The following is a 121,896-nucleotide window of genomic DNA, read 5'->3' as shown; positions in this document are numbered from 1 at the left end:
TTCCCAGAGTTAGGTGTCTCTCTTTCTTTCTTTTTTAAGATTGTATTTATTTACTTGAGAGAGGGAGTGCACACAAAGGGAGAGGGAGAAGCAGACTCCCTGCTGAACAGGGAGCCCAATGCAGGGCTCAATCCCAGGACCCTGAGTTCATGACCTGAGCCAAAGGCAGATGCTTAGCCAACTGAGCTACCAGGTGCCCCTCATATAGATTTCTTATTATTATTTTATTGTTATTATTATAATTTTTTGGTGAGAACAGTTAGGACTTACTCTTAGAAAATTTCAAGTGTACACTATAGTATTATTAACTGTGGTCACCATGCTGTACATTAGATCCCCAGAATTTATTCATCTTACAATCTAAGTCTGTACCCTTTAACCAACATCTCCCCATTTCCCCACCTCCTAGCCCCTGGAAACTACCAATATGCTCTTTGTTTCTGTGAACTGCACTTTTTAGCTTCACATGTGAATGAGGTCATACATAGAGTACTTGTTTTTTTGTGTCTGGCTTATTTCACTTAGCATAAAATGTGCCAGGTTTATCCATGTTGTTGAAAATGCAAGGCTTTCCTTTTTTTAATGGCTGAATAATATTCCATTATATATTTTATATACACACATATCCATTATATATATATATATATATATTTGTGTCTCTCATGAATAAATAAATAAATCTTTAAAAAAAAAAAAAGAAAAGGAAAAAGCTTTTTTAGAATCCCCTTTCTAGGGATTCTAGCTGTTTATCATCAGTGTATAATGGGAAAGAGGATTGGGGTGGGGGGAGACCTCCCTGGTAGGCACCAGCAAACCATCATTGCAAGCAAAGTAAAGATGACAAGGAGTCTTTTTTTTTTTAAGATTTTATTTATTTATTCATGAGAGGCACAGAGAGAGAGAGAGAGAGAGAGGCAGAGACACAGGCAGAGGGAGAAGCAGGCTCCATGCAGGGAGCCCGACATGGGCCTTGATGCCAGGTCTCCAGGATCACGCCCTGGGCTGAAGGCGGCGCTAAACCGCTGAACCACTGGGGCTGATGACAAGGAATCTTACAATCAGGATTCACTCTGTGGTGTTTCCCAGTTCCCAGTTAGCTCTGGCATTATCTATCCTGCATATTCACATAGTTCTCTACTTCACTGTGGGGATCTCTCAGTTACGGGTGCCACTTCTCTTTCTAGGCTAAAGCCACCACAGAGCAGTGAAAACTTAGGGGTTCCCCTTCAGACTTCTGTGGTCGTAAATGGTACCTGTGATTTGCAGGGGACTCAGGAGTATATTTAGTTTTTAGTGCTCTTGATGTTGCTGGGGCTTGCTTCCAGTCTCTAGGCAGGCTTGCAATGAGATGTGTTATCCACATGGGTGGTCTGGTACAAAGCACAGCCAATGGGAGTGTTCAAAAGAATTCATAAGGCTGAATAAATGGGCTTGGCAGGTCTTTTTCCAGAATTCCTTTTGTAGATCCAGTTTCTCCAGCTGGAATGGATGTGTTGATATGGAGTCCAATCTTGGCCTGGAAGCCTGCTGAGGTCTATGGTCTTTTATTTTTTATTTTTATTTATTTTTAATTTTTATTTATTTATGATAGTCACACACACACACACACACACACACACAGAGGCAGAGACACAGGCAGAGGGAGAAGCAGGCTCCATGCACCGGGAACCCGACATGGTATTCGATCCTGGGTCTCCAGGATTGCGCCCTGGGCCAAAGGCAGGCGCCAAACCGCTGCGCCACCCCGGGATCCCTCTATGGTCTTTTAAATTGCAGTTTGCATGTATATCATGATCATTGGAAATGGCTCAGCTATTTAAGTCTGTCTTGTTGCAAAGTTTACTCAGTTCTTGCTTTGCGGTCTACTTGCCAGTTTTGGGGGTGATGCAGAATATGTGGTTGAAATTTGATGTTTAAGTTTTTATACACATGTTGGAAAGTTAGTCCTGTAAAATAAGAATCTTGCTCCATATGTCTAGATCATTGGTTCTCAAACTAGACTACATATTGAGTTTGCCTAGGGAACCCATGTCTACGGCCATTCCACAGAGACTCTAGTTTAATTGGTCTGGGATGTGACCTGGCCATCAGGGATTTTAAAAGTTCCCCAAGTGATTTCAACGTACAAATTCATGAACCACTGATACCATTCTCATGATTCAGTCATTTTAGTACTAAAGTTTCAAGATCCTGTGAATGAGATAAATTCAAGGGTTGAGATAATTTTCTTCTGAATAAAGTCAGATTTGAAAGCCAGAATTGCATTGTTTTCCCAGCAGAACATTTGCAGAGCTCAAAGCGGGAGGTAAGCATGGCCTAACAAGCCCTGTTATAAGAAGAAACTTTTTTTTATAGACATATAAAAGACTGAAACCCAAACCGAATTACATAAAAATAAACCACAAATGTCCAGGCCACATTTTAATTCCTAGAATTATGGTGTAATGATGGAGAGAGGATGAGTTTTGGAGTTAGAGGTCCAGGTTTAGAGTCTGGTTTTTCCACTTGAGAGCTCTGGGATCTTAGATGAGTCATTTGGCCTCTTTGAACTTTGGTTTACTCATCTGAAAACTATAACAATGGTTACTCTAGCGGCTTTTTGCAAAGATTAAATATGTTGATACGTGCTATGCTTCTAATTATAATACACCCCAATTATGATATGATAATTCTGAATTATTATTGATAAAAATTAGAAATATTTGCCATCTGGGGGGCATCAAACTCATCCCAATTGATGTTTAATGAGCATCTTTGGGGCAGCCCTGGTGGCGCAGCGGTTTGGCGCCGCCTGCAGCCTGGGGTGTGATCCTGGGGACCCGGAATCGAGTCCCACATCTGGCTCCCTGCATGGAGCCTGCTTCTCCCTCTGCCTGTGTCTCTGCCTCTCTCTCTCTGTGTCTATGAATGAATAAATAAAATCTTTAAAAAAAATGAGCATCTTTGATGTAGTACTGCTATACATATCAATTTTATTTTCACAATTTCTGTTTATAGTGGAAATTGCAAACATACACAAAAGCAGAAAGAATAATGTAATTTGGTGCTTCTCAAGTTTTGGTGTTTCTATAATTCACCTGGGAAGCTTGTTAAACTGCAGATTCTGACTCAGTAGAACACAGTAGGCCTCTACAGTGGGGCCTGAGACTTGACATTTCTAAAAAAAGATTCCTTGTGACACTCAGGTCTGCTGACCACAAATACCGTACATATGTGTTGCTATCACAAAGTACATTACACTGGGTGACTTAAACAACAGAGGTAGATTTCTCACAGTTCTGAAGGCTGGGAAGTCTGAGATCGGGGTGCCAAAATGCTCAAGTTCTGGTATCCTCACAGGGCAGAGAGAGGAAGCTCAGGTGTCTCTTCCTGTGCTTGTAAGGGCACAAATCCCAACATGGAGGCTCTAGCCTCATGATTCCCTCTAAACCTAATTACTGGCATCTGGGAGGCTCAGTTAAACAACAGCCTACAGCTCAGGTCATTATCCCAGGGTCTTGGGATCGAGCCCTGCATCCTAGCCCCGCATCGGGCTGCCTGCATGGAGCCTGCTTCTCCCTCTGCCTCTCTCTCTGCCTCTCTCTCTCTCTCTCTCTCTGGGTCTCTCATAAGTAAATAAATAAAATCTTAAAAAAATAATTTTAGGCAGGCACAAACATACAGTCCATAACACAAGGGTATAATGTACTTCTACACTATTATTCAACTTCAACAGTAATTAATTCATGGCCAATTTTGTTTCTGCCTTCTCTTCATCTACCCCCACTCCATTATTTTGAAGTAACTCTCAGGTTTCTATCATTCACTACACCTATATTTTAGTATGTATCTCTTTAAGAAGAGATATAGTCCTACCTCAGAGATGTTAAAGATTGTATTCCACGTCACTGCAAGCAAGTGAATCTCGCAATAAAGGGAGTCAAATGAACTTTTTCGTTTTTCCAGTGCATATAAAAGTCATGTTAACACTGTAGTCTATTAAGGGTGCAATAACGTTATGACTAAAAACAATGTACATACCTTAATTAGAAAATATTGCTAAAAATTGTTGACTATAATCTGAGCTTTCAGCAGGTCACAATCACTGATTACAGATCACCAGAACAACTACAATACTAATGAGAAAGAGCGAAATATTGTGAGAATTACTAAAATGTGACACAAAGACACAAAGTGAGCAAATGCTGTTGGAAAAATGGTGCCAATAGATTTGCTCGGCCCAGGGTTGCTACAAATGTCCAATCTGTAAAAAACCCAGTATCTGCAGAGTGCAATAGAACAAAGCACAATAAGACAAGGTATGCCTGGGGGTGCCTGGGTGGCTCAATCCGTTAAACATCTGCCTTTGGCTCTGGGATAGAGCCCCTTTTAGGGCTCCCTTATTAGTAGGGGGTCTGCTTCTCCCTCTCCCTCTGCCCCCTGCCGTGCTGTGCTCTTGCTCACCCTCTGTCAGATGAATAAATTAAAAAATCTTTAAAAAATAAGACAACTTTATTTAAAAAAAGACAAGATATGCCTGTATCATTGAAAAATATAACCAAAATATTGATACTACCTCCCTAAAAAATTTGACAGTGATTTTTAAATACTATCCATATCCAGATAGCATTCACATTTCCCCCTTGTCGTCCCATCCATGTTTTTTTATTGTGATGTTAACTTGTCTCTTCAATCCCCTTTAGTCTGAAGATTTCTCTTCCAACATTTTTTTTTTTTAAAGAAGCTGAGGTATTGGTCTGGTAGAGATGTCCATACTCGCTGTTCACAACCTCATGAAGTTGTTTAACGTCTCTTGTATTTTCTGTAAATTGGTAGGTCAGTCCAGAACCCTAATCCGATTCAGGCTTGATGCTTTGGCAAGGCTACTTCATGGGTGATGCTGTGCATTTCCTCAGGAGGTACAGAATGTCTGTGTCTTTGTATCCGGAATCTTTTAAATGAAGTTGTCCCTCCCAACAATGGAATCCATGACTGGGGTATGCTGCCACCGGGTGGTAACAGCGCATATAGTCACAGGTTCAAGCAGTAAAACGAGAAAAACTTCTTCCCGAAGGCTGGACTTGTCCTCCTCGTCGAAACTTTATGAAATTATCAGCTTTTAGATATTTAAAGACTACTTTTAAAATAAATGAATGCTGTGTCTTTATAGTGCTTTTTTTTTTTTTTTTAAGATTTTAAAAATTTATTCATGAGAGGGGATCCCTGGGTAGCTCAGCGATTTGGTGCCTGCCTTTGGCCCAGGGCGCCATCCTGGGGTCCCCGGATCGAGTCCTGTGTCAGGCTCCCTGCATGGAGCCTGCTTCTCCCTCTGCCTGTGTCTCTGCCTCTCTCTGTCTCTCATGAATAAAAAAAATTTTTATTTATGAGAGACACAGAGAGAGAAGCAGGCTCCATACAGGGAGCCCAACGTGGGGCTCAACGTGGGGCTCGATCCCAGGACTCGAGGATCAGGCCCTGGGCTGAAGGCGGCGCTAAACAGCTGAGCTACCCGGGCTGCCCTTTTGTAGTGCTTTTATAGCACCAAGTGATAGCTACAATTTATTGAGTCCAGAAACCTTATATATCCGTGATCTCATTTAATTCTCACAATACCCAAGAATATTAATTAAATCATTGTGTCCACGGTAAAACAGTGATGGGGCTGAGATTTGAGGTCTACGTTTGTTCTCCTGACCAGTTCTGTGCCTTTCTGCCTTCCTGTTTGGTCTATTTTGGAGTTCCCCAGACACTCTGTCCCCTCACCCCCAGCTTACAGCTGTGCTAATTTTTGTTTGTCCTGCTTCCTTCCACCCCCAAACCATTCTCCATCCCCCTCTGCTCTGGGAAACTGGCTTCTCTGGATTCTGTTACCATGCTGCCTGACCCAGTGCCTTGCAAAGTCTTCCAACTGAGTTCAGCCCAGTTTATTCGTTGAGGTGTTTCTGAATGGCTACTTCTCCCACCAGCTACAACTTCTGCTCCAGGTGGCCCTCTTCAATCACTTCTCACCCAGCCACAGCTAATACAATTTTCTCCTCTTGCCCTCAGGGCTCAGGGTGTTAACAACTTCCCACTATTTTGTTCCCTGGGAGTCTCAGCTTCCCTGTTAGTACCTTCCGCCACCTACCCCAGTCAACAGTACCTGCATTCAGACATCTCAAAAAAAAAAAAAAAAAAAAAAAAAAAAAAAAATCCCAGGTGAGGGGGCGCCTGGGTGGCTCAGTGGGTTCAAGCCTCCCACCCTTTTATTTTCAGCTCAGGTCTCTATCTCAGGGTAATGAGTTCAAGCCCCGCATTGAGCTCCACACTGGGCATGGAGCCTACTTAACAGAACAAAGCCCAAAGAAAGAGCGAAAACCAAGCCCAACTGGGCTGAGGGTGCCCATGTGCATGACCCTTTCCCATGAGGATTCTCTCATGTTCTTCATTGACTTCCTTGTCTCTCATTTTCTCCTTAGTCCACTTCAGTGAGGCAAGCACCCTGGCATTTTACTGAAAAGTTACCAGTTTCTACTTTTCCTAGCTAGTGGTTAACTCTCACTTTTTAAAAAATTTTTTATTTTATTTTTTAAGAAGATTTATTTATTTATTTATTTATGATAGACACAGAGAGAGAGAGAAGCAGAGACACAGGAGGAGGGAGAAGCAGGCTCCATGCCGGGAGCCCGACACGGGACTCAATCCCAGGACTCCAGGATCCCGTCCTGAGCCAAAGGCAGGCGCCAAACTGCTGAGCCACCCAGGGATCCCCTCACTTTTTTTTTTTTTTTAAGATTTTATTTGGGACACCTGGGTGGCTCAGAGGTTAAGTGTCTGCCTTCGGCTCAGCTCAGGGCGTGATTCTGGAGTCCCAGGATCGAGTTCCACATCAGGCTCCCTGCAAGGAGCCTGCTTCTCCCTCTGCCTAGGTCTCTGCCTCTCTCTCTTTCTCTGTCTCTCATGAATAAATAAATAAAATCTTTAAAGAAAAAGATTTTATTTATTTACTTATTTGCGAGAGAGAGGTGAGAGAGAGCATGAGTTAGGGGAAGAGGCAGAGAGTAAGGGAGAAGCAGACTCCTTGCTGAGCAGGGATTCCCTACATGGGGTTCCTTCCCAGGACCCCGGGATCATGACCTGAGCCAAAGGCAGATACTTGACCAACTGAGCCTCTCAGGTGCCCCTCTGATTTTACTTTTAGTCTACTGGTGACTTTAAAGAAAACTTGTTTTTATTTGAATAAAATTGACACACAATGTTACCTTAGTTTCGGGTGTACAATATACAACACAGTGATTGGACAAGCTTCTATATTATGCTGTGTCCCCCTCAGGTGTGGCTACCTTCTCATGCCATCTGAGGCTATTACAACATCATTGACTATATTTCCTACGCTGTGCTTTTATTCTGTGACTTCCTCATTCCATGAGTGACAGTGCACACCTCCCACTCCCCTTTACCTTCTTTGCCCATCCTCCACTCCCTCCCCTCTGGCAACCATCAGGCTGTTTTTTGTAGTTATAGATTTGATTGTGCAAGAGCTGCTTCTGACACTCTCCTTGAAGCACTTCCTTCCCAGGTTTCCCTTCATGACACGGTTGACCTTTGCACCTTCTCAGCGCTCCTTCTCTTCCTGACCTGACCACATCTTGGTGGCATGTTCTGGTGTTCAATTCACAGTTCTCTTCTCCATCTCTCTTCTTTTCCTCTTCATCTCATCTAGTCCTGGAGCTTAAATGCCACCTCTACATGGATGACTCCCCATGACTCTAGTTTCGACCTACCCCAGAGCTCTAGAATCACATATCTTTTTTTTTTTTTTTGATTTTATTTATTAATGAGAGACACACACACAGAGAGACAGAGAGAGAGAGAGAGAGAGAGAGACAGAGACAGAGACACAGGCAGAGGGAGAAGCTCTTTTTTTTTTTCTTTCTTTTTTTATTCAGTGAAATCCTCCATAGGCTTTCAACATTCTTTTCTGCATAAAGTAGTGGAGTTAGATTGTCTTGCTTACAACCAAAGAATCCAAATTCATACACACTAATTATTAATATTCTGGGGTAATTAGAGTATCAAAATTTGAAGTTATGAGATATATGTATCATTATATCAAAGGTATAGAATTCAGAAATAAAGGAAAAAAAAAACACTGGACACTAATGACAACCACAAGTAGTGATGCACCCCCCCACACACACACTAGTCCACAGTAAACTCATGGGCCCCAAAGCCCGCAGGCCTCCACCTCACCGTGGCTGTGTGCTGTTCATCTAATGTGTGGCTCTAATGTGTGTCCATGCAGCTAGCCTGACGCTGAACAGATCCCGGGTCTCCAGGATCACACCCTGGGCTGAAGGTGGCGCTAAACCGCTGAGCCACCGGGCTGCCCCAGAATCACATATCTAATTGCCTGCCACTCACTGCAAAATTAATTCCTGATTCTAGACCTCCTCTCACTCCTCTTGATATACTACCTACCACTTAGTTGATGGCATCACCATTCACCACGTGCCCCGTTCAACACTCTAGAGTCATCCTTGACTACTCACTCTACACTCTTAACACCTGCCAATAAAGATTGTCTACACACACACACACACACACACACACATACAAAAGATCCCCAAGATCCACTCTATTAGCAAGTCCTGTGGGGTCTGCCTTCGGAATATACCTAGGATCCTGACAACTTTTTGCTGTTCATCACTGCCACCCACATCCAAGCCACTGTCATCTATTAAGACAGCAATAGCTTTCTTGACAGGTCTTACTACTTAAACTCTTCTTACCTTCCAGTCAATTCTCCACACAGCTGCCTTCTGGTCTTTTAAAAATGTAAATCAGGTCATGTCACTCCTCTGTTCATCTGTTGACCTTATCTCACACCTGGAATGAAATCTGAAGTGCTTCCATGGGCTGCAGGGGGCTACACCATCTGGTCGTTCCCACCTCTCCACCTAACCACCTGCCTTTCTGCTCTTGCTCCCTCTGCACCTGCCATACAAGCCTCTTCTGTACATGCCAAGTTTGGTCCTGCTCAGAAACTGTCTCTGCTGCTCCCTCTGTGTGGAGTATTTTTTTCCTACCTTCATGTGGCTATTTTTCATCCTGCAGACCTCTGCTCTCCTGTCATCTCTTCAGAGGGCCCTTCTCAGACCAACTTCTCTAAAATAGCGACTCTCTCTCCACTTCACTTCCCTGCTCAGTTTTCTTAGCCAGCAAATGTCACATTCTGAAATGAAATCACTTACCTGCTTACATCTTTGTTCTGTCTCTCTTCCTAGCAGGTCAACTTTGTGAGAGCAGGAACTTGCAGGAGACCATTAATATTCATTGGGTGGCATCGCTTTTATCTCTGTCTCCACACACAGCAAGTGCTTGGTACATGTTTGCTCAGTGGAGAACCTTGGAATCCAGGCCCTGATTCTGAACGCTCCACCAGGACTGGTGCAGGCCCCACCCAGTCTTTGGGGTTGAAGCTATGTGAACCCATTGGAGGGCCCTGAGGGCTCTGCATGTCCTTCTCAAGGACCTGGTGATATCTTGATTGTGGGTTGGGGCTTTTAGAGAACTGCAAGTGAGCCTTCTTACTGTGGACATGGCCATTTCTTAGCTTAAGTCTTCCTGTTGGTCCTTCAGTTCAGTTCTACACAGAGTCCTCTGCTGGCCCTGCTATGGGGATGCAGAGCCAAACTTCCTTTGCTATGAGGAACTCATGGCAAGGAGGGGTCACAACAGCTGTCACCGGAGGCACTGAATGCACAATAGAAGTGGAGTAGTTGGGTGCACAGTTGCCTGAGCTGAGGTCCATCTGTTCCCAGGATTCTGGCCTAAAACTTTCTGATTTTGGACCTGCTGCTTCTCCTTAACTCGGAAATATTGCTCAGAGTGAATGGGTTGGGTTTTCCATCTCCCAAGCCAGCTTCAGGGATTCCAGGAATCCTGGCTGGCATGGATAGCTTTTGAACTGAGAGTGAAAGCTGTTTCAAGATTTATTTGTACCCAAGGAGGTGATCTGTGGGCTGGTTATTGTAGATGACCCTTCAGATCACATCTCCTGATAGTCATGGTTCTCAGGCACACATAGTATGGCAGCTGGATTGAAGCTGGGACACAATGCAAGATAACTTTTTCCTTGGCAGATGTGAATGCTCATTTACTCACATGTCATTAAAAATGTAGGCACCCCCCACCTCCAGGTGGGGATGCCTGGGTGGCTCAGCGGTTGAGTGTCCGCCTTTGGCTCAGGGAGTGATCCTGGGGTCCAGGATCAAGTCCTGTAGTGAGCTCCTTGGGGGAGCCTTGCTTCTCCCTCTGCCTGTGTCTCTGCCTCTCTCTCTCAGTCTCTCATGAATTAATATATTTTTTTAAAATTTTATTTATTTATGATAGTCACACAGAGAGAGAGAGAGAGGCAGAGACACAGGCAGAGGGAGAAGCAGGCTCCATGCACCGGGAGCCCAATGTGGGATTCGATCCCGGGTCTCCAGGATCGCACCCTGGGCCAAAGACAGGCGCTAAACCGCTGCGCCACCCAGGGATCCCTCTCATGAATTAATAAATAAAATCTTTAAAAAAATGTGGTGAGGTGTTGTGTGTGCTGGAATAACAATTTTTTTGATGTTTAACTATATTTCTTCCACTATATGTTTTATCACCCTCCTCTCAACTTACTCCCCTATTCAAGGGGCCGCCTTTTTTTGTTATCTATGTCCCTAGGAAAGGGATGTGATAGAGATGAAAGAAAAATCAAAGGATTCTTTCTTGCTTTGGTGTCCAAAAATATATGCCCTTCCGTAAATAGAGAAGACTCCGAGAATAGACAAAAATCTCTATGAGAGAGAGCAGGACTTCCCAAACCCTACCTTCAAACAAAAAAGAGGTTTCCCTGCAGTTGGGAGAAAGAAAAGACAAAGGCAAAGTAATAGGGATGGAGACCTTGGTGGTGTATGGAGGGATAAGCCCTGCCTTCTGGACCGAGCCTCATGCAGCAAAGTTGAAGCTTGGGGATGCTTTTGCTCCAGAGAAGGAGGAGCCTGATTCCTGCACTCTTGGATGGCACAGAAGGGAAGAGAACTTCTAGGTGAGAAGGGTCTTGGGTGTCAGGAATGAGAGACATACTGATGGTCACTGGGATGGGCTGATGACCAACGGTCAGGTGCTCACTTCCATCATCTTAATTAAGTGGAAGAGAAATTATGGAGTGGACTCCAAAAGCCTGAGATTAAGTTTCAGCTCCTTTGGCAGAATGTGAAGTCAAACTCAAAATTAAGCTAAGCTTTCACACACACACAGACACACACAGATACACACTCAGAGACACACAGACACACAAGCATGTGACATTTCAGGAAGAAAGTTTATTGAGTTCCTACTGTGTGCCAGGCTGGGAGCAGGCTCACAGACATGGTCTCTGCCCTCCAGTATTACAGAGCCTCCCAGCAACATTTGAGCAGCTGGCCATGAGCCCTGGTGTTAAGTGGACTATGAAGTGTGTGCGTAAGGCTGCATGACCACAGAGGCGAAGTGTGCATTCTCCTGGGAACTACAGCTCAGGCTTCGCATGCTCAGAAGACCCCAGTTTTGGGGTGCTCACAACAGTCACTAAACTCCCAGAAGACTACTAGGGAAAGCCAGAGCTTGTGGATTAAATCATATGAGGATAACAAACTTTGGGGAACTGACCTCTCTCAGCTCCCAGAGGTTGCTTAGAGAATGCAAGCTTCCAGTGAGGCAAAGTGCCTGGCACAGTCTCCCCTCCTGCTAGCTCTAAGGGTCTCAGACTTAGAGATGCTCCCTGCTGCCCTGCTCACTCTCCTACTTGGTGACAAGTCCTCTGTATATAGGGACTGAATACAGTGTCTCTTTCTTTCTTTCTTTCTTTCTTTCTTTCTTTCTTTCTTTCTTTCTTTCTTTCTTTCTTTCTTTTTCTTTCTTCTTTCTTTCTTTCTCTTTCTTTCTTCTCTCTTTTTCTTTCTTTCTGATCTGTATACCCAATGGGGGACTCAAACTCATGACCCCATGATCATAAGTTATATGCTTTGCAGACTGAAGCAGCCAGCCTCCCCTACAGGGTCCATTTCTTAAAAGATGACCCTTTTTCCCCCTATGCTCCATGAAGGACCCTTTTCCATCTCCATTTCTGTCACCCACATTTTAGTTTTTTGGATTATTGTTTCTGCCCTCCCAGTAAAGATAGGAGGAAAACATCTTTATTTCCTCAGCAACGTGCACATTAGCTCCTTGGGTGGGCAAGATTCTGAAATTATTATGCATTCTCACTAATTTCATAAGGGAAACACCGCCTGCCCCTGTCCCCAGGCCTTCTGGAGAGGATTATATAGTTCTGAAATCACTGCTTACAGTTATTTGTTTCATCCAGAAAATAATTTTGTAAATGTTTTCCTTTGAAGTAATTATGTCTGTTGCAAAAAAAAAAAAATTTTTTTTTTTTTTAAATGCATGTATTACTTAAAAAAAAAAACAATTCAGCTTTGAAAAGGCAAGAGACAAGTTTGGCTTAAAATTCAAAGGTGCTGTCAAATGGCAAAACTAAGACAACTAACAAGCTCGATTTTCTTTGTGCAAAGGAAAACAATCCATGGACAGGGGGAGAACCAGCAGCAAGCTCTCTTCCCATGGGATTTGGGGCAAGAATGAGTTTTATAGAGCATGAGCATTAGAAGCAGCAATTTTGAAACAGGGCAGGATTGGTGAGGAGGCTGGGGACTTCCTTATAGGGCTAACAGGTCCTGTTTTCTCGGGTGAGGTGAGCTAACTAGAGCTGACCTGGAGGACCTGGGCCCGGGTGTGGTAGGTTTCCATGACAGGTGTTTCCTGTAAGTACAGGCCGATTTAGGCTTAGATTTGTGATGTGGGCCTGACCACTGGGGCAGCCTCCACATTGTAGGTCCTCACACACTAATTAAATATATCAGTACACAGCCAAAGTGGTGAAAAACAAGTCCTCTTTCCCCTCTTTCCTTCCAGCCAGTCACTTCCCCCCAGAGGCAATCTTAGCTACCAGTTTATTTTGTCTACGAATATGTTGTAAATATTTCCCAGCTTGTGGCTTGCTTTTCAATATATTTGTGTGTTTTTTTGTCGTGTTGATGTTTTAACATTTTTATATAGTCTATTATTTTTAGATCTAAAAATTAGTTTTAAAATGCATGCAATAACCCTCAAACAAATGTTCATAACAGCTTTATTTGCAATAGCTCCAAACCAGAATCATCCCAGATGTCCTTCAACATGTGAATGTATATATATGTACACACACACACACACACACACACACATCATGGAATGCTACTCAGCAATAAAAAGGAATGCACTCTTGATACATGAACCTTGTATGAATTTGTTCCGCAAAATATTACCATTGGGGATATGGCATATAAGAAATACATATTTGCTCTCTGCCTTCTTCCCTCCCCCTTTCCTGGCACACAGCTCCTAAAACCCTTAGATCTCTGTAGGGGTAAGTATATTTCTATATGTTAAAGAGATGACTGTTGGCTGGAGTCTCCTGAAAAGCCCCTAAGGAAGGAGGGGTTGGTTTTGGCCAGAGGAACCAATATTGTGATTAGAGAACTGGAACTTTTAACACCATCCCCCAACCTCCAGGGAGGGCAGAGAGGCAGGAAGTTAATCATCAGTGGCCAGTGATTTAGTCAACCACACCTACATAGTGAAGCCCCCATAGAAAACTATAAGCCAAGCATTCAAAGAGCTTCCAGGTCACTGAACACATCAATGTGCTGGGAGGGCATGGAAGCTATGAGCCCCTTTCCACCTACCTTGCCCTATGTATTTCTTCCATTTCACTGTTCTTAAGTTGTATCCTTTTAGAATAAACCAGTAATGTGTAAGTAAACTGTTTTCCTGAGTTCTGTGAGCTGCTCCTGCAGATTATCAAACATGAGGCGGGGAGGGGTCATGTGAACTCCTGATTTATAGCTGGTGGGTCTGAACTGCAGGAGGCCAGGACCCCAGATTGGCATCTGAAGTGGGTGCAGTTCTGTGGGACTGAACCTGTGTGGTCTGATGCTAACTCCAGGTAGATAGTGTCAGAATTGAATTGAATTGTGAACATTCAGCTGACGTCAGAGTGTTTAGTGTGAGTAGTAATACAGAACAAGAGTTTTTTTCCTTATTTAGAGGGAAACTGAGCAAAGCATATAAGGGATTTTTTGCATTATCTCTTGCTACTACTGCATGTGAATCTATATTTCAACAAAGATTTCAATTAAAAATACATGCAATATAGTAGCATAGAAAGTAAAAACTAAGAGTTTCCTCTCCGTCCGTAATTCCATTTACTAGAGGGAATGTTAACACTACAGTGCATATACTTCTCAAAATTTTCCCATATTTAAACATTTTTCTAAATCTTTTTTTTAAAAATTTTTATTTATTTATGATAGTCACACACACAGAGAGAGAGAAAGGCAGAGACATAGGCAGAGGGAGAAGCAGGCTCCATGCACCGGGAGCCCGACGTGGGATTCGATCCCGGGTCTCCAGGATCGCGCCCTGGGCCAAAGGCAGGCGCTAAACCACTGCGCCACCCAGGGATCCCTTAAACATGTTTCTATACAAAAATGAGGCCATACTGTTTATCTCTATAAGTAGCTTATTTTTTTCACCTAAAAAGCAGACATCCCATGGCATTTAGTGTCGCCAGATTGAGCAATTAAAAATATAAGATGCCCAGTGAAATTTGAATTTTGGATACATACTGGATAAATTTTTAGTATAAATATGTCTCTATATGTTGCTTTTTTACTTGGCAACACTAAGCAGTATATTTGTGTAATTCTTTTAAAAAATTGGTTGTATAGTATCCCAATGTGTAATATTTAGCGTTTGCCTATTGATGAGGGTGCTCTTTCAATCACAGTGTTCATCATCATTCATTCTTATTAATTCATAAAGTCTCTTAAATTTGTATGTACTTTTTTAAAAAAGATTTTATTTATTTATTCATGAGAGACACAGAGAGAGACAGAGAGAGGCAGAGACACAGGCAGAGGGAGAAGCAGGCTCCATGTAGGGAGCCTGACGTGGGACTCAATCAATCCTGGGTCCACAGAATCACACCCTGGGCTGAAGGTGGCGCTAATCCGCTGAGCCACCTGGGCTGCCCTTGTATGTACTTTTTAAAAAAAGATTTTATTTATTTTTTTGAGAGAAAAGGAGTGAGTGAGAGAGAAAGAGAGAGAGGGCAAGCAAGGGGAGAAGCAGAAGGAGAGGGAGAAGCAGACTCCCCTCTGAGCGAGGAGCCTGATATGGGGCTTTATCCCAGGATCCTGGATCATGACCTAAGCCAAAGGAAGACGTTTAACTGACTGAGCCACACAGGTGCCCCAATGAGCAGGATTAGTAGAGAATCTATTGCTGGGGCACCTGTGTGACACAGTTGGTTAGGTGTCTGACTCTTGATTTCGGCTCGGACCCTGGTCTCAGGATCATGAGATTGAGCCTCATGACAGGCTTTCTGCTTAGTGTAAGTCTGATTGAGATTCTCCCTCCCTCCACTCCCCCAAATAAATAAATAAACCTAAAAAAAGAAACTTATTCCTGACATTTTTTACTTTTTAGTCTATTAAAGATTTTATTTATTTGACAGAGAGTTAGAGCCAGAGAGCATAAGTAAGGGGGAAGGGCAGAGGGAGAGGGAGAATCAGGCTCCCCATAGAGCAGGAAGCCCAATGTGGTGCTGGATCCCAGGACCCTGGGATCATGACTTGAATTGAAGGCTCACTCTTAACCAACTGAGCTACCCAGGTGCCCCTGTTTACTTTTTACTTTGATACAATTTCAAACTTATTGGAGAGTTGCAAAAATAGACCAGAACAAGGAATTCCCACATACCTTTTACCCAGACTTACTAATTCCACATTTTACCCTATCATCATCATTACTGTCATCATCATTATCATTCTCTCACTCTCCCCCTTTCTGTTTTCCAAAGAACAAGGACAATCTCTTACATATCTACATTCAATGATCAAAAGGAAATTTAACAAATTCCCCAAAATAGTTTTCTTTCTTTTTTTTTTTTTTAAGATTTTACTTATTTATTCATGAGAGACAGAGCGAGAGAAAGAGAGAGAGAGAGAGAGAGGGAGAGACATAGGCAGAGGGAGAAGCAGGCTCCTTGCAGGGAGCCCAATGTGGGACTTGATCCCAGACCCTTAGGATCATGCACAGAGCCAAAGGCAGATGCTCAACCACTGAGCTGCCCAGGAGTCCCAACAAAAATAGTTTTCAAATTCAAATTTCTTAAGTATTTTAAAAAATATTTATTTATTTATTTTGAGAGTGAGAGAGGAGGGGCAGAGGGAGAGAGAGAATCCCAAGCAGACTCCCTGCTGAGTGCAGAGCCCAATGTGGGGCTCATCTCATGACTCAATCTCATGACTCTGAGATCATGACTTGAGCTGAAACTAAGAGTCAGACACTTAATTGACTGAGCCACCCAGGCACCCCTGAATTATTTTATTTTTTTCCCCTGAATTATTTTTAATAATTTTTTTTTTGTTTTGTTTTTTTTTTTTTAGAGCTATCCCCTTTTCTAGCAGGACTATGACCATAAACTTAATTTTGTGTGGCTTTCCAATTTCTCATGGATTGTATTTAGGAATCAAGACATGGTTTGTAGCCCAAGGTCATCTAATCTGGGCTTAGTAAGGGGAAGCAGCATTGCTATGAATGGACTGAAGTCTTTGCTTCCCATCCCCACTGATGACTTAGCCACATGTAGTGCTGACATCCTGGCATCCATTCTGCCTCTAGAGAAGCACAATTCTTACCCTGCTTTGTCAAGCCCAGATACTCCTCTGCTGGCAGGGCTGCTTGGTCTTTCTTTGAAAAGTGTATCTGCTCATGTCCCTCTCCTGGTCAGCACCTCACCCAACTGTAGCCTGGCACATAGGCCCTTAGAAGTGGGTCTCCACTTCCTTGCTCTTCCTTTCTTGCCACATCCTGTCTCCTTGTGTTCTACCCAACATGCCTTTCTCTGAAGAGACTTGTATTTTCTTGCCTCTGTGCTTCTGTACGCATACCTTGCCCTGTCTGAGGAATGCTCTTCCCTTGTCAAATTTTTCTTGTGTCCCCCCCCCCCGCCCCCAAGGCCTAACTCTAGTACAAAATACCTCAATTCCCTGATCAGAAATGATTGCTATCCTCTTTGAGCTCTGATCAGCATGGCTGTGTACCCTTGTATTTAGTACTTTTGTTTGGCCCTTTATTAGAGTTGGTTGTCTATGAATCCGAATCTGGCTTTTCTTTCTGTGAGCTACCTCGGGCAGAAGCCACATCTCTTTTTTTCCTTTCTCTGGCTTTGCCTTGGGGAGGCACTGGTGACTGATGAAAGAATGACTAGCACTCATTACCCTGCATGAGAGGGGCAGGCATTTGGTTATAGAGATGATGCATGTAAGTGTACATTAACTGCCCAAAAAATCATAGTAGGTTTTATTATTGCTGTTAATGGTGTAATTATTGGTAGACATGTTATATTCCAAATAGCCAGACCCACCCAGTTAGTGACTCATGAAATAGGGAGCAGCACAATCATAATCCAACCTCTTTATTATCCATATGAAGAAATAGGCCTGCAGAGGATCAGGCACTTCTTTCACACCTCACAAGTCAGAGCCCTGCCTCCTGGCACTGGACTGTTTTGCCTTGTGGCATAATTACTCTCCTTCAGGGGCACCTGGGTGGCTCAGTGGTTGAGTACAACCTGCCTTTGGCTCAGGTTGTGATCCCAGGGAGCCTGCTTCTCCCTCTGCCTGTGTCTCTGCCTCTCTCTCTCTCTCTGTCTCTGTGTGTCTCTCATGAATAGACAAAATCTTAAAAGAAAATCTTTTATCCATGGCCCTATTGTACTTCATTGCAGTAAAAAAGAAAAAATATATATTATATTATATTATATTATATTATATTATATTATATTATATTATATAGTATATGACTATACTGCTTGGGACAGCCCGGGGGGCTCAGAGGTTTAGCACTGCCTTCAGCCCAGGGCGTGATCCTGGAGACCTGGGATGGAGTCCCACGTCAGGCTTCTTGTGTGGAGGCTGCCTCTCCCTCTGCCTGTGTCTCTCTCTGCCTCTCTCTGTGTCCCTCATGAATAAATAAATAAAATCTTAAAAAAAAAAAAAAGGACTATACTCCTTCATGGGTAAGTAGAGCAGAGAATTTTTAGGACAGCAAAACTATTCTATATGAACTATGATGGTAGATACATGTCAATATACATTTGTCTAAAACTGTACAAGAGGGAATCGTGATGTGAATTAAGGCCTTTTTAAAAGTTTTATTTAGCCGGACATGGGACTCGGTTCCGGTCTCCCAGATCAGGCCCTGGGCAGAAGGCGGTGCTAAACCACTGAGCCACTGGGGCAGGCCTGAACTATGGCCTTTGAGTGATAATATATCAATGTAGGTTCACCAGTTGTAACATATGTACGACTTTGGTGGTTTGGTGAGGGATATTGATAATAGGGGTGGCCATACATGAGTGGGGGCAGAATGTTTAGGAGCTATGTCTATACTTTACCCCTAAATTTGCTGTGAGTCTGGGCACCTGGATGGCTCAGCGGTTGAGCGTCTGCCTTCAGCTCACCATCTGATCCCGGAATCTGGGATCGAGTCCCACTCTCTCACTCTCTCTGTGTATCTCATGAATAAACAAAATCTTTTAAAAAAATTTGCTGTGAATCTAAAACTGCTCTAAAAAAGTAATGTCTATTTTATTTTACTTTTAAAGTATTTTATTTATTTATTTGAGAGAGAAAGATATCAGGAGCAGAGAGGAAGGGCAGAGGGCGAAACAAACTCCCTGCTGAGTAGGAAGCCCAATGTGGGGACTGCATCCCAGGACCTTGGGGTTACAACCCTAGGGGAACACAGATGCCCAGCCAGCTGAGCCACCCAGGTGCCCCTCTATTATTTTTTGAGGCAGAGAGAGTGTGAGCTGGTGGGGAAGGGGCAGAAGGAGAGAGAGAGAAGCTGACGGTGGAGTCCGACTGGGGCCTCTATTTTATAATCCTGAGATCATGAGCTAAGCAGAAATCAAGAGTCAGTGGCTTGGGACACCGGGTGGCTCAGTGGTTGAGCCTCTACTTTCGGCTTAGGTCGTTGTCCTAGGGTCCTGGGATCGAGTCCTAGGATCGAATCCCACATCCGGCTCCCCGCAGGGAGCCTGTTTCTCCCTCTGCCTATGTCACTGCCTCTCTCTGTGTCTCTCAAATAAATAAAATCGTTAAAAAAAACCAAAAAAAAAAAAAAAACAAAAAAAACAGAGGAGTCAGTGGCTTAACTGAGATACCCAGGTGCCCCGAAATTGTAATGTCTATTTAAAAACTACATATGCAGGGGATCCCGGGGTGGCGCAGCGGTTTGGCGCCTGCCTTTGGCCCAGGGCGCGATCCTGGAGACCCGGGATCGAATCCCACGTCAGGCTCCCGGTGCATGGAGCCTGCTTCTCCCTCTGTCTGTGTCTCTGCCTCTCTCTCTCTCTCTCTGTGACTATCATAAAAAAAAAAAAAAAACCATATGCAAATTTATACTGAACGTTTTCTTCCCGTGGCTATAATTCTTTTTGCTTCCAGACAGAGTTACCATTACAACTGTAATTCATACAGCGATGAACATCACATCATGATCAGACAGCGAACTGTATTAGAAAGACTTCCATCGGGGCTCCCCGGGGGCTCAGCAGTTTAGCGCCTGCCTTCCGCCCAGGGTGTGATCCTGGGGTCCCGGGATCGAGTCCCACATCAGGTTCCCGGCCTGGGGCCTGCTTCTCCCTCTGCCTGTGTCTCTGCCTCTCTCTGTGTGTCTCATGAATAAATAAATAAAATCTTAAAAAAAAAAAAAAAAAAAGACTTCCATCTTTGAGAAATGGTTGGCGTTTCTCGTACCTTTGAGTTACCTAACAGACCATGAACGTGGTCTCCGGGGCTGTTATTCCAGGTGGCAGCACATTTTCGTAAGATTTGGCGAGAGAAGAGGTAGACTTGCATTTGACGGGGTGGGAGAAGGGCCACTGGGCAAGGAGAGGACGAAAGGAGAACCGCAAAGACGTGCAACCTCTTTGTAGATCAACTTTATTTCATTTTTAAGATTTTTACTAATTTATTCATGAGAGACACAGAGAGAGGCAGAGACACAGGCAGAGGGAGAAGCAGGCTCCCTGCAGGGAGCCGGATGCGGGATGCGGGATGCGGGATGCGGGATGCGGGACTCGATCCCAGGTCTCCAGGATCAGGCCCTGAGCTGAAGGCGGCGCTAAACCGCTGAGCCACCCGGGCTGCCCCGTAGATCGATTCTAGGAAGCTGGGCGTGAGCAGGCTGATTAACGCGGAGACTTTGTACGTCCACCGCCCCTGGAGAACCTTCCATGCCCTCCGGTGAAGGCGCACCCAGACGGAAAACCGAGGCCCTTACGTCATGGGGCCTCGGGAGCCCCAGACCCGCTCTGCGGTGCCCTCCCAGGCCCAGCCCTTCCGGGGGGGCGGGGGGCCTGTCGGAGCGCCACCGCGCGCTCCCGCCGCGCCCGGCCCGGCCCCCCCGCGCGCCCCCGCGCGCTCCCGCCGCGCCCGGCCCCGCCCCCCGCGCGCCCCCGCCGCGCCCCGCCCCTTCCGGTCCGGGAAGGTTTGATTTCCTTGGCGGGCGGAAGCGGCCGGAACCCCGCAATTCCAAAGCTGCTTCTCCGCTCGGGACCGCTGGCCGGCTCCGGTGTGCTTCTGCCCGGCCCCGCCCCTCCGGGCCCTCCGCCCCTCTCAGGTCAGTGTCTCCGCCGTAGGTGAGGGCCGGGGTCCCGGCTGTAACGCGGCGCGGGGGACCTGGAGAATTTCTCCGGAGCCCCACCTTGCGAGCCCACTTCCCGGATGGTCTAGTGAGGCTTCCCGACCCCCGGTTTTCTCCTCTCTAAGTGGGGATAATGATCGTCTCTAACTCGGAGTTATTGATGAGGCGCCGGCAAAGCGTTTGCCACTAAGGGGACTTGGAGAGTCGTGAGTTCCCACATTACACGTGTCCGTGACCCTGTTTCCGCCGAAGAAGGTGGAGGAAGGTTCCAAGTTATTTCTGTTCTTACAGCCCAGTGCACTGGGGCAGTGCAGTTCAAGGGGAAACGTGTTATGTTGTTACCGCCCCCTTTTAAGAGTCCAGATCCTTCTTCCCCCTTCACTGTCCCCAAGTAGTGGCTTAAGAAGGCTCACGCTAAAAGGGACATGCCCTGACTGCCAAAGCAGTAAAAGCAGCAGTACCCCCAAGAAACCAGCGGGAAAAAGGGAAACTCCCAATGGAGAGCGTCCCAAGAAAGCGATCAGTCCTATAGCACCTAGGATGAGTAATTGTTCCTGAACGTCACCTCTGATGTTTCTCTTTGGTAGTGGGATGGGGAGGGGGGGAGTGGCGGCGGGTTTGAGAGGTACCTGGAGTTTTGCTTGGAAGTCAGTGTGCCCCAGCTTTCTTGTTCATGTTTTGGTTTCTGCTTCCCATGTTTGGGGAGAAATCAGAAAGCCCCTTACTGCATCATCACTGGGCTTGTTTCACCAGCGGATCTGCCTCTCTTATCTACTGTGGACCAGCCAGATGAGCAGATGAATCTCTTAACGCCTTTAGGAATGAATGCCTCTTCGTCGGTGCTCCTAGAATCCTCTGCGAGGCAGAAGGACTGGATGTTAATTAAATGTATCAATTACAAGGCCACATTATATACCATTCGGTATTCTACTTCTTATTTGAAATATCCTCAGCATAGTATCTTAACCAAGCTCATCGATGAGGTAAATGTATTACCCAGCAGGTAATAGCATAGCCTGGATAATATCATTAGTAAGAAATTGCCTCCAATTTGTTGCTCTTCTATAAAATTTGGTGATAAACCTTCTGTTACCTAAGCAGTTGCCCCAGAGAAGTTCAAGATACTAAATGTATATGCCTCCAATTTTTCTATATGGTCACACTGAGAACGACATTCAGGTATCTAAGTGGGGCCTAGTTTTCTTCAACATTATCCACAGTGGAGAGGCTGCCTTCCACAATGATCATATATCTTTTTTTTTTTTTTTAAGATTTTATTTATTTATTCATGAGAGAGAGAGAGAGAGAGAGAGAGAGAGAGAGAGAAAAAGAGAGGCAGAGACACAGGCAGAGGGAGCCTGATGTGGGAGTCAATCCCAGGTCTCCAGGATCAAGCCCTGGGCGGAAGGCGGCACTAAACTGCTCGGCCACCAGGGCTGCCCTCAATATCTTTTTTAAGCAGCTACAGAGTTAGGTTACTTCAGCCCCATCCTTCCTATGTTCTATACTTCCAAAGTCTAGAGGATAAACAGAGCACTTAAGAATATTTAGAACTAGCTCCACAAAAGCCAAGTAAAATCTGCTGTCATTTGTACCAGTTTGCAATGCAAACTTTCTACAGTAGCAAAAATGATGGTTACTGGATTCAGTAGATTTGATAGAGGCCCACATTTGTATTACTCGTCCAAAAATATGGTGTAATTTGAGGATGGGGGGGATGTAGATAAAGAGAAGAAAGAGAAAGAAAAGGTGCTTGTCTTATATTGGCGTAAGTTGATCTTTGCTAGTTGACTTGGGGCTGTGACCTGGAAGTTCAAAACTCATTTGTGTTAATTGTGAATTCTTATATCTCTCATCTGGGGAAGTGAATTCCAAGGTCATACAAAAGGTTGTCTCCTTTTGAATGTGTCAACAGGGTTCAATCTTTTGTATGGAATTTAGACATGTGCACTTGGCAATTAGGATTCTTATATTTTGCGAGGCCTCTGTCAATTTCCATCTCATGGTTTTTAAAAAAATTTTTTTTTTAATTTTTATTTATTTATGATAGTCACAGAGAGAGAGAGAGAGAGAGAGAGAGAGAGAGAGGCAGAGACACAGGCAGAGGGAGAAGCAGGCTCCATGCACCGGGAGCCTGATGTGGGATTCGATCCCGGGTCTCCAGGATCGCGCCCTGGGCCAAAGGCAAGCGCCAAACCACTGCACCACCCAGGGATCCCTCCATCTCATGGTTTTTAAGCTTTGAAATGTCTCTTTGTATTTCCTCTTTAGCCTCTGTGTTCTGAATACCCCAATACCCCCAATACTGCCTAAGCTGGGGCTTTGCTCTCTAATGAACCTGATAGCCTACTTTTTTTTTTGATAGCCTACTTTTTAAAAAGATTTTATTTATTTATTCATGAGAGAGAGAGAGACAGACAGACAGACAGACACAGGCAGAGGGAGAAGCAGGCTCCATGCAGGGAGCCCAACATGGGACTCAATCCCGGGTCTCCAGGATCAGGCCATGGGCTGAAGGCGGCGCTAAACCACTGAACCACCCGGGCTGCCCAGCTTTAAGCATTTTAAAAGGAGATTTAAGAGAATATTCAAAAAAATATTGTTTGTAGCTCTTGCGCTTTTGATTATTTCATTCAGATTCAGTTTTTTTCTCTACCTCAATTTAAGATGATACCTCATCCTCACTGTACTCAGGATCTCTCCTTTTACTTTGTCTTTTTTTTTTTTTTTATAAACTCACTGCACTCCTTTTTTAAAAAGTTTTATTTATTCATTCATGAGAGACACACACACATAGAGGCAGAGACACAGGCAGAGGAAGCAGAGGAAGAAGCAGGATCTCTGTGTAGAGCCCGGTGTGGGACTCCATCCCAGGACCCCGGGATCACGACCTGAGCCAAACGCAATGCTCAACCACTGGGCCATCCAGGCGTCCCAACTCCCTGCACTCCTGAAGTGGAACTTGTATTTTAGATCTTCTAAAGTCATGACCGTTTTTAAGGCTTTGTAATGTGCTGGCTACTCAATTCTGGATGAGACCGGACGAGGAACAGAGTGAACATGGTGCTGGCCACTCATCATTTTGTGGCGGCCTTGCTAGAACTCTGCCTGTGGGTGAAGGGAGACTGTCAGGTTTCTAGAAATGAGCACTAATACCAGGCTTCTACTACTGAGAGTCAGTGATCAAGATGTATGAGCTTTGCCTTTTCCACCTGGAACTTCACTTCCGAAGCCCCAATTGGATATGCATGTACTCACTTAATTTTTCAAAATGTTAGAGAGAATGGGGTCTGAGGATCCTGGCCTGTTTTGCCATAGCTAGTCTGCTGCTAGGTCACCAGGGGAGACCTGTGCACAGGGGTCAGGTTGGGCAAAGGAGAATTTTGTTACTATCCAGGTATTGGCCTCAAACTCCTTTGTGAACTCTAGGGTCCTGATATGCTGTGCTGGATTATATGGGAGATTATTTGTGCCTGACTCAGTGACCTTCACTTGCCTGGGCTTCCTGATTCCTGCTTGGCTTTCTAAGGGGTGTTGGGGCCTCACTTCCCAAGGTTGAAATCCCCCAGTCCTGTCCTTCCACACTAGCCTCTGGGAAGGAGAGCGTCTTAGAGGAGCCATTTCTGTGTGGGTTCACAGATTTTTCACCTAATGTCTATCCATAAAGAAAGCTCCACTTTGCAGTACTGAGACTCAAGCTGTAGGATTTGACCTATGTATGAACACTTTTAGAAAACTAGAAATCTACTTCCTAGAAACTTTCTTTTACTCGTTTTACTTTTTTCTTCTTTCTTGGCTTCCATGAAACTATATTCTTCTAATTCTTTCTTTTCTTTTTCCTTTCTGCCTTTTTCCACTCCTGGCTATAGGCCTGGTATGGGCAAGACTTTAGCTGTCTACATTTTAAAGATTTGTCTTTCACTTTTAAGTCTTTATACAAACTGTAATTGATTTTGTGTGTAATATGAGAGAGAGAGAGAGCACCAATATTCTTTTTTTCCATGTGGCTCATCTGTTGTCCCAGCTTCAAATCTGCATTTCCAGTTGCTGGTACCTCTAAAAGCAGTTTTAGTTCAGTACATGTTGACTTTTTTTCCCTTGGGATCTTTGCACCTAAATTCCCTCTTTTTAGAATATCCTTCCTCTCCTTAATGGGCTCACAACTTCTGTTGAGGCCTACTGAACAAAGACCATTAAGAAATAATACTCCCTAGGAACCAAAAAGGGGCTTATAGGATTTGAGCTTGTGCTGGTGATTTTAAGAAAGGATTAGGGAAGCAAGGACCAGTTTTAGAATGAATACTGTCAAAAAGCTGCAGCCTTTCAGCAGGTGGGTGTCTTAAGGAAGCAGGAGGTGGGAGGATATTGGTGAGAAAATAGTGGTGAGTCTAAGGATCATTATCATTTTTAAAAAAATATTTTATTTGTTTATAAGAGACACACAGAGAGAGAGAGGCAGAGACATAGGCAGGGGGAGAAGGAGGCTCCCCATGGAGAGCCACATGGGACTCGATCCCAGGACCCCGGGATCACGACCTGAGCCAAAGGCAGATGCCCAACCGCTGAGCCACCCAGGTGCCCCAGGATCATTATCATTTTAACAGTTCCTCCAATTTCATTACCTGAGGTTGATTTTCTTTTTTCTCACTTTTCAACCTTTAAATTGGATCTTGGCTTAAACAGTATTTTCTCAGCAACCCATTCTGACCACTATTGCCTATTTCTTTCCTAGTATTTATGATAGCTTTTAATTATGTATTATCTGTTTATTTGCTTTTTGTCTTCTCTGCTAGAATGTAAGATTCATGAGGGTAGGGACCGCATTTCTTCTCTGTTTTTAGAGTTAGTGTAAAACGCAGGTCTGACACATCATAGGTGTTCAGTAAACACATCTGTATGATAAGTGAATAAAAGAAAATCAGGATTGACAGTGATTGCACTAGCACTTCTGCCCTATATACTGCTAATCTCTAGTTAAACAGCATATCCTTCACAAATAAGATAAAGCTGATACATAAGCTGTGTGATCCTATGTATCATGTACACAACAGGGCCCTACTCATCCCCATTATTATTATTATTTTTTAAAGATTTTATTTATTCACGAGAGACACACAGAGAGAGAGAGGCAGAAACATAGGCAGAGGGAGAAGCAGGCTCCGTGCAGGGAGCCTGACACGGGACTCGATCCTGGGACGCCAGGACTGTGCCCTGAGCCGAAGGCAACACCCAAACACTGAGCCACCCAGGTGTCCCCATCCCCATGATTTTTTGTAATTCTACTTAATTTTAAAACTGACAAAAATCAAACCAGATCTACCTAAGACCTTTTTATTTTTTTATTTTTGTTCCTAAGACCTTTTTACAACTAACATATGTATATGCATATATATATTTTATCTTTTTAAAGATTTTATTTATTCATGAGAGACACAGAGAGGCAGAGACAGAGGCAGAGGGACAGAGGCAGCCTCCCTCTGGGGAACCTGATGTGGGACTTGATCCCAGAACCCCGGGATCTCAACTGCTGAGCCACCCAGGCGCCCATATATATATTTTTTTTATACATACTTAAGAATATAGTTGACTGTTGAAGAACACGGTTTTGAGATGTACGAGTCCACTTATACATAGTTATTTTTTTTTGGGTATGGTACAGTACTGTAAATGTAATTTATTTATTTATTTATTTATTTATTTATTTATTTAAGATTTATTTACTTGCTAGAGAGAATGTGCACAGAATCTGGGGGAGGGGCAGAGAAGAGAGAAAATCCTTAAGCAGACTCCCTGCTGAGTACAGACCCCCAACTTGGGGCTTGATCCCAGAACCCTGAGCTGAAACCAACGGTCAGACGCTTAGTCAACTGAGCCACCCAGGTGCCCCTTTCCTTATAATTTTCTTTTTTTTTACATTCATTCATTCATTCATTCATTCATTCATTCATTTATGATAGTCACACACAGAGAGAGAGAGAGGCAGAGACATAGGCAGAGGGAGAAGCAGGCTCCATGCACCGGGAGTCTGACGTGGGATTCCATCCCGGGTCTCCAGGATCGCGCCCTGGGCCAAAGGCAGGCGCCAAACCGCTGCGCCACCCAGGGATCCCTCCTTATAATTTTCTTTCTTTCCTTTTTTTTTTTTTTTATTTTATGATAGTCACACAGAGAGAGAGAGAGAGGCAGAGACATAGGCAGAGGGAGAAGCAGGCTCCATGCACCGGGAGCCCGATGTGGGACTCGATCCCGGGTCTCCAGGATCGGGCCCTGGGCCAAAGGCAGGCGCTAAACCACTTTGCCACCCAGGGATCCCTATAATTTTCTTTTCTTTTTTTTTTTTTAATAATTTTTAAAATTTTTATTTATGATAGTCGCAGAGAGAGAGAGAGAGAGGCAGAGAGAGAAGCAGGCTCCATGCACTGGGAGCCCGACGTGGGATTCGATCCTGGGTCTCCAGGATCGTGCCCTGGGCCAAAGGCAGGTGCCAAACCGCTGCGCCACCCAGGGATCCCCCCTATAATTTTCTTAATAACATTTTTTCTCTAGCTTACTTTATTGTAAGAATTAAGTATATAATACATATAGGATATAAAATAAGTGTTAATTGACTATGTTATTGATGAGGCTTCCTGTCAGCTGTAGGCTGTTAAGTTTTGGGGGAGTCAAAAGTTCTATGTGGATTTTTGACTGTGCAAGGGAGTCCAATGCCCTTAACCCCTGCATTGTTCAAGAATCAACTGTGTATGTAATACATATAAGTTGTGGAGCATAGTAATAAAATATGTAACTCATTGTATGTTTCTTAAAATTGTGTATCATTGAAATCTTAATTTGCATTTCCCTGATGACTAATAAAATTGAACATTTTTTTATTGGTAACTTGTGTTTCTTTATGAAATGCCTTTTAATTTCATTTGCTTTTTTCTTTTGGGTTGTCTCTTTCTATATTGTATATAGTGTATTCTGGGTAAATATCCATGGTTTATAAGTATTACAAATATTTCTCACATTTATGGTTTTCTTTTTTTTAAGGATATCTTTAGACATGTAAAAGTTCTTAATTTTAATGTTTAATGTATTTTTTTTATTCTTTAAATTTTTTTAAAGGTTTATCTTTCAAATATAAGTCTTTCCTGGATCTGAAGTTGACTTTTACATATGGTATGAGATAGGGATCCAGTTTTTTTTTTTTTTTTAACCATATAGCTAATCAGTTTTTTTGGTATCATTTATATGTCTGTGACATATTTATATGTGCACTTATGAGAGTGGAGGAGATAATCTCATAGTAGTTCATTTTTTGATCATGTACTATTTCTGTCTTATAGGTTCTTTTTGTAATTTTGTATAAACCTCCAGGAGGACTATGAAAGATTATGATGAACTTCTCAAATACTATGAATTATATGAAACTATTGGGACAGGTAATTTTTTTTTTTTCTTGGAAGCAGAGGACAGATCAACTGTTTGAGAATATAGTATATTTGGGAAGTCATGAGCTTTTCAGTTTAATTTTAAAATTCTTCAACCTACTGTAGAAAGAAAAAGGGGAACAAGAGAAAGGAGAGTAGGGGCACCTGGCTGGCTTAGTGGTTGAGAGTCTGTCTTTGGCTCAGGTTGTGATCCTGGGATCCTGGGATTGAATCCCGCATGGGCTCCCCGCAGGGAGCCTGCTTCTCCCTCTGCCTGTGTCTCTGCCTCTCTCTGTGTCTCTCATGAATAAATAAATAAGATATTTTAAAAAAGAAAAGAAAAGAAAGAGGGGAGTAGTAGGAGAGGCCTTATAGGTCATTTCATTTAGAATGAAAGTCACTAGAGAGTTTTGAGCCAAGGAGTGATCTATCTGACCTTTGTTTTTAAGGATCACTCTGGCCGCTTAGTTGTGAAAAATTTGGGCTGGGAAAGGCAGGAGCAGGAGCAGAGAGGTGTTAGGTGGTTATTGCAATGATTCAGGTGAGTGATACGGGAGATAATGGTGACTTGAATGAGGGTGATAGCAGTGAATATAGTGAATGGGATTCTGTACGTGTCTGTGTATTTTAACTTATTGAGGTACAACACAATACAATATGCAAAGTACACTCGTCTCCATGGAGTTTTCTGTATGTGTTCCCTGTTCAGATCAAGACAGAACTTTTCCAGTCAGTACCTGCCTCTTTTCCCCCAAGGTAACAACTGATATGTTTTGAAGACAGAACCAATGGGATTTTGTTTTTATTTTTTCAAATTTTGTTTATTTATTCATGAGAGACACACACAGAGAGACAGAGACACAGGCAGAGGGAGAAGCAGGCTCTCTGTAGAGAGCCCGATGTGGGACTTGATCCTGGGACCCCGGGAACACGACTTGAGCCCAGGGAGGACGTTCAACAGCTGAGCCACCCAGGCATCCCTTTGTTTTCGTTTGTTTTTAAATTTTTATTTATTTATTTATTTATTTTAAGATTTTATTTATTTATTCATGAGAGACAGAGAGAGAGAGAGAGAGAGAGAGAGGCAGAGACACAGGCAGTGGGAGAAGCAGGCTCCATGCAGGGAGCCCGACATGGGACTCGATCCTGGGTCTCCAGGATCACACCCTGGGCTGCAGGAGGCACTAAACTGCTGTGTCACCAGGGCTGCCCTGTTTTTGTTTTTAAAGATTTTATTTATTCATGAAAGACAGAGAGAGGCAGAGACATGGGCAGAGGGAGAAGCAGGCTCCCTGCGGGGAGCCCATGCAGAACTCCATCCCAGAACCCCGGGATCACAACCTAAGCCCAGGGCAGACGCTTAACTACTGAGCCACCCAGGTGCCCCAGAGCCAATGGGATTTGTTGATGGGTTGGATGTGGAGTGTGAGACAAAGGAGAAGGGCTAAGATTTTTGGGAAATGTTGAGTTGCCATTTACTGAGATGGGGAAGACCATAGCTTTTTTTTTTTTTAAATTAAAAAAAATTTTTTTTTATAGCTTCTTTTTAGAAATGTTAAGTTGGCAATTTCTTTTAGATACTGACGTGTGGACATTTATCTACCTTTTGATAGTTTTGAAACAATATCCTGCTTCTGATCCAGTTTTAAAACTGAGTGGAAAACAAAAACGAAAACTGAGTGGATGTTTCCTATTGTCTTTTTCTCAGCAACTTTATATTCTAGTGGTGTTAATTATAAAGCAAAAAAATTTTTTTTAAGATTTTTATTTATTCATTCATGAGAGACAGAGAGAGAGAGACAGAGACACAGGCAGAGGGAGAAGCAGGCTCCATGCAGGGTTCCTGATGGTGGGATGCGGGACTCGATCCCGGGACTCCAGGATCACTCCCCAGATGGAAGGCAGGTGCCAAACCGCCGAGCCACCCGGTGATCCCCAATTATAAAGCAAATTTAATTGCAATGTTAATTATGAAGCAGATTTCTAAGTAGTGAATTGTTTTCCTGTTTCTTCAATCTGAAGTTAAAGATATGGGATGCCTGGGTGGCTTTCGGCTCAGTACGTGATCCTGGAGTTCTGGGATCAAGACCCCCCATGGACTCCCTGCATGGGGCCTGCTTCTCCCTCTCTGCCTATCCTCTGCTTCTCTGTTTCTGTGTCTCTCATGAATAAATAAATTAAAAATAAATAAATAAAGTTAAAAAAAATCTTCAGCTAGACATTGAATGAGGAGAGGTTAGGGTCATGGCTAGCACTTTAGAAGCAATAGGAAGAAAGAGCCACAAATTTCCAGGAGGATATGGATTGATAGAGCTTCTTAAAAGCATATGGCGGAAAAAAAAAAAAAAGGCAAATGGCAGGGGTGCCTGTCTGACTCAGCTGGAGTGTGAAACTCTTGATCTCAGGATTGTAAGTTTTAGTCTCTCGTTGAGTGTAGAGATTACTTAAAATCTTAAAAAAAATAAAAGCATGTGGAAAGGTATTTGTGCCTGAGTCCTTGGGTTGCTCTGATGATGATGACTCTTACTTATCTCTTCATAATACGTTTTCCTATATTCAGGTGGCTTTGCAAAGGTCAAACTTGCCTGCCACATCCTTACCGGAGAAATGGTAGCTATAAAAATCATGGATAAAAATGCACTAGGGGTAAGTTTAAAATTATTTTCAAAATATGTATGGATTAGTTTTATAAATTCAAACCTGAATTTGCTCAAATGTTCTGGTTACTACTTTTATGAGAATACTTTTTCTATAGTTTTCTCTTTTTTGGCTTGTTTTTAAAATTGTCCCATGGAAAAGTCGAAAGATGGAGACAGTGAAGACCTGTGTGTTTTTCACTTACATCACCAGTTTTTAGCTCCACATGCTTCTAAGGGACACTGATATGGCTTAAATGGCAGCACAGGTGTGTCTCTGTTATTTTCCTTGCTTGGAATGCTAACCCTCTAAGGGAGTCTGAGTTTGTTTTGATTTTTCTGGACCTTGTACTACTGACCCACATCAAATTACTCTTTCGTAAAAGAGTCATAAAAGAGGGTTTCATAAAACCTTCAAGGCTTTTTTTAAATGTCCATACAGATTATTTTTGTTATATCCTTGTGTACTTTTGAACAGTTTGTTTTGAGGCCATTGGTTGCTTTTGGTACTCAGCATTAAGGTTGTTGCTCTCAATGCTTGGTGCACTTCCCAAATAGGTTTATTGTTCATGTAATGTGTTTTGTCACAGAGTGATTTGCCTCGGATCAAAACGGAGATTGAGGCTTTGAAGAACCTGCGACATCAGCATATATGTCAACTCTACCACGTGCTAGAGACAGCCAACAAAATATTCATGGTTCTTGAGGTTAGTAGTATGGTCTAGAGACCTAAACGTATTTGGTCTCCGTCTTAGTCCACTGGGCTGCTATAACAAATATCACAGGCTGCGGAGCCTAGGAGCAATAGAAGTTTATTTTTCACAGTTCTGGAGGCTGGGGATTCCAAGATCAAGGTGCTGGCATGGTCAAGTGAGGACCCTTCTCCTGGTTGATGGCTGGTGCCTTCTTGCTGTGTCCTTCATGGTAGAGGGGCCGAGGGATCTCTCTGGAATCTCATTTATAAGAGCATTAATTCCATTAAGGAGGGCTTCACCCTCATATCCCAGTCACTTCCCAAAGGCTCCACCTCCTAGTACCATTATCTTTTGGGGGTTAGGATTTCGCCATATCAATTTTGTGGGGAAATCAAATATTCAGACCATTTCCATATACTCTACCAATAGTTAAGTGAAAAGTGTGTTTCACTTGAAAGATTATAATAAATATTAAGTGGCTTACATGTTTGAGTTCTGTCTATAATAATTTAGATTGAGTAGACATATATAAGTTGGAAATTCATTGTAAATGCACGCTTTCTAAGACACTTTTTTTTTTTTAAAGATCTCATCTATTTATTCATGAGAGACATAGAGAGAAGCTAAGACATAGGCAGAGGGAGAAGCATCTCCCCACAGAAAGCCCGACGTGGGACTTGATCCCGAGACCCCTGGGATCACGCCCTGAGCCAAAGGCAGATGTTCAACCACTGAGCCACACAGGCATCCCTCTAAGACACTCCTAATGGGATTAGGATTAATGAACAGAATGTTAGAATTTGTTCCTAGAGGGAAGGATCCACTCCAGTTTTATATGGCATATTAGTCTAGGGCTGCCAGAACAAACTACCACAAACTTGGTGGTTTAAAACAACAGAATTTTTTTTTTTTTTTTAAACAACAGAAAAATTTATTATCTCACTTCTGGAAGCTAGAAGTCTGAAATCAAGGTGTGGGTAAAGTTGGTTTCTTCTGGAGACTCTGTTCCGTGCTTCCTACCTAGTTTCTGACAGTTATTGATAGTCTCTCATTCCTTAGCTTGTAGCACTCCTGTCTCTATCTCTGTCTCTCAATGACTAACTGACTGACTATTTATTTATTTATTTATTTATTTATTTATTTATTTATTTGAGACAGAGAGAGAGAGAGAGGCAGAGACACAGGCACAGGGAGAAACAGGCTCCATGTAGGGAACCTGATGTGGGACTCGATCCCAGGTCTCCAGGATCACAGCCCGGGCTGAGGGTGGCACTAAACCACTAAGCCACCTGGGCTGCCCTAAATGACATATTCTTATCTATGTGTCTGTGTCTTTGTCCAGATTTCCATCTTCATGTAATAACATAGTCTTGAATTAGGGTCCACTCTGATCCAGTACAACTTCATCTGGACTTGATTACATCTACAAAGATCATTTTTTAAAAGATTTTCTTTATTTATTCATGAGATACACACACACACACACACACACACACACACACAGAGGCAGAGACACAGACAGAAGTAGGCTTCATGCCCAATGGGGGACTCGATCCTGGTTCTTTAGTATCACGCCCTGAGCCAAAGGCAGACACTCAACCGCTCAGCCACCCAGGCATCCCACATATACGAAGATCTAAATAAGGTTATGTTCATTGGTACCAGATGTTAAGTCTTACACATATCTTTTTGGGGGTCACAGTTCAACTCACAGTCCATAGGTAGTCTTCTTCAATACATGTGTTAAATGAATCAGACCTTTCAAATTTTAGCTGTCCTTTTTGGCCCAAAATGTAAAGTCTTTAGAACTTCCATCATTCATCTCTTGTTTCATTTTCTTTAGTCTCAGCCAGTTAATTTGTAACTGCATATCATTTTTATAGATTAGCTCTGTTTCGAAAGCACATTTAAAAATTTGTAATGTTGGGGTGCCTGCATGGCTTAGTTGAATAATCCCAGGACCCTGAGATCTTGACCTGAGTCAAAGTCAGATGCTTAACCAACTGAGCCACCTAGGCACCCCAGGAGTATATAATAAAAGGAAAACTCTCTCTCTCTCCCATATCCCAGTCCTCCAGTTCCCTTTCCTCTGACTCAGTCACTTTTCTTGTGTTTCTTATAGATTTTCCATGTACAGTTAATCCTGAACAACATGGGTTTGAACTGCATGGGCCCATTTATACACAGATTCCTTCTTTCCCTCCCTTCCTTCCTTCCTTCCTTCCTTCCTTCCTTCCTTCCTTCCTTCCTTCCAAGGGTGGGGTGGGGCATGGAGAGGCAGAGGGAGAGGAAGATTCTTAAGCAGGCTCCACACCCAGCATGACCTGAGCTGAAATCCAGAGTGGGATGTTTCACTGACTGAGCCACCCAGGAGCCCCCACAGATTCCTAAAAAAAAGATTGATTGATTGATTGATTGATGATTGATTCATTCATCTATCTATCTATCTATCTATTCATTCATTCATTCATTCATTCATTTGAGACACAGAGAAACAGACATAGGCAGAGGGAGAGAAGCAGGCTTCCTACAGGGAACGTGATGCTGGACTTGGTCCTGGGATCATGATCTGAGCCAAAGGCAGACACTCAACCACTGAGCCACCCAGGCGCCCTCCCACAGATTTTTTTGCAGTGCAGTACTATAAATGTATTTTCTTTAAAGATTTTATTTATTTGAGAGTGAGAGAGTGAGCGAGAGCAAGCAGGAGCAGGGAGAGAGGGAGAAGCAGACTCTCTGCTGAGAAGGGAGTCTAATGTGAGGGCCTGATCCTGGGATTCTGGGATCATGACCTGAGTAGAAGGTAGATGCCCAGCCAATTGAGCCACTCAGGCGCCCCTATATTTTCTTTTTCTTATGATTTTCTTTTTTTCTAGCTTACTTTATTGTACAAATACAGTATATAATACACAAAACACACAAAAGATGTGTTAATTGACAGTTTATGTTATTGGTAAGGCTTTTGGTCAACAGTAGGCTGTTTATAGTTAAACTTCGAGGAGGGTCAAAAGTTATATGCAGATTTCAAAAAATTAAAAATAGAATTACCATATGATCAGTAATTCCACTACTGATTACCCAAAGAATATGAAAACACTAATTTGAAAAGATATATGTACTCCAATGTTTATTGCAACATTAATTACAATAGCCAAATTATGGTAGCAGTATTGATAAATGATTGGATAAAGAAGACACACACACACACAGAGGAATATTACTCAGCCATAAAATATAATGAAATCTTGTCATTTGCTACAACATAGATGGAGCTAGAGAGTAGTATGCTAAGTGAGTAAGTCAGAGAAAGACAAATACCATATGATTTCACTAATATGTGGAATTTAAGAGACAAATGAACAAGAAAACGAGACAAACCAAAAACACTCTTAACTATGGAGAACAAACTGATGGTTACCAGAAGGGAGGTAGGTGAGGGGATGGGTGGAATAGGCAAAGGAGTTTAAGAGTATACTTTTCCTGGGATGCCTGGGTGGCTCAGGGGTTGAGCATCTGCCTTTGGCTCAGGGTGATCCCGGAGTCCTCCGATCAAGTCCCACATCAGGATCCTTGCATGGAGCCTGCTCCTCCCTCTGCCTTGTCTCTCTCTCTCTCTCTCTCTCTCTCTCTGTTTCTCATGAATAAATAAGATGATTTTTATCCAAGACCAATTTTTTTGAAAATATTTTATTTATTCATGAGAGACACACAGAGAGAGGCAGACACAGGCAGAGGGAGAAACAGGTTCCATGCAGAGAGCCTGATGCGGGACTTGATCCCAGGACTCCAGGATCATGCCCTGGGCCAAAGGCAGGCTCTAAACCACTGAGCCATCCAGGGATCCCCAAATAAAATCTTAAAAAAAAAAAAAAAAAAGTATACTTGTCCTGATGGGCACTGAGTAATGTATTGAATTATTGAATCGTTATATTGTACACCTGAAACTAATAAAACACTATGTTAACTATATTGGAATTAAGATTAAAAAAACATTATATGCAGATTTTCAACTGTCAGGGTGGTTGGCACTCTTAACCCATGTGTTCAAGGGTCAATTGTACTTAATCCCTGCATATATCTTATATGCTTGTGTGTGTATACATATGTTTGCATATATTTATGTATAAATATATATAAATATGCATGTGACGTATTAGTTTCTCTCACACAAATGGTCACATACTATAATGTTCTGTACCTTTTTTCCCCTGGCACTTAATATTTTAGCTTGGAGACCATTTATGTACATTCATAGAGGTTTTTAATATTTTTATTTCACTTTGTTTTGCATTTCTTTATTTGAGAATATAAAATAGGCTCTTTTCTTTGTGTAAATCTTAACTGGATAGCATTTTTAAAAATTAACTATTGAGACATCTGGCTGGCTCACTCATTATACCATGTGACTCTCGATCTTAAGGTTCTGAGTTCAAGCCCTCCACTGGGTGTAGAGATTATTTAAATAAGTAGAACTTTATTTATTAAGAAAAATATTTTATTTAGTTATTCATGAGAGACACAGAGAGAGGCAGAGACATAGGCAGAGAAAGAAGCAGGCTCCATGCAGGGAGCCTGATGTGGGACTCGATCCCGGGACTCTAGGATCATGCCCTGAGCCAAAGGCAGATGCTCAACCACTGAGCCACCCAGGCATCCCCTTCCTGACCCTTTGAAGTTAATCCCTATAATCCCACCTGCCCACTACTCTTTTCAGTGATTAATGGTTTCATTTTTTTTTTTAAATACTTTATTTATTTATTCATAGACACAGCTAGAGAGAAAGAGGCAGAGGCACAGGCAGAAGGAGAAGCAGGCACCATGCAGGGAGCCTGATGTGGGACTCGATCCCGGGTCCCCAGGATCACGCCCCCGGCTGCAGGCAGCGCTAAACCGCTGCGCCACCGGGGCTGCCCAATGGTTTCATTTTTGTCACTAGATTAATGTTACCTATGAAGATTTTTGTGTTTGGTGTCTTTTGTTCAGCATACAAGTCAGTACATCAATGTATACTGTTTTATCCCTTGCTATTTTCACTTAATACTGGAGATTGTTTTGTTTATTTATTTCTTAACATTTAAAAAAATTTATTTATTTGAAAGAAAGCAAGCAGGGGGAGAAGCAGAGGGAGAGAAAAAGGGAGAAACAGACTCTCCACTGAATAGGGAGCCTGATGTGGGGCTCAATCCCAGGACCCTGGGATCATGTTCTGAGCTGAAGGCAGATGCTTAACTGACTGAGCCACCCAGCCACTCTGCCATGCCCTCCCACACATTTTAAGCATATGACATAAAAAAAATTTTTTTTAGGTGAATGATATTTTATTTTTTCTTAAAGATTTTATTTATTTACTTGAGAGAGAGTGAGCAAGAGAGAGCGTGAGCACAGAGGAAGAAGCAGACCTCCGCTGAGCAAGGAGCCTGATTTGGGGCTCAGTGCCAGGATCCTGAGATCATGACCTGAGATGAAATCAAGAGTCCGATGCCTTTTTTTTTTTTTTTTTAATTTTTATTTATTTATGATAGTCACAGAGAGAGAGAGAGAGGCAGAGACACAGGCAGAGGGAGAAGCAGGCTCCATGCACCGGGAGCCCGATGTGGGATTCGATCCCGGGTCTCCAGGATCGCTCCCTGGGCCAAAGGCAGGCGCCAAACCGCTGCGCCACCCAGGGATCCCCGATGCCTTTTTTTTTTTTTAAAGATTTTATTTATTTATTCATGAGAAACAGAGGCAGAGACATAGGCAGAGGGAGAAGCAGGGTCCCTGAGGGGAGCCTGATGCTGGACTCAATCCCAGGACTCTGGGATCACGACCTGAGCCAAAGGCAGACGCTCAACCACTGAGCCACCCAGGTGCCCCAGGAGTCTGAGGCTTAACTGACTGAACCACCCAAGCACCACTGGAGTTTGTTTTATATCAGTTTGTGAAGAGCTCTTCCTTTTTTTTTTTTTTTTTTTAAGTGGCTGTGTAGAATTTTATTCTATTTTATTTTATTGTATTTAAAAAAACATTTTTTGTTTAAGATTTTATTTATTTATTCATGAGAGACACAGAGAGAGAGAGAGGCACAGATACGGGCAGAGGGAGAGGCAGGCTCCATGCAGGGAGCCCGACATGGGACTCGATCATGGGTCTCCAGGATCACACCCTGGGCTGAAGGCGGTGCTAAACTGCTGAGCCACCCAGGCTGCCCTTAAAAAAACATTTTTTTGAAGATTCTTTAATTTATTCATTTGAGAGAGAGTGTGGGAGTAAGAATACAAGCAAGTGGGAGGGTCAGAGGGAGAGGGAGAAGCATACTCCCCATTGAGATAGGCGCCGCATGTGGGGCTGCATCCTAGGACCCCGGGATCATGACCTGAACCAAAGGCAGATATTTAACTGACTGAGCCACCCAGGAGCCCCTAGAATTCTATTTTGTAATGAAATTTAAATAGTGTGAGCATATTTGGGTTGTTTCCAGGCTTTGTTGTTACAAACAATACTGTTACAGTGAATGATCTTGAAAGTGTATTTTTTTTGACGTTAGGGTATATCTATAGGAATGTTTTCTAAGTGTGGAACTATGAGGTCAAAGGCTATAGTTATCTGTGATTTGAAATGATGTTGCTGGGACACCTGGGTGGCTCAGTGGTTGAGCATCTGCCTTCAGCTCAGGTTGTGATCCTGGGATCCCAGGATCGAGTCCCACATCGGGCTCCCTGCAGGGAGCCTGCTTTTCCCTCTACCTATGTCTCTGCCTCTCTCTGTGTGTCTCATGAATAAATAAATAAGATCTTTAAAAAATAACTGATATTGCTAAGGTGAAATGAAATGTATTTTTTAAAGTTTTATTTATTTATTTATTTATTTATTTATTTATTTATTTATTTAAATTCTTAAATTTATTTATGATAGTCACACACAGAGAGAGAGAGAGAGAGAGAGGCAGAGACACAGGCAGAGGGAGAAGCAGGCTCCATGCACCGGGAGCCCGATGTGGGATTCGATCCCGGGTCTCCAGGATCACACCCTGAGCTAAAGGCAGGCGCTAAACCGCTGCGCCACCCAGGGATCCCTGAAATGAAATATTGAATGAAAGCCCCAGTCTACAGAAAAGCGCAGGCACTCTTGAGAAAAAGGAATGGAAAGCTTAGAGCTTTATATTCTGGTACCTATTCTCCTGCAGCTTCTTAGGAACCTCTGTAGAACTGGGCTCCTTAAGGTACAGACTGAAGAATTAGTGGTCTCCAGGGTAGAAAAGCAATAATTGCTGCTTGGGGCTGCTTGGCTGCCTCTATCGGTAGTGTATGACTCTTATCTCAGGGTTGTGAGTTCAAGTCCCAATCAGGTATAGAGATCACTTAAAAATAAAATCCTTAAAAAATTATCTTTTATTATTTTATTTATTTATTTATTTTTTAAAACTTTTTTTTTTTTTTTAAGATTTTATTTATTCATGAGAGACAGAGGGAGAGAGAGAGGTAGAGACATAGGCAGAGGGAGAAGCAGGCTCCATGCAGGGAGCCTGATGTGGGACTCAATCCCGGGACTCCAGGATCACGCCCTGGGCTGAAGGCAGGCGCTAAACTGCTGAGCCACCCAGGGATCCCCAAATCCTTAAAAAAATTTTTAAGAAAATACTACTAGGTTTTTTTGTCATTTTAAGGAATTACATTAAATATGAATGCATTAAGAAAAGAATGGGTTTTGGGGTTTCTGGGTGGCTCAGTTGATTGGATATCTGATTCTTGATTTTAGTTCAAGTCATGATCTGCACTCAGTGGGGAGTCTGCTAGAGGTTCTCTCTCCCTCTCTCTCTGCCCCCCCCCCCTCCTCTCGTGCTCTGCTCTCATTTATTTATTCTTTCTGGAATAAATAAATCTTTAAAAAAAAAATCACAGTGTTAGTTGGTTCTATTACTACTTACTGGTCATAAAACTGCTTGAGACCAAGAGCTATTGTTCTCTTTCCTGCAGTAATTGTTGATTTGTTTGATCCTTAGAGTATATTTCCCTGGTTTCCCTTTGGCTTTTAGTTGAATTAATATTATTGCTGAGTTAAGTATAATTTTCTGTTTTAATTCCTCTGAAGTGATTTTCCTAGGTAGTAACAATATCTGTGTCTTTGTTGATACTGAAGTACTGCCCTGGAGGAGAGCTCTTTGACTACATAATTTCCCAGGATCGCCTGTCCGAGGAGGAGACTCGAGTTGTCTTCCGTCAGATACTTTCTGCAGTTGCTTACGTACACAGCCAGGGCTATGCTCATAGGGACCTCAAACCAGTAAGTGCCTGTCACAGATACTCTCCTGAGAGTTCAACACCATTTACCAGTAATTACTGGTTTTCCAAGTGTTCTTTTTGTTTATGATCTAGCTTGGCTTCTTTTTTTGTTTCACTCATAATGGATCACTTTTTTCTCCCTTTTTTCTTTTGACTGCAGTAGGCTTTTTTGGATGTGCTTGATTATTGGCATTCTGTGTATTTGTCAGTTATGCACAGCATTATGAATGTCTTTGTAATCAGTTGGGGAATATAAACCTCAGGATTTTATCTCTTGGAAAGAAGAGTTTTGAGTATTTTCTTTGAGAGTATTGTCATTAAATACTTTCCCTTCAATACTCTTCCTGACCTCATTTGCCTTTAATTTTATTTCCATTATGCTTCAGAAGGGAACAATTCAATGGAATAAACAGACTCTAATTTTCAAGAACAGAATAAAAATGTGAATACTTTTAAGTTTGTAGGCTCTGACTACTATGTATGATGGTGAACATGGATTTTATGTTACTTGATATTAGAGTTAGGGAGCTAGAATTGATTGACAAAATATGGCAATGTTACTGTCCTCTTCCCCCTGTTTATGCCCAGCCCTTTTATTTCAGTTCATTCTTTTGATTTGGCACACATTGTGTTTGCTTGTAGTTGAACTTCAGAGCACCAAGGAGAAAATGGTTTATGCTAAAGTGTCTTGAGGGGAAGCAGGATATTTATCAACATTCCTCCTCTTTCCCCTTCTATACTTCTTGTCATTTCATTCTTTTTTAATGATTTTCATTCTATTGTTCCCAGGCTGTTTAATATAAACAATCTTAAATCTTTATTGGTTTTCTGCTACCTGGACTACATCACACAGAACCTCCAGCAGCAGGGTCTGCAGACAGAAAATGTACCTGTGACAAAGGGTTTTAGGAGAGTGGAAAATGCTTATCATATGGAAGCAGAGCTCTGCAGTACATTTACTGAATTTAGAAAAATGCAAAATATTTGTAACTTTCTTGTTGAAAAGCTAGATAGCTCTGTTGTCATCAGCCAACCCCAGTTCTGTTATACTACAGGTTCTGTTGAGAATCTAAGATGGCAAGCTTGTTTTGTTGTGAACGTGTGATGAAAGCTCAAGAAGTCTATAACCTTATTGGCCAAATTCTGGGAAAGTCTTTATTCATCAAAAAAGAAACAAAAGAATGGGAAGGCCAAATAGATGATCCCAGTCATCCAGATTCTCAAGTTCATTAACTGTACAACAAAAAAATCACAGTGCAAAAATATATGCTGCTTCAAAAGTATTTATAACACTTGAAATAAAAGGAAAAGAGGAAAAAAAATATCTGAAATTCCAACCAAAATATATTGTGTTTGCATCCTTTTGTTTTTTTATACTTTGTATAATGTTTGCTTTTGTCCCGAACATATATACTGTATAGTATATAAAGTGTTTCTCCCTCTAAAATCTGTCAATCTTTGAATAAGTTCCTACTGAATACCTACATTTACTTTCTATATTTAAAAGCTTACTATGGGAAATACTCTGGAAATAAATGTCTTATATGTGAAAAAAAAATCTTACTTATTTAGAAATTGTTTTTGGAAATGGCTAGAGGTAGGATGTGATATAAGGAAATCAGTACACAGTTAATGAAAATATCTTTGTTTTCCCAGGAAAATTTGTTGTTTGATGAATATCATAAATTAAAGCTGATTGACTTTGGTCTCTGTGCAAAACCCAAGGTAAGTGGAGAAATCAAAATGCATTTATTTCCTTTGTAAATGCACCTCTTAGTATGTTATCTTGCAATGACTTAGCCTTTACTGAGCCTGGGTGCATCCATTAAGAGTGTTAAATTTCATCCCTTCTAGAAGTTCTCTGGATGGTTCTAATATGTAGCCAAGATTGAGAACCACTGCTCTAGGTCCAGGGTTGGTCCTGCTGATGACCCCATGGGTGTGCTGTGAGAGAATTTGCAGTGCTGAGGTGACGTGAGGTCATTAACAACATGAATGCTGAATTGATCATGTGTTTGCAGTTTGAGTATGTTGCCACTAGATGATGCTTTTGTTCATTTAAATAGAGTTTTGGGAATTTAGTGCAAATCTTTCTTTGTTTATCCAAATGGTTATATAACTAGCAGTTACATTTTGAGAGACAATCCCCTTTCCTTATAAAAGAAGAAGGAAGAAGTCCATATACACTTTTAAATTTATACTGTTATATATTTCCTTAATTTGCACTCCACAGTTAAGTACTGGTGTTCTCCAGCATACCTTGAGGTGACTTTGAACTTTCCAGCTGCGCTGTCTGCAGAGCTCCTGTGTGGCTGCCTGTTGGAGGCTTCCTCCTGAGCTCTCTAATGATGGCACTCACAGTCTCTAAAATGAGCTGTCTACACTCATTAAGAATGTTGAAATTGCAGACCTGTCTCAACCCTTTGTAGTCCCAGGATTATTTCCTGCCCCAATCAAAATTAGCTAAATGCAAAGGGAAGCAGATTTTGCCCCTTCAGCGGAATGTTTGATTCTATCTGATTTTCCTCCCCTTCCCTTGGCTCTTCAGAGATTGTCAATGGATCCTTGTGTCTGGGAGCCAAATGCTATAAGGCATTTTTTTTGATCGGCAGCCATATAAAGATAAAACATACTTTCAGCAGATAAACTGGTTTAAGTCATGTTCTCCACAGGAGGCAGTGGAGAAGGTTTGTGACAGACTCCATTAGCTTTTATTTATGACTGCCACAGATTCGACCCACACAGATACCATCTGAAAAAAGCAGGGTTGGCTGGGAGAAGATTGCCTCCGCTTTCTGCTGAGGAGTTCACTTCTGGGCATGTGGTTGCAGTTGTAAATGAATTTTCACAATTTCCCAAGTCGTTTGCAAGTTGTAAGACTATACAAGTGCTGGGAAGTTGTATCATTTTCATTATGTCTCAATATGTCTGTGGGAGAGCAGAGGATGTTGAGCAGATTCCTCATTTTCACAGGTCTGGAAGTTCAGGCTGTGATTTGTGTTATAGCAGGGTCTAGAAAACAGACTCCTGAGGCTCTGTTCTATGCAGCAGACTCCTCTCTAAGGAAAGAGAAGCTTCTGAATTTGTAAAGATTTGGTATTAGAGATAGGGTCTAGGAAAGAAATACTGCTTTTTCTTTGAGTACTTGGGGGTGGGAAGACATGGGTGCTTGGATGCATGCTAAGCTGATTATTGTGTGAATGGATGTCTAGGAAAGTATGAACCTGACTTGACTAAGCTAAGGGGCAAAGGATTTTGTTCATGCCAGGTTGTAGTGGTATTGGAAATCCAGAGAAGAGGGAACTGCATGTGCATGCATGCATATAGCCAGGGTATTGGGTTGGCTGCAGAGTCTTTTATTATTTGGGCTAATTCTTTGTCTAGCTTCTTTTTGCTTGTGCTGAAAGAATGTTTATTAAGGTTTTAATTTTTTTAAAGATTTTATTTATTAAAAAAAATATTTTAATTATTTATTCACAAGAGACAGACACACACACAGAGGCAGAGACATAGGCAGAGGCAGGAGAAGCAGCCTCCATGCAGGGAGCCTGATGTGAGACTTAATCCTGGGACTCCAGGATCATGGCCTAAGCTGAAGGCAGATGCTCAACCACTGAGCCACCCAGGCATCCCAAGGTTTTAATTTCTTAAGGGCTGTAATTAATAAGTCTTTCGTTCTTTCTTATTGGCAGGGTAACAAGGACTACCATCTGCAGACGTGCTGTGGGAGTCTTGCTTATGCAGCACCTGAATTAATACAAGGCAAATCCTATCTGGGATCAGAGGTAATCATTCATTGATTAATTCAGTATATAATCAATATATATTTATTGGTGACCTATAGTGAGTCAGGCATTGTGCATTGGGGATATTACAATAAGGCAAGAAATGATCTTGTTTATCAGAGTTCAGTCTATTAGGGGAGTAAGATATAAAGTAATGCATGAAATGAATAACTTACAATAAATGTAATAATACATAGAATACTTATAAAGCAAGGATACTTTTCTGGTGTCCTTGTGTTGGTTGCTTTTGTGTTAAACAGTACCATAGCTTAAGGTGGTTAGGCCTGCCAGGTAGAGTGCAAAGTCAGAGTCGTAGGCTCAGTTTTTAGAGATTCTGGTTAGCTCTGAGAAAACTTGTACTTTGTTCATAGCCAACTAACTATGTGAGGCTAGCAGTCCTGTGTCAGAGGCCCAGGCTCAGAAGGCCTGGAATTGCTTGTTTTACTTACTGTCAGCTACTACAAGCTAGTCCGTGCTTTCCATTCTCTGGAGTACTAATTTTGCTGATACTACTATCCTAAGGCAAACAAGGTTTAGTTATCAAAAGGTCAGGAAATGCTGGATTAAACAGTTTTCTTTAGTTCAGGACATCTCCACATCTTTAATATATTCCTGTACAGTGTTGTCCTTTGAGAGAGGAGCATCACAGAGAGCAGCTGGTCTTGATTTGCTTTGCCTACAGAGTCCACCTTTTATGTGGAGCATCTTTTGGAGCTAGTGTTATGTTAGAGAAACTTTGAGATACGCCCATTGACTTAATTTATAACAAGAGAAGATGGAACTGACTTCTTTCTGGTGTCTATTTAGATATAGAACTTATAGTTGCAAATATGGAAGGAGGAACTTCTGTATACATTTAGTCATATTCATAATTGTTTACATTTTTTCTTATAATTGCTTGCTCATTCTCTGTATATATGCATATTCTTTTTTTGAACCAATCAAGAGTAAGTTTTAGACATCATATCCCTTTATCATTAAATACTATGTATATTTTGTAAAAGCAAGGACCTTCTCTTTTATGCCCATACTTTAGTTTTCAAAATCAGGGAGTTTAACATCGATACAACTTATTTAATCCATAATTCATATTCCCATGCTGATAATCATATCACTAATGTTCTTAGTTGTATTTTCCCTCCAGTCCAGCATTCAGTTCAGGATCACGTATTGCATTTAGTTGTCGTCTAAATGGTCTTCTTTAATCTAGTAGAATTCCTTAACCTTCCTTTATCTTCTTTGACCTTGACATTTTTTTTATTGGTAAAGATTTTATTTGTTTATTTACGAGGGACACAGAGAGGCAGAGACATAGGCAGAGGGAAAAGCAGGCCCCCTTGTGGGGAGCCCAATGTGGGACTCAATCCCAGGACCCGAGGACCCTGGGATCTTGACCTGAGCCAAAGGCAGATGCTCGGCCACTGAGCCACCCAGGTGCCCTGACCTTGACATTTTTGAGGTAACCTCTTATTTTGTAGAAAGTCCCTCAATTTGAATTTGTATGATGCCTATGATTAGATTTAGGTTATGCATTTTTGGCAGATATAGCACAAAAGTAATGTTGAGGCCTTCTCAGTTAGTTGTAGGAAAAGGAACAAACTTTTACTGAACATTTAACGTAGTTCTGGAGTCATACTAGGTCCTTTTCAATTGTGGTAAAAATACATATAATGTAAGATTTACCATCTTTTTTTAAAACCAAACCATTTTTTAAAAAAGATTTTATTTATTTATTTGACAGAGAGCAAGAGCATAAGCAGGGGGAGCAGCAGAAGGGGAAGGAGAAGCAGGCTCCCCACTGAGCAGGGAGCTCGATGCAGGGCTCTATCCCAGGATCCCAAGATCATGACCTGACCTGAAGGCAGACACATAACTGACTGAGCCACCCAGGCACCCCTATCTTAACCATTTTTAAGTGTACAGTTCAGTAATGTTAGGCACATTCATATTGTTATGCAAATAATCCCCAGAGCTCTTTCCATTTTGCAAAATGAAACTCTCTATCCATTAAATAATTACTCTTTATTCCTCCCTCCTCCCACTGCTGGCAACCACCCTTCCACTTACAGTTTTTATGAACTTGACCACTCTAGGTACCTTATATGTTGGAGTCATACAGTATTTGTCTTTTTGTGACTAATTTCACTTAGCATAATGTCTTCAAGGCTTATCTGTATTGTGGCATGTGTCAGAATTTTTTCATTTTTAGGGGTGCCTGGGTGGCTCGGTTAAATGTCTGCCTTTGGCTTGGGTTGTAATCCTAGAGTCTCAGATCGAGCCTGTGGTAGGCTCCTTGCTCAGAGGCTCCTTGCCTCTTCCTCTGCCTCTCTGCCCCTACCCCCACCATTCCTGCTCTTTCAGTCGCTCTTTCCCTCTCTCAAATGAATGAACGAATGAATGAATAAATGCCCCCCCTTCGTTATTGTGAATGTTGTTCATAGGAACAGAGATTTCTTTGAGTCCTTGCTTTCAGTAGTTTTAGATATTATACCCCAAAGTCGAATTGCTGTGTCATATGGTAATTGTATTTTTATTTTTTAAATTCTTATTTATTTTTTTAAGATTTTATTTATTTATTTGAGAAAGAGAGTACAAGCGAGGGGAGGGGCAAAGGGAGAGGGGGAGGGAGAAGCAGACTCCCCTCTGAGCAGGGAGCTGGTCACAGGGCTCCATCCAGGACTCTGAGATCATGATCTGAACTGAAGTCAGATGCTTAAGAAACTGAGCCACCCAGGCACCCTGGTAATTCTAGATCTAATTTTTTGAGGGCCTGTCATACTGTCTTCCACGCAACATTTTATATTCCTACAACAGTGTATAGGATTTCTTAATGATGAAGTTTTGGAATATAGGTGAGGTCCAGAGCCGACAACCAAGAAAGAATTGAGACGTCTTTGGTGCAAAATGGTGGTTTTATTAAAGCACGGAGACAGGACCCTCGGCAGGTAGAGCTGCTGCCCTGGGCTTGTGCGGGACTGACTGATTATATACATGGGAGTGGGGGAGTTAAGGAAAAAGGGAGGTTTCAAAAGGATTTTCATATGCTAAGGAGGACCTACAAGATACTGGAGGCCTTGCCATGGTCAAGTTAAAGATTGTTTTTCCCTTTAGCAGGGTATTAACATTAAGAAAACTGGAGGCAAAAAAAATAAAATAAAAAAAAAGAAAACTGGAAGCTTCCTGAGGAATGTCATACATATCCCACCCTGGGTGGGGGTCATTTATCAGCTTGCGTTTTGTCCTCAGCTAGCCCTCTGTGCCCCCGTCACTTAAGCTAGATAATTTTATAATTTTCATTTAAATCCACAAACATCCTGGGGCACCTGAGTGTTGGGACAGTCAGTTCATCTTCCGACTCTTGGTTTTCACTTAGGTAGTGATCTCTCGGTAGTGGGATCCAGCCCTGCGTCTGGGCTCCACGCAGTGTGGAGTCTGCTTTAGAGTGTTTCTCCCTCTTCTTCTCCCTCCCACTCTGCTCCTTCCTGATTCTGTGAGGGCATTTCTCTCTCTCTCTCTCTCTGTCAAAAACAAACAATCTATCTTTAAATACACAAAAATCCTTTGGAATGAATTACTCATTTCATTAAGGTAAAGATGTTGAAATTGAGGTTCAGAAATTAAGTGTCTTCTCAGAATCACAAAGCTGGTAACTACAGGTCAAAATTTGAACTAAGGTTTTACTGTGTACCCCTACTCTCTCTCTCTCTCATTTTATTAGATATTTTTTAAAAAAGATTTTATTTGGGCAGCCCGGGTGGCTCAGCGGTTTGCGCCGCCTTCAGCTCAGGGTGTGATCCTGGAGACCCGGGATTGAGTCCAGTGTTAGGCTCCCTGCGTGGACCCTGCTTCTTCCTCTGCCTGTGTCTCTGCCTCTCTGTGTCTCTCATGAATAAATAAATAAAATCTTTTTTTTTTTTTTTTTTTTTAAGGGAGAAGCAGACTCCCTATGTGAGCCCGATGTGGGACTCAATCCCAGGATGCTGGGATCACACCCTGAGCTGAAGGCAGACGCTCAACCACTGAGCCACTCAGGTGTCCCTTTTTTTTTTACATTTTAAAAAAGTTTTTAATTTTAAATACAGTATAGTTAACATATGGTGTCATATTAGTTTCAGGTGTGCAATATAGCGATACAGCAGTTCTGTACATTTACTTATTCCTCATCATGATAAGTGTACTCTTTAAGCCTCTTCACCTATTTCACCCATCTCTCCACTCACCATTACCTGTATTTTTCCCACTGTTCCATCCAGTCTCCCAGGAGGAGTGGTAATCCTATGCTTAATGCTCACAAGATTCCTAGGAGACTGGTTATGAGGCTCTCCTGGTTTGAATGGATATGAGATTTTCCTGTAGGATCTTAAGGTGTTTTCTTGTCTCTTTAATTTTGTTTTAGAGAGAGAGAGAAAGTGAGTGAGGGGAGGGGCAGAGAGAGAGAGAAAATTTCAAGCAGGCTCCTCCATGCCCAGTTCAGAGACTGATGTGGGGCTCAATCTCTCAACCCTAAGATCATTCTGAGCTGAAAATCAAGAGTTGGACACTTAACTGACTGAGCCACATAGGTGTCCCTCTTGTCCATTTTAGTTTGACTTTCCATCCTTCTAGGATGGTGTCCCAGGAATTGTCTGAGGCACTTGTTAAAAGAGCTAGAATTCAATCCTGGGTGCTTAAGAGATTTTGGTTTTGTTTTCTAAGGTGGGGCTTTAAAAAAAAAAGGGAGGAAAAGAAAATCATCCTAAAATAAGTACTTTAGGTAATTCTTTTGTTCATGATCCAGAGCAGGCTTTAAGGAATGTCCCTGGTAAATATCTCTAGTTCCTTCAGTGATTTCTCACAGGGAATAGTTCAAGCCCCTCCTCCCTCTGATTATTTTTTTTTTCCTTACTTGGCAATTGGTTGCTTATAGATTTACTTGCATTTGCTTTGGCTTATGATTTTAATTGATTAATTTATTCTCATATCAATTCAAAATAGTGAATGGAAGGTACTTGGATGAGTTAACTGAGGAGTACTTTTTCTGCTTTTTTCTCTCTAGTAGGCTTTGGTAGATTTCTGTGGGGATATTACTTTTTTTTTCTTATCTTTTTATTTAACTTCAGACATAATCTTTCTGTTGACCTCTTCTTATGACATTTGACGAGGCCATGCTAGCCCACTCCTTCCTCTTTGCTTTGAATTTAACACCCTGGTCAGGAGTGCCATGCTATTTGGGCTTCATTTATAGATTAATTATTTGACATCTCTGAGGCATAAATGGTTACTTTTCGACCTTCTGCAATTTGGAAGAAAAAAATCAGGTGTTTGCCTGAAAGTGGATTGTTCACTTGGGGCCTCTTAATAATTTGATGTCATTTGGTAGACAGGACTAAGAGTTAGTATAGGTACTACCTAGATGTGATGCTGCTTGAGTAATTTTAAGTCTTTTTTCTCCTCTGCCCAACCCCTCCTGCCTTTAAAAAAAAATGCTGCCCTTTTCAGCTCTTAAAATTTTCCTAAGGCTCAAGCAGGGGTGGGAGCTGTGACTTGTCCTCAGCCAACAGTGGTATCATTATTGACTAAGGCCAAATACCGCTTGAATAAGTAGTTAGTACTTAGGACTCACGGGACACATGGATATCTTACATAAAGGTTAAGCTCCTTTCTGGGATTTTGAGATTTGTAGGGGTGTTTGTGCTGGAAGGCTAATTTCTAGCCTCTATATTTGAGAAGTCAATTGTTGAACTTTATTAAGGTTTCTTTACATAGAGAGGACTTTACAGCACAGCTCAGTCACATTTGCAGATTATCAGAAGTAAATTTTAAGACTTGTTTTGACATCCTCATGTGTGTTTATCTAATCCTCACATGTCATAAGCCCTCAATAACACTACAGAATTGTTTTTCAGAATCAAGAGACCTGGGCTCATCTCCTTCCTTATCACGTCCAGTCAAGTCCAGCCAACTGGGAATTAGTTTCTATTAAGTGTTAGAATCCAACGCTGGAAGAGAGTGCCCTGCAACGAAAGTTAGGAGACTGAGCTGGGTGATCTGTCATTGATTGGATGACTTTCAGCAAGTCTTCCTTTCTGGGGTTTAGGTTCCCTGTCTTTATAATAACCATGCTGATTTGGATGGTCTCTGCACTCTTTTCAGCTCTGTGAAGATTCTATGATTCTGTTAAGTGTACTGCCATTCTGTAATATGTATGTATGTATGTATGTATTTATTACTCTCTCCCTCCCTCTCAGGCAGATGTTTGGAGTATGGGCATACTCTTATATGTACTTATGTGTGGCTTTCTACCATTTGATGATGATAATGTTATGGCTTTGTACAAGAAGATTATGGTGAGTATCACAAGACAGAATTTCAATGTACAGATTTTATATTGCATACTATTTGCTTCTGTCTATAAAAGTACAATAATAGGCAAAAGTAATGTGTACTGTTAGAGGTCAAGATAGTGCTTATGCTTTGGAGGAAGGAATGAATGGAATATGAGGGAGGTCCTGTTCAGTTTCTTGATTTGGGTGCTGCTTATACTTGTGTATTCAGTTTTTGAAAACTTGTCCATGTGTGTCCTCATAATATGTATACTGTCCTTGTGTATAATGCTGCTTGGGTAAATATCTCAATAAGATAAAGACAAATGAGGAACTAAACAGGTAAGATGATTTTTCTGCTAAGAGTTTTTATTTTGTATCCTGAAATGACACCGTGCTAATTTATTGGGTTAAATCACATTCTCCTATTGAATTCTGGTAAAATAAGAGAAAGTTTTTTTTTTTTTTAAGGTAACATTTGGCTTTTAAGGTATACTAAAACTACAGTTAAGAGCACTGTTAGCTTTGTTAAAAATCATATCTATCAGAGACAGAAAGTAGATTTGTGGTTGTGGGGGTTGGGGATGGAATGGCAGTGAGGGAGTGGCTAAGGGATACAGGGTTTATTTTTGGGGTGCTGAGAGCGTTCTGGAATTATATAGTGGTAATGATCACGCAACTTTGTGAATATACTAAAAACTACTGAACTATACATTTAAAAGTGAATTTTAGGTTATGTGAATTATTTTCAATTATTATTATTTTTTAAAGATTCTATTTATTTATTCATGAGAGAGAGGCAGAGACACAGGCAGAGGGAGAAGCAGGCTCTTCTGGGCTGAAGGCGGTGCTAAACCGCTGAGCCACCTGGGCTGCCCTGAATTATTTTCAGTTAAATCCTCAAAATCGTATATAGCAAGGAAAATTGTAAAATTCTTTTTAAAGATTTAATATTCAGGGATGCCTGGGTGGCTCAGGGGTTGGTGCCTGCCTTTGGCCTAGGGCGTGATCTTGGAGACCTGGGATCGAGTCCCACGTCGGGCTCCCTGCATGGAGCCTGCTTCTCTCTGCCTGTGTGTCTCTGCCTCTCTCTCTCTGTGTCTCTCATGAATAAATAAAATCTTTAAAAAAAAAAAAAGATTTAATATTCAAAGCAGGATAACACAAGAAGATATGTAAAAGGGAAGAAAGCACTATTTTGTGTCCCTAGCAAACCAGGGTCAGACCTGCAGAGCAGCTTCTCTCTATGTGTTTTGAATTCAGTTCTGTTGAAGAAGTATTTCCTGAAGGTCGTCTTTGTATGAGATACTGGAAGGCATGAACAAGGATCTGTGAAACTTGATCATTGTCCACTGGGCCTGATTTTTTGTTGGAGACAGATACAAGGCTATCTAAAGAGGGCAAAGGGTCTGGGATGCCATGTTATAACAGAAATAAAAATGAAGTTAATATAGGAGTGGGTGAAGGGTTTGGGAGAACACATATTAGAGGAAGTGAGGTTTGAGCAGGGCTTTCAAAAAAAGGGTAGAAGTGCTTCAGAAAGGGATGTGGGAGAGAGCACGCTGATAGAGTAGATAGTATGAGCAAAGATAGAAGATAGGAGAAGCATGGGAGAAAATGGTCTGATGTTTTATATGCTGGACCACTGGGTCTCTAATGCCCTTTAGGTAGGGAGATTATCTAAATCAACTCCTATTTTTGGGACGTGGTACATGAGTTGAAAGTGGTAATCCCAGGTGGCTCATTTCTTACCCTATAGGAACAGGTTTAAGGGCACTGCGTTCAGACTTCAGTTTTTAAATTTATTTGGCTTACTATTTATTTCCTAAATCCCACCCTAGAAAAACTTTTAAAATCCATGCCAAAATTACAAAGAGTAGTTTTGGGAAGAGATGAAGTTGTAGTAGTTCCAATTCTGAAGGCTAAGGAGCTCTGATTCCGCAATCGAATGAAAGTAGGTTAGCAGTAGCTGTTACCACTGCTTTGGGGAAACATATGTGTATGTGCTTCTCCTTGGGAAGGGAAACTGGATGGGGCAGTAGGCTGGTGGCTGGCTTCCTGAGGCTGGCTGGAGGTAACCAACAGCCTGTATTTCCTCCTTTCCCTAAGCTTTGCAGGGTAGCAGTTGTTGCTTTGGCTCTGCGCTAAGCTCACTGTGGTAGCAAGCAGTTCCTGATTCCAAAGAGCCACACCTTACTCTGTCAACAACAGAATATGGGAGAGAGTAGTTAGGATCACTTCATAGCTTCAGCTTTACCTAAAACAAGTGAAGTGGGGTGAAGGCTGGTCTTTGGACAGCTCAGCAATAATTTTGCAGCTATGCTTTTTTTAAAAAAAATTGGGTTGGCCTCTTCAATTATTCACTCTTTTTGCTACTTTTTTTCTGTAGAGCAATGTTTCTTGTTCTGAAAATAATTTTAGTATTGTAAGCTACTATTATATTTTACCCCCTCTTTTTTTTTTTTTTTTTAAGAATTTCATACAAGAGAAATAAACTGACATTTCTCCTAAGATGAACTAGAAGTGGATCTGTTAGGTGGTACAGCATGAAATCTTGTATCGTTTAGAATTCTAGAAAGACAGTATGGGAATACATAATCGTGGAAATTCACTGTTGGAAAGGATCTTACAAATCATGTTTTCTCACCTCTGTTTCTTGTTTCATATTAAAATCATGACAAACATCTCTTGCCTTGGCTATGTCCATGTAATTTTTCTGCGTATTACCATCACTTGGGATGCTTTAAAATACATTAGGTTCAGCCCCCAGAGCAATTAAATCAGAGTCTTACTGGGTTTGTGTGTGTGTGTGTGTGTGTGTGTGTGTTTGGTATTTTTAAATCTGGGATCTCTGCTTTCTGTTAGTGGACAGAATATGGCAAATTACTGGGCCTTTCTGAGTCTTAGTTTCTTTCTCTGTAAAATGGATAGAATGATAGTTTTTACAATATAGGGTTGTTAGAATTAAATGAGTTAAGCCATGCACAGCATTAGAGTAGTGCTCAATAAATATTTGCTATTATTATACACACATATGTCTAAATTTGGTTTGCCAGTATTTTGTCCAGAACTTAAAATTTGCTCATAGATTAATGTGGACTTTCTTTTCTTAAACTATTTTGTTTTTGGTTTCAAGATTTTATTAGCCACATAAAGTTAATTGAAGGATATTCTTCGTTTTACTATTTGCTTTTGTTTCTTGGGGGAGAGTTTAAGATTAGAATTTTTAGGGATGTCTGGGTGGCTCAGCTCAGAGACATAGGCAGAGGGAGAAGCAGGCTCCATGCAGGGAGCCTGATGTGGGACTCCATCCTGGGACTCCAGAATCAGTCCCTGAGCTGAAGACAGATGCTTAACTGCTGAGCCACCCAGGTGTCCCTAGTCTATAGTCTTTTGAAGGTATAGCTAATATGATTTGCTGATGAGTGGGATAGGGTAATAATCTGAGCAATTGGAAAATTGGAGCTGCCATGAACTGGGATGAGGAAGACTCTTGGTAGAGCAAGGATGATCAGGAGTTCAGGTTGGACACAAATAATGTGCCCATTTTGTTTAATTTCTCAGTTATTGGTATAAGATTGTTGACGAGGGACTAAGTATCAGATTTTTATGTATTTTTTTCAGATTATACATTTATAAGGAATTATATATTGTATCTCTTTTTGCTATTCCATTTACATTTTTTTCTTTTATTTTCTTTTTAAGATTTCATTTATTCATTCTTGAGAGACACAGAGAGAGAGAGAGAGGCAGAGACACAGGTAGAGAGAGAAGCAGGCTCCATGCAGGGAGCCTGATGCAGGACTCGATCCCAGGACCCTAGAATCATGCCCTGGGTGGAAGGCAGATACTCAACCACTGAGCCACCCAGGCGTTCCCATTTATAGTTTTTTCATACACATGAATGGAAATTTCCTGAGGTTATGGCTATGCTAGGGACAAAAGTGACTGTCAGTATAACTGGAGGGAGAATTGACATTCTTTTGTAAACAGAGACTTCTAAGGATACTTGATTTCTTGATGAGTATATGGGAATTTTAGTCAGACATTATGACATAAAGGATCACTATAATAATTTTATCTAGGAAAAGTTTTGAATATTCACCTTGGCAATGCAAAGGCTCAATAAAGGTATCTGATTTTGAGGGCCCTGGATGGCTCAGTTGGTTAAGTGTCTGCTTTTGACTTAGGTCATGATCCCAGGGTCCTGGAATTGAGCCCTGCATCAGGCTCCCTGCTCAGTGGGGAGTCTGCTTCTCCCTTTGCCCCTCACCCTGCTCATGCTCTCTCTCTCTCTCAAATTAAATGAGTAAATAAAATCTAAAAAAAAAAATCTGACTTTGAACAAACTTCCACATATCCCATGGATATCCACCTAGTAAAACAAAATAAGGTACTGTATGGATTTACCAACTATAAACTTTGATTTTAGAATAATTATATCTCTTTTTTATTTTTTATTTATTTATTTATTTATTTTTATATCTCTTTTTTATAGTGATGATTATATAGGCTGTAATCTTTGATTTGCAATGTTAAAATGTTGTAATCCACATTGTAAGAAGACTACTTGGCAGGAGGTTATGCATTCAGGTCTTCTTCAAGTAATATTGAGGCAGTAGGGACAAGTTAAACAGAGGGGTAGGTGGACCAGGGGTTGAGGGTGGGATATATTATTATCCTACTCTATTGGAAAGTAGTAGTTGATTTGTCAGGAAATTGTTGCTACCAACTCTGTCTCCTGAATTAGTAGTGTGATATATAGTTTTTTTTTTTTTTTTAAGGATTTTATTTATTTATTCATGAGAGACACACACACAGAGAGAGAGAGAGAGAGAGAGGCAGAGACATAGGCAGAGGGAGAAGCAGGCTCCATGGAGGGAGTCCGATGTGGGACTGGATCCTGTGAGTCTGGGATCATGCCCTGAGCCAAAGGCAAACATATAACTACTGAGCCACCCAGGCATCCCAATGATATATAGTTCTTACAGATGTGTGAGTAGCTAGGAATCCATGTTGTGTTAATTTACTCCTTTCTAGGATGCTAAAGGCAAAGAAAGGTTCGTTAAACTTCAGTCAGACTTCTTGACTAGGTGATAGGTTGGCAAATGGTGGCCTACCAGCCAAATCTGGACCATCACCTGTTTGGTTAAATGAAATTTTATTGGAACATAGCTATACCTATTTGTTTATGTATTGTCTGTGGCTGCTTTTCCACGACAGTTGGTGGAGTTGAGTAGTTGTGACAGATTGCATGGCCCACAGAACCAAAAATATTTATTCTCTGTTCCTTTTCAGAAAAAGTTTGCTGCCTTCTGGCTTAGTGTTCATGATCTGTAGTAGAATGATCTTGCCTGCTCCTTTCCTAGAATATTGGTCTGAAATGCCCAGGCTTGTAGCTTATCAAGAAACTGACATTCAGTTCATTGTTTTTATAATGAAAAACGAAGAATGTATGATAAAAAAACATTACTCAGGGGTATATAATTAAAAGAAAAAAACCGTTCCTGCTCACCTAGCCGTCTGTTTTCTTCCACAGAGAAAACTATTTATTTAGAAATTTATTACATGCATTTGTAGAAATTATCTATACTTACACAAACCTTTATATGTCTGTATATATCCTTTGGGATTATGTAATCCATACAGTGAATGACCTTCGCCTTTTCCCCCTTCTCTCCCCTTCTCCTTTCCTTCATTTTGTTTTATTTTGTTTTACTTTATTTTATATTTTAAAATTCCTATTTTAAAATTCCTATTTGGGGCTCCCTGGGTGGCTCAGCGGTTTCGCCTGCCTTTGGCCCGGGCTGCGATCCTGGAGTCCCGGGATCGAGTTCCGCGTCAGGCTCCTGGTGTGGAGCCTGCTTCTCCCTCTGCCTGTGTCTCTGCCTCTCTCTCTCTCTCTCTCTCTCTCTCTCTATGTCTATCATAAATAAATAAAAATAAATCTTTAAAAAAATAAAATTCCTATTTATTTATGTATTTGAGAGAGGGAGAGCGCGCGTGTACATGCAAGAGGGGCAGACAGAGGGAGAGGGAGAATCTCAAGCAGACTCTGCAGTGAGCATGGAGCCTTTATGTGGGCTCTCACAATCCTGAGATCATAACCTGAGCAGAAGCCAAGAGTCTGATGCCTAACTGACTGAGCCACCCAGGTGCACCCCTCCCCTTTTTAAAATTTAATGCTTTACTTTGAAGATAGTTTCATCTTGTACATAGCAGCATGTATAGGTTTTCATTGTTTTATTTTTTAATGGCTGCATAATATTGATTGTGAAATTTCTTTTATTTGAAGTTTGTGTACATCATTAAAAAATTAATTTGTAGTCACACAATTATACAAGTAGTGCATAAAAACATTCTTTGTATAAAGACTTAAAACATTACAGATAACTGAAGTCCTCTTGATCTCTCACATAGGTAATTACTATTATCACTTTGGTTTTGGAACTTTATATTTGTAGTATTTTGTATTTTTTTCTTAACATAATGGTATCATACTAATATAACTGTTTCTTTAGTCAACACTATGTGCCATTGTGCATATAATACTAACTCATTTTTACAAATAGTTTATCTAGTCATTTTCTTGTTGAACATTTTGTATTTTTTAATTTTTTCACCAATGCATATCTTCTGCATAATTCTTTCCCTGTGTATATCTTCTTGGACATATGTACCAAGTAGTAGAATTGCTAGATCCTAGGGTATGTTATTTGAAAAATTAACAGATATTGTCAAATTATGCTCCAGCATTTTTTTCCACGTTATACTTCCAGCAGCACTGTGAGAGTGGCTGTTTCCCCACACTTTTTTTTTTTTTTTTAAGATTTTATTTATTCATGAGAGACACAGGGAGGGAGAGAGAGAGAGAAAGAGAGAGAGAGAGGCAGGCAGAGACACAGGCAGAGGGAGAAGCAGGTTTCCTGCAAGGAGCCTGATGTGGGATTCCATCCTGGATCCCGGGTCATGCCCTGGGCTGAAGGCAGATGCTTAACCACTGAGCAACTCAGGGGTTACAGATGTGTGAGTAGTTAGGAATCCATGTTGTGTTAACTTACTCCTTTAACTTCCCATACTCCTCATACTCTCTTTTTAACATTGTTACTTATAAACATTTTTGGATTTTTTTTTTTGTGTGTTTTTTGTTTGTTTAATTTTTTAAAAAAAATTTTTGGGTCTTGGTCAATTGAATGGATGAAAATGACATCTGCAAATGGGATCTGATTTTTAAAAACTTTATGGCATTAATGTGTTCTTCATGTGTCTTTAATAATTAGAGTTTGAACTTATTTTAAATATGTATGTGTGTATGTGTGTGTGTATATATTTTTTTAAAGTTTTTCTTCTGCAAACTGTTCATGGCATTTGCTCATTTAAAAAAATCTTTTTCTTATTAAATTATAAGAATGCTTCTACAATAAAGAATAATAATAATTACTATCATTCATTGAATATTTACTATGTGTCACCTGTTGCTTTATGCATTCTACATGGATTAGCTCCTTTAATCTACACAGTAGTCCACTGAGGTAGGTACTGTATCATACCCTTTTTATTTTATGTATGTATGTATGTATATATATATATTTATTTATTTTAAAATTTATTTTTAAATATTTTATTTATTTATTCACGAGAGACACGGAGAGAGGCGTAGAAATAGGCAGAGAAAGAAGTAGGCTCCCTGCAAAGAGCCTGTTGTGGGACCGGATCCCAGGCCACAGGATCATGACCTGAACCAAAGGCAGACGCTCAACCACTGAACCACCCAGATGCCCTCATCATACCCTTCTTAAAGATGAGGAAAGTGAAACAGTGCAAAAATAATTTGCCTGAATTTATTCAACTAATTATTGGTAGAATTGGGATTTGAACTCAGGTGGTCTGCATCCAGAGGCTGTATTCCTAACTACCATGCTATAGAGCATCCCAAGGAAATTAACATTTTGTCTTGTGTGTTAAAATCTATATATTTCAGTTTTTTCTTCATGCTTTTTTTCTAGTATTTTTAACTTTTTTTTTTTTTTAAGATTTTATTTTTATGTAATCTGCACCCAACATGGGGTTTGAACTCATAACCCTGAAATCAGGAGTGGCATGCTCCACCAACTGAGCCAGGTACCCCAATACTTTTAAATACTCATTTTTTGATCTACTAGAAATTAATATTGGTATAAGATGTACTAGAGACCCAGCTTTTTTTAATACAATTTTTATTTTATTTATTTATTTTTATAATTTTATTTTAAAATAGTTTTAGATTTATAGGAAAGTTACAAAGATAATAAGTACAGCGTTCCCATATACCCCTCACCTAATTTTTCCCATTATTAACATCTCATGTTACTATGGTGGTGTGTTACAACTAAAGAACCGGCATTGGTACAGTACTTCTAACTAAATTCTGTACCTTGTTCCTGTTTCACTAGTTTTTACCTAATGTCCTTTTTTAATTTTAGGATTCTATCAGGATACCATATTATATTTAGTTGTCATATCTTCTTAGCCCTCTCTGATCTGTGATAGTATCTAGGGATTTTTTTTTTTTTTAAGATTTTACTTATTTATTCATGAGACACACAGAGAGAGAGAGAGAGGCAGAGACACAGGCAGAGGGAGAAGCAGGCTCCATGCAGGGAGCCCGACCCTGGGTCTCCAGGATCACACCCTGGGCTGAAGGCAGTGTTAAACCGTGTTCTGGTTTAGCACCAGGGGCTGCCCGGGATCTTTCATTTTTAAATAAGTAGTTACTTATTTATTCTAAAATAAATAATTGTTTGTCCCAGGACTGCTTATTCAATAATCCATCATTTTCCCATTGATTTGAAAGGATGGTTTTATTATATATTAAAATTTTACATTTACATATTTCTTTTTCTGGGCTTTTTATTGACTTATCTTTTTATGTATTCTTATCTGATACATAATTGTTTTAGTTGCTGTATTTTTTATAATACCATTTATTATATGTCTGGTAGAATTAGCCTTTTCTTACTCTATTTTTCCTCTAGAATTGTTCTGGCTATTGTGCTATGTTTTTTTCCCCTGATGTGCTGTTTAAATGGAATGTTTGGAAAGCTAATGGGTCCATAATTTGATGGAATAAAGTCTATTCCATTTTAAAGAGGAATGATTTGGTAACATATCTGTGGTATTAATAATGGGAAATGAATGAGTCAGGATTGGAGACCTGGCCTTGGATGTTCTTTCTTTCTTTTTTTTTTCTTTTTTTAAAGATTTTATTTTAATTTATTTATTTATGAGAGCCAGAGAGAGAGAGAGAGAGAGGCAGAGACACAGGCAGAGGGAGAAGCAGGCTCCATGCTGGGAGCCTGACGTGGGACTTGATCCCGGGACTCCAGGATCACGCCCTGGGCAGAAGGCGGGCGCCAAACCGCTGAGCCACCCAGGGATCCCCTTGGATGTTCTTTCAGTTTTATGAAATTCCAGTCTCTTCAGAGGGTTTGTATTTTCATAGCGTAGAAACACACTTTTGTTTACTGCTTGTCCACATTTTTATTTCTTAATTCTTTGTGTGTTTGTGTTATTAGTGCTTTCTTTCTTTTTTTTTTTTTTGAAAAACTGTTACTAAATTAAAGTACATCTTTATAACCGAATATTCTACAGACATGAATACATGAGGAAGCTCTTTAAATACTGATATGAACGATATCCAAGATAGGTTGTTGGGGGAAAAAGCAAGGTTAGAACAGTATGTATAGTGTACTGTCATTTTTGTAAATATGAAGGAAAGGGAGGCATTGTTGTATTATTTACTCCCCTGAAAGAGAATATAAGAAGTTAGTAGTTGCTCTTCCTTTTGGGGAGAAAAATTGGGAGAGAAGAATGGAAGGGAGACTTCATTGTATGCTCTTTTAAATTTTGAAACAGAACATAAAGACTCCTAACTCTGGGAAACGAACTAGGGGTGATGGAAGGGGAGGAGGGCGGGGGGTGGGGGTGAATGGGTGACGGGCACTGAGGGGGGGGCACTTGACGGGATGAGCACTGGGTGTTACTCTATGTTGGTAAATTGAACACCAATAAAAAATTTTATTATTTAAAAAAATAATTAAAAAAATAAAGGGTTAAAGAAAATGAAATAGGAAAAAAAATAAATTTTGAATCATGTAAAGTTTTTACTTTTTGCCTAATTGTTCTGGCTAGGACTTCTAGTACTATGTTGAATGAAAGTGGTGAGAGCGGGCATCCTTGTCTTGTTTCTGATCTTGGAGGGAAAGCTTTCAGTCTTTCCCCATCGACTATGGTGTTAGCTATGGGTTTTTCATTTATGGCTTTTATTATGTTAAGGTAGTTTCCTCTTATTTCTAGTTTATTGAGTGTTTTTATTATGAAAGGGTTTTGATTTCTGTCAGATACCTTTTCTGCATCAGTTGAAACAGTCATGTGTTGTTTTATCCTTCATTCTGTTAATGTGGTGTATCACATACATTCATTTGTGTATGTTGAACTTTCCTTACATTCCAGGAATAAATCTGACTTGGTAATGATGTATAATTCTTTTAATATGCTGTTGAATTCAGTTTGTTAGTAATGAGTTTTTAAAAGTAGAGCGATGAAGTTCTGTCTCAGTTTCGAACCCCCAAAACTGATAGGGAAAGTGGAGGAGATGCCTTCTCCAATGAAGTCTGAGTTTGTGGCAGTAGAATTATATATTTACTTGAGTTGTGCTGAAGTCTCCTCTGCCTAGAGCATCTGCATCAGTCTTTTTGTTGTTGATTTTTTTTTAAGATTTTGTGTTTTTATGAGCACTGAGTGTTCTACTATATATTGGCAAATTGAACTTCAATAATATTAATAAATATCTCTATATGTATGTGTATATATGTGTGTGTGTGTGTGTATAAAGATTTTGTGTTTTTAGGTCATCTTTACACCCAGTGTGGAGCTCAAACTCATAACCCTGAGATCAAGAGTTAGATGCTTTACTGACTGAGCCAGCTGGTCACCCGTTGTTGATGATTTTTTTTTTAAGGTTTTATTTATTTATTCATGAGAGACACAGAGAGAGGCAGAGACATAGGCAGAGGGAGAACCAAGCCCTCTAGAGGGAGCCTGAAGTGGAACTTGATCCCAGGACCCAGGGATCCTCAGGCAAACCTCAACCACTGAAGTACCCTGGAGCCCCCAAACTTCTTTTTTTCGTCTTTTCACTTGGGAATATTATCAGACACCCCAACTTGTCAGATTTACCAAGACTACAAGTTAATTCTCTTAATTCATATTATTGTGCATCACCTCTTTTACTCATTTTAGGCATCACTCCTGGTAGAGCAGTTCACGTAGGTCTGGGTTTTCCTCATTAGTAGTGTTAGAGTATTGCAATGATCAGTTATTTCAAGGCCCACTTCAGCCCAGAGTAGCTATAAGTTGTCTCACTTCTCTCTGTTCTCATTTGGTTTCCCTTGTTTCTTTTCTTTTCTTTTTTAAAGATATTATTTATTTATTCGAGAAACAGAGGCAGAGGTAGAAGCAGGCACCATGAAGGGAGCCTGATGCGGGACTCAATCCCCGGTCTCCAGGATCACACCCCGGGGTGAAGGCGGCGCTAAACCACTGGGCCACCGGGGCTGCCCTGAAATTTTGAATCTTGATTGTGTTGTCATGAAATATCAGCTGTCTTGCCCAGCATTGTACCATTTCGTACGTTTCTTTAAATATTTTCAATCCGGATGCCTGGGTGGCTCAGCGGTTAAGCATCTGCCTTGGCTCAGGGCGTAATCTTGGGGTCTCAGATCGAGTTGCACATCAAGCTCCCTGCATGGAGCTGCTTCTCCCTCTGCCTCTGTCTTTGCCTCTCTCTCTCTATGTCTCTCATAAATAGGTAAATAAATAAAATATTAAAAAAAAATAGGGACATCTAGGTGGCTTAGCAGTTAAGTGTCTGCCTTTGGCTAAGGGCGTGATCCTGGTCCCACGATCGAGTCCCACGTTGGGCTCCCTGCATGGAGCCTGCTTCTCCCTCTGCCTGCGTCTTTGCCTCTCTGCGTCTCTCATGAATAAATAAATAAAATCTTCAAAAATAAACAAACAAATATCTCCAATCCAAGTTATCACTTAAAAAACTGAATAGAATAGGTGTTTTGAGAAGTGGGTTTTGGTCTGTATTGGGTACACTTCCCCAAGGTTTTGTGGTCTTATCCACAAAGATGAACCAAGTGACTGTTAATGCCTTATGGAAATTGAAAACTACATTAGATCCACAGTGTTCCTCATTTGCTGACTTAACTCTAAGCTTTTTTCTTTCTTTCTGTCTGTCTTTTTTTTTTTTTTTTTTTAATCTGGCTGGACCTAAGTTTCCATACTGTTTGTTTACCTTCATTTGCTGCTGCTTCAAGTTCACATTCATATGGCAGTCATGGAATCATTGCCCTGATTATTAATAGATTATTTCTCCAATACAAGGTGGATGTACCAACATGCAATCCTCAGTGTTCTCTACCTTTATTTGTTTGTTTGTTTGTTTGAATCCTTTGGGGGAGGTATTATGATATTTTGGTAAATCAGATATTTATGCAGTGGAATGAATATGGTAGAAAATATCTAATTCTTGTTCAGTAGAGATTTAACCTTCCTAATTAATATTATTTACTAATACTGTATATTCTTTGTTTCTCCTACTCTGAATTTCATTTTTTAGTTTTTCATGTATCTGCAAGTTGAAAATTGATTCAAATTAGGACTTTTATGCATTATTGTGGAATTTAATTTCACACATTATAGATTTTGAAATTTATTGTAATCTTGGCTCAGAACTATTGTTCCGAGGCGCAGTGTAATACAGTCTGCTGGTTGAATCTAATTAAGGTGTCGTATCACTTGCATGCAGTATGTATCTTTGCCTAGAATGTTCTAAAATTCCTCACTTGGGAATAACACTTCTTTAGTTCTTCTTGGTCTGATTGAAAAACCCAGCAATATTTGACACACTGTATGTAACTCTTGTTTAAGAGGCAGACTGTGTTTATCTTTTGCATTTGTTGACTATTTTAACCAAAATGCTCAACTGCAGTTTCTAGCATGATTACCAACAGATTGGGTATTAATCTTATTAATGTCACCTATACTCATTTACTATCACTGCATTCAAAGACAAGCATGACTGTACTCCAGTGCTGGGTACACAAATATTAGGGAAATATAAATAATTTAGTAAATGAAAGTTGAATAGCTTGCAAGTAAAATTGCTTTCTAACAAGTATAATTTATAATTTTAAAGAAAATGGGCACATTATCTTTTTATGAGATTATATTTTACAATTATTGAGTTGACTATATACTGTAATTATGTGTTGGAGAGATCGCCTGCCTTTCTTAGAACCATGTGAAAAATGAACAATTTTAAGCTCTAGAATTCCCAGGATTATCTTGCTTGCCCACAGGGTTTTTTCCCCCCCTCCTGCTTGGTTTCTCTCTCTATTACCCAATTCTTGCTCTCATTTGCAAGGTAATCGTCCCTTAAATAAACAAGAATTCTCTAAAGACTGAACAGAAACCAGGGGTAAGTTGCCCAGCCCTGGTTGACAGAGGACCTTTTATGAAGATACTCTTCCCCAACAGAATTGCTCATCCCAAGGTCTTTTTCATTTGATCTTCAGTATACTTCTAGTATTTAAATAAGGTGTCTTTCTCCTTATTTACCTCTAGGCTTCCTTAGACTTTCCAGTACAGTACAATAGAAAAAGTACAGTATGTCTCCTGTAGTCCTATCCCCACACCATTTTTGCTCTATAACAGTGTTTTTTTAACTTTGGCACTATTGACATTTTACACTAGATAATTCTTTGTTATGGGGGCTGTCCTATGCATTGTAGGGTGTTGTAGTAGCATCCCTGGCCTTGACCTGCTAGCTGCCACTAGCAGCTCCCAAATCATGATAATAAAACATGTCTTCAGTTGCTAAGAGAGTAGATCTTCACAAGAAAAACACTAAATGAACAAAACTTGTAAGTATGTGCAGTGATGGATATGAATTAAACTTTTTGTGATAATAATTTCATAATATATTATGAAATAATATTTAATAAATAATATTTAAATAATTAAATAAATTATTAAATTAAATTATTAATTGAATAAATAATATAATAGATATATAATCATATTTAATATACATATATTAAATCATTATGTTGCATACATAAAAAGGTCTCCAGACATTGCTGTATGTCATCTGGGGAACAAAATCACCCCCATCTGAGAACCAGTGCCTTATAATATTAAACAAGTGTTTGATTTCCCTGTGAGACTTAGTTTCCTTGTTTGTGTAATGTGGTTAATAATCCTTGCTTACTGCACAGGATAAAATTTATGTACAAGTGTTTTGTGTATTTTATTTATTTTATTTTTATTTTTAAAAGAGTTTATTTATTCATGATAGACACAGAGAGAGATAGAGGCAGAGATACAGGCAGAGGGAGAAGCAGGCTCCATGCCTGGAGCCCGACATGGGACTCGATCCCGGGGCTCCAGGATCGTGCCCTGGGCCAAAGGCAGGCGCTAAGCTGCTGAGCCACCCAGGGATCCCCCTGTTTTGTGTATTTTAAAGTATTATGTACAAACAAGAGGTTGGGTTAAGCCTGGTAGCAGAACTCAGATCTAAATTCTATTTCTGTCAGTATCTCGGGGCAGAGAATGAAGCTTAGAATGTTGAGTCTTGTTGATGGGGTCACAGGCCTCATGACTTACTGTAAGTCGTACTCTACAGGGCTCTTCTGTCTAAACAGGGAAAGTGGGTAGGTAATTTCAGGATGAAATGGGAGCAGGGCTTAACTAGATGATGTGTTCCTTACCAGGCAGTCCTGAAGCAGCTGCAATGGGGCATAGCTCCACTGGGAAGACATGTGGCATTCCTCAGAATGACTCTAGCCTTTTTTTCAATACTAAGTATGTAGCACTCTGGCATGTATGGTTTTGGCTAACGTACCCATCTCTGGTCTGTTACTATTTTGGGCATCCCTATTTCCCTCTTGTTTATTGCAAACTCAACAAACATTTATTGTCTCCTATGTGCAAGACATTGTGTTGAGTGCTTTCACGTATTCTCTTTTATTCCTTTTGGAATCCTATAGGTGGAATTACTTGTTTTACATTTTAGTAACAATAGTAGTAGTAGTAATAGTATTGATAGTAGAGGCAGCAAGAGTCAAAACGAACATTTATGGAGTTCTTACTGTGTGCCTAGCACTGTGCTCAGTGCTTGTATTAATGTATTAATACATTGATACATTAATGTATCATGAAGCTTGAATTATGTATTAATTCACTGAATCCTAGCAACATTTTTTGAGTAGGTACTATTATTTTGCTTCTTTGTGTAGATGAGGAAACTGAGGCTACTGTGATTCAGTAGCTCATTTACACGATTAGTAAATGGTAGATTCTGGATTTGAATCTAGGAAATCCGTCTCCAGAGAATACTCTCTTAGGAAACACGTTCAGAGAGGTTAAATAACTTGTACAAGTTCACAGAGCTACTAAGTAGTAGGCTCGGATAATGTAGGCACACATAATGTTGATTCTCGTCTATCACTGTTTCCATGTGGTGAACATCATACTTCTCATTGGCCTGTTCTTGCCTCTTTCTGGCTAGTATAGCTCAGGTGGTGCTAACTTACAGCATAGTAGGGGGATCCATTAGAATATATGTCATGAATTCAAGATGGAATGATACAAGAGCTGATAAAAAGAGACAAAGAGAAGTTTGGAATCAGCCTAGTGGGGCTTTTCTTATTCAGTACTTTGTTCTGAATATTTCTTTTTACATCTAGTTTCTGTAGAATACTGCTTTTGTTAAGAGTGTTTTTGTGTTGAGTGGTACTTTTTTTTTTTTTTTTTTTAAGATTTTGTTTATTTATTCATGAGAGACAGAGAGAGAGAGAGAGGCAGAGACACAGGCAGAGGGAGAAGCAGGCTCCATACAGGGAGCCCGACGTGGGACTCCATCAAGGGTGTCCGGGGTCACGCGCTGAAGGCAGCGCTAAATCACTGAGCCACCCGGGCTGCCCTGAGTGGTACCTTATGAATTTAAAGACATAACATTTCTTTTATTTTGATAGCTCTGGTGATGGGTCTATTATCTGTGTTAGAGTAGACTAGAAGGGGCTAGAACCTAGAACCAGACTTATCCTTGGAGTGGGCAGGTGCTGGTGGGAGAGAGGTATGGGAGCAGTTAAACTCTTATGGATGGTGTATTAGTTAGCTAGGGTAGTTGTAATAGAGTACTACAAGGCGGTGCCTTAAAACAACAAAAATTCATTCTCTCAGTTCTAGAGGCTACAAGTCCAAATCAGGATATCAGTAGGGCCATGTTCTCTTTGAAGGCTCTAGGGGAGAACCCTTCTTTGCCTCTTTCTAGCTTCTGGGGTTTGCTGGCCGTGCTTGGAGAGCCTTGAATTGTAGATGCATCACTGCAGCCTCTGCCTCTGTCTTCACATGGCATTTTTTCCTATGTGTTTGTATTTCTGTGCCCAAATTTTGCTCCTTTTATAAGGACACTGATCATATTGAATTTAGGACCCACTCCTACCCAGTAGGACCTCATCTTAACTTGATTACATCTGCAAAAAACTCCATTTCCAAATAAGAATACATTCACACGTTCTGGGTGGACATGCATTTGGGGACTACACCCAGTGCAGATAGTTATCCAGAGAGTAAGTGGCAAAAGGGTCCACAGTTGGCCTGAGGGGAGACCCAACAGAGTACATGGGGGTTCTGACCAGTGAATGAAACATGACAGAGGACGCTGTAGGAACAGATTGTGATTGGAGATTCAGGTAGGCCTTAACCATTTGATCAATGTCAGCAGGTAGGAGAGTCCTAGGCAGGTCTCTACTTTCTCTAGGACTCTGGCAAGAGCAAGCCAAATTGTTTGAGAGAGCAGGCAAATGGTCAGGTTGTTAAAAAAGAGAACAAGTTAAGACACTCAGGGTTTGAATCATGAGAGGCCTTGGTCCCAGGAGTAAGGAAAAGCTTAGATATGAGGGTGGGGCTGACTAGATCAGGGCCAAACGGCAACTGTGACTTACTGCTCAGTCCTAGAGAGTTGGCTGAAGCATCTAAAAATGCCCTCTCCCTAGGGATAGGCCTGCAGGGAGTGAGGAGAAGTGAATTGAAGGCTTTATCACTATAATTCAGTTTCCAACACTGGCTAGTGTTAAGGTCCCCTGGCAAAGTGTAAATAAGAGTGGGCTCCCTGGATGATCTTGAGTGCTCTGGATAAAGGATATTGAAAAATTTAATAATATTAAATGTCATTTGTAAATGAAAGAAAGCTCATGCCCTTTCTGGGAAATACTTTGCAGGCCAGCTTTTCTGCTCTCATCAGAGAGGCTGAGTCAGAGATTGAGTTGTTTTGGCATTGACACCTTTTCTTTTTAAGTTTATTGCTTCATAATGCTTCTTTGGAACTTTGTTTCTTTAACATAATCAGAATCCAATCTGCTATGTAGTTGTAGGACTCTGAGCGACCCATATATTTCTGCTTCTTCCCTTGCCTTGGAACTGGGCTGATTTCTGTGAGGATTATGTCCTAGATGGTTTCTAACAGCAAAGAATCCCAATGCTGGGGCTAATCAATGGCTTCTGCATCTACCTGCTTCCACCCTTCTAGCCTTATTTAATTGCTGTAGGTTTTATGGATGTGCATACATGTCCATGTGTGCTCTCCCTGGTCTCCCTGAACCTATATATATTTCTAACTCATTCTGTACCTTTTGTCTTCAGTCAGTAGTTTTGGGGACCCTCTGGAATTTGCCAGCAGACTATGTTCCTTAGTTCCCAAAGTTACCACAAACAATTCTATTATGAATGTTATTATTTGTATATTTTTATATGCCAGGTTATTTGCTTAGGCTAAATTACTAGAAATGAAATTGCTGGATCAAGGATATGCGATTTAGAATGTTTTTTATGTGTAGTTCTAAATTATTCTCCAGGAAAGCTTATATTCTCTAGTTATATATATAAGCATTCTTGTCCCTGAACTCTTTTTTTTTTTTTTAAGATTTTATTTATTCATTAATTCGAGACACACACACAGAGAGAGAGAGAGGCAGAGACACAGGCAGAGGGAGAAGCAGGCTTCACGCAGGAAGCCTGACATGGGACTCGATCCCGGGTCTTCAGGATCACGATCTGGACTGAAGGCAGCGCTAAACTGCTGAGCCACCCGGGCTGCCCGTTGTCCCTGAACTCTTATTAACACTGGGTAATGTTCATCTTAAATTCATCAATTTGATAGACAACAGATGGCATTGTATTTTTGTTTAAATTAATTACTTTTTTATTACTAGATTAGCTGGACATATTTTCATGTTTATTGGCTGTTTAAAAGTTCTTGTTTTGGAAATTATCCATGAATATACTTTGCTCATTTTCTTTTGGAGTGTTTGCTTTTCATCCCATTCCTTTATTTATTAAACAAGTATTAATTGAATACTTTCATATGCTAGGGCCAGACACTGTTCTTTGGGAATAGTACTGACAAAATCCCTGTGATTAAGGAGCTTATATTCTGTTGTAGTGAGGCAGAAAATAAACCAGTAAATATGTAATATGATGAATGGGGATAAGGACTGAAGAAAAAGTAGGCATTAAAGGGAGGTAGAGAGTGATTGTGGAGAATGCTGTGTTATAAAAGGGGTCGTGGAAGGCCTGACTGATATGACTAGTGTGTGAGTAGAGACCTGAAGATTGAGGCAAAAGTTCTGCTGATGTTTGGGGAAAGCACTATAAGGCAGAAGAAACAAACAGTGCAAAGGCCCTGAGGTTGGACTGTGTTTGATATGTGACTGTAGTTTGGTGAATGAGAAGGAGAATTAGGAGGTGAATCTGAGAGGTGACAAGGAGTTGGGTGAATATGGGGGATATAGAACATGCATGCAGGGCCTTGGAACCAGAATAAGGTATTTGGATTTTATTCTGAGTGATATGGGGAAGCATTGGAGAGTTTTGAGTGGTAAAGTGGCATGACATGACCTGATATTTTAAGAGAACATTGATGGTGGTCAGTGGAGACTAGACTGGTGGGTGGGAGGGGCAATAGTGGAATTTGGAACATCAGTTAGGAGCATCTTGCAGTATGCTAGATGGGAGTTGCTAGTGGCATGGTGGAAGTAGTGACAAGTGGATCAGATGTGAACTGTGAGAAAAAGGAATTAAAGATGACTGTTTTTTGGCCATTTGCAGAGATGGGGGAAAATGTGGGTAGAACAGGTTGGCTGGTGGTGAAATCTTAGTAATTTGTAAGAGCTTTTTATGTGATGAAGTTTATTAATAGTCATTTAGGTGAAAAAAATTTTCTTTCCTAATTTGCTTTTAGTTAACTTTAAAAAAAAATGATTTCTTTTTTTTCTTTTTAAAGACTCTATTTATTTATTCATGAGAGACACACAGAGAGAGGCAGAGACACAGGCAGAGGGAGAAGCAGGCTCCATGCAGGGAGTTTGATGTGGAACTCTGTCCTAGGACTCTGGGATCAAGCCCAGAGCCAAAGGCAGCCGCTCAACCATTGAGTCACCCAGGCATCCCTTTAGTTAACTTTTTTTTTTTTAGTTAACTTTCTTAGTGCTGTTTTATTTATTTATTTTTTTTTAATTTTTATTTATTTATGATAGTCACACACAGAGAGAGAGAGAGAGAGAGGCAGAGACACAGGCAGAGGGAGAAGCAGGCTCCATGCACCGGGAGCCCGACGTGGGATTCGATCCCGGGTCTCCAGGATCGCGCCCTGGGCCAAAGGCAGGCGCCAAACCGCTGCGCCACCCAGGGATCCCTCTTAGTGCTGTTTTATTATACAGAAATGTCAACTGTTAGTCTTTATAGTTTTTGGCTTTGCTGTCATGTTTAGAAAGATTCGAAAAATAATCACCGATTTTTTACTTAAGTACTCTATGGCTTTGTATTTGCATTCCCTCTTTAATCCGGATGAAATTAATTGGGTGTAAACTCTGAATTAAAGCTCAATCTTAATTTTTTCAAATAATTTACCTTTTATCCTGGCATCATTAAACAATTTGTTCATTGCTGAGAGAAATGATTATATTATTTCCTCTGAATTGGGAAAGAAGTGAGTGGCAGGTTGTGTAAAGAGATGTTCTATAACATATTAGTGTTTAGCAAGCCCCTGGTCTTGTGTTTGGTTGATGACACAGTAACTCCAATTTCTAAGTATCCTAGCCGAAATATGCACTTAGAAAATAGCTTTCATCAGTTTCCCTCAATGATTGTGAATTATGTCCTGTGGATGATATGTGACTTATTTTTTACCTCAGCCTATGTCCTGCCACCAAATATGCTTTTCTCCTACCTCATTTTGTCAACTGATAATTGTTCTGAGATTATAAACTAAAATTTGCCTTAGCAGTAAGAAAATTGACAATAATGTGTGCTGGCTGTCCGTTTAATCACATTACAGATTCCAAAGCCCCTCACATTTATGTATTCCAGTTATATTCTTTGTGTTTTAGTCCTTCTCTGTTATGTGGCTACTGTAGAGGTGACAATAGTTAATTTATTGGATTTTCTTCTTTAGTGCAAGAAATATGTTTCTAATGTTGTTAATGATATTTACTAAATCTTATAGTTGGGTTAAATCTTCAAGCTTGGAAGTAAACCTACAGCATTTTGTTATCATAGAAATTTATGTCAAGGCTGATTGAACCTAAATCTCTTAAATATTTCTTTGTTTTTTGTAGAGAGGGAAATATGAGGTTCCTAAGTGGCTCTCTTCTAGTAGCATTCTGCTTCTTCAACAAATGCTACAGGTAAACTTTGTTATTTATTTTTAAATAAGAGAAGTCTACTGCAATTGTTTGATCCAACTTTAACATGTCTGTGATACTGCTATTTTTGGAGGACACTGTTGTTTTTCTGTTAGTTTAAAAAAATTTCATTCATTATGTCTGCCGCTCTCCACTAGATGCTTTCTTACTTGTGTTGCAAATGCATTTTCTTTTAGACCTCTACTGTGTATCTTTGCTGATGTGGTTCTCCTTCCTTTTTCTTGAGCATTGTCTATTTTCTCTGACCTGCTCTTGCTTTACTGTCTTCCACTTTCTTGCTCCCACTCTTATACATTAAGTGTATAGTGTAATAGATAGGGAATATATGCTTGAATGAGCTGGTGTACAATCAGGTGGACCCCGTGACCTAGTGCAATGGTTCTCAAACTTTAGCACATGTCAGAATTACCAGATGGCCTTATTAAAACACAGATTGCTGGGTGCCACCTCGAGAGTCTCTGATTCAATAGATCTGGAGCAGGACTAGGAATTTGCCTTTCTAACAAGCTTCTAGATGCTGTTGATGCTGCTTGTCATGGAACCACCCTTTGAGAACCACTGATTTATGGGAATGGCCTCTGAGGACTAAAGGTGGGAGTGCTAAAGTCTAGGTATCTGCCCTGCCAATCAATAGGCATGCCACCTAAATTGGTTCTAATCTGTCAAATGGGGATTTTGAGCCTGGCCTCACTGCTCTGTAGTGTTATGAGGATAAAATGAGTTAAATAGGAAACACTTTGAAAATATGAGTACCTTATTAGTGCAGTTTTTTTTTCATTGTTATGTGTTCAGAATATCTTCCAGCTTTTTTTTTTATTTTTAAGATTTTATTTATTTATTCATGAGAGACACAAAGAGAGAGAGAGGGGCAGAGACACAGGCAGAGCGAGAAGCAGGCTCCATGCAGGGAGCCTGATGTAGGACTCGATCCTGGGTCTCCAGGATCACACCCTGGGCTGAAGGCGGCGCTAAACTACTGAGCCACCCGAGCTGCCCTCTTCCAGTTTTTCCATCTATTAAGCCATCTTCGTTTTTATTCAAAATTTACCTCAGGCTCACCCACCTTGATTAAGTAGGGCCAGACCACCAAATCTCCATAATGAGATTGAAAACACCTCATCCTTTCTTCTAAACTCCAGAAAACTTAATCTTTGTTGATTAATTTTCCTCTCCTCACATTTGAAAATTACAAATGGAAAAGAAAGGTGTGCTTTTCAACTTGTTCTATGTGATTGTAAGCTCATCGGAGGTAGAGATTGCATATTCACTATGAATGCCCTGCATTGTGGCTGCTTGAATATTAAATTGGTGAATATTTCCTGTGAATAGGTTTTCCAGCAAAGACTATTACATCATACAATAGATTGACTGAACTTCATGAATAATGTCCATACCAATGAAGTTCATGTTTGTTAAACATTTATCTTCTAAGCGTGTGTTGGTTGCTATAGTTTTCTTGCCTCTATTGCCTTTTTTAAAGAATTTATTCCAAGGCCATTTTAAGGTCTTTGGCAGCATTTTTGTGATGATAAAGTTTACATCTGTTCTGATGAATTTTGAGTTCTCAGGAGGAAAGGAGTTCTGTGTTCCCTATTTGAAATGTTAATCTCTAGCTACTTCTCAATGGCCACTAGGTGGACCCAAAGAAACGGATTTCTGTGAAAAATCTATTGAGCCATCCCTGGATCATGCACGATTACAACTGTCCTGTTGAGTGGCAGAGCAAGAATTCTGTAAGTAAAATGAAGTCTGGTAGAATTTTTCAAAAAAACTTTGATCTTTGTGTGGATTTAAGACCTACAGCAATATGGTTTAAATACAAAAAAAAATGTATTTTATAGACTTGTTTATCAGATTGGTGTTTGTGAGGTTTGTAACCTAATTATAAATTTGCCTGTTAATCTCTAGGACAGTAGCTCTTAATTTGGGCTGCACATGAGAATCATTGGGACCTTAAAAAAAATGCCTGTGCCTATCTTAGAAGAGTTAGTGGATATTTTTAAAAGCTTCCAAATATTTCTCACATGTAGTCAGGATTGTGAATCATGTTCTGGAAATCACAGGCAAGTCACTTAACTTTACCAAATCTATTTATTTGTTTGTAAAAAGTAGATTAAACCACTTCTATCTACTTCCCAGAGTAGTATGAAGTTATAGCAGTTCTCAAAATTTTAAGTCTGAAGACTCCTTTACATTTTTTTTTTTTAAGATTTTATTTATTTATTCATGAGAGAGAGAGAGAGGCAGAGAGAGAAGCAGGCTCCATGCAGGGAGCCTGATGCAGGATTCGATCCTGGGACTCCAGGATCACACCCTGCCCTGAAGGCAGGTGCTAAACCACTGAGCCACCCAGGGATCCCCGACTCCTTTACATTCTTAATATTTATTGATTGATTCATTTAAAAGTAATAATAGTAAACCTTAGAAAAAAAAAATAGTAAACCTATTACATTTTATCTCATTAATATTTTTGTGAAAAATATCTTTAAAAAATAAATTCAATAAGAGAAGTAGCATCTTTGCAAATTTCTTTAAAATCTAGCTTGACAGAAGATGCTAAGATCTCATCTACTTCTATATTGTTTTGATCTGTTGTTTTGATTGAAACATGGGAAGAAAAAACAGCCCCACACAGATATGTAGTAGGAAAATGGGTAAACACTTTAAAAGCTTTTTCAGATAATTAGGGATATTCTGTGATAGTCCATTAAAACTTGGCAAATAATGGTTTCTTAAGGGTTAGTTGCTTGTGGAATCAATGAAGTTGTTGTATTCTATTACATTAAAATCCATTGATCTGCCCATTGAATCTCTTCCCCATGTAACATTATGCATTGGTCATTTGGAAAATATTGGTTCACTGAGTTATGCAGATCTTCCAGATGTTAACGCCTTTCATTATACAATAGAAAAAACCCCCTCACATTCCTTAAAGTCATATTGATCTCATCAGAAAAGCATTTAAGAATTGGAAAGCTGTTAAACTAATGGTGGCAGGTATAAATTTTCCAAAATCCTAATTTTTTTTTGAAGATTTATTTCTTTTAGAGGGGGGAGGGGCAGAGAGAGAGAGAACGTCTTAAGCAGACTCCACACTGAGCACAGAATCCAACATGGTCAATCTCACAACTCTGAGAGCATGACCTGAGCTGAAACCAAGAGTTGGATACTAACTGTACCACCCAGGCATACCCCAAAATCCTAATTTTTGCTCAAAACCCCAAATCATATCGTTAGCAACAAATACTATCTGTTGTTTGTTTTCCTTTAAGTGATAAGTCCATTTTGTTCATTTTTGAGAAAATGCCCAATACCCAAATGTAAATAATTATAACTTGTCTTTCAAGTAAAAATGGTGTTCTATGAAGAAAACAGGTAATTCAATTCCTAACTTGTCACACAAGTGCTTTTCCTCCAAACGGCCATCATATTTTGGCATGCAGAAGTGCTTTATTCATACTTCTCATTTTGTCACACAGAATATAAAAAACATGTACTGAGTGGCCAAGAGTTAATAAAATTAATACTTTTTACTACTTCATCAATGATATTCCTAATTGAAACTGGCTTAAAAAATGTTTTTTGAACTATAAGTACATGACAGAGATATAGTTTGGTGTCACTGCATTGATTTGTACTAAGGCACCAGCAGTGTTACTACTCAATCAGTACTTTTGCATCATCACTATAAATGTTAATATTGTAAAAAATGAAAAACAGTATTATTATAAAAATATTTTTGACCTTGGAGATCCTCAGGGCTCTGTGGGCTACCCACTGAGAACTGGTCTAATATATTTATGTGAAAGAACTTTAACACAGAGTCCCATGTGAGTTTAAACAGTTATTTAAATAAATATTCTTCCATTAATATTTAAATCTTTTTTTCCTTACCAAATGGCAAAATGTAAATATTACTGAAGGATATGTATGCTTTGATATTGGTTAACTATTATTGTATAAAATGAAATCTCAAAATTTAGTGTCTTCAAACAATAATATAACTCATAATTCTGTGGACCAGCAGTTTGGGCTGGCTTACCTGGGCAGTTCTTGTGCAGGTCTTACCTGGAGTCGCTCATGTGACTATAGTCATCTGGTGACTTGATTATAGCTGGATGGTCTATACCTCACTCAAAAGAGCAGCTATTTGTACTGGCTGTTTGTTGGGCCACATTGTGTGCATCCGGCTAGTCTGGGCTTCTTGGAATGCTGCCTGGATTCCAAAAGAGGCAAGAAAGTGGGCAAACAATCTTTACTTTTTCAAGCTCTGCTTGCATCATGTTTGCTAATATCCCATTCATCAAAGCAAGCCACATGAAAGGTGTGTCCTTCTAAATCAATACAATTCTTATCCCTAATATATGGATAAGGGAATCAAGAAATGAAAAACAATGATTTAAAAAATTAATTTTGAAGACTGGCATTGCTTTACATCTTTGCAGATTACTTTTGAATCTGGCTGAATAGAAGACATTCAGATATTTACCTTCTTTTGCATTCAGTCTGTTTTGATATGTTGTTTTGACTGAAGCATGTGAAGAAAATGTAGCCTCACATAGATATGTGGTTAGAAAAGTAATTTAATACTTTAGTATATGTGCTGCTGAAGCAAGCACTAATTTAGTACTTTAAAGGAGAAGTATTTTAATGGCCTTTTCAGATAATTGGGCACGTTGTCTGATAATCCACTAAAATTTCTGCAGTGGAGTCGGGTATGTGCATGGGTCAACAGAATAGCTCGGTGGTTTTTCAGACATGCCACAATGTGGACTTGGTATAACCATCAGGTATTTGCTTTCTGGGATAATCACACTAATAAATAGAAATACTCTTCCCAATGGCCAACTGGTCTTGGAAAAACAGAGTGTGCTTGTTTTTAGCTCATTCTCAGTAGTCTGACCACTGTTATGAAATACCTTCTCAGGACGCCTGGGTGGCTCAGTGATTGAGCGTTTGCCTTCAGCTCAGGACATGATCCTAAACTGGGATCATGCCCTGAGCTGAAAGCAGATGCCCAACTGGTGAGCCACTCAGGTGTTTCAACCCCCATTTTAAAAATAAATAAATAAATTCATTCATTCATTCATTCAATCCCCCCATTTAAAAAAAGATTTTATTTTTAAGTAATCTCCACACACAACATGGGTCTTGAACTCACAATCCCAAGATCAAAAGTCGCATGCTCCATTGACTGAGCCAGGTAGGCACCCCTCTTTGAATTAATATTTTTGTATTCTTTGGCTAAATATCTAGTATTATGATTGCTGGAGCATAGAGTAGTTCTGTTTTAATCCCGGGGTTCTGGGATCGAGTCCCACATTGGGCTCCCTGCATGGAGCCTGCTTCTCCCTCTGCCTATGTGTCTGCCTCTCTCACTGTGTCTTTCATGAATTAATAAATAAAATCTTAAAAAAAAAAAAAAGAAATCCCTTCTCATTCTCTTGTGACTGTCAGCTCCTAAAATTTCTCTTCTCCATATTCCCTTTGGTCTTCCATGACATCTTTAGTATCTATTGAGCAAATGCAGTTAGAGCAGCAACTTAATTCTTTTTTTTTTAAGTTTTTGTTTAAATTCTAGTTAACATATAGTGTAATATTTGGGTACATAATATAGTGATTCTTTCTTAAAAAATTTGTTTATTCATGAGAGAGAGAGAGAGAGAGAGAGAGAGAGAGGCAGAGACACAGGCAGAGGGAGAAGCAGGCTGCATGCAGGGAGCCCAACGTGGGACTCGATCCGGGGACTGCAGGATCACACCATGGGCCAAAGGCCGCGCTAAACCGCTGAGCCACCTGGGCATCCCTAATATAGTGATTCAATACTACTATACATTACCTGGTGCTCATCAAAACACATGCACTTCTTAATCCCCATCACCTACTTCTACTTCACCCCTTCCCCCACAGCCTCCCTTCTGCTAGCCATCAGTTTGTTCTCCAAGAGTGTGTCTCTTGGTTTGCCTCTCCTCCTCTCTTTTTTCCCTTTGCTTGTTTTGTTGTTTCTTAGATTCCACATATGAGTGAAATCATATGGTATTTGTCTTTCTCTGACTTATTTTACTTAGCATAATGCTCTCTAATTCCATCCATGTTGTTGCAAATGACAAGATTTCATTCTTTTTTAATGGCTGAATAATATTCCATTGTATGGATACATACCACATCTTCTTTATCCATCCACTGATGGATATTTGAATTGTTTCTATAATTTGACTGTTGTAGATAGTGCTGCTATAAACATTGGGGTGCATATATCCCCCCATTTTATTTTACTTTATTTTTTAAAAAGATTTTATTTATTCATGAGAGAGAGGCAGAGACACAGGCAGAGGGAGAAGCACACCCCCTGCAAGGAGCCCGATGTGGGACTTGATCCTGGATCTGGGATCACGCCCTGAGCTGAAAGCAGATGCCCAACTGGTGAGCTACTCAGGTGTTTCAGTCCCCCCATTTAAAAAATAAATTTATTTATTTATTTATTTATTTATTTATTTATTTATTTATTCGTTCATTCATTCATTCATTCAATTCCCCCCATTTAAAAAAAGATTTTATTTTTAAGTAATCTCCACATACAACATGGGGCTTGAACTCACAACCCAAGATCAAAAGTTACATGCTCCATTGCCTGAGCCAGGTAGGCACCCCTCTTTGAATTAGTATTTTTGTATTCTTTGGCTCAATATCTAGTATTATGATTGCGGGAGCATAGAGTAGTTCTGTTTTTAACCTTTTTAAGAAAAGATTTATTTATCTGAGAGAGCATGTGAACAGGGGGAGGGGGAGAGGGAAAGAATCTTGGGCAGACTCCTCGCTGAGTGTGTAGCCTGGTGCAGGGCTGGATCTCAGGATCCTGAGATCATGACCTGAGCCGAAAGCAAGCATTGGACACTTAACCAACTGAGCTACCCAGGTGCCCTACCCCCTTTTCTAACTTTTTGGGGAACCTCCTTAATATTTTCCAGAGTGGCTATATTTGCATTCCTACCAACAGTGCAAGAGCATTCATTCGCCTTTCTCTACATTCTCACCAATACCTGTTGTTTCTTATGTTGCTGATTTTAGCCATTCTGAAAGTTGTGAAGTGATAGATCATTGTTGTAGTTTTGATTTGCATTTCCCTGATGATGAGGATGTTGAGCATCTTTTCATGTGTCTGTTGGCCATCTGTATATCTTCTTTGAAAGATGTCTATTCATGTCTTCTGTCCATTTTTAACTGGATTGTTCATCTTTTGGGTTTGAGTAGTATAAGTTCTTTATATATTTTGGATAACTATCAGATATATCATTTGCAAATATCTTCTCCTATTCCAGAGTTTGCCTTTTAGTTTTGTTGTCTCATTTACTGTGCAGAAGCTTTTTATTTTGATGTAATCCCAGTGGTTTGTTTTTTATTTTGTTTCCCTTACCTTAGGAGACATATCTTGAAAGAAGTTCTATGGCTAATGTCAAAGAAGTTACTGCTTATGTTCTCTTCTAGGATTTTTATGGTTTCTCACATTTATGTCTTTAATCCATTTTTGAATTTATTTTGTTTTTGGTACAATTGTAAATGGGATTGATTCTTTAATTTATCCATTTCTTCTAGGTTGTCCAATTTGTTGACATATAGTTTTTCATAATATTCTCTTATAATTGTATTTCTGTGTTGTTGGTTATTTCTCGTTTCTCATTTGTGATTTTATTCATTTGATTTATTTGGGTCCTTTCTCTTTTCTTTTTGACAATTCTGGCAAGAGGTTTGTCAATTTTATTAATTTTTTTCAAAGAACCAGCTCCTTAATTCTATTGTTTTTTTAGTTTCTATATTTATTTCTGCTCTAATCTTTATTATTTCCTTCCTTCTATGGCTTTAGGCTTCATTCATTATTCTTTTTCTAGCTCCTTTAGCTGTAAGGTTAGGTGGTTGAACAACAACTTCATTCTAGCAAATATCAGTATTGAGAGTCTAAGAACAGCAGTGTGCAGATATGTGATGAGTGTAATAGCAGGACCAAGGAAGCTAGGATGTGTCCCTTGTGAGGTAGAGGGAGTGGGTGGTACAAATGCCTGTGTTCAGCCATTGGGGGTCCTCATTTCTCCATGTGTGGGAGGGCTTTGCAGGTCTTCCCAGCCATGATCCTAATAGGATAGAATACACTACTGCTTGCAGTAGAACAGATATCAAAATGAAGAAAGTCTCTGATTTCATTAATATAAAAATTATTTTAAATTTAGGTGCAGTATGAAGTAAAATATATAGTTTTGAATGTTCAAAAAAAAGTGTCGTTTTCCTTATATTTTAGTATAATAATTGCTAATATTTACTGAATAGTTAATATAATTAAATAGTATGCTATTATAGTATAATATACTCCAGTATAATATAGAGCTCTTAGGATATATATATAGTATACTAATATATAGTATAATATATTATACTATACTAATATATCCTATATTATACTAGAGTATACTAGTATATTATAGTCTAGTATAATATAGAGCTCTTAGGATATTCCCTTTAAGAGTCAGGTGCTATTCCATGGGCTTTGTGTTTTTAACTCTTCTCTTCTAATCCTCATACCAGCCCTCTGAGGTAGATACTATTATTGTCTCCATTTTGCAGATGAAGCCACTAAGAGAATCATAAAGTAACTTCCCCAAGATCAAACAACTAGTAAGTGTAGAACCAGGATTTGAACCTAGATGGGCTCCAGAATATGATGGATCTAATGGGTCAAATAATTCAAATTTAGGGCCTGCATCCTGTGAGCTGTGGCCTTTGTGATGAGGATTGCTTGTCTGGTCACTGTTAAAATAGCCACTGGAGCAGAGTTGTGGAGAGGTGGCATTATGGTGTGATAGAACAAACTCTGGGCTAGGAATGAAACATGTCAGTTTTCCACATAATGCAGAAATTTTTCTGCATCTTCATTTTCTCACCTCCAAAATGGGTATTCTAATGTCAGCCTCTTATGTATGTTTGGGTTATGTTTTGCCATTTATAGAGTGCCTTCATGTGTTGTGTCATTCATCTGTCTTGCCTGCCTTGTAGCACTACTTCAGGGATCAAATGAGTAGTATACAGCAGAACTATTAGCAATTATTGTTGCTTTTCAAAGTATTTGCTTTTCTCCTCTCAGTATTATGTTTCTTCAAGAGTGTATTATAAAAAATAATTCAGATTTACTTGGATATTTAATGTATAGGTGCTATTCTATAACTCTATGCATGATCTCCTTCTGTCATTTTCACACATAGCTCTAGTACCCAAGTATTGTATCAAACAGAAGTTATATTCAGTTCTATTTTCTGCCCTACTGAACAGGAAATATAGTAGGCACGGATAATCCAAAATAATTGGCTGGCTTTTGATATTCATTTTTGTACTTAATTTAACTTGAGTATGTGTGGCTGAGAATTCAGAGTACAGATACAGATATTCCTTAACTTACAGGGTTGTGTCCCAATAAACCCATCGTAAGTTGAAAGTATCGTAAGTTGAAAATGCATTTTATACCTCTAACCTGCTGAACAGTATGACTTAACCTAGCCTACCTTAAACATGGTCAGAACACTTACATTAGCTCACAGTTGGGCAGAGTCATTTAACACAAAGTCTATTTTATAATAAAATGTTAAATATCTCATGTAATTTATTGATTACTGTACAGAAAGTGAAAAACAGAATGATTGGGTACAGATTGATTATAAATGTGTTGGCTCTTTATCCTCATGATCTCGTAGCTGACTGGGAGCTGCAGCTTGCTGCCCTACCCAGGATCACAAAAGAGTATCATACTGTATATCCTTAGCCTGGGAAAAGATTAAAAATTCAAAATTTGAAGTACGATTTTTACTGAATGTATATCGCTTTTGCACCAGGATAAGGTTGAAAAATTGTAAGTTGAACTATTATAAGTCTGGGACCATCTATACTTAAAAGTATTGAGTTTCTTTGGAAAACCCAGCTTGAGATAAACCATATTTTTCAAACTTTGGAGTCTTGTCCACCCCTCTTTATCCTTTCCAGTTTAGGAGTCCTGCAAAGAAGCTAGCACCTTCTTTCTACCCTCTCCTCTTTTCCCACACACACCTTGTGGTAAAGGTACAAAACAGAAGGCCAGGGAGAGAGAGAAAGGGATTTTTTTTGTTTGTTTTAGGAGAGTAACTTTTTTTTTTTTTTTTTTCAAAGAGAAAACTCTCAAGAGAGCAGGTCAGGGGGAAGGACAAAGGGAGAGAGAGAGGGAGAATCTTAAGTAAGCTCTGTAAGCACGGAGCCTGACAGGGGACTCAATCTCTTGACCTTGAGATCATGATCTGAACTGAAATCAAGAGTTGGATGCTTAACCAACTGAGCCACTTAAGCACACCTGTTTTTAGGAGAGTAACATTAAGATTACGGAAGGAACCCCAGAAATCTTCTTACTTGAGCAGTGGTCACATCAACTGGTGTCAAAGAAGATGCCAACTGGTGGTAAAGTGTCTGGGCTTCTGAGGTTGAGACCTTTCTGAAGGAGGAATCTACAGTTGGGGGAACTGCTAAGGTCAAAGCAACACAGTGAAAACTTATCTTAACGTTTTGGACTCTTATAGTGCCATTAGTATAAGCCTCTGTGGTCTCCATATTCTCTGTAACCCATGAGGTTGTGTTTATACTGGCCAGTTATGCAGGTTGTTATGTCTAGTTATCCTCTATTTTAATGATGGCAGTGTGACTTTCTCTTGAATCCATTATTACAAGTGTGGTTTCCAGAACAAGGGAAGGTTCATGATATTGCTCTACTTTGTGTTAGGCAGACCTCTCCTGGCATATTATGTTTGGTTCTGAATGCTTTATGCTGAGGGTTGGTGACAACCTCGAGTGTGTGAACTAAAGAAAGGGCCAGAATGATAAGGGGCAGTAATCATTAGAATGGTGGTTAAAGAAACTGGAAAAGAGAAAACTTGGCAAGGACAGGTTGGTTGTAATAGGAATATTCAAATTTTTGAAAAGCTCTTCATCAAAGAGGAAGTAAAACAACTGTTACTAATAATTTTTTGAGGGTCTATTCTATTTAGATGTTGTACGAGCCTATCAATATAACATGGATTGCAAGGTGGGTTCTATTTTTATTTTACAGATGATGGAACTGAGGCTCCGAGAAGTATCTATGCAAGGTCATACAGTTATTTAGTGACTTCACAATTCAAACCAAGGTCTTTCTAATTCCAAAGCCTGTTAGCCATCAGATTGTACTGACTCCCTGAATGGAGATTGTAGGCAGACAGATCTTAGGAGACAGATTGGAGAAGCAAGCCCTCCCAGCTGATCTGCTCCTGGTGAGGGGGACTTAGGGCAGAAGTGAAAGATTGCTTATTGGGGCTGTTGTGAAGAGGATTCATACATGGTAAAGGTAACTTTTAAATTACATTCTGTATGAATCTCTTCCACTGTGATCTTCTGAACACTGTGATCTTCTGAACTCCTGTTCTGGGTTCAGTCTAAGCCCTTTGACCTTTTGGTTCTCAGTGATTTGTGTTCGGTTCTCAGAACCTATTTCTGATCCTTCATGAATGGATCAGGATACTTGGATAATTTCTTTCCTTAAGCAAAATAAAGTTAGTCTAGAGACTATTTTACTTTTTAAAATTGTGCTTTGCTAGTACCGTCAGCATCATGAGGGCTCCTTGGATTGGTGCTAAACCCAAATGTAGCTTGAGGTGCATTGCACATTGCGCTACAAGTCTGAGCCATTCTTTTACCAGTCTGTTGTATAGCCACTGATGTTAGTGCCTAGATGACTGTTCCTTGATGAAAATGCCTACAGGTCTTACAGCAGGGAAGGAGGACATAGTGCCTTGGCTTATCACATAATTTTAACAATCATATAATGATGGAATGTAAAGGGCTAAGCAAAACTTCCTCTTCTTCTTCTTTTTTTTTTTTTAAAGATTTATTTATTTATTCATGAGACACACACACAGAGGAGAGAGAGAAAGAGAGAGGCAGAGAGAGAAGCACAGACACAGGCAGAAGGAGAAGCAGACTCCATGCAGGGAGCCTGAGGTGGGACTTGATCCCAGGTCTCCAGGATCACACCCTGGACTGAAGGCGGCGCTAAACCGTTGAGCCACCTGGGCTGCCCAAAACTTCCTCTTCTTGAACTGCTTATTTTCACCTGCTAATATCTTTAAAAATTATGAAGAATGTTTTTTCTTACTTAAGAATTTGATGAACTAAAAAAAAAGAATTTGATGAACTCTTGTTATTTTTACATATTGGTATTGATTTTACAAAGCAATTATGCTAATTTTAAGATTTGAAAGCAATAAATATATTTGTAATTTTTTGTTAATAAAGTTTGTAATTTTTTTTGTAGATTATTCACCTCGATGAGGATTGCATAACAGAACTTTCTGTACATCACAGAAATAACAGGCAAACAATGGAGGATTTAATTTCACTGGTAAGAAATACAACATGAATTTGAGAATAGTATCTTTTGTTTTATTCTTTATTGATACAATAAATGTATTGATAAAGTACATTAAAAATAATATAGTGTTTTTCAAACCTGTGATTTTTTCATGGGTGTAAATATTATATTTATTTATGTGTGATTTTCACTCCATTCTTTACTCATATCTGCTGGATATCCTCTTAAAAATGACATTGATTACAGAATATTATAGTGGCAGAAAAATGAAGCAACAGAAGAAACTAGTCCATAGAGAATTGACGGAGTTCTTATTTTACTTCTTGAAATTCTCTAACATGGAACTATGATTTTGCTGTAGGAATAGGTAAACGCAAAGCACTTTACGTCTTACCTAAAAGCAACCCCATAGCATCACATCACCCTTAAGCTATGAACCAAATACCATGAAATCATTATCATGATTTCTGTGTTAGATTGTTTTAACTCTTTCAGATGCTTAATCTCGAGATTTTTTTCCTAGAGATAGAGGCACTCACAGCTGACTTTGAGTATAATCTAACCTGATAGGCAGAGATTGTGCCTAACTTTGCTCCTGGTTCAGTACTGTTCATCAACTATGATTTGTGTTTTTTCTCTTTTCTAATTGGCAAGGTAAAGGCCTTAAGAAAATATTTTTTTACTAAACAAAGCTTTGCTAAGCCACAGTTCTTTTCAGTGAGGAGATATAAAGGATTTATTTTGAATGATGTAATAAAGGTTCAGGAATGTGTCTGGAAAACAGAATGATAATTTAGTTTTTCATGGATAATGCCTTTATTTTATTTTTTTAAAGATTTTATTTATTTATTTGAGAGAGAGGGAGAAGCAGACTCCCCACTGAGCAGGGAGTCCCACATGAGTGGGGCGATACTAGGATCTTAAGATCACCCTTACCTTTTACCTGAGTAAAAGGGAGAGGCATAATTTACTGAGCCACCGAGAAGCCCCAGATAATGCTTTTAAAGGAATAGCAAGAATTGGGAATTGCTGCAAGGGCTTTTATAATGAAAGTCTGAAGTTTCCATTTAAGTAACTTTAAAAAAAATAAGACTTTTTTTAGGATGAAAGATTAGAAATCTTATGTATCTGAAATATAGTCTTCTATATTTCTGAATATGTATCTGAAATATAATCCAGATACTAAAATTTCTTTTAAATTTTTTATTTTAGGGCATCTGGGTGGCTCAGTTGATGTCTGCCTTTAGCTTAGGTTATGATCCCAGGGTCCTGGGATTGAGTCCCATGTTGGGTTCCCTGCTCAGTGGGGAGTCTGCTTCCCCTTCTGTGCTTCCCCCTGCTTGTGATCTCTCTCTTTCTCTCAAATAAATAAATAAAAATCTTAAAATAATTAAAAAACTTGATTCTAGAAATTTTCAAACACCTACAAAAGTAGAATTGCTTAACAGAGATCTTCCATGCTGAGATCAGGTTTCAACAGTTAATGATGTTTTGCTGTTTTATCTGTATTCCAGCTCCCTCTCCCATCTGTCCTTTTTAACTACGATATTTCAAAGCTAGTCCTGACATCCTGTTTTTTGTTTTTTGTTTTTTTTTGTTTTTTTGAGAAAAAATTTGATGTGAGATCCACAGACTTTTAAAATCTGAATCTTAAAAGTAATATATTTAGTGGGGCACCTGAGTGGCTTGGTTGGGTGTCTGGCTCTTGATATCAGCTCAGGTCTTGATCTTGGGGTCATGAGTTTGAGCCCCACATTGGAATTTCAGGAACTATTGAAAAAGAGTTCTTAAATTAGTATCCTTTATGTGGTCTTTACATACAAATTACAAACTTAAGAGTGGAATGGAAATAGGAATTGTTTAATTCTGATACAGAAAAAGATTTTAGGTCAGCTGTGGTCTGTTACACTTTTTCTGGCACTTTGGGAACTTTGCCTTTATTTTGGGGGCTAGTTAGGACAGAGAGGTGAGTTTAGTGTGATCCATACTGGTACTGCTGATCTTTGTGCAGAGACAGAAACAATATTATTCTCAAATATTTGAGTCCTAGAACTCCTCTATATCATATACATGAGAATCCTTTGTTTTTAAGATCTTATTTATTTGAGAAAGAGAGAACGTGAATGGGAGTAGGGGCAGAGGAAGAGGGAGAATCAGATGCCCACTGAGCCCGGAGCCTGATGCAGGGCTGGATCCCAGGACCTTGTGATCATGACCTGGGCCAAAGTTAGACACTTTACCAACTGAGCCGCCTAGGCACCCCCTATACATGAGCACTCTTAAACTGCTTTTGATATGCAGAAGTTAGAGTTTCATATGTGTTTTGATTTTGAGCTATCTCACTGTAGCCCTCTTGAGACTCCTAATAGTGGTACTAGAGCTTCCTTCCACCTGATTGCTTTCCTTATTTTCCCCCAATTCTTCCAACTGTGAATGGCTGTGGATTGTGGGAGCAGCCCATCATCTGGTCGAGGGTCTTCACTGAGGATTACATGTGCATATGAGAACCTATTCCCACCAGCTCCTTCCCCCGCCCCTGCAGTGCAAATCCCCATGTATTCTGGTGGCAGAAGTTTAAAGATTGAGGGCCTCACGACCAAAGTCAGGAGAAGGATAGTGAGCCATTCCTCAATTTCTCAAACACTCTGTACCAGTAACTGTCTGTCCTCAGCCCAGGTGCCTGGGTAGTTCTTTAACATGTAGCCTGTGTGAACAATAACTGGGGATTTTTAAATGTTTTGTTTTTTAGAAATGGAACCTTCTTTATGATAGGTAAACCTATTGCTTCACTTTCAGACATTTGACTTTCAAAACAGGGAGCTGCTTAAAAGATAAGGGAGACATTGGTTGTGTTAGACTTGTGGTTGGCAGCACTGAAAGCGTAACTAATATGCCAATTAATCTGTTATTGAACATAACTCCCCCGTGTATCTACTTGTAATGAGTAGTGTGCAGTAGCTATGGCAAAAGTCATAAAAAGGATGCCTTTTTGCTTAGGGATAAAGAGGGGTTAGAGTTATAAAACTCTTAGGCAGTTTTAGAGGACTCCATCTAAAACTGTCCAGGTATTGTTTACAATGCCTGGATTGTGCCGTACCGTTGTTGATAAACAAGAGGCAACATGTTTCTGAGCCATTGTCTGTAATCAGTTTATGGCATCTCTTTCAAAAGGGTAGGACTGTCGTACTGGAGAGAGGTTGTGACTCATGGTATTTACCCACTCCCAAGTACTTTCTCTAAGAAACTTTCTGTCCTTCCTTCCAACTCATCCTGTTTGGATTAAAAGCCACATTCTGTGATAATTTATCATAGTATTATATACTTCTTCCACTAGATCGATAGGTCCATTATATAAATTTCAAAGCATACCCGATGATTGTGGCCATCTAAAATATTAACTGATGAAATGTATTAATAAAAACAGTTTTTGGGACACCTGAGTGGCTCAGTGGTTAAGCGCCTGCCTTTGACTTGGGTCATGATTCTAGGGTCCTGGGATCAAATCTCACATCAGGCTCCTCATGGGGAGCCTGCTTCTCCGTCTACCTATTTCTCTGCCTCTTTCTGTGTCTCTCATGAATAAAAAAATCTTCAAACAAACAAACAATTTTTATTTACACCTTTTTGGTAGTAGTCCCCTTTGGATCATGTGCCTTGTGAGGAGATACATACATGTATTAAATATTATTCAATATTATTAAACTTTAACACTCTAGTAGGGTAGAGAGTTACTTAGTCTAAGAGTACATACTTAGAAACTTTGAGTTATACATGGTGGATTGAACAGATATATTTATATCCACTGCTTCCTAAAACCTCACTAAAATAATAATAAAGAGCTAAAAAGATAAAAAATTCACAAAGAAGATGAGAATAAAAGAGGAGACAAAAAGTAATGTCAATAACATTGGGGGAGTTATAAAATAGATAAATGGCATCTGACATAGCGTTTTAGAGAAAGCTGAGAGCTAAGTGCCTGCAAGGGGGAAAAGAAAATAAGTGATTAGATCCCTAGGCTTAGGAACCAGAAATACTAGGAACCTCTGAAGTTAGGGAAGTAAGTAGGGTAGAAAACAGGAGGATCAGTTGAAAGTCTGTATTAGAAGCAGTTGGACTCAAGGTCCCTTTCTCTACCTTATGCTGCATGACTGCCATCTCTTCCTTACCCTAGCAGAAGATGGGAGACATTGAACAAGAAGCACTTGTGCACCATACACAGCTCAGGGGTAGGGGTGTTGAGCCATTCTGAAATGGATATGTGGACACATGTGGTCTTCATATTCAGTAGTGAACCACTTAACCACCTTCCCTATTCAACTCTTAGAATGCTAGACCCAGGATTTTATCCTGTTTGCAGTGGGAGTGGGGAAAATATTGGAAGATTCAGTTCTGGGGAAGAGCCAAGAGAGAGGACCTACTATACCAGTGATTGGGAGTTAAGATTTCTGTCTGTTTACCATAGAGAAAAGCCCTGAAGGTGATAAGTAGCCTCAAACTATGCATAGAGCCTTTAGTTAGCTGTGCTTTATAATTCTTTACCTTTAAATAGAGACAGGCAGCCAAAGATTACCAGACATTTGAGGAAAGCCTCTAAAATGAAAATCAGAGATCAAAACAAATGGCAGGGGTGGTGAGGGGGGGAGAAGGAAGAAAAGCAAAGATACTCAGAAATAACAGATAATGCAGAGAGTGGAAGAAAATGCCTAGAAATGATAATATTCTCAGAGATAAGAGAAGCTATTTCTTTTTTGAAATAAGAATAAAATGACTAAAAAGGAACATTTCAAGAGATAGCACTTGAAAATTTAAGATATGACCACAGAAATGAAAAGCTTAGTAGAAATGATTGAGAATAAAATTAAAGGAAAATCTTTCAAAAGTAGAATCTAAAGACAAAGAGATGTACAAATAGAACAGAATGGGTAAGAAAGGTCCAACATACAAATAATAGAAGTTGCAGGAAGATAAAACAGAAGAAAGGAGGGAAGGGAAGAAAGCATCAAAGAAATAATACAAGAAGAATAATACAAGAAGAAAGAGGAATATTTGGAATCAGGGAAATTAGGGACACATTGTAGATTAGAGGTGAAGGGCATCCCTAGACTGATAGTTGAGTTGCAGGTTGAAAAAGAAGCCAGTCCAGAGTGGAGCAAGGAATGCAGACATGGAATATCTTCAAAAGGGCAATGGAAGAGGGAACAGATTAGCTGGTGTGTATGGGCATGCTGAGAAGGTAAAGAGTGCTGGAGAGTGTGGAGTTGAATTAGTAAGACAAGTAACTGCCTCTTTTTTATATTTAATTTTGGAAAAAACCAAGATACAAAGGAAAGAAATGCAAGGGTAGCACCCTGCATAGTTTAGCTGCAGTTCTGTACTGGTTGTTAAGATATTAGAATATTTATCTACTCATTGATAAAGAACTGCTACTCTGAGTGCCCTCCCTCTTATCTCTTACCTCCCTTAGGTCCCCTGAGCACCTCCTTGGGACCCAGTGATTAAAAGGTTAATAATTGTCATGGCAAAGGTGCCTCAGGACCCTACTCACCTCTCAGTTCTCTGTTCAGGGTACCAATTAAGTATTTGAACATTCCCCCTACTCAGTAGTGAATACTATTTACATAATCATAATAGTGTAAATATTGATTTAACTAAAAATTGTGATAAAATTATAGTAGGAGGATGCAAGGAAGAAGAATGTATAGGGCAGGAAGGAGTTGTAGTAGAACTAAATCCTTATTTTCCATACTAGGAAATTCACAGATAATATGTGAAGCTGAAAAAAAATTTAAAGCTATATTAACAACATAGAAACAGTAGAAATACTAAAAGTATTTAAAGGTGGTTCCCTCTGAGGAACAGAAACTCTGTGTGTGTGTGTGTGTGTATGTGTGTGTGTGTGAGAGAGAGAGAGAGAGAGATGGTATAAGAGATTGCAATTTCTTTGAATGGAAAAAAAATTAAAGTAAAATAAAACATTATTTCGAAAAACAACTTTAGTCTTCTAAATAAATTGATTTTATTTTTTTTCCAGTGGCAGTATGATCACCTCACTGCTACCTATCTTCTGCTTCTAGCCAAGAAGGCTCGGGGAAAACCAGTTCGTTTAAGGCTTCCTTCTTTTTCCTGTGGACTAGCCAGTACTACCCCATTCACAAACATCAAGGTAAATGTCAGACCTTTTGTGTGAACACTCGCTGCTTTTTTTTTTTTTTTTAAGGGGGGAATAGGGAGAGGGAGAATCTTTTAAAAAATTTATCATATACAACTCTAAAAATAAGAATTTTTACATGACATTGAACTAATCCTCTCCTCCCCTCTGTTTTTCACAAAAGTAATTTCTGATTGTTGTAGAAAAATTTTAAGCCACAGATAAGCTAAAGGAAATAGAACTTATCTATGAACCTACTACCTGTAGGTTTAATTTGACTGTATCTTTCCGGTCCTTTTTAGTATGTTTATTTATGTAATTTATGTATATACAAGTGCTTTTAAAAGATACCATATTACTGCATCATGGATAAAAATGTTAAAAATTGTTAAGATTTCTGAAGGGGGATATATTATACTTTGTACCACATAAAATAATTTAATGAATATTTTGATACTCATTTGTGTTGATTGTTTAGGTTTTGTTTTGAGAAGTAATTATAGCTTATGTAACTCAAATTCCTTGTATGAATTTGTGGTGACCATATTATTTTTTTTTCTATTTTTGTCTCCTTTGTCTCATTTTTCTTTGTCACGAGCATTTAGAATGGTGCAAAAGCTTTACATTTTTGGAAGCACTGTATCATTCCTAAGATTAGTCTTTGTCTTCTGTCTGATTCTTTGTTATCTAAAATCCTGCCTTCCAAATCCTTTGCTGGCTGGGTGTGGAACTTTGTAATATAGTAAATCTTCCCTTTGATTAATTTAGGTTGCAATTTAAGTTATTCCAGCACTAGGAAATTGTACTTTTACTATTCTCAGAGAGAGGTAATTAGTTCTCTTTACAGAATCCATTATAGCCCAAATGACTGTGTAGGTGAGGCGATTTTATTCCTTTAGGTCTCAAAACTGTTAAAAAGAAAAAAGAGGCCACCTTTTTCATGATCTTGTGTTTAATCTCCCTCCAACCCCCTGATTTGCTTTACCGCTTCATTTATTTTATTTTTCTTTAAAATTATTTATTTATTCATTCATTCATTCATTCATTCATTCATTCATGAGAGACACACACAGAGAGAGAGCGGCAGAGACACAGGCAGAGGGAGAAGCAGGCTCCATGCAGGAAGCCTAATGTGGGACTCGATTCCGGGACTCCAGGATCATGCCCTGAGCCGAAGGCAGACGCTCAACCGTTGAGTCACCCAGGCGTCCCTACTGCTTCATTTAGAACTCTCTTTTTGGTACTTGTCAATCATCTGCTGCAGATATAAGGGATTTTCTGTTCTTCCCAGATCCTGCCAGTCCCTTCTTCCTTCCCTAGTTGATCTTTTGACCAAACTAAGTGTTAAAAGTGTCAGTAGCTATTATGTAAAGGAATCTCTGAAGTGAGATAATGTCATTCCTGGGTTGGGTTTTCTTGTCTGTTCTTTTTTTTTAAGATTTTATTTTTATTTATTAACAAGAGACACACAGAGGTAAAGACATGGGCAGAAGGAGGAGAAGCAGGTCCTTTGCAGGGAGCCTGATGCGGGACTTGATCCCAGGACTCCAGGATCACACCCTGAGCCAAAGGCTGATGCTCAACCACTGAGCCACCCAGGTGTCTGTCCCTCTTGTCTGTTCTTGAAGAGTTTTATTGGATTGGTGAATACCCCATGCCCAGACAGATCTTTTACCCATGGACTTCATGAGTTGTCCTGTCACTCGTCCTGCCTACATTGCTGGACCCTTTAATCTCTCAGGCTGAAGTGAATACCTTTAGGTCCGGGAGGATACAAAATCATGAACTCTGTTCTTTTCTTTTCTTTTTTAAGATTTTATTTATTTTATTCATTAGAGACACACAGAGAGAGGCAGAGACGTAGGCAGAGGGAGAAGTAGGCCCCTTATGGGGATCCTGCTGCAGGACTGGATCCCAGGACCCTGGGATGATGACCTGAGCCAAAGGCAGACACTCAGCCACTGAGCCACCCAGGTGCCCCATGAACTCTGTTTCTGATCAAGGTAGTTTCAGAAAGGAATTAGATAAGTGTGTACTTATAATTAATTTTATATTAAATTATATACAAATGATATATATTAATTTATAATAAACCTTATTAATAAACTTCAGCTAAATTTTTACATTTATGATACCTTAGTTAATAGGCATGAGACATTTTCCTAAGTCACTGAATTTTCTTATATCTGATTGGTCTGATCTCAGTTCATCTGCTTATAACATTTATGAAGTACTCAAACGGAAATAATTGGGAAGATGCTTACTCTTCTCTTTTAACTAATGAGCATTGACCCTGATCATGTAATTATTTGGGCATTTATGTTATTTAATCAATTTTTATGGTAGGCAGACATTTTAATGACAAAAAATGGAGCAGAAATCAAATTTTAGGTTGTTTTCTGGTTTTATGCAAATCATTGAAATGTGAAACAAGGTTCCTTTGTACTCTTCTCCCCCTTGATAGAATCCCTTTTTTTCTGGGGTATTATTTATAAGAAAGTAGGTAATCCTGAACTATTAATTAATAGATAGTGTTTTCAGTGAAACAATAATACAGTCTGATCCAAGAAGCACAGAAGACTATATCATCAACATATCATTAGCATTTTCAGGCCTATGCTTGCTCTGTAACAGTTAAGTTGAGGCAAAACATACATAAAGATAACACTATACTGGAATAGTAGCTGATGGGTGCCAGTAAGGGCCTAGAGGTGTGCTCTAGTGGCTTTAGGAAGGGAGTGATCACCATAGGTGATCCAAGCTGGATCTGTGGTCAAGTCTAGAAAAAAATGGAAAAGAAGGAACACAGTATTCAAGGCAGGGTAAATAAATTAGCAAAATCTGAGGCACCTAACTGTGCTTGATATGTCTGTTGGCAGTCACCAGACTTTAGTTAAGATGGAGAGGTCAAGTAGGGGAAAGGTGAGAGGAAGAGGAGGAGGAAGTGATCTGGGAGGTTACGGGAGATCTAGATTGTAGAGAACCTTGAAATGTTGTATCAGAAGGGTTAGACTAGGTATGCTAGGGTTATAACTAGGGTTATGCTATAGGTAATGGGAACCATTGATTTTTGAACAAGATAGGATAAGTCACTGACGTGACTATAATTTAAATTTTTTAAAATTTAAATTCAATTAATTAGCATACATTATTTGTTTCCGAGGTAGAGGTCAGTGATTCATCAGTCTTTTTTTTTTTATTTTTTTTATTTTTATTTTTTTATTTTTTTTTTTCATCAGTCTTATGTAATACCCAGTGCTCATTATATCATATGCTGTCTCCAGTATTCATCACCCAGTTATCCCATCTCCTTCCCACCTCCCCTCCAGTGACCCTCAATTTGTTTCCTACGATTAAGTGTCTTTTCTCTCTGTCTCCCTCTCTGATTTAATCTTGTTTTATTTTTTCCTCTCTCCCCTATGATCCTGTTTTGTTTCTTAAATACCACACACGAGTGAGATCATATAATAATTGTCTCTCTGATTGACTTATTTCACTTAGCGTAAGTAATATCCTCTAGTTCCATCCACAGTCATTGAAAATGGCAAGATTTCTTTTCTTTTTTTTTTTTTTTTATGGCTGAGTAGTAGTCCTTTGATGGTGAGCTCCTTCAGTATATTATCTCTGCTTTGTTTCTGCATCAGGGCCTTGCCCTTTGCCTTGAACATACTCTTTTAAAAATTGAATCATGATGGTGTTGTCTCTAAATTCTTCTGATTTTCAACAGTCAAAGAATCTGAGTCTAGAAGATATGACAACAAGTGATGAAAACTGTGTGGCTGGATTGATAGACTATGACTGGTGTGGAGACAGTTCATCAACAGGTGTGGCCACTCCACAAACACCACAGGTTGGTTATTTGTATTACTATTTAAAGCAGTATATGTTATCTTAATTATAAAAACATCCAGACTCTAATGTGATATGTATAGTAGTAGTTCTGTGTAATATGCAGTATTGTGTATGTGCTTGCGAATTTAATGAATTCCTAAATCATTGAAAACATTAATGAGAAATTGTTGGAATATAAATGGAAGGGAAGCCAGTTATTTCCAAGTTGAAGAACGCCAAGATTCCATTTTGGAGCATTTTCCTGCTCCTCTTTTCGCTTTTCTTGTCTTTTTACTCCCCTTCCCTTCCCTCCCCTCCCCTCCCCTCCCCTCCTCTGCCTTCTTCTCCTCTCCCCTCTCCTGCCCTACCCTCTCCAAAAATAAGATATAGCTTACATATAGTTAATTATTCACCATTTTAATGTATGATTCTGTGTGTTTTGACAAATGCATACCATGTAACCTTCATCAAAATCAAGAACAGTTCTGTTGCACCCTCAAATTCCCTCATGCGTCTTTGTGGTCAACTCCATATTCCTCCCAACTCAGAGAAGCAACTGATTTGTTTTTTTCTCCTTCTGATGATTTTTTTTTTTAAATCTTACTTGGTGTTTGTTGAACTTAGTGGATGTACAGTGAATGTTACTCCTCTGCTCTCTCTGAGGGGGCCACAAGGAGTGTACTCCTTCCTACAGTAGTGAAATGCAGGAGCAGATATGCATGTTTCTGCTCAGAGAATCACACTAGAGACATAGAATCCGGAGTTTTTACTGGGGGCTGGTTACACAGGCTCTCTTTGTCGGTGTAATCAGTCATAATTACAGAAATTCTAGATTGCTAGAAGGAAAGCTGCTGTTCATCATTAATCACACTGCTTGTAGTCTGTACAGCCTAGTACAGCAAGGTTTGGTGCCCCAGCTGTGCAAACAGACTTATCCCAACAGTGTTTGGAACTTTCTAAAACCTGAGTTCCCAGCTTCCAGCTGGGACCTACTATTCTAACTCTGGTGCACAGCAAGGCCTGTTACATATGTGTAAGAGTCCTATTGTGTGTAGGAGTGGAATGAATATCTTCAACTTTACCAGCCAATTTTTTCCCCCAAAGTGGTTGTATTAATTTTACTTCAACCAGCAGTAGAAGAGTGTTCCCATTGTTCCACATATTTATTCATATTGATATTTTTAGCTATTTAATATTTAAATAGTTTCTAATCTAGTGAGTATAAAGTTATATCTCCACTGTTGAAAAGTCAACTCTTTCACCACCAGGTCTACAGTGATACTTCAATCATATATCAAGTTGTTGTAGGGGTTGTGTCTGTTTCTGGGCTATATTTTGTTTTATTGGTTTATTTTTACCAATACTATACTTCTTAATTACTTAAATTTTATAATTGTTCTTCTGTTGGTGGGCCAATTTCCTCCCATCTTATTCTTCTTTAGGAATGTTTTGGCTATTATTCTTGCCCCTTTGCATTTCCATATACATTTTAGAATCATTCTGACAAATTTCATGGACACTGAAAAATTGAAATTACATTGAATTTAAGATTCAACTTGGAAAAAAAAAAGATTCAACTTGGTAGAAATTGAAATCTGGACCCTCAGATCCCACTACCCATAAACAGTAAATCTCTTCATTTATTAGGTTTTAGGTAGTTGCTTTTAATAAAGTCTTATACATTTCCCCAAAAAAGGCTTGTATTTTTTATTAGATTTATTCCTAAGTACTCTTATTTTTTATTGCTATTGGAAATGGTAGGTTTTTTAAAATCACATTTTCTGCTACTGGTGTATAGATATAAAATTGATTTTTGTTTATTGATCTTATATTCAACTTTCCTAAACTCTTAAGTTCTTATGTTGTTTGCTTATTCGTTTGTTTGAGAGCAAGTGTGTTAGTGTGGGGTGGAGGGTGGTGGGGTCGGGGTGGGGGTTGGGGAAAGGGCAGAAGGAGAGGGAGAGAATCTTAAGCAGACTCCATGCTGAGCAGGGAACCTGATGCAGGGCTTGATTTTACAACCCTGAGATCACAACCTGAGCCAAAACGAAGAGTCAGGGCACCTGGGTGGCTCAGTGGGTTGAACATCTGCCTTTGGATCAGGTCATGATTCCATGATCCTGGGATCAAGCCCCACATTGGGCTCCCTGCTCAGTAGGGAGTCTGCTTTTCTCTCTCTCTCTCTCTCTCTCTCTGCGGCTCCCCCGCCCCCCCGCTCCTGTTTTTTTTTTTTTTCTCTCTCTCTCAAATAAATAAATAAAATCTTAAAAAACAACAACAGTCAGAGGTTTAACCAGCTGAGCCACCCAGACTCCCGTCTGTATATTTTTTGAGTGTTCTGTATAGAAAAGTATATCATCTATGGATGACAGTTTTTTTCTTCCTTTCTAATTCTTATGCCTTTAATATTCTCTCTTTTATTACTATATTCAGTAGACCTAGCAATATAGCAGACACTCTGTGTTCTTCCCAACTGTAAAAAAAAAAAAATGCTGCTTTTATCATTAAATATGTTTGTCTTCTTCTCTCCCTCTTATACCTTCTTCCCCTCCACACTCTTTTTCTCCCTCTCCCCCTCTTTATCATTCTTCTGCTCTCCCCACTGCACCTCCCCATCTCTTATTTTTCAGATTAAGACATGTTTTTCATTTAGTCCTGGTTTGCTAAGATTTGTTTAAAAATCACAAATCTCTGTTGCAGAAAACAGATTAAGATTTACCTATTGAAATAATCATCTATTTTTGTTCCTTTCATTAGTTAAGGTAGTTTGTTGTATATCAACAATTTTGATGTTAAACCAGTCTTGTATTCTTTACGTAAGCCCAGTTAACTATTTTTTTTAATACATTGTTTGGTTTTGTTTGCTAACATTTTGTTCAGAATTTTTGCTTCTATGTTCTTAAATGAAATTGGCCTATAATTTTCTTTCTCTTATACCTTTTTTTCTTTTGAAAAATTTAATTTTGTTATTACAGAAGTAATACATAGGTATATTCATCTTATAAAACATTCAAACAATATAGAACAACGCCGAATAATGAAAGACTTTCCTCTCCTTGTATTCCATTCCATTTTGTATTAATCTTATTTTGGTATTGTGATTATATTAGTCTTCTAAAATGAATTGGGATGTGTTCCTTTTTTATTCTTTGGAATTTTTTTTTAAAAAGATTTTATTTATTTATGAGAGAGAGAGAGAGCAAGTGAGAGAGTGCATGAGTAGGTGGAGGGGCAGAGGGAGAGGGAGAAGCAGACTTCCCACTGAGCAGGGAGCCCAAAGTAGGGCTTGGTCCCAGGACCCCAGGAATCATGACCTGAGCCAAAGGCAAACATTTACCTGACTGAGCCACCCAGGTGGTCTCCTCCTGGAATGTTTTTTTAAGAGCTAAGGATTATATTTTCCTTGAATGCAGGGGGGACCATGCAGGTAGTATGAATTTGGTACCCAAAGCTATGTGAAATTACAGATTATTATTATTATTTTTTGAAATTACAAATTATTAAAGGGAGATTTTTGCTTCTCTAGAGCCAAGACCAGGCGAGACACATTTCGCGCCAACTCCTTTCCAGGGCAGATTTATATTTAATTCACCCTTTCATTTTAGCTGTAGCCCAGTCTGGCTTTTTTTGAGAGGCTTGGTTGTAACTTACCACCTTGCATACTCTAAGGCTTCCATGGCTATTACAGCCCATGCTGTTAGTTATCCAAGATAGAGTAGATAGGTGCCCTTAGAGCTAGGACAGTTTTGGCCTTCATTATGTCTCTGGATTCATGCTCCTTTTTTTTAGTTTAGCCTCTGAGGATTTTTCCTTATTTTTTTGCAAGCTCAGCCATAAATTCAAAAGGATTAAATATTTAGTATCCAACTTTTCCGTTAGAGTATTTTAACACGGTTTTTCTGCTCTAATCATTGACTAAACTTTGATTTTTTGGTACATACTAGAGACAAACCATGGCAATCTAGGCATGGGAAATAGTTCTTAGGGATTTATTTGTGGCCATTCTCAGTATTGCCTGAGATCTGTGTATGTTTGATTTAACATTTAGCCTGAAACATGTTGAAATGATCTGTCAATAGAACAGACTAAAGTAATCTACATGTACTAAAGAGAACTGTATATACATTTTCAAATTCCCTGGTATTGCCAATAATATCCTTTTGAGAGTATTTCATTTTAATAAAAATGATGCAAGGTAATTTGCAAATGATTAAGGCACGTTGTAGAGAAATTGACTTTTTTTCTTTGTCAGTGTGCTTTATCCAGTAACTTTTTTTTTTTTCCAGTTTGCCAAGCATTGGACAGAATCAAATGGTCTGGAATCTAAATCGTTAACTCCAGTATTATGCAGAGCATCTGCTGATAAATTAAAGAACAAAGAGAATGTATATATGCCTAAGTCTGCTGTAAAGGATGATGACTGCTTTGTATTTCCTGAGCCAAAGACTCCAGTTAATAAGAGCCAGTATAAGAGAGAAATACTCTGTACACCAAATCATTACACTACACCCTCAAAAGGTATTTGCTATATGGACTAATCAGTGGCAACATACTTCAAATTCCGTTCTTCTTACCATGTAAATAAACTTAGTGCAGGTCAGAAATGACTAGCATTGCTCTCAGGAATTTCTGCTTCTTTATCATGTTAATTGCATTGATTGAAATGAAAGCATATTAGGCAACTTCTAATTTTTCGTAAGTGAATTTTTCTTTTTTTCACATATAGAATTGAATCATAGCATCATAGAATATCAAAACCAAGAGGCAAGTTAGAGCTCATTTTATCCACCTGCCTTTTTCACAGCTGAAGAACCTGAACCTCAGAAGAATGATATGCCCAAGGTCATATATCCAGACTTAGACTTGCTTTCTCCTTTGCCTCTACTTATCATGGCTAAAGCTGAAGTCTCTGCTGAGCCCTTCTTACTCGTCTAGCTCTCCAGTTCTGGGATCTGATCCTGCTCTTGCCCATATTCCACCGGACAGGAGAGACCTGTGATGTCCTTCTAGATATCTAGATCTGTGTCCGGATGTTACAACTTTCTCATTACCTTTGGTTTCCTGGTCAGCTCAGTCATCACCAGTTATATAAGCTGTTTCCTTTATGATACCTCACTGTTTTCTTCCTGGCCTTATTTGGGCATGTTCTGTTTTGTCATTGTGCCTCTTAAGACAGTGCTTAGAACTGAACCCAGTTTTCTAGTACCAAGTCTCCTCTAATACCAAGTCTCAAGGATGAGACAGCAAGTGTCACAAGAGTAGAGATTGTGTCTGCTGTGTTTATGGCAGCATGGTGTAGTCTAGGAGGAGCCGTGTTTATTGTCTGGTGCATAGTAGATTCCCATTGCCTTGTGTGTGGTGGGACTATACCTGTTGAATGAAGGAATACAAAAATTAGAGAGAGCCTGAGGGGTATGTATGTATGCAGGTATGTATTTATTTTTAAAGATTTTATTTATTGATTCATGATAGACATAGAGAGAGAAAGAGAGAGAGAGGCAGAGACACAGGCAGAGGGAGAAGCAGGCTCCATGCTGGGAGCCCAACGCAGGACTCGATCCCGGGACTCCAGGATTGTGCCCTGGGCCAAAGGCAGGTGCTAAACCACTGAGCCACCCAGGGATCCCCCTGAGGGGTTTTATTTACTGTAATACAGTCTGTCACATTAAAATGACCCCTAAACTTTTGGCCGTATTTCCAGCAATTGTGACCTTCTCTTGATTTTGAGAGAGAGAGAAAGTGCAAGTGGGAGGAGCAGACAGAGAGGGAGAGAGAGAATCTCAAGCAGGCTCCACACTCAGCACAGAGCCCAACATGAAGCTTGATCTCATGACCCTGAGATCATGACCTGAGCCAAAATTTAGAGTCAGAGACTTAATTGACTGAGCCACCCAGGAGTCCCTGACCTACTTGTTTTATATTAAGAGCCTCATGAACCCAAATTCTGAGACTGCCATGTGAACTGCTGTTAAATCACATCCTTCCCTCGTGCTTTCAGTTTACTAATGTGGCTGATTGCCAGTTCCAGAGCTCTATTTCTTTTCTTTTCTTTTTTTTTCTTTTCTTTTTTGTCTTTTCTTTTTTCTTTTCTTTTCTTTTTTTTTTTTTTTTTTTTTTTAAGATTTCATTTGTTTGTTCATGAGAGACACACACAGAGAGAGAGAGAGAGAGAGGCAGAGATATAGGCAGAGGGAGAAGCGGGCTCCATGCAGGGAGCCTGACGTGGGAATCCATCCCGGGACTCCAGGATCACGCCCTGGGCTGAAGGCAGGCGCCAAACTGCTGAGCCACCTAGGGATCCCCCAGAGCTCTATTTCTTATAAAGAAAGTATGAAAAACTTTGACAGAATATTTATTGGGAGTTCTATTATTATGTTAATAGACTTCTCTTTCATCAGCTCAGACAACGATTTCCCCAGAATTGTGAGGCTAGTTTGCTGTGATAAGCATTTGTGGCTGCCTGGTGTTGTTATGAGGTTTCAGTGAGATAACCTTGGATATAGTGGGACCTTAGTAGTAGCTGCTATTGCATTTTTTTTCCTAATGAGAGGTGTTTCTCTTCTGTTATTTGTTAATATAGCTACAACATCCTTTGTGAGTCAGGGAGTTGGGTAGTAAGATAAGATGGACTTTAGCTATTGAGGCCTTTTTTTTTAAACCTTTGAATGTTTATAATCCCTTCTGTTACTCTTTGTGTGTGTGTGTATGCTTTAACTTAAAATTTTTTTTAATATTTATTCATTTATTTTTTAGAGAGAGTATGTGTATGTGTGTGCATGTGCATGCGTTTATGCGGTGGGAAGAAGGGCAGAGGGAGAGATAATCCTCCAGCAGACTCTTCTCTGAGCCTGGAGCCCGACATGTGACTCAATCCCAGAACCCCGAGATTGTGACTTGAGCTGAAATCAAGTCAGCTGCTCAGCCGACTGAGCTGCCCAAGTGCCCCTGTGTTTTTTAACTTTTTATGTAGTTCTGAAGGTTTTGACATTTGGATAGTTTGGAATTTAGTCTTAAAGTGTCATCAGTTTGCATGTCTTATCCCTGTGACAAAGATTGTGTTGGTCAAAAGGAATTATTGGCTATTTTTCTTTAAACACAAGAGCCATCCACGGAAGCTAGTAGCTGAAGCTCCGACTGATAGTTTTCATTAGCGCTTTGCATTTGACTTTTACTCTGAGTAATTTTTGCCATTAGCATTAATCACTTTTCTGAACCTTGTACAATCCAGTCAGTGACAGTTTATCAAAGATTAACTATGTATAGTAGAAGATACTCTTTGTATACCAAGATGAAAACTATTTTCAGAGATACCCTTTCAGTGATCTTTTCTTGTTCTTGTGGAACCAGTGAAAGTAGTACTGAATAGTCATAAAGAAAAATAAAAAGTCTTTTAAAAAACTTGATATCATATACTTATAAAGTATTATTATTTTGGGTATGTAACTTTTAGATCATGAACAGAAAGTTAGCTAATCATTGGTAACCAGATTTGTTATTGTGAATTTGTCAGAAACTGGATACAGATACCCTACTAGAATCAAGCACAAAATTCTAGAATAGGGAATATAAAAATAGCCAAAGCTGTTTAATAACTTTTGTCAAGCCTTCACAGGGACTGTTGTTTTCTTTGCCTAACAGGAGTTGAGTAGGATTAGGAATTGAATTAACACTTCTCAATACTATTTCACTTAGAAGCATAAATTGGATTCTTGTATAAGTACAGGTTGATTTTTATTTATAGAAAGTATCAGGGCACCTGGGTGGCTCAGTGGTTGAGCATCTGCCTTTGACTCAGGTTATGATCCTGGGGTACTAGGATTGAGTCCTGCATTAGGCTCCCCGCAGGGAGTCTGCTTCTCCCTCTGCCTATGTCTCTGCCTCTTTCTCTGTGTCTCTCATGAATAAATAAATAAAATCTTTTTTTTTTTTAAAAAAGGAGAATCAGTAGTCATAAAATCTGTATTAATGTGATCTATTTAAATTTGTCATATAATATTTAAAATATGAATTTAAGCATGGCCTTCATTTTGCAATGAAGGAAAAGAGGAGCCACACATGCAAAGCAAAATGATTTTGTTTTTATTATAAATCACATGAAACATTTCTTTAAATAATTAGAGCCTTAACAGCACTGCGGCCAAGTGATTACAATATTTCTGAGTCAATGAATAAGTGATGTATGTGTTATTGATAGAAGTTTTGAAACCATAATATGTCACCTGCATATGGTTTGTGTTTCTTGTTTTTCTAATAGCTAGAAACCAGTGCCTGAAAGAAACCCCAATTAAAATGCCAATAAATTCAACAGGGACAGAGAAGTTAATGACAGGTGTCATTAGCCCTGAGAGGAGGTAAGTATTCTGTTTTTTATTCTTTGATCCTCAGTATATGTAACCAGATTTCCTTTTTTCATGTATGATAAACCTGATTAAAGTAACAAACCATTGTATAAATGTAGGAATGTTTAGCAGAATGACGATGGTCTGTGGCCACTCCTGGAGCTGTTGCTGCTGCCTTCCTTGTGGGATAGAATTCTGAAACTCATCAGGAGCAGGACTGGCAGGCACCTTGACATACAGAGGCTTGGAAACAATGGCCCTGGGCCCAGACACATAATACCATTTTTGAGGCTCATCTTTTCCCATGCTTCTGCCAGTAGAATATAGACATCCACTCACAGATAGCAGTTGCCCAAATAGTAAAGATACCAATGAAAGTTTCAAAGAAAACTCATTCCTTTTATATGGACAGTTCTATAGCATTGGTGTCCCTTCCTGTCTTTTACAGCTATTTTTAAAAGCAGGATCCATTTTGAGGACAATTGAGGAAATTAGACTGTGAACTAGATATTAAGCAGTACTATGGCATCATTATTAAATTTCTTGATGTTGTGTTGATATTTTGGTTATGTAGAAAATGTCCTTATTCATTGGTTATGTGTCCTTATTCATTGGTTTCAGGGTGAAGTTTCATATGTCTTCAGGCAGGTATTTTCAGATAGTTCAGGAAAGATGTATATATATTTAATATATTTACTTATCTATATAAGTAGAGAAAGCAAATGTGATAAAAGATTAACAGCTGTTGAATCTAAGAGGATATGTGGGTGTTTGGTGTGCTATTCACTCAACTTTTCTGTATATTGACTTTTAATAAAAGGCTAGGGGCAAAAAAGTCTTGCCAAGTGACAGTTGGCCCAGAGGCAGAGTGATGGTTTCATTCCAGTGGGAGATGGCTTTAGTGCTCCTTAAGGAGTGAGGTGGTCTGGCCTTGGTATACTCGAGTGTCCTGTGAAAGTTCCAACTGGCAGGAGGTCCTTCTTTACTCATGGGTTTTAAATTTTTTTTTTTTTTTTTTTTTAAGATGTCGCTCAGTGGAACTAGATCTCAACCAAGCACATGTAGATGACACTCCAAAAAGAAAAGGAACCAAAGTGTTTGGGAGCCTTGAAAGGGGATTGGATAAGGTTATCACTGTGCTTACCAGGAGCAAAAAGAAGGGCTCTGCCAAAGACGGGCCAAGAAGACTAAAGGTAAGTGAACTTGAATTCTGCAATATGGATTTCTGAAGCTGACTGCTAACTGGACTTTTTTTTTTTTTTTCTAAAAGAAGGACTGAATTGAATGAATTGATAATTTTTTATTTCATGCGTTTTAATGCAGTGGGCTTTGAGGATGCAGAGGTAAATTATATATACTTGTTCCTTTCAAGGAGCAAATAACTATAATGCAAATACTTAGGTAGAGTGATTAATCACAAAGGCAACATGGAGTTGGGGAAACATGGGGCAGATATTAGCTTAATTCTTATATCTCTGGCTTATAGAAGAGTCCCTGACATGTGGGTACCTTTGTAGGCCCTCACAAATATTTGAATGCATGGGAAGTGAATTTGAACTTTGAGTATGATGTATGTGAAGAAAATAGTGAGCAGTAGACTAGGAAGGTAGGCTGGCAGGTCTTCACAGGCCTAACAGGTTTGGACCTCGTTTGATAGTCCTATTATGCTTTAAAGGCCTTAATATGTCAGTGGTGTGGACGTATTTTCAAGGAAAGGAAAAAGAGGTTTTAAAGGAAAGGAAAAAGAGGTTATTAGTGGGTCTCAAATCCTTCTTACTCTCTGAAATTCTCTCTGCATTTTTTCAAACATCTAATGAATGACATTTTTGTTCGGGGGAAGTAAGAGATAAAGGTATGAATAAGATACAGCCTGTGTCACCGAGGATCTGGTGGAGTGGCCATGAAGACCGCAGGGTTGTTGTTCTGTGCTGTATAAAAACATGTTCCAAAAAAAAAAAAAAAACAAAAAACATGTTCCAAGAGGTGTGGGGCACGGAGGAAGGCAGAGCAGATGGCACTGTTCCCTGTGGTTTGGGAAATGAGTCTGGTTAGTTTTTGCACTGAGACTCTCATTTGGAGCAAACCTGGGCACATTTGGGGAAGGAAAATGGTGAACTGTTGGGCAGGAGTGTGGTTCGGGGGGGATGTTCATTTATGTCCTGTTTTTTTTATTTTTTTTATTTTTATTTATTTATGATAGTCACACACACACACACACACACACACACACACACAGAGAGAGAGAGAGAGAGAAAGAGAGGCAGAGAGAGAAGCAGGCTCCATGCACCGGGAGCCCAACGTGGGATTCGATCCCGGGTCTCCAGGATCGCGCCCTGGGCCAAAGGCAGGCGCCAAACCGCTGCGCCACCCAGGGATCCCTATGTCCTGTTTTAAAAATAAGGGCATCCCAGGTGGCTCCGCGGTTTAGCACCGCCTTTGGCCCAGGGCGTGATCCTGGAGACGCGGAATCAAGTCCCATGTCGGGCTCCCTGAATGGAGGCTGCTTCTCCCTCTGCCTGTGTCTCTGCCTCTCTCTCTCTCTCTCTCTGTGTCTGTCATGAATAAATAAATAAAATCTTTAGAAAAAAAAGAAGATGGGACTTACTTGTACATTAATATTTGTTGCCTTGTTGAACTTGAATAATGCACTGAGAAGTTTTGCACATGGCTATTTATTAGGTATATTTTGTCTTATTGTTCTGTCTCCAGAATAAGAACTGTCTCCAGTTTTGACATATTTCAAACCTGACATTGGGATTAAGAAAACCATAGTGTCATTTCCCTGAAAAACATTAGATAAAGAAAATTGAGGAAACATGTCCAATCATGTACATTATTGAGAAGCTAAGCAGTTACCAAATACTGATGGATAATATCCTAAAAACGTTCACCTGTATAAATTGTTTGGAACCTGAATGCATTTTCCAGTAGGAACTGCTGTGTTAGTTGGCTTTCCAGGTATTCCCTAATACTTCCAGGATATAGGTTGGGAATGAGAAGATGGTTCTAGCCTCAGCTTCATCCTATGTAGCTTGGATAAGTCATTTTATTTGTGATGGCCTCAATTTCCTTGTTTGTAAAAACTGGAGATAATTTCTACCCCAAAACTTCACAGGCCTGGGATATGAAGAAAGCTGTCTCTGTGAGATGCACGTGAAACACTCTATTATATATTATAGAAGGTGTTCCATGTTGAGTAGCATTGTTTCTATCCATGTGTTGAGCATTTTAACCCTAATGGAGCAGAACCGCAGTCCTAATTAGCATACACCTAATACTGGAAACTTGACCTAACTTTGGATCTTTAACCCTTTATAAAGCTTTAAGTTTTTGAGAACTGCATGGCTTGCTTTAGGGAATTAGTTTCATTTTTTTCTCCCTACTTCTTATATTAAAAAATTTTAAACTCACAGAAAACATAAAAGGATGGTACAAAGAATACCTTGTTTGTTAAGTTAGCAAACCATATGTAGCTAAGCCCTCTTGTAGGAAGCGCTCTGTAAAAATCTGAAATTTAAATAGATAAACTAGGATTAATTATTTTACAAAAAGAATCACTAAAATTGTGATTTGGAAGTGTTCTTATTATTATCTTGACAAAGCCAATTTAGTTTGGTGAAACAGCCCTAAATGGGGACCCAGGAGACAGACAGCCCTGTCATTGCTTTTATAACATGAAGCTGTGTCCCTAAACTGCAGTCATTTGACTCACCTTCACGTTGGCATATCATCTGTACTGGCATTTTCTTTATAGTGACTCTTAAAAAAAAAAGATTTATAGAGGTATAATTGACATAACTAAACTATACATATTAGAAATGGATGATTAATATACTTTGGCATTATATAGACACCTGTGAAGCTATCACCACAATCAAGGTGACTAAGTTTTTAAAAACTTGGGTTTATTTAAAAAATTTTTTTTAAAGTTTTATTTATTTATTTTAGAGAGGGAGATAAAAACATGTATATGCAAGTGGGGGGAGAGGGGGAGAGAAGAGAGAGAGGGAAAAAGAGAGGAAGAGAGAGGTAGAGAGGGAGAGAATTTTCAAGCAGACTCTGTGTGGTGTGGAGCCTGACACTGGGTGTGGTCTCACAATTCTGAGATCATGACCTGAGCCAAAATCAAGAGTTGGATGCTTGACTGACTGAGCCAACCAGGAGCCGCTTGAATTATTTTAAAAGAAACTATAATTTATTAGTTTTTGCTAGTTGTATTTTTCTTTTCTTTTTTTTTTTAAAGATTTTATTTATTTATTCATGAGAGACACACAGAGAGACACAGAGAGGCAGAGACACAGGTAGAGGGAGAAACAGGCTCCATGCAGGGAGCCTGGCGTGGGACTCGATCCCAGGGTCTCCAGGATCAGGCCCTGGGCTGAAGGTGGTGCTAAACCACTGAGCCACCCAGGCTGCCCTAGTTATATTTTTTTAAATGAGATTGGAACAAATATGCAAATACTAAAATAAAAATGTAGTTGACCCTTGAACAACATGGTTTTGAACCGTGTGGGTCACTTTGAGTGTGGTGTAGTTTTTCAACAAATAGGTAAAAACAAAAACAAAAACCAAATAGGTTAGGAGAATTTGGGGGGATTTACGACACTTTGGAAAAACTCAAAAACTGCATAGCCTAGAAATATTAAAAAAAATTAAGAATAAGGTATGTCATGAATGCGTAAGATATATGTAGATATTAGTCTATTTTATCATTTACTACCATAAGATATAAACAAATATATTATAAAAAGTTAAATTATCAAAACCTATGCACACAAATATACTGTACATGGAGCCATTCACAGTTGAAAGAAATGTGAAGAAGCTTAAAGATGCAGTATTAGGGGATCCCTGGGTGGTGCAGCGGTTTAGCGCCTGCCTTTGGCCCAGGGCGCGATCCTAGAGACCCGGGATCGAATCCCATGTTGGGCTCCCGATGCATGGAGCCTGCTTCTCCCTCTGCCTGTGTCTCTGCCTCTCTCTCTCTCTCTCTCTCTCTCTTTGTGTGACTATCATAAATAAATAAAAATTTTAAAAAAAGATGCAGTATTAAATAATTGCATAAAATCAACTGTAATACATGCTGTACTACTGTAATAATTTCTTAGCTACCTTATGTTGCTCTTGTGGTGAGTTTGTGTTGCAAATATTTGCTTAAAAACACTGGGGGTGCCTGGGTGGCTCAGTGGGTTAAGTGTCCAGCTCTTGATTTCAACTCAGGTCATGATCTCGGGTCCTGAGTTTGAGTCTCACATCAAGCTCCCTATTCAGCAGGGAGTCTGCTTGTCACTCTCCCTCTGGTCCTCCCCTTGCTGGTGCTCTCTCTCAGATAAATAAATAAAATCTTAAAAATAAATTAAAAAAATAAAGTTAAATAATATCCTACTAAAACTGCTGTGTGGTGCTAATCACTTCCATGTGTGTGTTCATCTCTTCAGTAAATTGTTATCACAGTAAAAAATGATCTCTTGTGGTTCTTGCGTATTTTTCATCATGTTTAGTGCAATGACATAAACCTTGAATAACACTAGGGGACCCATATGAAGTGCTCCTAGTGATGCTGGAAGTGCTCCGAGGAAGCAAAGAAAAGTCATGACATTACAAGAAAAATTTGCATTGCTTGATACATATCATAGATTGGGGTCTGCAGCTTCAGTCACCCACCATTTCAAGATAAATGAATCCAGTATAAGGACCATTTTTTTTTTTTAAAAATGGAACTTCATGAAGCCCTTGCTGCGGCTGTACCAACAGGCACAAAAACCTTTACTTTTTGCAAAAATACTTAAAAAAAAAAAATCTCATTGAAAATGCAGCTTTTATGTAGATACAGGATTAAAAGACAGAAAGGCATATCTATAAACTTTAATATGATTTGAGAAAAGATGAGGTCATATTATGACAACTTAAAGCAAAAGGAAGGTGAGGTATCTAAAGCTGAGAATTTAATGCCAGTAAAGGATGGTTTGATAATTTTAGAAAGAGATTTGGCTTAAAAAATGTCAAGATGACAGGAGAAGCAACTTCTATAGGGACCAAGAGGCAGTATATACAGTTCCCAGATGCCATTAAGAAAATCATTGAGGAAAGAGGATATCTTCCTGAACAGATTTTTAATGCAGACAAAAATACTCTATTCTGGGGGGAAAATGCCACAAAAGACATAAATTAGTAAGAAAGAAAAATGAGCACCAGCATTTAAGGTAGGGAGGGATAGGCTAGCTCTGTCGTTTTATGCAGCGTAGTTGGGTTTATGATCAACACTGCCCTTGTTTATATAGCTGCTAACTTCTGAGTCTTGAAGGGAAAAGGTGACCACTAGCTGCTTATCTTTTGGTTGTACAAGAAAGTCTGGACAATGAGAACCCTTTTTCTTTTCCTGTTTTTAAAAAAGATTTTATTTATTTATTTGAGAGAGAGCTAGTGAGCACAATCTGGAGAAGGGACAGAGAGGGAGAAGCAGACTCCTCGCTGAGCAGGGAGCCTGATGTAGGGCCTGATCCTAGGACCCTGGGATCATGACCTGAGCAGAAGGCAGACACTTAACCAGCTGAGCCACCTAGGCACTCCAAACCCTTTCTCTGAATTGATTCCATCAGTGCTTTGTTCCTAGGTCAAGAAGTACCTTACCAGTAAGGTCCTGCCTTTTAAAGTTCTTTTAATATTGGACAATGCTGCTGGGCCTCCCAGAACCCCATGAGTTCACACTGAAGGTGTCAAAGTGGTCTGCTTGTCCCCAAACACAATGTCTTCAATTCAGCATCAAGAAAAGGGGGTCATAAGGACCTTTAAGGCTCATTACACCCAGTACTCTCTGGAAAGGATTGTCAGTGTTATGGAAGGGAACGTCATGAAAGTCTAGAAGGATTACATCATTGAAGATGCCATTGTTGTAACAGAAAAAGTCATGAAAGCCATCAAGCCTGAAACAATAAATTTCTGCTGGAGAAAACTGTCCCTATGTTGTGCATGATTTCACAGGATTTACGACAGAGCTGAGCAAGGAAATCATGAAAGGGTTTGTGGTTATGGCAGAAAAAGGTGTGTATGGGGAAGGTTTCAAGATATGGATTTGGAGAAATTCAAGAGCTGATGGACACCACACCAGAAGAATTAACAGAAGATGCATCAGTAGAGATAAGTGCTTCTGAACCAGTGACAGATAATGAGGAAGAAAATGTAGAAGAATCACTGCCAGAAAACAAATTGACATTAGGCAATCTGGCAGAAGGGTTTCGATGATTCGAGACTACTTCTGATTTCTTTTATGACATGGACCTCTTTATGATATGAGCACTGAAACGAAAGCAAACCGTTAAAGGAGGATTGGTACCATATAGGAACCATTTTTAGAGAAATGGAAAAGCATAAAGTCAGATAGAAATTATATATTTCCATAAAGTTCCACCAAATGTGCCTGTCCCTCCCACCTGCCCTTCTACCTCTTCCACCCCTGAGACAGCAAGACCAACCTCTACTCTTCCTTCTCCTTCTCAGCCCACTCAACGTGAAGATGGGGATGAAGGCCTTTGTGATGATCCACTTACGCTTAATGAGCAGTAAATAATCATGCCATACAGTTAATAAATTTATCTATTGTATGTGTGTGTGTCTTTGTGTGAACATCTAATAGCTGTACGACAATCATATGAGACATTTTTGTGTCATCATCATTACCTAAGTATTCATCGTGTAGAACATTGTGCGCCAGACTCATAGATATGGATAGCCTATCTTTACTTAGACATAAGGTGAGTGATTTAATATAAAATTAATAATGTGTTAGTTTTCTTACTGTTGTATAACTTTCAAAGAATTACGTTACTGTGGAATATGCTTCTCTTGTGATTATCAGCCTATCATCACTAGCAGATGGTTTTTAAAAAAATAAAACCGTGTTTCTAATACCATATTATGAATATGACTGTGTTACTATATCCCATAAAAATTATATAACCATTTATTCATTAGTGTATAGGCTAAGCTACTGTGAAGCAATCGTATTGATTACACTAGGCTACCATGAAGCAATAATATTGCTGCTTTTTTGTTATCAATGTATGAATCATTATAAATCTGTAAATAAATACGACTTTCTTTTTCATATCTTTTTCATTTTTGATATCTAGTGTTAGTAATACATATAATATCTATAGTGTTTTATGTCATAAGACAATATTGATGTCAGTACTAATAGATAATAGAGGATTCATCTTGTAAACAATATAAATTTATGGTATTGATAAACATAGTACGGTACTGTAAATGTATTTTCATTCTCTATTTTTTTTAAAGATTTTATTTATTTATTCATGAGAGGCACAGGGAGAGAGGCAGAGACGTAAGCAGAGGGAGAAGAGGCTCCCTGCAGGGAGCCCAATGCCAGATTCGATCCCAGGACCCCAGGATCACAACCTGAACCAAAGGCAGACATTCAACCACTGAGCCACCCAGATACCCTCTTCCTTATTCTCTAAAAATAACATTTTTTTTTCTTTAGCTTGCTTTATCATAAAGGTATAGTATATAATACATATAGAGGCGCCTGGGCAGCTCAGTTAAGCATCCAACTCTTGATTTCGGCTCAGATCATGATCTCAGGGGCTGTGAGGTGGAGGCCTGCTCAGTATGGAGCCTGCTTGGGATTCTCTCTCTCCCTTTGCCCCTTCTGCCCCCAGCCCCTGCTCACATGCTCTGTCTCTCTCTAAAAAACAAAAGTAAAATAACAAAAAAAAAAAATACATTAACATACAGAATATGTGTTAATTGATTATAACGTTTTCAGTCAGCAGTAGGCTATTAAGTTTGGGGGGAGACCAAAGTTATATGTGGATTTTTGTCTTTATAGGTCAGTGCCTCTAACTCCTGCATTGTTTACAGGTCAACTATATATACAAACCATATTTTCTAGGATTTTTGTTTCATTTCCTATAGTTTACATTTTAGGACTATTAATATCTCTAGCATAGCATAGGAAGGGAGAAACCAGCCAAACAGATGGATGTTAATTAGTATTTATGTATTTCTTTAAAAAGATTGGTAGGAGAGGAGGATGAAATGTTAAAAAGGATGATATGTAGTCACTAGTGGACGCGATTTCTTCAAGCTTTCCAGTGCCATCTTACTTCAGCTTATCAAGAGTTGGTTGTAAATTTTTTCTGGAAATGTTTCCCTTTGAACTGGTACTGTAATGAATTTGAGATCTTTAAATTAGGATGGTATTTGTGTTAATGTAAAGATTTACTTCTTACCCCTTTTTCTTTTTTTAAGCTTCACTATAATGTGACTACAACCAGATTAGTGAATCCAGATCAACTCTTGAATGAAATAATGTCTATTCTTCCAAAGAAGCACGTTGACTTTGTACAAAAGGGGTAAGAAGCACACTTAGAGGCTGTTGCATTTATTGATTGATGTCTTTTGAACTTCGAGATGACGTACTGATTCTTCTCTTTTTAAAAAATATTTCTCCCACCTCATTTTCATCAAAAAAGCTTTTATGGTAGTGTCATTGTTCATAATTTTGTTTCTTTGGTGTTATATGAGCTAGTGCCATATTGGCACCACTTTCAAAGTTAGACTTTTCAAAATAGAAAAATTTGAACTTCTTCGAGTTTTCTTTTTCAGTACTCTTATTTTCCTTTGATGTTCTGCTTTTCAATATTTTTTTCTTTTAAAGATTTTATTTATTTATGCGAGACACAGAGAGAGACAGAGAGAGAGAGAGGGAGGCAGAGACACAGGCAGAGGGAGAAGCAGGCTCCATGCAGGGAGCCCGACATGGGACTCGATCGCGGGTCTCCAGGATCACGCCCTGGGCGGAAGGCGGCGCTAAACCGCTGAGCCACCCGGGCTGCCCATCAATAATGTTTATAAATTGTAATCTAGATTTGTGAGATACCTCAAACCAATTAGGGATTTATGTAGAACCCTTTCCTTTATGACTTGTTGTTAGACTGGGTTTTCAGCACTTTAGTAGGAAATTATTTCACCTGAACTCTTTCCCACTGTTGAGTGAGCTGCCAGCAAAACCTTCATGGCTATGATCGTATGGTCGGAATGGCCAAACCACTTATACCTAAGAGTTTCTTATTGATAAGTATTTCCAGTCATGTCTCTTTAAAATTTCACTATTGAGGCAGATAAAAAGAGCCACTAATGGATATAACAAAATATTTAACTAGAATATTCAATGTAGAGTAAGAGTTTAAGAAATAATCTTTTGGAAAAGCAATTTTATTTTTCATCTGTAAATGTTGGCAAGCATTCCTTACCTGAACCCTGGCTTTCTTCTTTAGGCATCATCAGAACACATAATAACTCACTCTGGCCTGTTCTTCATGGTTGGGTTTGAGTGATGGTTCCAGAATCTCTAGCCAAATCTGTATCAGAAAGCTTTCAATAATCTTTCCTTCAGCATATGATCTCTCTTTCAGATCACCAACTAGCTGTTAACCAATAACTTACTCTTCTAACTTCCTGATCAACTGCAAAGTCTCTGCCTTGACCCCTTTTTTTCTTTTTTACTTTTCTGTTTGTTTTTAACTTCTTTGTGACAAGGCAGAACAAAAGCTGTTTTTTGGTGGTGTGATGTTACTAATCTTGGGTATATTCCATTATTATCTTTTTCCAAGGCAGAAGAATGGACTTTTCTCTTCCATATGACTGAATTGCTCTATGCTTCATATTCCCATCGGGAACCTTAACTATAGGGTACTCCTTTTGGCATTTATCCAAATGACTGCCCATTTTTAAGAGATCAAGACCCCAAACACAGAACTAAATTAGCAAGCCAAAGGATGATATTTTGTGAATCCTCATAACACACAACAGATACAAGTAATTTCTTCACATTTCTGTGGAGAATTATCTGCCCCTAAATATTTAGGGAACTAATATTTAAAATCAATCCTATTGTTTATTATTTATTGGAGATTAGTAAGACAAAATACCAGGCAAACTAATTAAAAAATTGATTTAAATGAATTCGATTTATCTAACTTTGCAGGAGTCTACCTGTTTCTTAAGATATGTTTAAGGCTTCATTTGGAGGGGGCCTTTCCATCATCAGAGTTGTTGTGTTGCAGTTCTAATTACATATACCATGTGTTTCAGCCTTGGGAATATACCATCTCTATGGACCTTCTGTTAAAACTCTGCCATGTGTAGAGTGTGTAATGTAATGTGTAATGATCATAACCTCTTATACTATTAGAAAAATCTCTAAAACCTACACCCTTCTGACAAAGGTGGTGGCTTCAGTCTTCTTTATATGAAAGAATTTCCTGATAAAGTGCACATAAAAAAATATTCTTAATCTTCCCCACACTTTCCTTTGTTGTGAACATTGTGGAAATGGCCTAATGTTTATGGATTACACTGTTGAAAGAGATGCATAAAGAAGGCCAGAAGATTTCTTGAGCATGAATGGCATGAGTAGCTGTAAAAGAAGGGCTTTTCTTTGGACAAGAGAAAAATTCTGATAAAGCCTTCCATCTTTATTCTTTCATAAGATCCTAGTTCAGCTTCTGGGGAAAGACCAGTCATGCTCCATGAATAGGGTATAGCTAAGTCATTTGGAAACTGTAAGTAGTAATAGATCGCTTAATATGAAATAAGGGTTCATTTTCTCCACTGGCCTCCTAGAGGCTTAGAATTCTCTTATGCAGAATATTCATGGTTCTCCTATTAACTGGTTTCTTGTCTTGTTTTTCGTAGCTATACACTGAAGTGTCAAACACAGTCAGATTTTGGTAAAGTGACAATGCAATTTGAACTAGAAGTGTGCCAGCTTCAAAAACCCGATGTGGTGGGTATCAGGCGGCAGCGGCTTAAGGGTGATGCCTGGGTTTACAAGAGATTAGTGGAAGACATCCTGTCCAGCTGCAAGGTATAATTGTTGGATGGTTTCCTCCCCCTCCTGGATGAATATGAGTGTGATCGGTTTGATTTTTAAAGTCCATTGGAACTACAGACTTGTTTCTAAAGAGCCGTCTTAAAGACCAGTATCTTTCTGTTTTTAGACAAAGGTATTTTGCAAATTAATCTAAGGCGTGCCCATCTGTCATTATCTATTACTGTCTTTTTTAATCATGTGGTTTTGTATATTAATAACTGTTGACTTTCCTAGATTCACTTCCATATGTGAAAGTAAGCTCTTAACAATGTCTCCTTTTAATGTGTTATTTCTTTCTGAAATAAAATCATTTGTGAATATAGCAGGCTTCTCCTCTTCTTTGTATTTGATTTTGATCCAAATAAAACCTCAAATGGGCTTCCTGACTATTAAGTAGAGACTATTTGGAGATATTTTATCTGTTATCAAATATGCCTTGGGCAGAAAAACAGATAAGAATTCATTTGCATAATTTTTTCCTGTCTCTGATTTAAGTAGGATTTATTGAGATCGTTAACTAAGTCACAGCTGTGGTTACCAGAGTTAAACAACACATTTAATATGTTGAATAAAAGAGTATTGACTTCAGTAAGTATGTTCGGTCAACAATGATAAGTATCTGAACTATGAACCCCCATGAAATGTTACTTTATGGTAATTTTCCTTAAATCTCAATGTTGGTCCCAAATTTGTATTTTTATTTCATTTTATTGGTCTCTAAAGGCTAGCACTCAAGTTTTATTTGTATGGATTTTACCAATTAAACCAGTTGGAGAAAAATAGTGCTACTTGTAGTCAGTAGTGAGGGAGTGTTTTGTCACTCATTTATTCAGTAAACATTTACTAAGTGCTTACAGACATTAGGTTCTGAGGCTGAAGATGATACTGTCTAGTAAACTCAGGGAGTTCAGAATCTCTTAGGGGCAGGTGTATTTATAGCATACAGGGTGACCAACTTTGTCTGGAGGAGTAAGGGATGATTTCTTGGAGGAACCAATATTTGTTCTTAAAGGATAGATGGGTGTTCATCAGAAAGAGAAGAAGAAACATGACATTCTTGGCAGCCAGAAGAGAATGTGCAAAGGCATGGAATTATAAAATGGCATGCCTTGTTTAGGGTGGAAGCAGAAGGTGGTGCTAGGGGGAAATAGGCGGAAATGAGAGCTGAACACTTAGCTGGAAATAAGTGTGACAAAAGGACTTGAAAGAACTCAAATGCTCCACTAAACTATTTTGGCAAAGGGAAGCTGTCAAAGGGTTTTAAATTTTTTATAACAGCTTACTGAAATAAAATTCACATACCATAAAATTCACCTCTTTAAAGTGTTTAATTCATTGGATTTTATTATATTCACATTTATGCAACTATCACTGCAATCTAATTTTAGAACATTTTCATCACCTCAAAGAAAAACCCTGTGTCCATTAGTGGTCACTCTCAATTTGCCCACCTCACAGCCCCTGGCTCCCGCTAATCTACTTTCTGTCTCTGGGTCTGAGTATTCTGGACATTTCATATAAATGGGCTCATACAATATGTGGCCTGTTGGGTCTGGCTTCTTTCACCTTTTTAACCTAATGTTTTCAAGATTCGTTATGTTGTAGTATGTGTCAGCACTTCATTCCATATTACAGCTGAATGATATTCCATCGTATGTATACACCACATTTTATTTATCCATTTATCAATTGATAGACATTTGGGTTGTTTACACTTGGTTATTATGAATAACATTGCTATGAACATTTATATACAAATATGTTTTGGACATATGTTTTCAGTTCTCTTATATATACATACTTAGGAGTGGAATTGCTGAGTCATTTAACTTTTTGAGGAACTGACAAACTGCTTATTACTTTATGTTCCCACCAGTGATTTATGAGGGTGCTAATTTTTCCACATTGTCTATAACATTTGTTATTGTCTGTCTTTTTTACTTTGGCTCTGTGAAGTGGTATCTCATGATTTTGATTTGCTTTTCCCTAATGACTAATGATGTTGAACATCTTTTCATGTGCTTATTGGTTGTACAGCTTTTGGGAGGAATATTCAGGCCCTTCGCCCATATTTAATTGGGTTGTTTGTCTTTTCATCATTGAGTTGCAAGAATTCTATAGTTCTAGCTCTAAGTTTTTTTTTGTTTTTTTGTTTTTAAGATTTTATCTATTTATTCATGAGAGATACCAAGAGAGGCAGAGACACAGGCAGAGGGAGAAGCAGGCTCCATGCAAGGAGCCCAATGTGGGACTCGATCCCGGGTCTCCAGGATCAGGCCCTGGGCTGAAGGCAGCTCTAAACTGCGGAGCCACCCGGGCTGCCCTAGCTCTAAGTTCTTTATCAAATATATGATTCGCAAATATTTCTTCTCATTCTGTAGGTAGTCTTTTTACTTTCTTGATGGTGTCTTTTGAAAAACAAACGTTTAAAATTTTCTGAAGTCCAATCCATCTATTTTTATAAACATAAGAGAAGAATCATTCTTATATTCCTGTGGCAGATGGCATGTTCTGGAACAAAAATTTTTGACTGTGAACACAGTTAGAAGTCTGTTTTTACTTCGGGATGCATCACACATAAATATAAAACACTACTTAGCCTTACTCTAAATGTGATACCATTTTCTGTTCTATTTTCTTTTGTAAACATCTAGTCTGGTCATTGCCGTCTTTACTTTAGAGTTTTTAGTATATTTACTTTAAAAATTAAAAAAAATTTAAAGATTTATTCATTCATTCATTCATTCATTCATTCATGAGAGACACAGAGAGAGAGAGGCAGAGACATAGGCAGAGGGAGAAGCAGGCTCCCTGCAGGAAGCCTGATACAGGACTCGATCCCAGGACCCTGGGATCACTACCTGAGCAGAAGGCAGATGCTCAACCACTGAGCCACTCAGGTGGCTCCCCCAAAATGAAAATTTTTAAATATATTTTTTGGGAATTAATTCAGCTTAGAAATGCTGTTATTGGCTCTACTACCCATCAGACTGGATCAAATAAAACTAGGTACCCTGACTGCTGTTTAGGCTAAATCTTGCTTTCTTTAAGGAGAATAAATGTTAATGATTGTCATATCATCTAAAATCTATCATTTAGCTCTAATTTTATAGAACCATTTGAAAAATTAAAGGGGTATAGTTGCGAGTTGAGTAAATGAGACTGGGTTAGTTCCTAAGAGGCAAATATGTTTTGCTTTTTTTTTTTAAAAAAAAAAAAAAGATTTTTATTTATTTATTCATGAAAGACACAGAGAGGCAGAGATACAGACAGAGGGAGAAGCAGGCTCCTTGCAGGGAGCCCAATATGGGACCCGATCCCCAGACAAGGAATCATGCCTTGAGCTGAAGGCAGATGCTCAACTGCTGAGCCACCCAGGTGTCCTGCTAATGGTTTAGATTGTTGACACTAAACTAAATCTACATATCTTTAAGTTGGCTTCACTTTCCCTTGTCCAGCCACACCTGGACTTCTTTGGAGGGTGTGTGTGAATTTTATGTCTGGAGGAAGGCAGTGTGAAGAGATGAAGGAACTTGTGAAGAATGGTTGAAGGAATTGGGAGTTTGAAACCTCGAGAACACTTAGGGCATTAACGCTTGAATACCTGAAGTCTATCATGAGGGGAGAATAGGAAACTTGTTTTGGTGATAGTACAGGCAAGGGAAGTCCAGTGAGAAGTTGGAGGTAGAGGTCATATCTTATTCCTCTTTGTGTTTCCAGCACTTAGTAGTGCCTGGAATACAGCAGGGACTTAGTGTATACTGACAAAGTTGAACCACATTGAAGTTAAGCTCACGGTAAAGAGCTTTCAGAAGAACTCCCAAGCTATGTGACGAGAGGGTGCCTAGGAATATAGTGGTTTCCCTGTCCTTGGAGGCAGACATGTTGGACAGCCTTTCATAGGAAAGGTCACAGAAGGGATTTAAGTATTGAACTGAAACCAGTAGCCCTAAAGCTCCTCTCCGCTGTAGTATCTATGGTCCAGTAACTGTGGAAGATAATGAATCAATTGTTTGGTTATTGGGAGTAGGTGACCGCAGAAGTTCTGGCAGCAGCATTTCAGGTAATTTTAAATATTTTGCAAATTGGGAATGATAGAATGGTGAATGAGTTGTGGGAGCAATAGTAGATTGTGTTTGTTGACTGAGATAGGGATGAATAAAGTAATAATCATAGTAACTGCCTAGTATTGAACACCCACTATGTGCCACACACTACACTGGATGATTTATATCAAGAATCAGCAGACTATGGCCTGGGGGCCACCCCTGAAGCCCTGTACCCTTTCTTGGTAGTTTTATTGAAACACAGCTGTACTCATATTATCTATGACTGCTTTTGTGTTAGTGGCAGAATGGAGTAAATTTGACGGAGACTATATGATCTGAAAAGCATAAAGTATTTACTATTATCAAGTATTTACCATCATAAAGTATTTACAGAAAAAGTTTGCTGACCCTGGATTTAAATAAATGTTTTCAAATCATGCACATTAACTCATTTAGTCTTTAACTCTGCAAAATTGGTGGTATCCCTTTTTACATAGGAGAAAGCTGGGTATCAGAGAGGCAAAGTAATAACTCTCTCAAGGTCATAAAACTTGTAAGTGTATTGGATTTGAATCAGGCATGACAGACTCCAAAGTCTATGTTCTTTCCTATACTAGAAATAGGTGTAATACCTCTCCTGAAATTGTACCATATAGGAAAGCATGATTATATATTATACTTATCAAAAGATTGCTTTTTTGAAAGCAGCAATCTTACACAAACTGGTTAAGATGTAGGAAAACTTCACTAATTCAGACCTTATTACGGTGTAATTTACTACAATTGAGTTTGTTATGTGATTCTTAGTGAAAGTAAGAAATTCAAAGTGTCTTTCTCTGCTAAGAATATAGTCTACTAAGGAAATAAGAATTGAAAGACTCTCAGCTTGATTCCACAGTGATTTTATGCATTTTAAAGAGCTTATTTTTATGATTATTTTTATTATGGAATATAGGCCTATAGAATTATATATTTAAAAGCCTTTCTGTAGGCTCTGGGTTAGGATCCATTCCCTTGCCTTTTCTAATTTCTGGAGACTGCCCACATTTCTCAGTTTATGGCTCTCTTCCTCCATCTTCACACAAAGGCAAGTTGAGTATCGTATTACTCTTTCCACAGTTGCATTTCCCTCTGACTCTGAACTATTCTTCTTCCCTCTTCTGCTTCTAAAGACTGTAATGATTACATTGGGCCCATGTCATGCAGGAGTATTTCTTTGTCTTAGAGTTAGCTGTTTGGCAACCTTAATTCCATCTATAAGCTTACTTCTCCTTTCACATGTAACATATCATTTTCATAGATCCAGGAATTAGGATGTAATGTCTCCAGTGTGAGGGCATTCTTCTCGTCACAGTGGTCAACTGATTTTTGACAAAGATACCAGGACAAGTGCAGTGGGGTAAAGAATAGGCTTTTCAACAAATGGTGTTCAAATGGTGTCCCTGGCCGGCTCAGTTGACAGAGAATGCAACTCTTTTTTTTTTTCTTTTTAAAGATTTTATTTATTTATTCATGAGAGACACGGAGAGAGAGACAGAGACATGAGGAGAGGGAGAAGCAGGCTCCCTGCAAGGAGCCCAATGTGGGACTCAATCCCTAACCCTGGGATCACACCCTGAGCCAAAGGTGGACACCCAACCGCTGAGCCACCCAGGCATCCCAAGCATGCAACTCTTGATCTCAAGAGTTGTGAATTTGAGCCCCACCTTTGGTGTGGAGATTACTTAAAAATAAATTTTAAAAATATTTTATTTATTTATGAGAGACACACACAGAGAGAGAGAGAGAGAGAGAGAGAGAGGCAGAGACATAGGCATATGGAGAAGCAGGGTTCCCGCAAGGAGCTCAACGTGGGACACAATTCCAGATCCTGGGATCATGTCCTGGGCCGAAGGCAGACACTCAATTGCTGAGCCACCCAGGTGTCTCTTAAAAATAAAATCTTAAAAGAACAAAAAACAAAATCCAGAAGTGGACCCTCAACTTTATGGTCAACTAATATTCGACAAAGCAGGAAAGACTATCCACTGGAAAAAAGATAGTCTCTTCAATAAACGGTGCTTGGAAAATTGGACATCCACATGCAGAAGAATGAAACTAAACCACTCTCTTACACCACACACATAGATAAACTCAAAATGGATGAAAGATCTAAATGTGAGACAAGATTCCATCAAAATCCTAGAGGAGAACACAGGCAACACCCTTTTTGAACTTAGCCACAGCAACTTCTTGCAAGATACATTCACAAAGGCAAGAGAAACAAAAGCAAAAATGAATTATTGGGACTTCATCAAGATAAAAAGCTTCTGCACAGCAAAAGAAACAGTCAATAAAACTAAAAAACAACCTACAGAATGGGAGAAGATATTTGCAAATGACCTATCAGATAAAGGGCTAGTATCCAAGATCTATAAAGAACTTCTTAAACTCAACAGCAAAGAAACAAACAATCCATCCAATCATGAAATGGGCAAAAGACATGAACAGAAATTTCACAGAGGAAGACATAGACATGGCCAACACGCACATGAGAAAATGCTCTGCATCACTGGCCATCAGGGAAATACAAATCAAAACCACAATGAGATACCACCTCACACCAGTGAGAATGGGGAAAATTACTAAGACAGGAAACAACAAATGTTGGAGAGGATGTGGAGAAAGGGGAACCCTCTTGCACTGTTGTTGGGAATGTGAACTGGTGCAGCCACTCTGGAAAACTGTGTGGAGGTTCCTCAAAGAGTTAAAAATAGACCTGCCCTACGACCCAGCAATTGCACTGCTGGGGATTTACCCCAAAGATACAGATGCAATGAAACGCCGGGACACCTGCACCCCGATGTTTCTAGCAGCAATGGCCACAATAGCCAAATTGTGGAAGGAGCCTCGGTGTCCATCGAAAGATGAATGGATAAAGAAGATGTGGTTTATGTATACAATGGAATATTACTCAGCCATTAGAAACGACAAATACCCACCATTTGCTTCGACATGGAAGGACCTGGAGGGTATTATCCTGAGTGAAATAAGTCAACCGGAAAAGGACAAACATTATATGGTCTCATTCATTTGGGGAATATAAAAATTAGTGAAAGGGAATAAAAGGAAAGGAGAGAAAATGAGTGAGAATATCAGTGAGGGTGACAAAACATGAGAGACACCTAACTCTGGGAAATGAACAAGGGGTAGTGGAAGGGGAAGTGGGTTGGGGTTGGGGTGACTGGGTGATGGGCACTGAGGGGGGCACTTGGCAGGATGAACACTGGGTGTTATTGCTATATGTTGGCAAATTGAATTCCAATAAATTTAAAACAAAACAAAACAAAATAAAAATCAAATGATGTTAGATAATTGGATGTCCACATGCAAAAAATGAAGTTGGACCTGTCCCACACAACATCTAAAAAATTAACTTAAGATGGATCAGAACCTAAATATAAAAGATAAAATGATAAAAATTCATAGAAAGAAGTGTGGAGTAAATATGATCTTGGATTAGGCAATGGTTACTTACACATGGCATGAAAAGCATAAGCAACAAGTGGGAAAATAGATACATTGGACTTCACCAAAGTTAAGAAACTTGTGCTTCAGAGGACACCATCAAAAAAAAAAAAAAAAAAAAAGAAAGAAAGAAAAGAAAGACAGCCTACAGAATGGGAGAAAATATTTGCTAAATACATCTGGTAAAAGACTTGTATCCAAAATAGAATTCTTTTTTTTTTTTTTAATTTTTATTTATTTATGATAGTCACACAGAGAGAGAGAGGCAGAGACACAGGCAGAGGGAGAAGCAGGCTCCACGCACCGGGAGCCTGACGTGGGATTCGATCCCGGGTCTCCAGGATGGTGTCCTGGGCCAAAGGCAGGCGCCAAACCGCTGCGCCACCCAGGGATCCCCAAAATAGAATTCTTAAAACTCAACCACAAGATAACAGCACAATTTTTAAAAATGGGCAAAAGATCTGAACACATTACTTCACCAAAGATGATACACAGAAGGCAAATAAATGTATGACAAGATGCTCAACATCACTTCTCATTAGAGAATTTCAAATCAAAACAAGATACCACTATACACCTATTAGGGTGGCTAAAATCCAAGAAACTGATAATATCAAATGCTAACAAGGATGTAGTGCAACAGGAACTCATTAATTGCTGGTAAAAATGCAAAATAGCACATCTGCTTTGGATTTTTTGTTTTTTTGGGGGGAGGTGTTAAAATTTTTATTTATTTGAGAGAGGGAGAGCGAGCACAAGCAGGGGGAGGGGCAGAGGGACAAGCAAACTCCCCACTGAGCAGGGAGTCCAGTGTGAGGCTTGATCCCAGGACCCTAGGATCGTGATCTGAGCCAAAGGCAGACACTTAACTAACTGAGCCACCCAGTCACCCCAGCACATCCACTTTGGATGACAGTTTGATAGTTTCTTACAAAGCTAAACATAATGTCACTATGTAATTCAGTAATTGTGTTCCTAGGTCTTTGCCCAATGGATTTGAAAACTTAGGTCGACACAAATGCA

At 39.5% G+C, this 121,896-nt stretch overlaps 1 protein-coding gene and 1 pseudogene across 1 annotated transcript; both read left to right on the top strand.

Annotated features, from left to right (window-relative positions):
* The first annotated feature begins 20,634 nt into the window (after window positions 1–20,634).
* Window positions 20,635–113,639, top strand: MELK (maternal embryonic leucine zipper kinase). The gene is made up of 18 exons (XM_026013223.2): window positions 20,635–20,772; window positions 28,125–28,220; window positions 30,769–30,854; window positions 31,435–31,551; window positions 39,658–39,801; window positions 41,457–41,525; window positions 43,493–43,585; window positions 49,813–49,911; window positions 70,611–70,679; window positions 72,332–72,430; window positions 83,047–83,133; window positions 89,135–89,266; window positions 92,979–93,101; window positions 97,369–97,600; window positions 101,337–101,433; window positions 102,446–102,614; window positions 110,692–110,795; window positions 113,140–113,639. Exons 2-18 carry the CDS (start codon window positions 28,163–28,165, stop codon window positions 113,315–113,317), a joined length of 1,956 nt encoding a protein of 651 aa, XP_025869008.1. The 5' UTR covers window positions 20,635–20,772; window positions 28,125–28,162; the 3' UTR covers window positions 113,318–113,639.
* LOC112930784 (interleukin-1 receptor-associated kinase 1-binding protein 1 pseudogene) lies at window positions 40,293–41,221 on the top strand (annotated as a pseudogene).
* Window positions 113,640–121,896: the final 8,257 nt, after the last annotated feature.

Source organism: Vulpes vulpes, chromosome 12, assembly GCF_048418805.1.
Source record: "Vulpes vulpes isolate BD-2025 chromosome 12, VulVul3, whole genome shotgun sequence".
Classification (NCBI taxonomy): domain Eukaryota; kingdom Metazoa; phylum Chordata; class Mammalia; order Carnivora; family Canidae; genus Vulpes; species Vulpes vulpes.
This window is presented reverse-complemented; position numbering and strand designations above follow the sequence as displayed.

Coding starts and splice junctions, on each gene's coding strand:
- MELK (XM_026013223.2), top strand. CDS start 28,163: ATGAAAGATTATGATGAACTTCTCAAATACTATGAATTATATGAAACT. Junction 41,526..43,492: donor GTCTCTGTGCAAAACCCAAG/GTAAGTGGAGAA, acceptor TCTTATTGGCAG/GGTAACAAGGACTACCATCT. Junction 72,431..83,046: donor AGTGGCAGAGCAAGAATTCT/GTAAGTAAAATG, acceptor TTTTTTTTGTAG/ATTATTCACCTCGATGAGGA.